The 142,074-nt window shown below is 48.5% G+C and overlaps 3 protein-coding genes across 5 annotated transcripts in view; 2 read left to right on the top strand and 1 right to left on the bottom strand.

The window, feature by feature from the left end:
- Positions 1 to 11,985, top strand: part of LYRM9 (LYR motif containing 9) — a 14,118-nt gene extending 2,133 nt beyond the window's left edge. The window contains exons 2-5 of the mRNA XM_068978705.1: positions 8,293 to 8,435; positions 9,897 to 9,989; positions 10,844 to 11,137; positions 11,529 to 11,985. Coding sequence (XP_068834806.1) covers positions 8,310 to 8,435; positions 9,897 to 9,989; positions 10,844 to 10,855 — 231 coding nt within the window. The 5' untranslated portion in view covers positions 8,293 to 8,309 and the 3' untranslated portion in view covers positions 10,856 to 11,137; positions 11,529 to 11,985. The remainder of the gene's footprint in view (positions 1 to 8,292; positions 8,436 to 9,896; positions 9,990 to 10,843; positions 11,138 to 11,528) is intronic.
- A 69,233-nt stretch (positions 11,986 to 81,218) lies between these two features.
- Positions 81,219 to 121,973, top strand: NOS2 (nitric oxide synthase 2). Its single transcript, XM_068976051.1, has 26 exons — positions 81,219 to 81,328; positions 90,593 to 90,677; positions 91,464 to 91,586; positions 93,075 to 93,223; positions 96,841 to 97,003; positions 97,951 to 98,042; positions 98,964 to 99,105; positions 99,197 to 99,336; positions 101,043 to 101,217; positions 101,311 to 101,412; positions 105,827 to 106,021; positions 107,051 to 107,133; positions 107,833 to 107,977; positions 108,832 to 108,936; positions 110,086 to 110,135; positions 110,491 to 110,665; positions 111,451 to 111,583; positions 112,719 to 112,797; positions 113,815 to 113,996; positions 115,616 to 115,779; positions 117,119 to 117,326; positions 118,153 to 118,240; positions 118,698 to 118,819; positions 119,135 to 119,283; positions 120,445 to 120,639; positions 121,436 to 121,973. Exons 1-26 carry the CDS (start codon positions 81,219 to 81,221, stop codon positions 121,544 to 121,546), a joined length of 3,465 nt encoding a protein of 1,154 aa, XP_068832152.1. The 3' UTR covers positions 121,547 to 121,973.
- Positions 121,974 to 123,418: 1,445 nt separating this feature from the next.
- Positions 123,419 to 141,562, bottom strand: LGALS9 (galectin 9). 3 transcript variants are annotated; one of them, XM_068978593.1, is made up of 11 exons: positions 141,485 to 141,562; positions 135,383 to 135,474; positions 132,744 to 132,945; positions 131,792 to 131,902; positions 130,317 to 130,412; positions 128,443 to 128,478; positions 127,744 to 127,794; positions 127,058 to 127,099; positions 126,510 to 126,598; positions 126,249 to 126,411; positions 123,419 to 124,060 (listed from the first exon to the last, which is right to left on the bottom strand). In XM_068978593.1, exons 1-11 carry the CDS (start codon positions 141,521 to 141,523, stop codon positions 123,914 to 123,916), a joined length of 1,068 nt encoding a protein of 355 aa, XP_068834694.1. In that variant the 5' UTR covers positions 141,524 to 141,562; the 3' UTR covers positions 123,419 to 123,913. The 3 variants fall into 3 exon arrangements, with proteins under 3 accessions (XP_068834694.1, XP_068834695.1, XP_068834696.1); XM_068978594.1 differs by lacking the exon at positions 130,317 to 130,412; XM_068978595.1 differs by lacking the exons at positions 126,249 to 126,411; positions 130,317 to 130,412.
- Positions 141,563 to 142,074: the final 512 nt, after the last annotated feature.

The raw sequence follows: 142,074 nt of genomic DNA, 5'->3' as shown, positions 1-142,074 counted from the left end.
TGCCTTTAGTTCCTCTCTGGTAAGTGAGACACCGTTAGTATTCATTTATTGAGATTTTGTTATGTTCCCGGGCAATGTTGACTATGGAGGGGTAACTAATACAGTAGAGTCTGTGTCCCCCAGAAGCTCACAGACATCTATGGGTAGCCGGGTACAGTAGGGAAGGGTAAGACGTCCAAGTACCCAGCTGTGCCAGACCCTGCCCTAGGCACTGTACTGACGTGAGTTTGTGTGATCTTTGCAAACACCACCACCCCCACCCCCCAGGCCCCGTGAAATACATATTCCATTGCCCAGGTACAGAGGAGGAGGCAGGAGGCCGGAGAAGGTGAGTTTCATAAGAGAAGATGGAAACAGACTTCATCCAACCAGACTTGGATAAAAAACATTCCACAGAGGCTGGTGCAGGGTATGTTTTTTGTAGGATGTGTCTGTGGGCGGCACTGTGGGGGCCCGACTGGAAAGAGAGAGTCTGATTAGGAGGCATTGTTACAAAGCTGGGAACAGAAGTAGTATCTAGGGAGGCTGCAAGGCTCAAGGGTGGGACATGGGGCTGGAACCTTGACCATGTGAAGAGAGACTGGAGGAGCAAGGGTTGTTCCGTTTCTAACTTAAGAGAACGTGCATGCAAGCTGGAGCCCTGGAGTTGGGGGGAGCAGAACCATTCTGTTCCTGTATTGCGACTTTCCTCATCCCGAAGAATAATTGCATATTTAAACAATGGGCTGTTCAGGCTTAATTTAGCTTGTATCAGTGCTCATTGGGGCAGAATTTCTGATTATTTTCTGTAGTTCCATTCTTTCATTTTTAATGTATGACTTTTCCCCCCATTTATTTTTAGATGTCTTTTTGTCAGGGCACAGGTTAGGGAAAGAGACAGTGGGGTTAAATGGAGCCAAAGCTCTATTTCTCAGCATCTCTGATGGTGATATCGTGCGGCTCCCAGGAAATTCCCTTTGTGACTTTGTTTTCATTCTTTTTCTTTATTCTGTCTCATTCTCCTGTATTCTGTCATCCTCTTTTGAAGAGTCCATAAACTCTTCAGAGTTTCCTAGGAGCTTTTTTGTTTGTTTTGTTTTGGTATTTCCCTGGTTACTCCTTTGGTTGTGTAAGTGACATTAGTCTTGGGACTTGTGTTCTCATCTGTATTCAGGGGGAAGCCATAGATGAGGTTCTTGGGTTTCTGAAAAGCATGGAACAAGGGTTTATGAAGAAGGTTGGAAAACAGGAACTGGACATAGTATAGTCAAGTGCTTCCATGGATGCTGGGACCTGGTCTTGACAAGCCCTGGGGAGAGTTCTCAGTTGGGGTCCTTAGCACTGATCTGGACATTTGTGAGTGTCTCAGATATGGACATAGGTGGTGTTAGGAGCAGGTAAGGGCATGGACTTTGGAATAAAATAGGCCTAGGTTTGATTCCTCACCTGACCGTGTACTAGCTGTGAGGCCTCTGGCAAGTTGCTTACCTCTAGAGTTCCAGTCCTTGTCTGTAAAATGGGGCTAATGATACCCAGTCCATTAGACCATTCTGAGGATACATGAGATAACACATGAAGAGCTCTCAGCACCTCCCTGGCACACGTTAATCACTCCCTGAGTGGTAGGTGGTAAGACGCTGTCAGCTGTGCAGAGGCTCGGGGTAGGAGAGCCAGGTAACCCATCAGGTGCTCCCCTCTGTGCTCCTAGGGCTGAGTCGAGAGTCACACACGGGCTAGATGCTCCGAATGGCCTTGCAGGAGTGGCTGACAGAGCTTGCTGAAGTTACTGTCTCTTTGTGCCCCATTTGTGCCTCGTATGTGATTGTTTCTGTGCTTTTGTTGTGGTGAATTGAATTGAATAACAGACAGGATCTGGTACCCCAGAGATTATGGCAGATTGTGACTCCGGACTGAATTAATAAAATACAAGACGGGGAAACAAAAGTTCCTTTGAGTCAAATGCCAGGGCCATATGAGGGCTGGAGCAGAGAAGGCAGTCTGGGTTGCCTTCCTTGCATTCCCAGGTAGAGGAGCTGGGAATTGCCCCATGAGCTCCAGTGCCCACGGAGCTGCTCAGAACACAAGCAAACTGTGGTTTTTCCCTCTGGAGTATGTTTAAGAGTGAGATGGATAATGAGGGGGTGTGTCCAGAGAGAGGAGGGTCGGTGAGATGGGGGTTACAGCACTTTCAGCGTGCTTATCTCGGAAAATATAAGGCTGGGGTTCTGGGATGACTGACCTTGAATACTGACAGTCTGGACTTGGCAGTAGTAGGTTAGGGAGACTTTAGCTCCAGAAGGCGGAGCTCAGAACAGTGAGTAAAATTTTCCAGAGCAGATCTTAGCTCCGAAGTAAAAGGACTTCAGTGCACTGCTGAGATGGAAGTTGAGGGAGAAAAACTGGGTGACTCCCCACCAGTAAGAAGAGATTTTTTGCCACCTGGTGTGCGGAGGTCGCTTTTAGGGCTTTGGCATCCTGGTTTTGAAGGGTGACCTACTTTGCACTATTTCTATTCATTCAAGTTAACACCTTTTCCTGTGAGCCTGCTACTTCGGGTGTTTCTGTAAGTTTCTAATTCATTAAAGGCTGCAGGGTGAGTAACCAGAGCTCACTTCTGATTTGGGAAAAAGCTAAATAAATTTCACCTGATCTGCAGTTTGATTTAAAAGGAAAAAAGGTCTATTTTTTTCTTCCCCTCTGATGTATGGAGAGCTTAGTGAGTCGATGAAACCCACAAACGTCTCTTGATCTCAGTTTGCACCAAAGGCTTCCTTTAGCAGGCCATTCCTATTGTGGACATGTGTGCTCAGCCGTGTCCAACTCTTGGCGACCTCATGGACTGTGGCCCACCAGGCTCCTCTTATCTGTGGAATTTTTCAGACAAGAAGACTGGAGTGGGTTGCCGTTTCGTCCTCTAGGGGATCTTCCCAGTCCAGGGACTGAACCTGCATCTCTCGTCTCCTGTATCGGCAGGCGGGTCCTTTCAGATAGAAGCGCGAAAAGGGCATCTTGACTTACTGTTTTTCCTTTTGCTGCTCCTCCAGGGTCAGAGCAGGGCCCGGGAGAGGGAGGTCATATCCGTGTGCTGCTGCCGTAAACCAGGCACGCGTGTCTCTTACTCCACATCAGCCTTGCCATGGTATGGGGCCCGCATGCTTCACGGTTCTACTCAGTCAGGACTCGGGGGCAGAGAAGTGGCCTAACTGTTGTTGGAGAGAGGGAGGATTCAATCTTGACACCCCTTTGTTGAGTGGCCACTGCATGCCAGGCACTGTGGGAGGGACAGAGGAGGCAGAGCTGGGAAGAGTGGGGAGTGTGGGGATTTGGTTGCAGATGGGGTGGAGATTGGGGTTGATTGGGGAACGTCTTCAATACCCCACTCCACCACAAACACACACATACTCGAGACCCTTGGGTTGGTTCTGTGGATGCCATGTAAGGATATCAAGCAATGGGCTCAAAGATGAGAGAGTTTTGTTTTCAGAGGCTCAGTCTGGCTGAGCATAGGGAGGGATTGAAGAGGCAATGGTTGAGAAGGGTGTTGGGTTAATCCAGGCCTAAGGAGTCCTTGGAAAAGGAAAGGCCCCCTTTTCTCCAAGAACTTAGGGAGGTTGGGGCACTGGAGCTGGAGCGAGCCCACAACCCAGCTCCATCACTCACTGGTTGTGTGTTGGTGGGCATGTCAGCCCACTTTTCAGCCTCAGTTTCCACATCTGCAAAGTGGGATAATAATGCTTTCATCAGAGGGTTGTAAAACAACCTGCACTGTGCTTAGCGTCTTAGTTGGCTCTCAGGTGAAGACAGGTTTTTGTGGTGGAGGGGAGTTGAGGATACTCTGGTCTGAGGGCCTCTCTAGACTCAGTGAAATAGGAGGTGTCGGTGACCTGCAAGAGTTCCTGTGGATGAGCTGGAAGCTGGAAGAAGCCTGGAGTATCTGGGTGAGAAAGTAGGGTGTTTCTGCCAGAGGTGATGCCCAGAAGTACCGAGGCATGGAGGAGGCAGTGGTCCTCACTTTACAGTGGGCAGGAGAACAGGACCGTCTGTTAACCTTTGGACCGAAAAGACAGGGAGGAGGCTGAGTTGTTGTTTCCTCAAGCTTGGGGAGTGCTTGGATTTTGAGGTCATTCAGTCAGCAAGCACTGATGGAGGAATCCACTGGGCGCCCAGGGCTGTCCTGGGCACCGAGGCGGAGGGTCTGACACAGGCCTTGCCCTCGTGGGGTTTGATTGGGCAGGGAGATGGACAGGAAAGCAGAGGATGATTCCTACACATACAGCAGGCTGTGGGCAAACAGATAAGGAGGTGAGTCTCATTGCATGTTGGGGTAGGAGGAATTAACCAAAAGGAAATTATTGAAAGAGTGTTAGAAGCTCAGAGATCAAGGGAAATCCCTGGAGGACTGGGTAAGGATCTAGACATTTCTGGAAGGCCAGGCAACAAGATCTTCCAGAAAAGTTCAAAGCAGGAAGAGGCTGATTCAGTCCCACATAGGGGTGCATGATGGAGAAGGCAGTGGCACCCCACTCCAGTACTCTTGCCTGGAAAATCCCGTGGACAGAGGAGCCTGGTAGGCTGCAATCCATGGGGTCATGAAGAGTCAGACATGACTGAGCGACTTCCCTTTCACTTTTCACTTTCATGCATTGGAGAAGGAAATGGCAACCCACTCCGGTGTTGTTGCCTGGAGAATCCCAGGGACGGGGGAACCTGGTGGGCTGCCGTCTATGGGGTCACACAGAGTCGGACACGACTGAAGTGACTTAGCAGCAGCAGCAGGCGTGCATGAGCTCATTATCTGGCCCTTTGTAACTCTCCGCAAGAACCTGTTTCCGAGGTGGCAGATACCCACGTGACCTGTGCCCAGGTGGCTTGTGCTCAGTGTGCCCAGTCGCTCAGTCCTGTCCGACTCTTTGTGACAGGGTGTCTGGAGTGTGTCATCAGAGCTCAAGTTTGCCTGGACTCAGTAGCGAGTAGTGGGTGATGCGTTGAGGTGTGGTGGGAAGGGGCCAGATCAAGAGGGGGTCTTGGAGGAAGGCAGTATGGAATTTATTCTCTAGACCAGTGCTTTTCCAAAGTTCAGTACTGCTTTCATGACTTGGCATATCCAGATTTCAACTGCATTCTCACTTGCTTGATACACTTTAAAAAATCACTTTTCTGCCCGTTCATTTTTTAAACTGTTTTAAGCTGTGATACCTATGAGATGATGGAATTTTTTTCTCATTACACATGAAAATAAATATCAAAGCATGACAATAAAAAGATGTTGGTCCATATACTGCTTAAAATATTTTCATCTTTGTCCCATGTTTTGGGAAAAGTTGTCATGAGTGATGGGGCTGGAGTGGACATCAGGGGCTTTAAGCAGGAGCATGACTTGCTGTGATGTGTGTTTTGGAAAGATTCACCCTGGCTGTTGATTGCAGAATAAATTGGCAGACAGTAGATTGCTGGGAACTCTTGCAGGTGTCTGCCTGAGCTGTGATAAGAGTCTGAGCCAAGCGTATGCAGCGGAAATAGAAGGGGACAGATTTGAGGGGGTGTCCAGAGGTAGAATTTGTTAGGATTCAGAGACCAGTGGTGGGCTTCCCTGGTGGCTCAGTAGTAAAGAATCTTCCTGCAATGCAGGAGACCTGGGTTCAATCCCTAGGTCAAGAAGATCCCTTGGAGAAGGGAATGGCTACCCACTTCAGTATTCTGCCCGGAGAATTCCATGGACAGGGGAGCCTGGCTGGCTGCAGTCCATGGGGTCACAAAGAGTCGGACACGACTCAGCGACTAAGATGCATACGCACACAGAGACCGGTGGCGCGGGGATTGAGGAGAAGGAGGGCTGTCTCTGTGATGGCTTTGGGAAGTCAGAGGTGTCTCTGATGAGGCAGGGAGCCAAGGTAGGGGCTAAGGTCAAATTCAAAGAGCAGGATGTGAGAAGTAAGCCTTCCTAGCTGCAGGGTTTGACTGCAGGTTTAGCAATGGTGATATGAAGTTCCTTGTGCCTTAAATAATAGCAAACCCATGCTTTAAATTAAATTAAAGCATTTTAAGCTCTTCTAGGTGGACCCACACAGGCATTCTCTGCTTGTTATTACTGAGAATGACTAAGTATTATAATTGAGCTGAAAATAATCTCCCGCCCATACTTGCTGGGTTGGTTTCTAAGTATTGAGTTTTTAAGTAATGTAACAAAGTTGCATTCTCTCCAAGTGTTAATTTTAAAAACTGCAGATGGTAACCATCTGTTACACGACTAGCATTTTACAATGTTTGATTAGCACTTTATATAGTTTGGGGAAGCCTGCCCAGGGAGTCTGCCCTGCCCATCAGGTTGGGGATTTCGGGTATGTTTTCTGTGGGTGGCCCTTGAAAGTCTTTGTCCCCACCATATGTGGTTCCCCTCTCTGCTGTGCTGAAGTGTGGCTAGTTGGAATGGCAGGTTGCACCCTGCCCTGTTCGCACTCTTCCTTAGAGCTGGAGCCATCGGAGCTCACTGGGGACGCAGAATGTGGGAGGGCTGGATCTCTCCATCAGTCAGGACTCTCTTGGTTGCAAGTGACAAAACAGCGAACCCAAATCTAGGGGTGGGACTATCTTCAGGTGCATGGTGTTTGGGCTCAGGTGACTGCTTCAGACTTGGTGTCACTCAGGGTCTCAGCTCTGCCATCTGCCATGTGGCTTCAGTCTCAGGCTTCAAGAGGAGGCAAGATGGCTTCTTTGAGGGTGAAGTCCTCTCAGCATCAAGTCTAAGTGGAGCCGTTTCATTCACCCCTGCAGAGGCGGTGAGATCTGCTCTGATTGGACCAGCTTGTCACGTGCCCATCTGTGAGCCAGTCCCAGCGACCATGTAGATGAAGGGCTCTGAATGGTCAGGCCTGGAGTGGACCCCATCCAGACCTTGGGGGCAGAGACCTGGAAGGGTGGATCCCCAGTGGCTTGTCCCAGGATGTTACCAGGTGGGAGGATGGGTGGTGGGGGCCAGCAGCCACTAGCCCACCCCAGTGTGAGCGTGAGAGGCCAAAATACAAGGAGCACTTGGGAAATTTAGCTGTGGAGATAGACAGACATTGTTACCAGGAAGATAATATGCTGGAAATGGAATGAAAGCTTCTGAAACTAGCTCCTTCGTAAGTTTCCCCTCCTAGTTTAGCTCTTCCTTAGTTTCCTCTCCTAGTTTAGCTCCTTCGTAAATTTCCTTTCCTAGTTTAAGATAGATTAGATTTAGTATTCTCTTTCTTTATTTTTTAGAGGGGATGCAGGTTGTGTGTCTTCTTTTTATGTTACTTTTAAACCAAGGCCAACCACTTAATCTTGGTCTTTTAGCTCCTCCATTTGGAACACAGTGAGCCTCTCTCTAAGAGGGGATATCTGTGCAGAGGAGATAACAGGAGATAACAGATTCTGTTCAGTCCAGTTCAACAAACGGCATGAAGTGAAGTGTTGGGGCCCGGGCCAGGCTCTGGAGGCCTGGCAGCAGGTGAGTCCCCGGCAATGTGGGAAGTGCTATAACAGCTTCAGAAACAGGGCACTGCAGCCCCCCTCACCCCCCTACACACACACACCAAGCAAGGGACAGTCACGAAGGGCTTCCTGGAGGAAGTGATACTGAGCTGGCCCTGGAAGGACAAGCACGGGTTCCTCAGGTGGAGGAGATGGGGAAGGGAGCTCCAGGCTAAGGGGGCTGTGTGTGCATAGGCATAAGAGGTGACCTACTTGCTGGCTCAGGGGATCTGGGAGAAGATCCTTGCATCTGACAGTGGGGTGAGCCCAGCACACTGGTTCCAGAGCTCATCCTGGTGTCTGTGGCGGCGGCTGGGGAGTGACAGGCTACAGGCAGGGACATCAGGCAAGATGCTCTGGTCGAGGTCCAGGCAGGATCCTGTGCGCATCTTGTTAAATTGCAGGCCTGGTTGTTTTGGGGTGAGATTGTGTTTCTAATTAGCTGCTGGTGATGTCAGTGCTGCCGAACCACACTTTGAATAGTGAGGCTCAGACTTCTGGACATCTTCACTCTCCGCTCCATCCTCCTGAAGTTAGCTGGTTTCTCCATGATTGCGATGCAGGGTCTTCTCACTTGTCAGTCTCCAGAAGAAAGACCACAGGATGCAGCTGTGCCTCCCACCTTCGTCCTTGTGGGCCTGCTCGGGGATGAGCCTTCTGCAGGGCTGATGCCCAGCCTGAGCTCAGGGGCTTGGTTCTGTGGGGATCTGGCCTCCATTCACACTGGGTCAAATACACCTGCTTCCCAGAGTGCTGGGAGCTGGGGGCCAGGGGAAAGTATTGGTTGGATGCCTAGAAGTGATGCTGTGTGTTTTTCAGGGACTGAGGTCTGGTGGATGGCCCCACTACCGGGGGCAGAGCTGGTCCAGACGCCGCTGCAGCTTTACCGATACCTGCTGCGCTGTTGCCGGCAGCTGCCCACCAAGGGCATCCAGGAGCATTACAAGCATGCCGTCAGGCAGGTGCGAGCAGGGTACACTGGGCTTGGGGTGGCGGTAGGGGTTCCGGTGATAGGGGGCGCGGCACAGGGTTGGGGGCCAGCAGCAGCGGCAGGGCTGGTCTTTCAGGTGGTGATGGTGTGGGGTGGTGGCATTTGAGTAAGAGCTACCAGAAAGCAGTGCTGGGCAGCCCAGTTCCTCTCTGGTTTCTGTTTAGGAAACGGAATGCATCATCTGGGCATGCCAACTCTGTGCCAAGGCTTGAGTAAGACAGCTGAAGGGATAGTGAAAATTGAGTGCGAGACACAACATCATTTTGACAGGAGTGATCCCAGATTGGATCCCGGACCAGAAAAAAAGATGATAAAGAAGATGACTGGGAAATTCATGAAGCTGAAATATGGACTGTAGATTAGATAATAGTATTATGTCAGTGTTTCTGATTTTGATTGCTGTGGTCAAGTAAGAGAATGCCCGTGTTTACACATCTGAAGTATTCAAGGATGAAGGGCATGATACCTGAAACTTTTAAATGCTTTCTCAGATTTTTATACAAACCCGTACAGAGAATGATAAAGCCAACGTGGCAAAATATTAACAGTTGGTGTTTCCAGTAGGGAATTCTTTCGTATTATTCTTATGGCTTTTCTGTAGATTAGAAATTATTTCCAAATAAAAAGTTAAAAACTAAAATGTATAGAAATATGATGTGGAAAGTAAAAAAGTAGCAACAGAGGGCTGTTGGAAATATGGAGAAGGAGCAATTAACTATCTGAGGGAATCAGAGAGGACTTCCTGCAGGTGAGCATTTGAGTTGCTCCTAAAGATAAGTAGGAGGGCACGTAGGGTCAAGTGGCAGGTCAGAGGAAGTAACCAGTTCTTTTGAAGGGCTGCGACTGCCACACCAGTGAACCTGAGTCTCATGTTGGTCCTCAAAGGTGAACATCTGGCCAAAGCAAACAGCAGACACACATTGTGCCACTTTGGGCCTGGCTGGATTTTCCAAAGCCCCCTTCCCCACTCTTCCTTCCCTGCCTGGCTTTCCAGCAGGGGCCCAGAGAAACTCTGTTCTTCCCCGGGGAGAAGGCATGCGGCGAGCTCAGCCCGCTGATAGCAGGTTTCCTGGGAGCAGCAGAGAGATGGAAGCGTCCGTTAGGCCCCTGCTGCCTGATAACCTTTGGACCTAGCTTGATTTGGGGTTAACTCGGGGCCAGTCTTCCCTTTCACGGCTGCCCTGCTGGTAGGAGCACAGGCTGTGTAGTCAGACAGTCCTGGATTCAGATGCTGCTGCTGTTGCCTAGTGGTGAGTTAGGGTTTTGGAACCTGTTTGCTCACCTCAGGGCGGGATAATAATAACTGTGTGTGGAGGGGTAAGAGCAATGCCAAATACCCTGTGCCCACCGCATGCCTGGCCCTCGACTGCAGCTCTGAAGCTGCCAGTCCTGGTTTTTGCCAAATCATTGTGTCTTATACTTAAACCCCCAGAGTTTCCGGGTTCATTCGGATGAGGACAACCCTGAGAGGATACAGCAGATTATTAAGAGAGCCATAGAAGATGCCGACTGGATCCTGAACAAAGTAAGCCCTTGGCTCCTGTTTCCACCGGCAAGTTGGGAGTTGAGGGCTATAATCTCCATGACCACTAGGGGTCGCCCCAGCCCCACAGTTGAGACTGATGAGTGTTTGTTTCCCCGCCCGCCCCTGCCAACTCCCATTGCAGTTCCTGCAAAGGGGTGCACATCCTCAATCCCTAAAGGCAAACTTCTGCCTAACATTGCTGAATAAGCTAAGATGGGGCTACAGGAAGACGGAAGAGAGGAGTCTCTGGGCAACAACAGTACCAAAGCCGACAGCCGCCTTGTGACGGCTCAGAGAGGAAAGCTGGGTGGGTGAGGCCGGGTTACTGAGGAAGCATTCAAGTATCTGTTTTGGTGGAGGCAGGAAGGGAGTCAGAATATAGACAGGCTTTCCGGGCCTCACACTTTGGTATTAGAGCAGCCTGAGAGCTGGAGCATACCCCACCTTCTGGTCCTTCTGAGTCAGATCCTCCAGCTGTGGGCTCTAGGATTCGTTTTTCAAACTCAGGGATCAGACCAGATGGTTTCTGAATGTTGTCTTCTAGAACCTGAGATTCCTTTTTTGCCTTCTGAATAAGACTCAGCTTGAAGAGAAGGCCGGACCCACCACAGTTTTCAGTTCCAGTGTTCCGGTGTCATTCTTGTCCCCTCTCCCCAACTCCATCAGCTTCCTTTTCCACTGGTACCAGCTAGAGACTTGACCATCTGCTGCCCGCTGACAGGGTCCTACCATCTCCATGAAGCCCCTGCAGGAGGCGGCTGAGGCCTAGTGACCACAGTTCTCAGGATTTCCTGGGTCCTCCCCTTCCCTGCCGGGTTCCCTCACCCACTCCTAATGATCTCTCTGTCTTACAGTATAAAAACTGAGACTCCAGGGCGTGAAGGGTGCAGCTGCCTTGGAGACGCTGACATGGATAGCCCTCGCTTCGCCCAGCCCTAGCAGCAGCAGCGGCAGCAGCAGCCGTGCTGGGATATCCACGCTTCGCCCAGCCCTAGCAGCAGCAGCAGCCGTGCTGGGATATCCACCAGCCTGGTTGGCTGGGAGCAGGAAGTCAGCGATAGGAGAAGCTGTCGTTTGCTCAGACTGCGCTTCCTGCCACATTTGTGTCCCCAGTGTCTTTCACATTTGCTTTTCCAGCTGGTGATGAGGTGAGCTTTGGGGAGAAGGTGTTTTCTCACTTTGCTCTGAAAGTGATTCATTTACTCTGGACGTCGTCGTTTGAGAGGCGGAGCTGGCGTCCCCTCACACAGCAGCCTGTGCAGAGGACAGGGCCTGGGCTTTACAGTCAGGCTGATCTGGGTTTGGAGCTCAGCTCACTGGCTTTTCAAGGGTGTTGGCATCAAGTCCATTTCTTCCTTTGTTAGGATTAGATGAAATCAAAGAGCCTGACACAGGACACGGTATGTGGTGGGGCGGGTGAATGTCCGTCTGAGGAAGCTGGCCTCTGGCGCTCTCGTGGTGCTCACGCGTCTCTCTGGCTCGCTCCACATCAGCTCTTAGTTCTCTGTGTGTGTCTTCTGTCCCTGCTTGTCACCCCAGGCCCCGAGCCCTCACAGTTGCACTGTGCCTGGGCGTCCACCCAGCAGATGCTCTTCCTGACACCGACCCTCCCAGCCCAGAGAGACAGAAGCCCTGGTCCTTATCTTCGTGGGATCTGTTGTGTCTCAGTGTGCTGAAACAAAAAACGCCAGGGCAGCTGCAGTAGACGCCAATGGGTTCAGGCTGCGTGTGACCAGCCCTTGCCTACTTCGGCTCCATCTTAGAAGGCGAGGGAGGAGGAGCAAGCAAGCAGTCGTGAGGGTTGTTCTGAGCCTGAAGTCCGTGGAGAAGGCAGACCTGGGTCGTGTCCCAGCTCCACACAAAGTGCTCTCGGGTAACTCACCTCGCCTCCTTCAGTCCTGGTTTCCCATCTATCCAGGCAGTAATGACCGTACCTACCTCATGGGGCCGCAGTGAGGAGTCATAAGCTCTAATGTATACCAAGTGCTTCACCCAGGACCTGGCCTGGGGAGCCAAGGAGACAGGAGCTCCTTTTCAAGAGATTGAGCCCTTTTCAAGAGATTGACTAAGTTGGGTCTGTGAATGTACCAAACCCTCTACATTTAAGAGGGGAAGGGCAGCAGCAGGGTGAGAGGGAGGAAGCGGGGAGGGCAAGCAGGGAACGTTGGGGTGACCGGCTGGAGCGGGTGGAGCAGCGAGAAGATGCAAGGAGAGACCACACCAGTGGTGAGTGTCCCCCGAGGACTCCCAGCCAGAGGATGAGCTTGCAATCACGTGACTTACAGTGACTCAGATACGCCCATGTGCGCTCAGCTGATCAGCAGATCATGAAGTAAATACATCAGAGCTCTGGTGTAGGTTCCCTACTGTGTGCTGTCATGTTTGATGTTGAGGGTTAGAGGCAGGCAGACAGAAAGCTGCCAGGAGGGATCATTTTTTCATGTTTCAACTCATTAATTGAAATGTCCGGTCCTAGGTAAAGATAAAATTTCAGAACTTGCGTAAAGGTTGAGGCATCTCTCTTCCAGGTGGGATCTGCCCCCGTGGGAAACCTGCTGTCAGAGGAGGGGACCACGGGCGGGCTGCCTTTGGTAGCTTGGGGTGGGGGAGTGGCAGGGGGCGCCTGGCAGACAGGCAGTTTCACCAAAGGCTCGGAATAGCACCGCTTGCTCAGGAAGTCCCACGCTGTTCTGTATGGGTGAGGCGGCGTGGACTGAAGAGATGGTTGTGCAGCCATCTCTTCGTGTACTTGTCTCCTGTCTGAGGGTGAACCCCTTGCGGGCAGGAGCCGTGCGCTGGCCAGCTGTGTGCCTGCTGCCCCAGTGGCGAGCTTTGAGCATTTGCTGATGGGAGGATGATAAGCCAGGCAGACTGATGTGCTGCTTCTGTTGGAGTGTCTATTGCTTGCTAATAATGGGGGATGCTGGGAGGTGGTGATTATTTCCTGGCCAACCACTGACATATGTGTGTGTGTTCTTATCACTGATGCTCAAATAAAGTCTCATTACTACTATGGAAGCAGTTTTGACTTTGAGAATCTCCTGAAAGGATTTTGGGGATTCCTTGGACTGCACATGGAGTCCATGGACTGCACTTGAAGGTCACTGTCTCTGTGTGTAATCCGAATAAAGCAGAATACTAAGAGGATTTTTACCTCCTTTCTTGATACCATGGCTTTGTTACTTTGCCTAAGATTGTATTTTTTTTTTTTTAAAGAACCAGTGTCATCTGATTGCTTTGCATTCAGCGTTTAACATGAAGAAAATCTTGGAAGACATGATGTGAGGGGAAGCAGAAAACACCTTCGTCATGCTTAAGCTCAGTCTTCATAGAGGAAAGAATGTTTTTTTCAGGTGAACAAGAGAGGCAAGAAGAGCATGCCAGATAGGAGGAGACGTATGAGCAAGGACAGGTTCGGGTGCTGAGGAGGGTGAGGAATCTAATTGCAAGGGACAAGGGTACCGGATAACAGCATCGACAGGGCAGGAGGGAGGTTAGCAGTGGGGGTAAGAAAACCCACATTTGTTTGGGAATGGGAACAGGTGAGACTGGTGATTCAGGAGGCCTGCTTTGGTCCAGTGGCTGAAGTGAACAGGCATAGCGGCCTCAGACTCAGCCAACCTCAAGGTTATGAGCCCTAGTCAGTTTCAGAGGTCTAATGAAGCTCCTCTTCTGCATTCATTGCTCAAAGCTGAACGAGAACAGCGTACCTCCCCAGATGTCAGTGAGAAGGGATCCACTCTCTCCACAGATGCTGTGTCTCCATGGTATTGACAGCCATTGATAGCAGTTAGGAGGTAGAAATAGATTCTGATGGTTTGGAGAACCCGGACCATGATGGCGCTAGTGGTAAAGACCCTGCCTGCCAGTGCAGGCGACGTAAGAGATGTGGGTTCTGTCCCTAGGTTGGGAAGATCTCCTGGAGGAGGGCATGGCACCCCACTCCAGTATTGTTGCCTGGAGGGTCCCAGTGGATAGGGAAGCCTGGTGGCCTATAGTCCATAGGGTCTCAAAGAGTTGGGCACAACTGAAATGACTGAGCACGACCTTGAATGAAGCTCAGTGCCTTCTCAAGGGCATGCCCCTCCTTTGGGACGCACTGCTATGCATGTAGACCCCTGGACTCAGACTGGGTATTTATGGAATTAAAGGCCTCACTACTTTACCAGTGAGTTCCAGAGGCAAGGATCATGACTTCAATGCATGCAACAAATGTCTGTGAAGCTGCTACACTGTGCAAGGCATTTGCTAGATGTTGGTGAAAGCGAAAGTTGCTCAGTTGTCCGACTCTGAGCAAACCCCAACCCCCAACCATGGGGTTTGCGACCCCATGGACTGTAGCCTGACAGGCTCCTCTGTCCATGGAATTCTCCAGGCCAGAATACTGGAGTGGTAGCCGTTCCCTTCTCCAGGGGATCTCCCCAACCCAGGGATCCAACCCAGATCTCCTGCATTGCAGGCAGATTCTTTACCATCTGAGTCACCAGGGAAGCTATAATTTCCTTGCTGAGTGTTGGTGGGTACCTTTGTTTAGGGCCTTAATCTGGATCCCAATCACATTTTCTTAGTTACTTAATTCATTGGTTCAACAAACATTAAGCACCTTTTATATATCAAAAATTCCATCTGTAATTCCGTCAGGGTTGGGTTCAGTTCAGTTCAGTCGCTGTCATGTCCGACTGTTTGCGACCCCGTGAGCTGCAACACGCCAGGCCTCCCTGTCCATCACCAACTCCCAGAGTTCACCCAAACTCATGTGCATCGAGTCGGTGATGCCATCCAGCCATCTCATCCTCTGTTGTCCCCTTCTCCTGCCCCCAATCCCTCCCAGCATCAGGGTCTTTTCCAGTGAGTCTACTCTTCTCATGAGGTGGCCAAAGTATTGGAGTTTCAGCCTCAGCATCAGTTCTTCAGTGAACACCCAGGACTGATCTCCTTTAGGATGGACTGGTTGGATCTCCTTGCAGTCCAAGGGACTCTCAAGAGTCATCTCCAGCACCGCAGTTGAAAGGCATCAATTCTTCAGCACTCAGCTTTTTTCACAGTCCAACTCTCACATCCATACATGACTGCTGGAAAAACCATAGCCTTGACTAGATGGACCTTTGTTGGCAAAGTAACGTCTCTGCTTTTAAATATGCTGTCTAGATTGGTCATAACTTTCCTTCCAAGGAGTAAGTGTCTTTTAATTTCATGGCTGCAGTCACCATCTGCAGTAATTTTGGAGCCCAGAAAAATAAAGTCTGACACTGTTTCCCCATCTATTTCCCATGAAGCGATGGGACCAGATTCCATGATCTTCGTTTTCTGAATGTTGAGCTTTAAGCCAACTTTTTCACCCTGCTCTTTCACTTTCAGCGAGGCTCTCTTCACTTTCTGCCATAAGGGTGGTGTCATCTGCATATCTGAGGTGATTGATATTTCTCCCGGCAGTCTTAATTCCAGCTTGTGCTTCTTCCAGCCCAGCATTTCTCATGATGTACTCTGCATATAAGTTAAATAAGCAGGGTGACAATATACAGCCTTGACGTACTCCTTTTCCTATTTGAACCAGTCTGTTGTTCCATGTCCAGTTCTAACTGTTGCTTCCTGACCTGCATATAGTTTTCTCAAGAGGCAGGTCAGGTAGTCTGGTCTTCCCATCTCTTTCAGAATTTTCCACAGTTGATTGTGATCCACACAGTCAAAGGCTTTGGCATAGTCAAAAAGGTTGGGTTATGGGTGTTTTAATTTCCTCTCCTTATTGATCTGTATGGTTTCTGGAGATACGGAGAGATTTCATTTTGGGCACTTTTGACTATCCACAGCAATCTAGTTTTTAATCAAACTAAGTTTTTTTTTTTCCCCTATCAAGTTTCTGTTTATAGACATTAACCCACATTTATAAACATGACATAACATTTGCTGGCTGAGAAATGGTTGATCACTTTGAAAATATGTTTTTCTGATGTTTGCACCTTTGGAAGGAATGATGCTAAAGCTGAAACTCCAGTACTTTGGCCACCTCATGCGAAGAGTTGACTCAGTGGAAAAGACTCTGATGCTGGGAGGGATTGGGGGCAGGAGGAGAAGGGGACGACAGAGGATGAGATGGCTGGATGACATCACCAACTCGATGGACGTGAGTCTGAGTGAATTCCGAGAGTTGGTGATGGACAGGGAGGCCTGGCATGCTGTGATTCATGGGGTCGCAAATAGTTGGACACGACTGAGTGACTGAACCGAACTGATTACCCTGAATCTTTAAAATTCTTTAATGGGAGTGATAAGATTTGCCCAGGGGGCCAACCTGTCTTCTAGGTTCCACTTCCAACCTCTCGGCATGTAGGTAAATAAACATTCTTACCTGATTCTTCATCTTAGCTATGCTGTTGATTTCATCTCTCTGGTCCGGGGGCCCCTGTACATAATTGGCTGTGTTAGAAACCACTGCTTGCGGAGCTTGGAACGTTGATATACTGCTGGTGGGAATGTCGAACATTGCAGCTACTTTGGAAAACAGTTCCGAAGTTTTCCAAAATGTTCAATGTGGAGTTACCACATGACTCAGTGATTCTACTCCTGTGTATGTACCCAAGGGAAATGACACGCATCCACACAAAACACTTGTACATGAATGCTCATGGTGTTATTCATAATAGCGACAAGAAAAGCAAAGAACCCAAATATCCATCAACTGATGAATAGATGAGGAAATGCAGTGTAGTCATACAATAGTAATGAAAAGGAATGAAGCCCGGATACACCCTGCGATACAGGTGAACCTTGCTATGCTAAATGAAAGAAGCTAGTCACAGAATGCGAAGCTGCATGATTCCATTTATGTGAGATGTCCATAACAGGCAGATCTATGGCGACGTAAAGCAGGTTAACTTAGAGGCTTGGGACATAGGTGCTGGGAAGAGCAAGAGTGACTGCTAATTGGTACGGGGTTTCTTAATGGAGTGATGAAAATATTTTAAAATTAGATCATGACTGTACAACTCTTGAGCATGTCAGAAACCACTGAATTGTGTGCTTTAAATGAGTGAATTGTGTGGTATGTGAATTACAGCTCAATAAAACTCCTAAAAAGAAAATGAAATTAGATGCCAGGAGAAAACTGAATAAATCCCAGTGCATCTGAAGGGTACCACCCAGTCTATCATTAATTTCTAGAAGATACCCTCCTTGATACCTTACACTAGTAAAGTAATGCTTAAAATTCTCCAAGCCAGGCTTCAGTAATACGTGAACCGTGAACTTCCAGATGTTCAAGCTGGCTTTAGAAAAGGCAGAGGAACCAGAGATCAAGTTGCCAACATCTGTTGGATCGTCGAAAAAGCAAGGGAGTTCCAGAAAAACACCTATTTCTGCTTTATTGACTATGCCAAAGCCTTTGACTATGTGGATCACAATCAACTGTGGAAAATTCTGAGAGAGATGGGAATACCAGACCACCTGCCCTGCCTCTTGAGAAATCTATATGCAGGTCAGGAAGCAACAGTTAGAACTGGACATGGAACAACAGACTGGTTCCAAATAGGAAAAGGAGTACGTCAAGGCTGTATATTGTCACCCTACTTATTTAACTTCTATGCAGAAGTACAACATGAGAAACGCTGGGCTGGAAGAAGCACAAGCTGGAATCAAGATTGCTGGGAGAAATATCAATAACCTCAGATATGTAGATGACACCACCCTTATGGCAGAAAGTGAAGAAGAACTAAAGAGCCTCTTGATGAAAGTGAAAGAGGAGAGTGAAAAAGTTGGCTTAAAGCTCAATATTCGGAAAACGAAGATCATGGCATCTGGTCCCATCACTTCATGGGAAATAGATGGAGAAACAGTGGAAACAGTGTCAGACTTTATTTTGGGGGGCTCCAAAATCACTGCAGATGGTGATTGCAGCCATGAAATTAAAAGACACTTACTCCTTGGAAGGAAAGTTATGACCAACCTAGGTAGCATATTAAAAAGCAGAGACGTTACTCTGCCAATAAAGGTCCATCTAGTCAAGGCTATGGTTTTTCCAGTAGTCATGTATGGATGTGAGAGTTGGACTATAAAGAAAGCTGAGTGCCAAAGAATTGATGTTTTTGAACTGTGGTGTTGGAGAAGACTCTTGAGAGTCCCTTGGACTGCAAGGAGATTCAACCAGTCCATCCTAAAGATCAGTCCTGGGTGTTCATTGGAAGGACTGATGTTGAAGCTGAAACTCCAGTACTTTGGCCACCTCATGCGAAAAGCTGACTCATTGGAAAAGACCCTGATGCTGGGAATGATTGAGGGCAGGAGGAGAAGGGGACGACAGAGGATGAGATGGTTGGATGGCATCACCGACTCAATGGACATGGGTTTGGGGAGTTGGTGATGGATAGGGAGGCCTGACGTGCTGCGGTTCATGGGGTTGTAAAGAGTCGGACACAACTGAGCGACTAAACTGAACTGACCCTCCTTGATGAGTTTCTGTTGAAGGAAACAATTGTCTTCTCTTTCCAGTGGTGTCCAAAGCTGAATTTTTCTACTGGGAACAAGGGCCAGTCCTCATGCCTTCTGCACTCAACTGTGCTCAGTTTATAATCCTGTGAGATGGTTCTCCCCTTTCTTCAGAGAGAAACAAGCTTACAGAAGCTAAGACATTTGTCCAGGGTCACATCTCAAGAACTCACGTCTCCCAGGTTGGGCCCTTTCTAGAGACTGAAGGCTGCTCTTCCAGAGGCTCTGAGGTGATAACCTATCTACATTGTTATGTTAAAAACTTTATAAAAAATTCTCATCCCCTCTTAGAAGTCTAAGAGATACAAAGAGACGAGGAAATGAAGTGACTTTGGATTACAAAAATTTTAACTGAGTTTCCCAGCTGGAGTGCCCTAGGTTTGTCACCTCCACTTGAAGCAACCTCAACTCATTATCCCAGCATGCCATACTTATAGTGTCCCTTTTTGCATATGCCAAGAAATGAAAAGGATCAGGAAGTTCTGAGGTCTTGTCCTTAGCATTTTCTGTGCCTGAAAGCACTGAACTGAGGTGTCTCTGTGATGTGTATATGGCTACCACAGCCCAGAAGATGTCTGATCTTGTTAAAAATGGACTAATAGCTATGTGACTTTGGGAAAGTTACTCAGTGTTACTAAGCCACACTTTTCTCATTTGTATGATGGAGACAAAAATAATAGCTGTCTCCCAGTGTTGTTCTGAGGATTCAGTGAGATACTGCATGTAACATACTTAACCTGGAGCCTGGTACATGGCTAACACTAAATAAATGTAGCTGCTATGATTGTTAATTACATGGGGTCTCCTTGCTCTGGAGGTTGTCTGGGGCCAATTTGATTTCTCTCTGTATATTATTTCCTGGGCTTCCCAGGTGGCACTAGTGGTAAAGAACCTGCCCGCCAGTGCAGAAGATGTAAGAGACAGGGGTTCAATCCCTGGGTTGAGAAGATCCCCTGGAGGAGGGCATGGCAGTCCACTCCAGTATTCTTGCCTGGAGAATCCCATGGACAGAGGAGCCTGGTGAGCTATAGTCCACAGGGTCGCACAGAGTCAGACCCGACTGAAACAACTTAGCAGACACATACATTATTTCACTGATTAGGGAAAGCAAACTCATTTTAACTTCCTAAAAACTTCTATCAGAAAAGAAATGTGAGGAGAAAGGAGGAGTTATATTTTCATGTCACGTGTGGGGGCTGGCATGTCAGGGCACATTTCAGAAGTGACCAGGGCTTCTGTTTGCACAAAGATCTTCAAGCCCTTCTGGGAAGCATGAAGACAAGTTGAAACACAGCTCTGGCTGTGGCTAAGATGCTGAAGCAAGGAAAAGGGCAAAAGCTACCTCTTGAAAACCTGAAGGATTCTTTCCATGTTTTTCTTATCTATTGCTGGGTAACAAGTTACCTCAAAATTTAGTGGCTCAGAATGGCAACGAATTATTATTCCTCATTATTCTGTCTGTCAGGAATCCAGGCAGGGCTTGGTTGGGTGGTGGCAAGTAATGAGAGCTGGGGCACTCTGTGCTGTGTTCAGATGGTGGCTGGGCTGAGCTGAAAGGTTTGGGAAGATTTCACTTAAATGTGTGGCACCCTGGTTTTCCTCTGTGTGGCTTCTCTCCACATGGTCTGTCATTCAGAAGACCATGCATTTCTTTACTGTGTGGTGGCTGCCTTCCTCAGAGTACGTGAGTTTCACCGTTTGCATGTCCTCAAAGTCTGGACTGGAATGACGCTTCTGCCTCCTTCTGATGGTTGGAGCAAGTCCCAGGGCTAGCCCTGAGTCAAGAAAAGAGGAACTAGACTCTGCATCTCTCTTTTGGCTGCACCATGTGCAGCATGCGGGATCTGACTCCCCAGCCAGGGATCTGCTACAATGTCTGCTGCAATGGAGGTACTGGAACGGTGGGATCTTAACCGCTGGACCACCAGCATAGTTCCTAGACTTTACATCTTGATGGAAGGAGTAGCATGCGCGTACAATGGAGAGAGACATTGATGGTGGCCGCGTTTGGAGACCATCCGCCACACGCAGCGAGCTGAAAATTTAAATTTTGGGAAGGTAGAAACAAAACGCTTTAAGGCAGACCCTGGTTGAAGGAAGGACAATTTTGGAAGCAACACTGAGGTGCAACACTATAAATGTTCCCCCGATTCAACTCAAGCTATTCCCATCAGACTGAGAGAGAGTAATAATCAACGACTTGATAATTTAGGGTGCACTATGACATTGCAAGAGCCAGGCCATCTTGTTCGGGATTCTGATACAAGAATTACAACTCTGGTCAGAGGAGCTAAGTGTTAGCAAGGATTGATGGGAATTAAATTGGTTCAGCCACCATGGAGAACAGCGTGGAGATTCCTTTTAAACAATTAAAGATAGAGCTATCATGTGACCCAGCAACCCCGCTTCTGGGTGTGTATCCAAGGGAATTGAAATCAGGATATGGCAGAGAGATCTGTACTCCCCTGTTCACTGCAGCACTCTTCGCAATAGGCAAGATATGGAATTGACTTAAGTGTGTTGTCAATGGATGAATAGATAAAGATGTGCCATATGGAATACTATTCAGCCGTAGGAAAGAAAGAAAGCCTGCCATTTCCAACAGCACGTGTGGACCCTGAGGGCACTGTGCTAAGTGAAATAAGTCAGACAGAGAAGGACAAATAACTATATATGGTATCACTTACCTGAGAAATCTAAAAAAGCTGAATTCTTAGAGATAGTAGAGTGGTGGTTACCAGGGGCTGGGGTGTGGGATGAAAGGGGGGATAAAGGGTACAAAGTTTCAATTATAAGATAAATATGTCCTGTGGGGTCTAGTGTATAGCATGGTGATTACAGCTAGCAATACTTTTATAAACTATGCATTTTATAAATTATAAACTTGAAAGTTTCAAGGAGAATATATCTTAAATGTTCTCAAAAATTTTAAAAATGGTAATTTTATGAGATGATGGGGTTTTTAATCATTAATGGCAGTAATCATTTTGCAACATATAAGTGCATCAAGTCCACACATTGTACACCTTAAACTATTACACAAGGTTGTCACGTGCCAGTTATATCTCAATAAAGCTGGGGAAAAAAAGCCCTCTGGTCAGGAGAGGGCCTTCTCTCAGTGAGAACAATGGAGTAATGATGGGAGGAAGAAATGAGTGGCCGCAGATACGAATGGGCTCACAGGAGTGAAGGAGAGTGAGGTGAGCATGGCAGCAAAAAGCCCCAGAGACATGGCTGGTCCCCTTGATGGGGAGCAGTGGTGGGGCATCAGACAGCTGAAACCGAGGCCACTTGAGGTGGGCATGGAGTGGCTTTGGGAGCTGTCACAGAAGATCCATGGTATGGTTGCCTCTGAGACCATGTGGGCAGCCTGGAACCTGGCTGGAGGCAGGAGGACCATGTGAGGTGGGATGCCAGTGATGCCCACGTGTAGCCCTCTCTCAGTGATTATCTCCCAACAGGGGAAGCACATACATTAGGTTATATGGTGGTTTTTTTTTTTTTTGGAGGGGAATCATATTCTCATAGGGAAAAATTAGTTAAGAACTGAGTGCATGGCTGAAGACATTAAAAATACATCATTTGTTACTTGGAACCAATTGCTTTGAATTTCACTAAGGCAACCTTCACAAAAGAAATAGCAGCAAGGATGCTTGTGTCTTCTCTTCAAAGAGTCCAAACATGGAATACTACTCAGCAATCAAAAGGAACTAACTAGTGATACATAAACCAACTTGAATTAATCTCAATGGCATTATGATGATAAGAGAAGCATAGTTTACATGTAACCAAGCTTACATAGGTTATGATTCCACTTACATGACAGTCTCAGACAAAGCTACGCTAACTGACGATGGATCAGTGGGTTACCAGAGGTTGGGGTGGTAGGAGCGTGTATCTATCAAGAGGTAGTGCAAGGAAGATTTGGGGGTGAAAAGGCTGTTCTGTGTCCTATTGGAGTAGTGGTCACATGAATCTGTACCTGTGTTGAAATTCATAGACCTGTACTTGCCCCCAGAAATCAATTTCACTGCATGATTTTTCTTTAAATGGCCCAACCATCATTGATAGGATTTGGAGTCCTTTATGTCATAGCTTCCTCCATGATCAAGGGAGGGTGATCTCCTAACTTGTTCTCTGTCCTCAGAAACAAAATGAAGAAAGGCAAAACATTGCTGAAGACAGGGATTCTTGAAAATACCGTCCTTTTAGGTTTTGCAAGGAAAACAAAAGACAGAGGGCAAGATGGTAGAGGGGGAAAAAAAGAGAGGGAAAGTGGGTATTCTGGAATCACTTTTATGAATTATTGTATCTTTAATACTTGTTACCTGCTAGGCAGTCAAGTTATAGGTGCCTTGCTTCAATTTTCTCTGAGAGGTATATACTATTACTAGCCTCAATTTGCAGATGAAAGAATTAAGGCCCAGAGAAGTAAAACAATTTGCCCAGGGTCACACAGCCAGTGGACAGTAGGGCTGGGATTGAATTCAAAGCCAGTGCTCTTAATTCACATGTCTTTCATCCTACCTCCCAGGTCACATCATTTCAGCCCTGTATCTTTGAGTTCCTTGATCCCTGGGCTTAAGATTTATATTTTGTTTCCTCTTCTCTCGACCCTCAAGGATTTGGTCTTGGATGTTCTCTCCCTGTTCATTCCATCTCCCGCTTTTGCCAAGATATTCCTCCTGGACCAGCCTCTCAGCAGACCCTGGTGTGACTTGGAAGTGTTACAAAGGTTTCTATCAGCTCAGAGGCCCTTATATTTTGGAGGGTTATAATATATGACATTCAATTCTCATTATCCAGTTGCTAGTGTAATTAATGTATTCTGACTGGCCATTGCTGCAGAAATCTTACTATATTGTGGGCCAAACCGTGTGCGCTACAACTTAACAATGACTCTAAAAGGCCCTTCTGATCTAGCTTCTTCCTGGCTCTGGCCTCCTCTCCCAAGCCTCCCTCCCCACTCCTACTCAGCTGCAGCTGCATCCTGTTACCTGCCCCACTGGGCCCAGGGGTTTGGGCTCCAGTCCCAGCTTTGTTTCTGTTCCCCTGCCTGGTGTGCCCTCCCCTCAGTCCATCTGCCAGATTCCTTACCCTTCTTGCAAAGCTCCTCTACAAAGTCTTTCTTGACCTCTGTCCACAGGCAACTCCGATCTCTCCCTAAGAATTCTGTCATCTCTAGAACGTTTCTCATAGTTAATATCCGCTTGTGTTTTGTGGGTATTTGATATGGAGGTGGGTGTTTGGTGTATGTTATCTCGAATTCTGGCAGCCACCACGAGAGGAAGCATTCATGTTTCCATTGACTGATGAGGACACAAGCTCAGGGGAGAGAAGGACTGGCCCAGGCTCTCACAGACATTAATGGTAGAACCAGGATTGATGCCGGATTTGTATGACTCCAACACTCAGTCAAGTTTTGCCGATTCAATGGGATTACTCAGCCAGGTGGAGGCTGCCACAGGGGGTGGTGGCTGTGTGTTCTCAACGGTCGCCTGATGGAAGGGGCTTGGCATAGCAGTCTGGTTGGGAGGGGAGCAGCTAAAAGATAGTCTGATGCTGCCCAAAGGCAGCAATCATACTGCTTTTTATGGATTGTGTATTTATGGAAGGGATCTTTAGAATGGCTTAATAGAAATTATGGGGGGACTGAAACCCCTTTATAAGCACTGTGGTTGGAGTCAAGGAAAAGTTGAGAGTAGAGGACTGGGTCAGAGAAACAGAAGGCAGAAATGCAGCTGGGGGGGAGGCCTGTGTTTATATCAGGCTGATCAACCGTCCTACTTCATCATTCACACTGAGTCAGACCCAAGAGGCATTTCACAGAAAGTGGATGGTGCCATCATTCCCTAGAGGACTCTCCATTCCAAAAGAGATGTGTAAAAGAAGAAATTCTGTGGGTGTTAATAATAAACAGCCATTTAGAAAGCTCTCATTGAACAGCATTCCCTGCTCCTGAGAAGGCTGTAGCTATTTCTTTTTTCCCTAAGAACAGGAAAAAAAAATATTAGCTGGGAAAAGCAAGAAACAATTGCTGTTGTTAACAATAAAATCATGACATTTGAATATCAAATTTTTAACTTTTTCAAAGAGCTATCCTATATGTTTCTCACTTCCATTAAGTAAGATGACAGGAGAGCCTCTTACTCCTAATCCACAGGAAAAAACAAAAGCTCTCAATGATGGATCAGAACCTGATGGGGCCTTGCATTGCTCATCATCGAAATTAGAACTTACTCGGTGAGCTGTTGTGGGCACAGAGAGAGAGGAATTAGCCAGGTCCTTGCTGTTTGGAAGCGAATTGAACCTTGGGTCCTGGTAGACAGAAAACCATCACTGTGAAAAGGCAGGTAAGGTGTTGTGCCCTTTACTTTCCTTGTTGGTCATTTTGGATTTGTTCAGGTTGACAAAGACATACATTTTCAATGATCATTTTCAATGATAAATTACATCACCAATAGTACTAGGCAACATCCTTGTGTGCAGGGCAAAATTCAGCATCTTCTGGACCGACCAGCCAGAGACGAATAATTTGCTCGTTGATATTTGATCCCTGATACCTGCCAATCCAAGAGATACAGGAGACTCTTGTTCGATCCCTACGTCGGGAAGATTCCCTGGAGGAAGAAATAGTAACCCACTCCAGTATTCTTGCCAGGATAATCCCATAGACAGAGGAGCCTGGCAGTCTACAGTCCCTGGGATCGCAAGGAGTCAGACATGCCTGAGCACACACACGCATGCACACCTTCATGATGTGTGCCTTCATCTCTTCCTTTCAGGTTGAATTAATGCTCCTTTCAGGGTAGCAATAGTTATGGATGCACAAGCAGCATTGATTTTATTAATATTATCTGTTTCTTGCATTCTTTTATCATACGTTAAGAAGTTTTTCTTAGGTCTAACACAAGTCCACACTGCTAACATAAGATTGTATCTCCCAGTTTTGTCTTCAAAAAGTCAAAAGACACAGTTTATGGGAAGTGAATACCCAAATAACCAGAGCAGCCAGATCTTACCTCCAGTCAGGGGCTCTGGCTGTCCTGGCACTCCTGGGAATTTTCTCTTTGTCTTCTGACTGATAAAACAATTTGAGGATCCCTCATTCAGTTCATATGGACTAACTCAAGGTGAGAAGGAAAGAAAAAGGAAGAATTCATCTTCCTTGTGTTGGAAGTGGAAATAATGTACAGATGTCAAATAGCACATTGAGATGCAATATTAGAAAAATGGCACAAGTTCTTGAAAGCTAAATGATTGTTTCTGACTTAAAAAGTGAATAGGGACTTCCCTGGCAGTCCAGTGGTTAAGACGCCGTGCTTCCACTGCAGGAGGCACGGATTCCATCCCTGGTTGGGGAGTTAAGATCCCTCACAGCACACACACACACACAAAGGAACAAAAAATCTTGGCAAGGAAAGCTGTCTGACTTAATCAGATAGAAGGTTAAAAAAAATTCTAGTCTTCCTTCCTAAAACAAATTCTGATAAAAATCCTAAAGTGATTGAATTCTTGCGTTAGAGAGCCCTGGGCTCATTTCCTGAGCTGGACACATGTTAGTTGTAAAGATTTTAGACAAGTTACTGCACTTTTCTGAGCCTGTTTCCTCATCTGTAGAGTAGGGTGGGCAGGATTTCTATAGGCATTGCTACAGAAACGATCACATTATAGTGCAAATGGAGATGTGGGGAGAAGGGGTGTAGGCCCCCCTCCTCCCATTCTTTTCTGTTGCTCCTTTTGTTATTGGCTTGCAGGCCTGCAGGATGGGACTTTCCTTCACTGGCACCTGGAGCACCTGGAGCCTCCTCCCGGGGAAGTGGTCAGTCTCCCTTTCATCCTCCTTGTCAAGCCCAAGTGATGACACCCGAGCTGCCCAAAACACATACCAGTGCTCTTCACTACCCTTTCCCCTGGAATTTAATCACAGACCAGCTCTTCAGGTTGTTGCAATTCTGGAGGCTTTGGTATTATTCACTTTGCTTTTCTCAATATTGTAAATAATTTTTATATGCTGGTTTGTATGCAGGAAGGCGTTAACTATCAGACTTTTTTAAAAAGAGTTCCCTGTGGAGAAGTGATTGCATCTTTTGGGGCCAGCTGCTATCTCAGAGACCAATGGCTCAGCTTTTCAGCAAGGAGCCTAATTAAACAAGCTTGGCAAAGTCCTCCAACTGACATGTCTCTGTGGGGCCACATGAAAGCATGGTTTCAGGATGAAAAAGGGAGGCCTTTCCTGGAAATTATACCAGTTGACCAGAATAAATATTTTCTTCCCACATGCCTTTCTGAAGACCCAGAGAGCACCTCTGTTGGTGATTCCCTGTGGGGACTCTGCCAGGAATTAGGGAAGGGGCAGAGGCTAGGAATCTCTAAAACCTTTTCCTCTAAAGAGCAGAGAGGAGTATTGACTGGAAGCCCTTTATTTAATAAACCAGTTTTCTAGTTCATTAGTTCCTTTAGCCAACGTGTACTTGCCACGTGAACTTTTTTAGTTTTAGAATTTCTAAGATGTTCACGTAGTTCAAAATTCAGAAGGGACACTGTAAAAGTCTCCCTTCCACCCACTCGCCAGGCCTCCCTGGTGGCTCAGATGTAAAAGAATTCACCTGCAATGCAGGAGACGCAGGTTCGATCCCTGGGTGGGGAAGATCCCCTGGAGAAGGAAATGGCAACCCACTCTGGTATTCTTGCCTGGGAAATCCCATGGACAGAGGAGCCTGGTGGGTTGAAAAAGAGTCGGACATGACTTAGTGACTAAATGACAGCAACAATCCACTCCCCAGCCATCCAGTTTCCCTTTCCAGAGGCAGCAAAGTTACCAGTTTCTTAGGTCTCCTTTTCAAGTCATGCTAAGTACAGAAAAGCTGTACATATTTTTCCTTTTGCCTGTTTTTTTTTTTTTTTTTCATTGTTGTTGATTTGGGTTTTTCTAACCTGGTTCCAAATAGGAAAAGGAGTACATCAAGGCTGTATACTGTCACCCTGCTTATTTAACTTATATGCAGAATACATCATGAGAAACGCTGGGCTGGAAGAGGCACAAGCTGGAATCAAGATTGCCAGGAGAAATATCAATAACCTCAGATATGCAGATGACACCACCCTCATGGCAGAAAGTGCTGCTGCTGCTGCTGAGTCGCTTCAGTCGTGTCCGACTCTGTGCGACCCCATAGATGGCAGCCCACCAGGCTCCCCTGTCCCTGGGATTCTCCAGGCAAGAACACTGGAGTGGGTTGCCATTTCCTTCTCCAGTACATTAAGGGGAAAAGTGAACATGAAGTCGCTCAGTCATGTCTGACTGTTAGTGACCCCATGGACTGCAGCCTACCAGGCTCCTCCATCCATGGGATTTTCCAGGCAAGAGTACTGGAGTGGGGTGCCATTGCCTTCTCTGATGGCAGAAAGTGAAGAGGAACTAAAACCCTCTTGATGAAAGTGAAAGAGGAGAGTGAAAAAGTTGGCTTAAAGCTCAACATTCAGAAAACGAAGATCATGGCATCTGATCCCATCACTTCATGGGAAATAGATGGGGAAACAGTGGAAACAGTGTCAGACTTTATTTTAGGGGGCTCCAAAATCACTGCAGATGGTGACTGCAGCCATGAAATTAAAAGACGCTTACTCCTTGGAAGGAAAGTTATGACCAACCTAGATAGCATATTGAAAAGCAGAGATGTTACTTTGCCAACAAAGGTCTGTCTAGTCAAGGCTTTGGTTTTTCCAGTGGTCAGGTATGGATGTGAGAGTTGGACTGTGAAGAAGGCTGAGTGCTGAAGAATTGATGCTTTTTTTTTTTTTTTAACTTTATTTTACTTTACAATACTGTATTGGTTTTGCCATACATTGACTTGAATCCACCACGGGTGTACATGCGTTCCCAAACATGAACCCCTCTCCCACCTCACTCCCCATAACATCTCTCTGGGTCATCACCGTGCGCCAGCCCCAAGCATGCTGTATCCTGCGTCAGACATAGACTGGCAATTCGATTCTTACATGAATAGTATACATGTTTCAATGCCATTCTCCCAAATCATCCCACCCTCTCCCTCTCCCTCTGAGACCAAAAGTCCGCTATACACATCTGTGTCTTTTTTGCTGTCTTGCATACAGGGTTATCATTGCCATCTTTCTAAATTCCATATATATGTGTTAGTATACTGTATTGGTTCTTTTCTTTCTGGCTTACTTCACTCTGTATAATCAGCTCCAGTTTCATCCATCTCATTAGAACTTATTCAAATGTATTCTTTTCAATGGCTGAGTAATACTCCATTGTGTATATGTACCACAGCTTTCTTATCCATTCATCTGCTGATGGACATCTAGGTTGTTTTATTTCTTGCAGATTTTTGGATCGCAGACATTCTGACTGGTGTGAAGTGGTACCTCATTGTGGTTTTGATTTGCATTTCTCTAATAATGAGTGATGTTGAGCATCTTTTCATGTGTTTGTTAGCCATCCGTATGTCTTCTTTGGAGAAATGTCTGTTTAGTTCTTTGGGCCATTTTTTGATTGGGTCATTTATTTTTCTGAAATTGAGCTGCATAAGTTGCTTGTATATTTTTGAGATTAGTTGTTTGTCAGTTGCTTCATTTGCTATTATTTTCTCCCATTCAGAAGGCTGTCTTTTCACCTTGCTTATATTTTCCTTTGTTGTGCAGAAGCTTTTAATTTTAATTAGATCCCATTTGTTCATTTTTGCTTTTATTTCCAGAATTTTGGGAGGTGGATCATAGAGGATCCTGCTGTGATTTATGTCGGAGAGTGTTTTGCATATGTTCTCCTCTAGGAGTTTTATAGTTTCTGGTCTTACATTTAGATCTTTAATCCATTTTGAGTTTATTTTTGTGTGCGGTATTAGAAAGTGATCTAATTTCATTCTTTTACAAGTGGTTGACCAGTTTTCCCAGCACCACTTGTTGAAGAGATTGTCTTTACTCCATTGTATATTCTTGCCTCCTTTGTCAAAGATAGGGTGTCCATATGTGTGTGGATTTACCTCTGGGCTTTCTATTTTGTTCCATTGATCTATATGTCTGTCTTTGTGCCAGTACCATACTGTCTTGATGACTGTGGCTTTGTAGTAGAGCCTGAAGTCAGGCAAGTTGGTTCCTCCAGTTCCATTCTTCTTTCTCAAGATTGCTTTGGTTATTCGAGGTTTTTTGTATTTCCATACAAATCTTGAAATTATTTGTTCTAGTTCTGTGAAAAATATGGCTGGTAGCTTGATAGGGATTGCATTGAATTTGTAAATTGCTTTGGGTGGTATACTCATTTTCACTATATAGATTCTTCCAATCCATGAACATGGTATATTTCTCCATCTATTAGTGTCCTCTTTGATTTCTTTCATCAGTGTTTTATAGTTTTCTATATATAGGTCTTCAGTTTCTTTAGGTAGATATATTCCTAAGTATTTTATTCTTTTCGTTGCAATGGTGAATGGAATTGTTTCCTTAATTTCTTTTTCTGCTTTCTCATTATTAGTGTATAGGAATGCAAGGGTTTTCTGAATGTTGATTTTATATCCTGCAACTTTACTATATTCATTGATTAGCTCTAGTAATTTTCTGGTGGAGTCTTTAGGGTTTTCTATGTAGAGGATCATGTCATCTGCAAACAGTGAAAGTTTTACTTCTTCTTTTCCAATTTGGATTCCTTTTATTTCTTTTTCTACTCTGATTGCTGTGGCCAAAACTTCCAGAACTATGTTGAATAGTAGCAGTGAAAGTGGGCACCCTTGTCTTGTTCCTGACTTTAGGGGAAATGCTTTCAATTTTTCACCATTGAGGATAATGTTTGCTGTGGGTTTGTCATATATAGCTTTTATTATGTTGAGATATGTTCCTTCTATTCCTGCTTTCTGGAGAGTTTTTATCATAAATGGATGTTGAATTTTGTCAAAGGCCTTCTCTGCCTCTATTGACATAATCATATGGCTTTTATTTTTCAATTTGTTAATGTGGTGAATTACATTGATTGATTTGCGGATTTTGAAGAATCCTTGCATCCCTGAGATAAAGCCCACTTGGTCATGGTGTATGATCTTTTTAATGTGTTGTTGGATTCTGAATGCTAGAATTTTGTTGAGGATTTTTGCATCTATGTTCATCAGTGATATTGGCCTGTAGTTTTCCTTTTTTTAGTATCTTTGTCAGGTTTTGGTATTAGGGTGATGGTGGCCTCATAGAATGAGTTTGGAAGTTTACCTTCCTCTGCAATTTTCTGGAAGAGTTTGAGTAGGATAGGTGTTAGCTCTTCTTGAAATTTTTGGTAGAATTCAGCTGTGAAGCCATCTGGACCTGGGCTTTTGTTTGCTGGAAGATTTCTGATTACAGTTTCAATTTCCGTGCTTGTGATGGGTCTGTTAAAATTTTCTATTTCTTCCTGGTTCAGTTTTGGAAAATTGTACTTTTCTAAGAATTTGTCCATTTCTTCCACGTTGTCCATTTTATTGGCATATAATTGCTGATAGTAGTCTCTTATGATCCTTTGTATTTCTGTGTTGTCTGTTGTGATCTCTCCATTTTCATTTCTAATTTTATTGATTTGATTTTTCTCTCTTTGCTTCTTGATGTGTCTGGCTAATGGCTTGTCAATTTTATTTATCCTTTCAAAGAACCAGCTTTTGGCTTTGTTGATTTTTGCTATGGTCTTTTTTGTTTCTTTTGCATTTATTTCTGCCCTAATTTTAAAGATTTCTTTCCTTCTAACTCTGGGGTTCTCCAATTCTTCCTTTTCTAGTTGCTTTAGGTGTAGAGTTAGGTTATTTATTTGACTTTTTTCTTGTTTCTTGAGGTATGCCTGTATTGCTATGAACTTTCCTCTTAGCACTGCTTTTATAGTGTCCCACAGGTTTTGGGTTGTTGTGTTTTCATTTTCATTAGTTTCTATGCATATTTTGATTTCTTCTTTGATTTCTTCTGTGATTTGTTGGTTATTCAGAAGTGTGTTGTTCAACCTCCATATGTTGGAATTTTAAATAGTTTTTCTCCTGTAATTGAGATCTAATCTTAATGCATTATGGTCAGAAAAGATGCTTGGAATGATTTCGATTTTTTTTAATTTACCAAGTTTAGATTTATGGCCCAGGATGTGATCTATCCTGGAGAAGGTTCCATGAGCACTTGAGAAAAAGGTGAAATCCATTGTTTTGGGGTTAAATGTCCTATAGATATCAATTGGATCTAACTAGTCTAATGTATCATTTAAAGTTTGCGTTTCTTTGTTAATTTTCTGTTTAGTTGATTTGTCCATAAGTGTGAGTGGGGTATTAAAGTCTCCCACTATTATTGTGTTATTGTTAATTTCCCCTTTCATACTTGTTAGCATTTGTCTTACATATTGCAGTGTTCCTATGTTGGCTGCATATATATTTATAATTGTTATATCTTCTTCTTGGATTGATCCTTTGATCATTATGTAGTGGCCTTCTTTGTCTCTTTTCACAGCCTTTGTTTTAAAATCTATTTTATCGGATATGAGTATTGCCACTCCTGCTTTCTTTTGGTCTCTATTTGTGTGGTATATCTTTTTCCAGCCCTTCACTTTCAGTCTGTATGTGTCTCTTGTTTTGAGGTGGGTCTCTTGTAAGCAGCATATAGAGGGGTCTTGTTTTTGTATCCATTCGGCCAGTCTTTGCCTTTTGGTTGGGGCATTCAACCCATTTACGTTTAAGGTAATTATTGATAAGTATGATCCCATTACCATTTACTTTATTGTTCTGGGTTCGGGTTTATACACCCTTTGCGTGTTTCCTATCTAGAGAATATCCTTTATAATTTGTTGGGGAGCTGGTTTGGTGGTGCTGAATTCTTTCAGCTTTTGCTTGTCTGTAAAGCTTTTGATTTCTCCTTCATATTTGAATGAGATCCTTGCTGGGTACAGTAATCTGGGCTGTAGGTTATTTTCTTTCATCACTTTAAGTATGTCTTGCCATTCCCTCCTGGCCTGAAGAGTTTCTATTGAAAGATCAGCTGTTATCCATATGGGAATCCCCTTGTGTGTTATTTGTTGTTTTTCCCTTGCTGCTTTTAATATTTGTTCTTTGTGTTTGATCTTTGTTAATTTGATTAATATGTGTCTTGGGGTGTTTCGCCTTGGGTTTATCCTATTTGGAACTCTCTGTGTTTCTTGGACTTGGGTGATTATTTCCTTCCCCATTTTAGGGAAGTTTTCAACTATGATCTCCTCAAGGATTTTCTCATGGTCTTTCTTTTTGTCTTCTTCTTCTGGGACTCCTATAATTCGAATGTTGGAGCGTTTCATATTGTCCTGGAGGTCTCTGAGATTGTCCTCATTTCTTTTAATTCGTTTTTCTTGTTTCCTCTCTGATTCATTTATTTCTACCATTCTATCTTCTATTTCACTAATCCTATCTTCTGCCTCCGTTATTCTACTATTTGTTGCCTCCAGAGTGTTTCTGATCTCATTTATTGTGTTATTCATTATATATTGACTCTTTTTTATTTCTTCTAGGTCCTTGTTAAACCTTTCTTGCATCTTCTCTATCCTTGTCTCTAGGCTATTTATCTGTGATTCCATTTTGATTTCAAGATTTTGGATCATTTTCACTATCAATATTCGGAATTCTTTCTCAGGTAGATTCCCTACCTCTTCCTCTTTTGTTTGGTTTGGTGGGCAACTCTCCTGTTCCTTTACCTGCTGAGTATTCCTCTGTCTCTTCATCTTGGTTATATTGCTGTGTTTGGGGTGGCCTTTTTATATTCTGGTAATTTGTGGAGTTCTCTTTATTATGGAGCTTCCTCACTGTGGGTGGGGTTCTATCAGTGGCTTGTCAAGGTTTCCTGGTTAGGGAGGCTTGTGTTGGAGTTCTGGTGGGTGGAGCTGGGTTTCTTCTCGCTGGAGTGCAGTGAAGTGACCAGTAATGGGTTATGAGACGTCAAAGGTTTTGGAGTAAGTTTGAGCTGCCTGTATATTGAAGCTCAGGGGTGTGTTCCTGTGTTGCTGGAGAATTTGCATGGTATGTCTTGTTCTGGAACTTGTTGGCCCTTTGGGTGGAGCTTGGTTTCAGTGTAGGTATGGAGGCATTTGATGAGCTTCTGTTGCTTAATGTTCCCTGAATTCAGGAGTTCTCTGATGTTTTCAGGCTTTGGACTTAAGCCTCCTGCTTCTGGTTTTCAGTTTTATTTTTACAGTAGCCTCTAGACTTCTCCATCTATACAGCACCAATGATAAAACATCTAGGTTAAAGATGAAAAGTTTCTCCACATTGAGGGACACCCAGGGAGGTTCACTGAGTTACAAGGAGAAAAGAAGAGGGAGGGGGTAGTTAGAGGTGACTGGAATGAGATGCAGTGAGATCAAAAGAGGAGAGAGCAAGCTAGCCAGTAGTCACTTCCTTATGTGCGCTCCATAGTCTGGACTGCTCAGAGGTATTTATGGAGTTATATGGGGAAGAGGAGAGGGAGGAAGTAGACAGAGGTGGCCAGGAGGATAAGAGAGAGGAATGAGAAGGAGAGAGACAAATCCTGCCACTAACCAGCTCCTTAGGTGTTCTCCACCATCTGGAACACACAGAGATTCACAGAGTTGGATAGTGAAGAGATGGGGGAGGAAAGAGACAGAGGCTACCTGGTGGAGAAAAAGGAGAATCCAAAGGAGGAGAGAGTGGTCAAGCCAGTAATCTCGCTCTCAGGTAAAATTGGGTAGTGAAGTTTGGGTTTTTAAAAGTACAAAATTGCCAACAAAAACCAAAAAGCAAAGATTAAAAATCTAGAGTAGAGGTTGGATTTTCAAAAATACAATATTAAAGAAAAGAAGCAGAAGGAAAAAGGAAAAAAGAAAAAAAAAGTCACAAGAATTATTAAAAAAAAAAACCGCCAACAACCATCCAAAGACTATATATGGTGTTTGCCTTAAAAAAAAAAAAGTCTTTTTTTTTTGAATAGTAATAGTAGGTTATAGAAATAAAAATTAGAGGAGAAATAGAAGACTTAACAATTTAAAAAAAGTTAGAAAAAGAAAAAAAAAGGAATGATTTTAAAAATAGTAAAAATATATTTGGCCCTTCTCTGATGTTGTGGGCAGTGTGGGGTCACTTCCAAGGCGGTTCCCTCTGTTTAACTTCTTCTTTATGCTGGTTTTTTAGGCTCACTAGTTCAGTCGCGCTGTGGAGGGGCGCGGGGGGTGGGGGGGGGATGCTGCAAACAAATAGCACTGTCATGTGCACACAGTGTCTCAGCCCTGCTGGACCTGTCCCTTCTCGCAGCGAACAAACTGCTCCGGCTCTACGATGCTCAGCCGGGAACCGTCTGAGGCCGGCCCTAGGCTGTGTGCACTTCCCCGGTCTAAGCCGCTCAGGTTCGGTGCTCAGGTAGCCCTCAGAGGCACAGATTCGGTTGGGACTGCGTTTTGTGCCCTTCCCGGGTCCGAGTAGCTCAGGAGTTTGGCGAGCGCGATCGCTGCGACTTGTTGCCTTTTCTGCCTCTGTTGCTCAATTTTCTGGGTGGACCGCTGGCGCCCCTTGTGAGGCAGATGGTGACTGTCCAGCACTCCCAGAAGTCTTAGCAAAGAAGCCTGCTTGCAGTTTGGTAAGTAAAGTCTCTCCGGGTCTGCAATTGCCCCTTTCCAGCCCTTACGGCTCTGGCCGCCTGTCCCCGGCGGATGGTCTGCAGCCGGCTTTTTCCATTCTGTTCTTTGTTCTGTGCGCGGTCCTGGCGGTGTTTTATGTTCGAGCTTTTCGAGTGGTAGCTATCCCACAGTCTGGTTTGCTAGCCCAAGTTAGATCATTCTGGTTGCGTATGGGGCATTCCGGCCCAATTCTTACAAAGCACTGCAGCCCGCGCCTCCGGCGCTTCCCTGCCCTGCCCCCACTTCCTAGTGGTGGATGCAGGCATCTGTGCTGCGTTTCTGCTGGGGGAGTTACTGTGGGCTTGTAATCTGTTGGTTTTAATTATTTATTTATTTTTCCTACCTGTTATGTTGCCCTCTGTGTTTCCAAGGCTCGCCGCAGACTCGGCAGGGAGAGTGTTTCCTGGTGTTTGGAAACCTCTCTTCTTAAAACTCCCTTCCCGGGACGGGCTTCCCTTCCCGGGACAGAGCTCCCTCCCCACCTCCTTTATCTCCTTTTTCGTCTTTTATATTTTTTCCTACCTGTTTTTGAAGACAATGGTCTGCTTTTCTGGTTGCCTGATGTCCTCTGCCAGCCTACAGAAGTTGTTTTGTGGAGTTTACTCAGCATTGAAATGTTCATTTGAGGAATTTGTGAGGGAGAAAGTGGTCTTCCCGTCCTATTCCTCCACCATCTTAGGACCGCCAGAATTGATGCTTTTGAACTGTGGTGATGGAGAAGACTCTTGAGAGTCCCTTGGACTGCAAGGAGATCAGCCCTGGGTGTTCTTTGGAAGGACTGATGTTGAAGCTGAAACTCCAGTACTTTGGCCACCTCATGCGAAGAGTTGACTCATTGGAAAAGGCTCTGATGCTGGGAGGGATTGGGGGCAGGAGGAGAAGGGGACAACAGAGGATGAGATGGCTGGATGGCATTACAGACTTGATGGACGTGAGTTTGAGTGAACTCCAGGAGTTGGTGATGGACAGGGAGGCCTGGCGTGCTGCAATTCATGGGGTCGCAAAGACTCAGACACGACTGAGCAACTGAACTGAACAGAACTGAACCCACACAAATGGTAGTCATTTACAAACTGCTCTGATCTTGGTTTTCTTTAAGACTTAATGTATCTTAGGATTCTTTTTGTAAAAAATGCACAAGAGGCTTCATTTATCCTTTTTTATGGTTTATTTTAGTCCACTGGGATGCATGGAGGCATCACAACATTTTCAGTCCTCTCCTGTTGAGAGACACATTCTGCTGCTATCATAAACAACACTGCAGTGAGTAATGCTGGGCAAGTGTCATTTCATACACGGCAGGTATACCTACAGAGTAAGTTCCTAGAACGGATTTGCTGGGTGAAAAGGTACATGTCGATATATTTGTAAGTTTGAATGAGGTGGTAAAGTTCCCATGCATAGAAGTTGAATCAATTTTCACTTCCACCAGTAACTGTTTTCAAGGGACTTCCCTGGTGGTGTAGTGGCTAAGACTGTGTTGCTGATGCAGGTGGCCTGGATTTGATCCCTGGTCAGGGAACTAGATCCCACATGCTGCAACTAAAGATCCTGCAAGCCACAACAACTAAGACTCGGCATAGCCAAATAAGTAAATAGAAATAAATATTAAAAAGTTCTACTCTCTGAAAAAATAATAAAATACTCTGCTAGATATAAATTAAAAATAAATTTTATGAATAAATAGGTTATATTTTTAAGATTAGAATTTGCAAAATGTTGAAATGCACTTGATTTAATCTACTGTCTTATTTATGAGGTTACAAGAATCTTGGGGTAATTTAAGAATGAATAGAAAAAAGAATTTGATAGTGAATTTAATCCTGAGACTGCAGGCAAAAAATAAAACCATGATCTTCTTTCTAAAAATTTCCTATTCTTTGTGTAATTGAGGTCAACTACCTCACTTCAGAACACTATAATTCACTTCATTCTTCTTCTCAGCAATACATAGACATATTGGAACAAATAAAATTTCCTGAAAATCTAACCATGTAAAATTATGCCAAAGACTATTTATTTAATACTTATAAAACTCTTCTATTAATATATAATATAAACATACACTTATGTTTATAAACATAAACCTGTATTATATATAATATATACAAATATATAATTATATATAATATAATATATATTTATAATATTATATATAATATAATAGACCTGTATTATATATAATAATTTTTCTGAAGAGATTTTCAAGGAAGGAACTTATCTTTACCTTCTAATCTACTTCATATTATTGTCAACATTCTATTTAGTTGAAAATAATAATTTTGGTCATCCTGCTTTCACAACTGCCAGTCAAAATAGGTGTAAAGTCCCAGTCAGAATGTCTGTGATCCAAAAATCTGCAAGCAATAAATGCTGGAGAGGGTGTAGAGAAAAGGGAACCCTCCTACACTGTTGGTGGGAATGCAAACTAGTACAGCCACTATGGAGAACAGTGTGGAGATTCCTTAAAAAATTGCAAATAGAACTGTCTTATGACCCAGCAATCCCACTGCTGGGCATACACACCAAGGAAACCAGAATTGAAAGAGACACATGTACCCCAATGTTCATCGCAGCACTGTTTATAATAGCCAGGACATGGAAACAACCTAGATGTCCATCAGCAGATGAGTGGATAAGAAAGCTGTGGTACATATACACAATGGAGTATTACTCAGCCATTGAAAAGAATATATTTGAATCAGTTCTGATGAGATGGATGAAACTGGAGCCGATTATACAGAGTGAAGTAAGCCAGAAAGAAAAACACCAATACAGTATACTAACACATATATATGGAATTTAGAAAGATGGCAATGATGACCCTGTATGCAAGACAGCAAAAAGACACAGATGTGTATAGCGGACTTTTGGACTCAGAGGGAGAGGGAGAGGGTGGGATGATTTGGGAGAATGGCATTGAAACATGTATACTATTATGTAAGAATCGAATCGCCAGTCTATGTCCGACGCAGGATACAGCATGCTTGGGGCTGGCGCACGGGGATGACCCAGAGGGATGTTATGGGGAGGGAGGTGGGAGGGGGGTTCATGTTTGGGAACGCATGTACACCCGTGGTGGATTCATGTCAATGTATGGCAAAACCAATACAGTATTGTAAAGTAAAATAAAGTAAAAATAAAAATTAAAAAAATAAAAAATAAATAAATAAAAATAAAAATTGTGGGGCAAAAAAAAAAAAAAAGAATGCATGTTTAGACAGACATCTGTCAAATAGATCAAGGAAGCAATGACCATTTAGAAGGAGTCAATCTTTTAGAAAGAGAAAAGGGAAAAGAAAAAAAGGAAGAGAAAAGGGTAACTATGGACAGTGGAGGGGTGGGGTATGAGATGCTGGCAATGTCCTGTTTTTTGATCTGCATGATCACTGCATGAGTGTTTATTTGCTTTGTGTTGAATCACATGCATGTCTTAAAAATGTTTTTCTACATGTACTATAGATTTCATAATTGCAATTTTTAAAACAAAATAAAGGAGAATTTTTCAAGTTAAAAAAAAATAGGTGTAAAGTCAAAATAATTGTTTCTACTGAAAGAATCCAACATGTAAATTTGGTTTCCTGAGAATCAGGCAGGGTTCATAAAGTCACGTTCAGTGTGATTACTTCCTCAGGAGGCATACTGTAAAGCATTCTGAAGGTACTTGCAAGTACAATAAATAAAACACCGTGCCACCTGCCATGTCAAAATTGGGCCCACCGTTAGTAGATGTCACAGCGGTGTGCTGGGGCCAGCTCCACTGCCCACTGCTGATGGTTGAATATTCAGCAACTTTGTTAGCAGGATGTTCAACCATGGTAGCTTGAAATCATTTGTAGTGAGAGTATTTCACCGTGAAAATCAGAACACCACTAAGAGCTGGTTTACAGCACGTGCTGTCCGGGACTACCGTACTTTGAAAATCTGTTCCCCTCCCACCCCCGGTGCTTTGCCTGGATGCACACCCAGCTATGATGTTTTGGCCACAGGAGGGAGGGCCAAACGCCTCTTCTTCTTAGAGCTGTGTTGTACCAACTCCCACAGTCCTAGAATGACACCCTGAATTAACATGCATGCCCGTTTACTTTGAGCCTGGTTATTTAACATGTATTTATATATGTTAACATATTTTTCCTCACCATGAGTGAACAGAAGATATATAGAGTACTTAACCACCAGGCATAGTTTTGAGTAGGGAAAAGAAACATGAGCAGAGAAACTGCCTTATAAGAAAGTTTATTAAGGCTCACAAAGGCGGAGAGTCCCATATTTTCACTTGTAAAATGAGAAAAGTCTATGTTCCATTGGTAATTATTGTTGGGAATAAGAGCACTCTTTTGCCTGAGATCCTTATTTGAATGGCGTCTTCAGTGAATAACTTTGTGATCTTGCCAAGTTACTCAGATACTCAAGTTTCCACCACAGCTATGTTGCAGACGGGGTCCATAATGAAACAGAGCTATAGTTCTCAAACCAGAGAGCACCTGCAATCACAGATTACTGGGCCCCATCCCCAGAGGTTCTGAGACAGTAGGTGTGGGTGGGGCCCGAGAATTGGCATCCTAAAAATGCCCAAGTGATGCTGCGGGTTACAATAGCACTCTGAGAACCGTTGAAACAAAGCAGAGAAATAATAACAGTTACATAATTCTGTCTCCCCTGTTCCCTTGACTGTTAGGTTGAGGAAAGGAGGACTAGCATTTATTGCGTATCTACAATTATGCAAGTTGTCTCATGTAATACAACATCCTCAAAGTAATTATTATTACCTCATTTTATGGATAAGGAAATCGAAGCTCCGAAAAGTTAAATGACTTGCCCAGAGCTTTATAATGAGCACCTGGTGGCTCTGGGATTCAAATGTAAGTTTGTCCAACTCCAAAACTTATGTTCAGTTTGTTGCATATTGCTGCCTACCCCGGTGTTTGACCTTGGCAATTGCATTAACTTAGAGGTTTAATGTTATTCTACTTCCTCCTACATGACAGTTTGTCTTCTGCTGTAATGTCTTATTGTGTTTTTCCAGGTATTCTGGTATACAGCCAAAATTCAGTCCACTGGTCCAGAAAAAGTTATTTGGCTCTTTCAGCCTCTTTCTCCCTCATCTGTCAACTGGGGAATCCTATTACCCACCTTAGAGCATTGTTCAGTTCAGTCACTCAGTTGTGTCTGACTCTTTGCAACCCCATGGACTGGAGCACGCCAGGCCTCACCGTCTATCGTGGTGGGATTAAAAGTCTGCAGAAACCACCTGGTAAACATTAGGTGCACAAGACTTAAAGGAATTCATTCTGACCATCTTTGTGAATTGTCTTCTCAGTATCTCTCTTCTTGACACCTATATATTGAAGTTCAGTTCAGTTCAGTCGCTCAGTCATGTCCAACTCTTTGCAACCCCATGGACTTCAGCATTCCAGGCTTCCCTGTCCATCACCAACTCCTGGAGCTTGCTCAGACTCATGTCCGTCGAGTCGGTGATGCCATCCAACTATCTCATTCTCTGTCATCCCCTTCTCTTCCTGCCTTCAATCTTTCCCAGCATCAGGGTCTTTTTCAAGGAGTCAGTTCTTTGCATCAGGTGGCCAAAGTATGGGAGTTTCAGTTTCAGCATTAGTCCTTCCAATGAATACTCAGAACTGATTTCCTTTAGGATTGACTGGTTAGATCTCCTTGCTGTTCAAGGGACTATCAAGAGTCTTCTCCAACACCACAGTTCAAAAGCATCAGTTCTTTTTTTTTTTTTTTTAACATAAATAGGTATTTTTATTGAGATTATCAAAACCCTCAGTGCCTAAATGATTCTGCTGATTAAGTGGAAAACACATGAAGGCATGTCAACCTCTCAAGCAAAAGAAAATGCTCTCTCTCTAATGTAAATGGGTTACATAAAGGCCTGATCTCCCATAGCAGCAAGTTCTGATGTTTCGTGCCCTAAAGGTCAGGTAGGTTTCACTCTCAAAAGCATCAATTCTTGAAGAGTATTGTGACTCTATTGAAGAGTATTGTGAATATGAAATGAGATAACATGTAAGAGACGTAGCAATCAGCCAATCAACAAGCAACCCTTGTTAAGTATCTCCTCTGTTCCAGGCATGGTGTGTTACTGTGAAGCAGAGTCCTTGCCCTAAAGGAACTTAATGATTGTTCTAATCACTTCTTTTTGGAGGTGGAAGGGTTTAGATCTCAGCTTTATAAGGCTACCGCTACTGCCTTTTCGATACTGCTTTGCTTTGCTTCTGAGTTGGTTAGTCGGTTGGTTTCTCAGTATGTTACAGGAACCCGTGGGTTGGCTGGGAACTTGGGACCCTACTTTTGAACTCCCAGCAGTTTCCTGTCTGCTGTCACACAAATGGCCTTGCTTGTATCAATAATGCGACTCTCTCTGGGCTTAGGGTCTGTGGTGTTGCAGGTCTAGGTGTGACTAGCTGCTATGACTCCCAAGACAGCTGCAGAATGTGGAGTTAAGAGCTCATCTTTCTTCCAGCATCTTCCACATCACAGAACTTGAATTTCCATACTTGGTGCAATGCCTGAGAACTTCAGTAATTAGTAGTGCACTTGTTAAAGTCCCCTGGGCTTCCCTTGTGGCTCAACTGGTAAAGAATCTGCCTGCAATGCGGGAGACCTGAGTTCAGTCTCTGGGTTGGGAAGATTCCCTGGAGAAGAGAAAAGCTACCCACTCCAGTATTCCGGCCTGGACAATTCCATGGACTGTACAGTCCATGTCGCAGAGTCAGACACGACGGAGTGACTTTCTCTCACATGTGAAGGTCCCCAGTGGCTGTCAGGTTGCTAAATCCATCACTCAGCTCTCAGTCCCCATCTCAGCGAATTCATCAGCAGCATTTGCAGTTATCCTTCTCCTCCCTTCTCCCTCAGGCACATTCTTCACTTGGCTTCAAGGACACCACACATTCCTGGTTTGTGGTTTCCATCTCACCTCTAGGGAGGTGTCCAAATCCTACTTCCTCCCATTCTTGCCTGCCATCTGCTTCTTCTCAGATAAAGTGCTTTTGCCCTTCCAGTTGCTCAAGGAAAACCCTTGCAGTCACCATTTACTCTCCATTTCTCCCACCACACTATCTAATGCATTAGCAAATCTTGTTAGCTCTATACCTATAATCTGACCGCTTCACCCCACCTCTCCTGCCACCATCCTTGTGCAAGTGACCATCATTTCTTGCCTGGCTTATTTTAATAGCCTCTGAACTAGTCTCCCCACTTCGATCCCTGTCCCCCTTAGTAAATTGTTCTTGACCATGATGGTCAGGTTCATTCTTCTTCTCTCTCTTTTTTTATTTGGCTGTTAGGGATCTTCATTGCAACGCAAGGGGGTAGTGCACAGGCTTCTCCAGTTGTGGCAGGTGGGCTCAGTAGTTGTGGCCCAGGGGCTTACTTAATTGCTCCCCTTGAAGAGGAAAAGTTAAAATTTTACATAACCTCCTTCTGCCTCTGTAACTTAGCTTGCCCCTTGCAAAATCTAGATCACGTAGGTCACGTAGTCTCAGAAAGTGGGGACTTGCAATACTACGAACTGGAGTTTATCTCACTCACCCTTGTCCTGCTCTTTGCAATTGCCTAGACCCTGCAAATCTGCTTAATCATGCCTGTCCAGGCCAGGCATCCTCCTCCCCATCTTGACTACTGTTACCACGAGTGCGCGAAACCCCTTAGTCTAAACCAGCCTATTGACAGCTAGTGTTGCCCACTACAGTCTGTCTATAAAAACTCTGTAATCCCTTTGTTCTGGGCTCAGAGCTTGAAGTGTTAACTCCTCTGGCCCCGCTGGCATAATAAACCTGTGTTCTCCAGCTCTCCGAGTGTGGAGCTTGGTTTCTTGAGTACTGGTTTCTGCAACACCCTTACTTCCTTAAGGCATTGACTCGAAGCTGTCAGGTCACACGGGGTGGGAGGGGGATTTTTTAATGTCTCAAGGAGAAGCATCTTGGCAAAACTTGCTTCTCCAGGGTGCTTATGGAGACTGCTATGATATCTTGCTTTTCCTGATTTACTTGAACAGAAATTCGCTCTATCTTGATTGATACACTTTTGTGTCCTTAATCAGAATTATAGGGATTTCCTTGGTGATCCAGTGGTTTAGACTTCACCTTCCAATGCAGCAAGTGTGGGTTCCATCCCTGGTTAGATAGCTAAGATCCCATATGCCTCAGGACCAAAAAACCAATACAACAGAATTAATATTATAACAAATTCAATAAAGACTCTAAAAAATGGTCCACATCAAAAAAATCTTTAAAAAATTATATTGAGAGACAATGCTTTTGCTTTCAGTAGCCAAGGATGATATATAGTGTCTATGGGCTGAGTACAGCAAGGCTTTTTCCAATTTGGGTACAGACAGCCAAAAACTTGAGCTAAATCAAGGTCATTCTTTGGATATTAGTACTTTTGTTCTTTCTCAGACATACACTTAACTTCTTGTAACTTGGCCTTTTGTGTTAAAAGCTGAGCATCTACGTTTAGGAATGAGATGGCTAGATAAAATGCCAGTTAACTGAGGGCTGTAATTAATGAATTGTTGATTGATTTTGTAAATAATGGAAACCTAAGGCAAATTTGAGTCCTGCATTTACTCAACCTGTAAACCAGAAACAGTCACACCTCACTGTAGCCAACCTTGAGCTCAGTTCAAATGTAGCTGTTCTTGTAATATACTAGTTGATAATTGTTCTAACAAGTGGACCCCTTCTGTTTCCCAAGGCTTAGGAATCTTTTGTTCTATTGAGAATGTTGCAGGGCGGCTCCTTGTTGTAGCAAAGTTTAGCTCAAAGATAAGAACATGGATGTGTGTAGTTGTGCTAAGCATTTGGAGAGAGGAGAAAAAGCTGTTTTGCTTCACTGCACCTGTCTCCCTGAGCTGTGATACAAAACACAATCCTTTTGAACAAAGGACTGTAGGAAGTAACAGTCCTTCAGCCTTACCAGTGAATTCAAATTGGCTCCAAGAAAACAGATTCAAATCAGTAACCCAAACCCCACCCAGAGCCAATTCTTTGTGAACAATAGCTGTAACCGATGCCTCACTGAACATTGGGTGATCAACTATTTTAAGGAGCGTGGGCACTTAACCCCAAAGTCAGGTTTAATTGTGTGTGTGTGCTCGCTCATTCGTGTCCCACTCATTGCGATGCTATGGACTATAGACTGCCAGGCTCCTTTGTCCATGGGATTTTTCAGGAAAGAATACTGGAGCAGGGTGCCGTTTCCTCCTTCAGGGGATCTTCCCAACTCATGTTTAATTAGTTAATTAATTTTAGTCTGCCTCTTTATTTAAAAAAACAAAGGACAGTAAGGGTTTTATAATTTTAAATACAATGAAAATGGAAAATTTAAAAATGGACTGGGAGCTGGTTATGGAAAAATAGGAAGTACTTTCAGAAATGTGGATAAAATAGTTTGAGCATGAAATTTAACCCTGAGCTTTCTAACACCCAAGGCAAAAGTAGAAATGTGGGCCATGTGAGTTTCATCATCATTATCTGAAGGAGATGGAGGAGGGGAGGAGATGGAGAAGCAAAGCAGCTGAGCTGCATCTAATTTTGTTTGAAGAATGCCAGCATTCACCTGGCATTATATTATTGGAAAATTAAATTTTGTAGATCCTCATATAAGGGACTTGAGATAACTTGCTCAGAGATGTCTTCAGCTGTAGTTTTGCAGGAGCAAAAGTGGCCCCCATCTTACCGTGAAATCATGAAAGCATAAATCAATGATGGTTCTTCCAAGGAAAGCCGTCAACTCCTAATTATGCTCCAAATATAAGCCTAATTCCATGTCACGTTTATTTTTAACTCTGGTTCAGGGATGTGAAGTGGTTGCTCGTCATGAATTGACTTCCAGAAAGATGGATGCTAGAGACACAGCCAGTACAGGTACTACAAACAAATCAGCTTGAGCAAACCACCAGAAAAGCCCCATTTCTTCTTTTTTCCACTGGTTGCTCAATACTGTATTTACCCCCTGTGTGATGCTGTCAAGAGAGAAAATGAAACAACCAGGACAGCCTTTGGCCAAAGGAAACATGAAGAACAGCACTGACTTCATGGGCTGAGCACGAGCCTCAACTGTAGGAAATTCCCAGTGGGCACATTTTGGCTTTTCCACCTGGAGTATGGACTTCCTGGGGTGGTAGAAGAAAGCCCTGCCTGCTATCTATAGTAAGAGTGGGTCCCTGCCCAAGGACAAATATTGGTTTTACCAAACTGACCCAGTTCCAGTGTTTGACTGTATATACAATAGCAGCTTTTCTGATACACAGTTGCAGGAAATCAATTAACTTGTTTCCTTGCTGTCTCTCATCTGGTTCTTTGGAACCATCTGCAAACGTCCATGTTGCAAGTGCATTTGGCACCAGGGAGACCCTTATCATTCCTATGAGACATTCTTGGAGGGAAGCTCACAACTTCTCTGGATCGAGAGAAGTTGCCTCACAAAGAAGTAGGTACAGAATTGAACGCGCCCATTCCATCTCCTGGTTATAAGCCTCTAAATGAGACAGTTTCCACCTGGGGACAGCCTCGGGATGGATTCTTTTTGGCTGTGCGTCCTTTGGAAGACACAAGATGCCAAGTGAATGGCAGGGGTGATGAGTAACAGTCTTCTTTCTGGAACACTGAGCTGTCTTATGGACAACAGAGGTCATGAATCGGCATTGAGAAGCAAGGGGCTGTCCCCTTATGGGAGGGACGTTAAGCAAAGTCAAGTCCAAGGACAGGAAGAGAGCTCCCTAACTTCCCTATTTTATTAAACTGATGCATTCTGAGGCACCCAGTTTTGTTCTGAGCATGGCAACTGTGGGGTTTTCCCTGTCTGGGTGAGACATGTGATTCAGCTCTTTGGCTAATATCCCTTCTCGGCTCTTGGCTCTGTCTTGACTTTGCTGTAGGAAAAAAATACTTCTCAGAAACAGGCATCACTTAACTGAGCCACTTGCTAGAGAGACTGACATTCATGCAGAAATTCTGGCTTTCCAAGAGGAATAGAAAGTAAAAGTAGTAAAAAAATAATAATAGCCATTGCTTGTATTTGTTGTTGTTTAGTTGCTATGTCATGTCTGACTCTTTTGCAACCACATGGACTGTAGCCCGCCAGGCTCCTCTATCCATGGGATTTCCCAGGCAAGAATACTGGAGTGGGTTGCCATTTCCTCCTCCAGGGAATCTTCCCTAACCAGGAATCTAACTGGGGTCTCCTGCATTGCAGGCAGCTTCTTTACCACTGAACCACTGCACTTTATATATATATATATATGTATACATATATATGTGTATATATACACACATATATAAATACATAAGTGCAGCTTCTATTTTAAGCACTTCCCTTACATTTACTCATTTGATGCTCTTAACAGCCCTGTGCGGTTGGTGGTGTTATTCTCACTTACAGGTGATGAACTTTGGGAACAGAGAGGGTTAGCAGATTGTCCATGGCCACAAAGAGGTGAGATAATGTCTGCTGAACACAGTATACTAAGAAAGTGTCATCAGGTAAGGGACTGGGTTGTCTGCAGGCCTGATGCTCTTGAATCTTCTTTGAATCCAGGAGCCCTTTGAGAATAGGTTGAAAGCATATACTGTCTTCCCAGAAAAATGTACCTATGTGTTATTGTAGGGAAAAACCCCAATATAGCTGCGTTACTTGAGGAATTGCACCTCACTGACTGTTTAACAAGGAATAATATCATTTTTCTGATACTGATAAATAGCATTTATCTGAGAGTGGTGCTCTCAGCCCTCTTTTCTGCAAGCAAGCTTCTGTTGATGAGCAAGCAACAGGACTTCTCAGTCTGTCCTCATAACGCTAGTCATTTGCATTTATTAAAGTCTTTTGTACATGTCACACATGTATACAATTTTATTTGTCAGTTACAGCTCCATAAAGCTGGGGCAGCAGGAAGGGAACAGTCTCGTTTAAGTTATTAAACCTTAATGTTAACAATGTTAGGTACATTCTCTCCATTTAAAAACTTTAATCCTGTTTCAATTCCAAACATCCCTCGTCTCCCAGGCCTCCTCTCCCAGGAGGCTCCTCTCCTTCTGAGATGTGAGTGTGCGTGCTGGGTGAGGTATGTCTGCTGTCAGTCAACCCCTCTGTCCTCCGTGGATAATCCCTGCTTCAGGTCAGACGAGGCACCTGCTAAGAGCCCACCTGCAAGAGACTCAGTGTCAACATCAAGGTCAAGTGGCATGTTGAGGGGTGGGCGTGCTGGGGGCACTGTCCATACAGAATTTAAAAGCAATCGTAAAACTGACAAAAGTCAGTCTGTGTTTGTCCTCATTATGCCCAGAAAATATCAAACAACGTCAGTGATAAAATAGTCTTTCCCACTTACGGAGACCATACCCCCTTGGTACACTATGGTGTCAAGCAACTTTGCCAGGCTGTGGGAGTCCCTTGAGACTGGACATGTTCAGGCTGACTGCCAGCAGGAAGCCCCTGCCACTCCTTCCTCTGTGCCCAGTGGAGCTTGCTTCCTCGTTTCCAGCAAACCAGCAGCCTCCCAGCTCATCTTGCTCTCCAGCGCCCCAACTCTGGCACCTGCAGGTCCTGGCTGCTGGCAGGGTGGAGGGGAGAGTTCTTGCCCTCTCTTGACACTGCCACTCCAGTAGCGCCAGGGCAGCTTGGTGGACATCAACTAGGCGACGAAGTGTCCATCTCCCCATCGTGCAGACACTGCCAGGTTTTTATTGAGTCTCACCCCTGTTTGAACTAGTCGAAGGCCCACTCCTCCCTCTCCATCCCCAGGGGAGTAAGGATAGAAGAACTTCTTTTCACAAACACTGTCCTCCCCCAAGAAGCATCTCCCCACTCACCCTCAACCACCAGCTTTATACAGACCCAGGTGGTGGAGAGAAGGGGGTCTGTGCCTGACTCCTACGAGCGTTAATCTCTTGGCAGGCCTGGTGGAAAGGTGGCTTACTTCAAGCTGGTAGCTCATGGACTTTGCTTTTTTGTTTTTAGGTTATTTATTTGGCTGTTCCAGGTCTTAGCTGCTGCATGCGGATCTTTAGCTGTGGCGTGTGAACTCTGAGTCCTAGTTGCAGCATGTGAGATCTAGTTCCCCGACCAGGGATTGAACCCAGGCCCCCAGCACTGGGAGCCTGAAGTCTTAGCCCCTGGATCCCCAGGGAACTCCCTGGTGGCTCATGGACTTTGCTACCTGGTAGATCCAGTCCCTTTGGTTCTCAGTTCCTATCATAATTTTGGGAAATCAGAAACAATTTTTCTTAGCATCTCAGGCCCCTAGACTGTAGTTGTATAACATTTCATGGGATTCTCAGACCAGTGCCAAGATGAAACAGATGCTAAACTTACAAGGATGGCAAGGATTTAAAATCCATACTGGCAAGGATTTTAAAGCAGTCACCGTGAAAATGTCTCAACAAGCAATGACAAACATGTTTGAAACAAATAAAAAACTGAAAAATCTCAGCAAAGGAATAGAAGATGTCAAAAAGAATCAAGCAGAAATTTTAGAACTGAAAAATGCAGTAACCAAACATTTAAAACTCAGTTGATGGGCTTAAGGGAAGAATAGAGAGAGGACAGAAGAAAGAATTAATGAACTTGGTGATAAAAAATAGAAATTCTCAAATCTGAACAGTAAAAAGAAATATATGGGAAAAAACAGAGCTGTAGGGACCTATGAGACTATAACAAAAGAATATTTGTGTCATTGGAGCCCTAGGAAAAGAGAGTGAAGCTTAAAATGTATTTTAAGCAAAGATGGATGAAAACTTCCCAAACTTGGCAACAGACACAGATTAAAGAAGCTGAAAAAATCCCATACAGGATAATCCTAAAAAAAAAAAAAAAAAATTCGTGCCAAGACACGTAATCAAGCTTCTAAAAATTAAAGAAAAAAATTCTTGAAAGTGGCAAGAGAAATGATCCATTATCTATCTGACTTCTTCCATTTAGCATAGCATCTGTGAGATTCTTTTATCTCACTTTGTAAACTCAAGTTTGTTCTTTTTTATGCTGAATAGTATTCCATTTTATGACTATCCCATAATTAATTAATTAATTATTCTGTTGATGGGCATTCTACTTGTACCTAGTGTTTGACTATTATGGATAAAGTGCCCTATAAACATTCTTGTGTGTGTATTATTGTTTGCACATGAAGTGTCTTCTTTGGGTTAATATATAGAAATAGAATTGCTGGGTCATAGTTTCAGCTTCGGAGAAGGCAATGGCACCCCACTCTGGTAATCTTGCCTGGAAAATCCCATGGACCGAGGAGCCTGGTAGGCTGCAGTCCATGGGGTCGCTACTAGTCAGACATGACTGAGTGACTTGACTTTCACTTTTCGCTTTCATGCATTGAAGAAGGAAATGGCAACCCACTCCAGTGTTCTTGCCTGGAGAATCCCAGGGACGGGGGAGCCTGGTGGGCTGCCGTCCATGGGGTCTCACAGAGCTGGACAGGACTGAAGCGACTTAGCAGCAGCAGCAGCAGCAGTTTCAGCTTTTACATTCCCACCAGCAATGTATGGGAGTTTGTTGTCCCATGCTCTTGCTAACACTTGGTTCTTAGTCTTTTGTTTTAGCTATCCTGGTGGGTATGACCCTCCCTTTATGTATTCTCAACCATCACTGCAGTCCATCTACTGAACTTTTCATTTTCCCATACTGAAGTTCTGTGCCCATTAAACGATTAATTAAACCGCTCATCCCTCCCTCCCTTGAGACCCAGCGACCATCATTGCACTGTCTGATGGTGAATTTGACTACTTCTAGGTGCCTCATGGGGCTTCCCTGGTGGCTTAGAGGGTAAAGCATCTGCTTGCAATGCAGAAGACCCAGGTTTGATCCCTGGGTCGGGAAGATCCCCTTGAGAAGGAAATGGCTACCCCACTCCAGTACTCTTGCCTGGAAAATCCCATGGACGGAGGAGCCTGGTAGGCTATAGTCCATGGGGTCACAAAGAGTCGGACACGACTGAGTGATGACACCTTGACACCTTAGGTGCCTCATATGGGCTTCCCAGGTGGCGCTGTTGATAAAATCAAGAATCAGCCTGCCAGTGCAGGAGATGCAGTTTCTATCCCTGGGTCGGAAAGATATCCTTGAGTAGGAAATGGCAACCACTCTGGTATTCTGGAAAATTCCATGGACAGAGGAGCCTGGCGGGCTACGGGGCTGCAAAGAGTTGGACACACAAAGAGTTGGAGCACACACACGCATACAGGTGCCTCATATAAGTGAATCATATGATATTTGTCCTTTTGGACAGGCTTATTTCACTTAGCATCAGGTCTTCAAGATTCATCCATGTCAGAATTCATTTTAAAGGTTGAATAACATTCCACTGAAAGTATATACTACATTTGTTTATCCATTCAGCTGTCAGTGGATACTTGTGAATAATGATGCTATGAACATGAGGTACAATATCTGTTTAACACCTTGCTTTTAAAAAGTATTTATTTATTTGGCTGTGCCAGGTCCCCGTTGCGGCATGAAGCTTCCTCTATCTTTGTTGCGGCACGTGGGATCTTCAGTTGCAGCATGAGACCTCTTAGCTGCAGCATGTGGGATCTAGTTCCCTGACCAGGGATCGAATCCAGGCCCTCTGCATTGGGAGCACAGAGTCTTAGCCACTGGACCACCAGGGAAGTCCTGAGACCCTGCTTTCAATTCTTTTAGGCATATACTCAGAAGTAGAACTGCCATATCGTATGATAATTCTATGCTTAACTTTTTGAGGAACTGTCATACTTTTTTCCACAGTGACTGCACCATTTTACATTACCACCAGCTATACACAAGGGTTCTGATTTTTTCACATCTTTACCCACCCTTGTTACTATCTGTTTATTTTATTCTATTTTACTTTTTCAATAATAGCCATCATTCTAATGTGTATGAAATGTTATTTCATTGGGGTTTTGATTTGCATTTCTCTGATAACTATTGATATTGAGCATCCTTTCATGTATTTATTGGTACTGTAAATCATTTTTGGAGAAATGTATATTCAAGTCCTTTGCCCATTTTTTAATTGGGCTGTGTGTTTTGGTTGTTAAGTTATTGGAGATTTATTAATCCTTATCCTTAGTCAGAAAAGATTAGAATTGCAGGTAGAAATATATACACACACAGAGTCAGATGGTCTCCAAACTGTGTTGGTTTTGAGCTGCGACAGTGTGAAATCGATAAACATTTAGTAGAAACTACACCTTGAATTTTGATCTTTCCCAGGTCAGCGATATGAGGGGAAATACTCTCTCCTGATGCTGGGCACCAGCAGTGAGCCACGGGTCCCAGTCAGCCAAGCAGTCATGAAGGTAAACAGCTGATACACTTAACAATCATTCTGCACCCAGCCAACCGTGCCGATCACTTTCCATACAGCATTCAATCAGTTATAAAAGATATTCAACATATTATAAAATAGGCTTAGTGTTAAATGATTTTGCTCGACCGTAGGCTAATGTGAGTGGCTTGGGCCCATTTAAGGAGGGCTAAGCTATGATGTTCAGTAGTTTGGGTGTATTAAATGCATTTTCAACTTGTGATATTTTCAACTTTCCCTTGGGTTTATCAGGATATAAGTCGAGGATATAGCTATCCCATAAGGATCAGAAATAGGATTTGCTACAATTATTTTCTCCCACTTGGGGGATTTTCTTTCACTCTGTTGATAGCGTCCTTTGACACAGAAACGTTTTTTAAAAAATTTTTATTGGAGTATAATTGCTTTACAATGTTGTGTTTCTACTGTACAGCAAAGTGAATCAGCTATACGTATGCACAGTGACAGAGAAAGTGTTAATCACTCAGTTGTATCTGACTCTCTGTGACTCCATGGACTGTAGCCTGCCAGGCTCCTCTGTCCAGAGCAGGCAGCCATTTCCTGCTCCAGGGGATCTTACCAACCCAGGGATCCAACCCGGGTCTCCTGCATTGCAGGCAGATTCTTCACTATCTGACCCACCAGGGAAGCCCATATCTATATATACATATAGCCCCTCTTTTTTGGGTTTCCTTTCCATTTAAATTTTAATGAATTCCAGTGTAGTTACTTTTTCTTTCATTGCTTGTTCTTTTGCTATCATATCCAAGAAATTATTGCTAATTGCAATGCCATGATGTTTTCGCCTAAGGCTTTGGTAGATTTAGCTCTTACATTTAAGTCTTTGATCTATTTTGAGTTACTTTTAGAAATGAGGAGTAAGAGGAGGACCCAATTTCATCCTTTGCACGGGGAAATTGATCAAACCAACACCATTTGATGAAGACTGTCCTTTAACCATTGAGTGGTCTTGGCATCCTTGTAGAAAATTATTTGACCATTTATGCCTCCATGCACTGTCTTGAAACTTTATATGCCCCTGGTCCATTTGCTACATGATAGACCTTAAAATATTGTAGACAGCTATTGTGCCCCCAACTTATATGCATCAACCATCCTTTGATACAGTTCTCCCATTTCACCTACAGTACCTAAGAGGTACTTTTGAGGTTGAATAGGTGAATTCATTAATGAGTAAATATGACATGGTATAAACTTTCCTAATGTCCTTTCTTTCCCTACTTTGGGCATGCCCCAGTATCCCAATGTCCTTAAAAATGCGGTTTCCTGAACCGGACACAAAGTTTCATATGAGGATGAGCCATCTGTATGCCAAAGGTTGTCACCTCCTATTTTCAGAACACTCTGCTTCTCTTCAGGAGCGGAGAGTTTTTAGTATTTTTGGCAGATGTGTCTGTTCACTGTTGACTCATGCTGGGCTTATGATCTGTAAAAACACCCAACGATATATTAAAAGAACGTTTATTGCTGTTTCCCCCACTTAGTTAGAAAAGAGAGGGACTTTGGAAAACCAAAGAAAGGTTAAAAAAAAAGAAAAAGAAATCAATCATTAACATGTTTATCATTCATTCTACCTTCTTATCCATTTCTCTGTGTTTAAACTTTTTTAAAACAAAATTCAGATTATATATTTCATGTCATTATGTGTTCTTCACAATCTTACTTCATAATGAGGCTATGTAACATCATTTTTTTGTTTAGTTGCTAAGTTGTGTCCAACTCTTTTGCAACCCCATGGACTGTAGCTCACCAGGCTCCTCTGTCCATGGGATTTCCCAGGCAAGAATACTGGAGTGGGTTGCCCTTTCCTTCTCCAGGGGATCTTCCCGACCCAGGGATCGAACCCTTGTCTCCTGCATCACAGACAGTTTCTTTACTGCTGAGCTGCCAGGGAATCCCAAGTAACATCATAATGACTATATGATAATTCTTTCATTTAGTCTGTGTTTTACCTTAATACTCTTTTGTATGATTTACGAACCATTTTGCTATTGTTGGACTTTTCCATTGTTTTCCCTACCTGCTATAAATAATGCTAAAATGAGCATCTTGGTACACAACTCTTTTTAATTCACTGAATATAAGTTGGACTTCACAATTTATCCATCATTGAGCAGTATACATATAACCAATGCACATTTAATAAAAGATTTCAAGTTCTGCTTAAATAGAAAATTCAAGATTCTGTGTGTTTTACACAAAACTGTATAGTGTTTCATCATTAGGAGCTGTTGTTTGCTGCTGCTCACATGCCCCAGGCGTATTTATCTATGAAGCCCTCGAGAGAGGTTTTATCAAATGCCCTTTCTGAGAACCAGTCATACTATGGCTGTGACAGTGCTTCTCAAACATTTTTTTCGCCCATGGCCTGTGCAATGCTTATTTATTCCACTTTTAAAATAGATCTATCAGCCAAGGGAGTTTGGTAGAAAATGCCTGTGGAAATTCTGAGAGCTGTCTAGGGTGCCTGCCTACACAGCTTGAGAATCACTGGTCCCCTGATGGGATAATTTTATTTGAAAAAATAAAAAGGACTATCTTCCAATGACTTGTTCTTAGTGAATTTGCATTGGTCCCTAGAGATCAAGGCACTAAAAGATCATCTGTGCAATACTCAGTTTAGAATTTTTCCAGGGATGGGCATTAAGCTTCCTGACAGTGAGAATTATCACCTACTCTAATTACATCATAAGCACTGGTAAAACCTTATCTGGACTTCTACTTACTTTGGTAAATTCCCTTTTTGTTTAAGCCAATTTAAGTGTTTCTGTCTGCTGTTTGCAACCGAAAACATTCTAACTGAAGAAAGGAAACTAACCCTGAGATATTACTCACTGAAATTTAAATCGTAAAACAGCCAAGCAAAGTAGATGTTATTCTGCCAACTTATAGATGAGGAAACTGAGGTTCTGAGATAGCAAACGACCCATCATTCCAGGGAACTCAAGATTTGCCTTCAGGGGACTTCCCTGGTGGTCCAGTGGTAACGACTCCACCTTCCATTACAGGGATCATGGGCTCGATCCCTGGTTGGGGAACTAAGATCCCATATGCTGAGGGGCAACTAAGTTTGTGTGCCGCAACTAGAGAAGCCTGTGTGCTGCGATGAAGAGCCAAGCGCTGCAGTGAAGACCTAGCATGCTCCCCCCCAACAAAAGATCTTAATTCAGATCCCAGTCTTACCTCCGTGCTCATGTGCTTTACGTGGCTCACCATCCTTGTCCTAACCACCGTGCCCACATGTGTTCTACACTTCGTGGTTGGAAGACCTTCTCTTTGATGGAGACTGACATGAAAACAGATCTTAAATAGCCCTCTTCTAGTCGCGCTGGTTCTTTTCACAATGTTTGGTTATTTATGGCTGCTCTGGGTCTTTGCTGTGGCCCGTGGGCTCTTCGTTGCTGCGAGGGCATTCTCGAGCTGTGGTGAGCAGAGGCTCCTCTCTAGCTGCAGCACGTGGGCCTCTCTGTGCGATGGCCTCTCTGATTGTGGAGCTGGGCTCCAGAGCTTGGGCTCAGTAGTTGTGGCTCACAGACTTAACTGGATCTGACGAGGTGTCTCTTGTGTCCCCCTAACCACTGGACCACCAGGGAAGTGACGTGCTTGTCCTTTAATGTAGCAAGGCATGTCCAGAGCTATTTTTCATAGAACCTTAATGTTTCTCTGTGTGTTAATATGTATGCCACGGAAAACAAAATCGTTCAGTGGTCACATGACTTGGGAAATGCTACTCCATCATGGAGTCATGGGTGGATTAGCATTTTAAAGGCTCTGACGAATCTTACAGTAAATAACCTGGTTAATTTCATTTAATCAGTATTTCTCAGACTTATTGGTCACAAAACCTTGTGTTGGAGGAACATTCATTAAGATTTGGGGGATACATCAGTTGTTCATTGGAACTGAGTTTGGGAAATGCTGATGTAATGGACGAAACCCTGTGCTTGGTATCAGAGACTCCTTTGTCTAACCCTTAACAAAGTTTATTGATCTGAACTTTGATGTATCAGGGGAAAATAGACCAATAATCACATCCTGTCTGACACAGTACTATGAGAATTCAAAGAAAATAGAGGAGCCATAAATAGCTAACATCTGGTATGTGTTTGTTCTGTACTTAAACACTAACACCTTAATTTATTTAATTTTCACTATTCCTGCATGGTAGATTTTGTCATTGTACATGGGGGAAATGATGTTCTGGAGGGTCTCGCAGTCTCTAAGTGGAAAAGCCAGGATTTGACCCCAGATAACATGGGCCCAGACCTGTAACCACTGCCCTGTCCTGCCTGTCATCTCTTATGCTCTGACAGTGACCAGGAGGCCCTTTGACAGCTCTTTGTGTATTTTCTAACCCCTGTCCCTTCTGCACTTCTTGCTTCTGCCTTGGAGTTCATTTTCCAAACTCCTACCCTGTGCTGCAAGAGCTGCTGGAAATTCCACATTGGAACACCACAGTGTTTCCACCCAGGGTGTGGGCATGACCTCAAGACAACATGTTCTTACCTCAGGCTGTGGAGCAAGTGATGGAGGACAGAGTGCCGGGCATGGTGACAGACCTGGCACGTGGCCTGTGGGCACCACGGGCTGGCCAGCAGGAACACTCTGGAGCCTGTGCGTGCTTCTCATTCTAGAACAGCTCTGAGCTGGCTTTTCAAGAACAAATGCCCACCAAATACTCTATTTCCTCCTGCCATCTCTCCCTCTCTTCGTTTCTTAATTTTCACTCTTTTAGTAGACAAAATTTATGCAGGGTGAAAAAGTCAAACAGCCTCAAAGAATGTAGGATAGAAATTAAGTCTTCCTCCCAACCCTGCCTTGTGGCTCAGCTGGTAAAGAATCCGCCTACAATGTGGGAGACCTGGGTTCGATTCCTGGGTTGGGAAGATCCCCTGGAGAAGGGAAGGGCTACCCGCCCCAGTATTCTGGCCTGGAGAATTCCACGGATGGCATAGAGTTGGACACGACTGAGTGGCTTTCCAACCCTGATTCTCTCCCACACCGTTTCCCTTTCCCAGAGGCAACCACAGTGCCCATTCCTCTCCAAGATTCCTAAAGCGGGAAAGCGTTTGTGGAGGTATTTGTCCCCCAGTTTTTTCACAAGTCATGTGATATTATCACGTCTTGCTTTGTTTGCTCTTTGTAACAGCTGCTGAAAACTCCATCAGTTTTCTTAATGCAACCTATTTCCTGCAGACTCATCTGGCCACATTTTCTGGCTTGTTTGATCTTGCCCATGGTGTGTGCACAGTTTTCCTACTTTCGTTTTGCTTTTTAAAAAAATCAAATCTAGTAAAAGGGTTTTGCTTTCCCATGATTCTCCACAGGCCCGAATACTGAGTGTCTGTTTTACTTTTTAACTCTCTGTTCCTTCCCTAGGTCCACAAAATTGCAGAGCTGTACACAGGCAACATGAAACGCATATGGTGGAAAATACCGTATTTCTTCTAATACACCTTGACCTAGTAGGATTGGGAAAGCGATACAATTCCAAATCATGTTCTGTAGGTGCAGGTAGTGTTAAATTTGTTTGTTAGTAAGGCTACCACTTATAACTTATTTTCTTTCAATTTTCCTTAAATAAAAGGTAAACCTCTCTCTCTTGCAGTTTCTTCATTCCTTCCCTGAGAAGAAAATAACCCCATTAGTTGATTTTTGTTCATTCAGAAGCTCAAACCACCAGTTCAAAGGGTATGGATTCTCTGTAAAACTTCAGTTTACCATGGAAAGAAAAATCAAAGAACACCACTCAAGTGCTTTCTTCAAAAAAAAAAAAAAATTCCTAAATATAAAAAAAAAAAAAGAAAAACACCTGCCTGAATATGATGGAAGGGGCAGCTTGAACCTGGGCTTTATGAAGGGGAATGACTGGCCCCAGGTGCTGAAAGGGGGATGACACGTATTTTCCTGGGTGGCTATCAAATCCAGATGTGACCGAATCTCTAAGAACAGGCTCTTTTCTCATCCTGAGCTCACCTCGGAGGTGGGCATGTCTTAGTATAGTAATAAGAACTGGGATCTTTACAACACTTGGGTGGAGAGATGGAGAATAGGTGTTCCCCTAGACACCAGCTTAATAAAGATCCCCAACCCCATTTCCGATCAGTACTTCTCTTTCTACTCCCCTCAGTCTCACCCACTGCCTCCTCCTCGCAGGTTCTCTCTTCCCTTTCTAGAGCAATTTGTCTCTTCCCCTTTGCACCCTCACACCTCCTGCCTCAGCCTGCACAGCAACGCTTCCCAAAGTGTGGTCTCCAGATCTTCTGGGTCAGATTCACATGCCCAACTACTGACAATGCCACCCAGGACCTGAAAGAAGTAGAAACTGGGGGAGGAGGGGCCAGGAACAGGCGTCACTAGCAAACTCTCAGCTCGTTTACAGTTGTCCTAAAGTCTGCAGACTAGATGTGAAGAGTCGCCTGTGACACCGTCGGTTGGATCTAGCTCTCTGGAGCCAGGTTGATGGGCTCAAGTGGTACGAAGCATGGTGGGCTGTGGCTATAAATGCAAAGATCTTGGCATGCTTGAGTCAGCAAGGGGCCAGGGTGTGGCCACTCTAATACTGAGTTCAGTTTCTGGGATGAAAGAAGAAACACCCCCCTAATGTGCCTTGCATATGGTCGACCTGAAGTGAAGTGAAAGTTGCTCACTTGTGTCCGACTCTTTGCGACCCCATGGACAATGTAGTCCATGGGATTCTCCAGGCCAGAATACTGGAGTGGGTAGCCTTTCCTTTCTCCAGGGGATCTTCCCAACCCGGGGATCAAACCCAGGTCTCTCCCATTGTGGTAGGATTCTTTACCAGCTGAGCAGCAAAGGAAGCCCAACAATACTGGAGTGGGTGGCCTTTCCCTTCTCCAGCATATCTTCTGGACTCAGGAATCGAACCAGTGTCTCCTGAATTGCAGACGAATTCTTTACCAACTGAACTATCGGGGAAGCCCTGCCTGAAGACCAGCACTTTTTTCCTTTTAAAATTGAAGAGAAGTTATATGCAGTAAAATGCACAAAATTACACTAAGCAGCTTGATGGGTTTTTGCATAATGACACACCAGTGGAATCTCCACCCTGACCCCATCAAGAGACAGAGCACAGTGTCCCTCTTGCTTCCTTCCTCGCATCCACACAGAGGTAATCACTGGCTTGACCTCCATCACCAGAAATTAATTTTGCCTGCTGCTGAACCCTATCTAAATGGAATCATACAGGGTGCGCTTGTATTTGGCTTCTTTCACTCAGCATTTTGTCTGTGAGAATCACTCAGGCTTTTGCATGTATTAGGGAGTCGGTCTTTGTCAAAAAGACCTGCTGTGTATCAGGGGGTCAGCAAATTGTTTCTGTAAAAGGTAAGATAATAAACATTTTCAGCTACACAGACTATATAAGTCTTTGCTGCTGCTGCTGCTAAGTCGCTTCAGTTGTGTCTGACTGTGTGACCCCATAGACAGCAGCCCACCAGGCTCCGCCATCCCTGGGATTCTCTAGGCAAGAACACTGGAGTGGGTTGCCATTTCCTTCTCCAATGCATGAAAATGAAAAGTGAAAGTGAAGTCACTGAGTTGTGTCCAACTCTCAGCAACTCCGTGGACTGCAGCCCACCGGGCTCCTCCGTCCATGGGATTTTCCAGGCAAGAGTACTGGAGTGGGGTGCCATTGCCTTCTCCAAGCCTCTGCTACAGGTACTCAACTCCACCATTTGGGTCAGTATGTTGTGGTAGCTCCTTGTGGATTTTGTGTTTCCTTGGTGACCAATGATGTTGAGCACCTTTTAAAATGCTGTTTTGGGCCATGTGAATATTCTCTTTTGCGAAGTAAAAATTTTCAGCTGTTTCTAATAATTGAATCATTTGTCTTTTTCTTGTTGGCTTTTAGAACCTTGGTATATATTTGGGATGTGTGTGCATGTGTGCTAAGTTGCTCAGGCGTGTCCGACTCTTTGTGATCTTATGAACTAGGGCCCACCAGGCTCCGCTGTCCATGGGATTTTCCAGGCAAGAGTACTGGAGTGGGTTGCCATTTCCTCCTCCAGGGGATCTTCCCGACCCAGGGATCGAACCTGCATCTCTTATGTCTCCTGCATTGGCAGGTGAGTTCTTTATCACTAGTGCCACCTGGGAAGCCCATATTCGGGATACAAAAATATATAAAATATGTTGTTACTTGTAAGTATGGCAAATATCTTTTAGTTTATGGCTAACTTCTTACCTTCTTAATCATATCTTTTTGATGAACAGGAGTTTTTAATTTCAATGAGGTCTAATTTATTAACTTTCCTTTTACAGCTGGAACTTTTTGCACTCTGCTTAAGAAATCTTTGCCTACCCCTTGGTCAAGAAGATTTCATACTGTGTTTTCTTCTAGAAGCTTTATTGTTTTACCTTTTCATGTCTAGGCCTGCAATTCATTTTGAATTAAATTTTGTGTTTAATGTGATGTAGGGCCCCAAATTCTTTATATTCATTCCCTATGGAAACCCAACTGTTCCAGTTCAAGTTAGTGAAAAGTCTGTATTTTCCAGCCAAAGTAGGAGGGGTGGACTTAATCTTAGATCTAGTCTTTAAAAGGGATCTGGACCCGTAGAGTTTTAAAATCTGAGAGGGTCTCTGAACTAGTGAGAAGGTCTCTGAACTATGCCTCAGAAGAAAGAGATGAAGGGGCAGGGAGTCTAGATGCTCTGGGCTGAAATAGTATGGAGCCATCAACTCTAAGATGGATGGGGCATATAAGGGGAAAAGTTTGGTTCTTTCCATTTCTAAAATTCTGTCTCCATAATGCTTAGAAGGATGTTGCACCAGGCCAGATTTTTTAGGTGTTGCTGGCAAAACAAGATTTCCAAGAAATTACCCTTGGAGAAAAGAAGCCGGCTTTGCATTTTACGATGTTTTCATGACTCTTCACATTGCCCAGGCTGAATGTTTGCTTCCGGAGAGGAATAGGCTTTAAACACTGAAAGATTAACCAGTACTGGCAGCAGCAGTAACCAAGGAAACTCCTGAGTATTTTGAGACCCAAAACTGTTTATTTCTGTAAGTGAAAGCGAAAGAGTGTCTGGGCTCAGGTTATGTACACATCAGACTGAGGACTAATGTTTTCCAGACAGATGACTACTGTCCAGAGTGTTCCTGGCTTCCTCCTCAGGGCCTTCCCCCTGGCTACGTGAGCCCCAGCAGCCACCCTGCCATCTGCAAGGGACAAGAAAGCTGCTATTGTAGACTTCACTCTGACACTCCGAGGAAGGGGCTGACAGGCGCTTGTTATTTCTCACCATTTCCAAAGTGTATGGGGTTTGGACTTGGCTGGTGGGCACAGAGCTGGGGAGCAGACCTGGGGGTGAGAGCTATGACCCTTGAGTTGATGCTGGAAGAGTAGTTCTTCCCTGACTAGTAGTTTATACCTGAGAGTCTGCAGGTGCAGGTGAACAGGGGATGTCACCTTTGGATCGGTGGGCTCCGCTAACCCAGGATTGTTCTCCTTTTTTTTTTTTTAACTTAAATTTTTCTTCTTTATTGACAAGAGGCGTTGCCTGGCCCACTTTTTCTGTAGTTTGGAGAAAGGGCTTATATTTTTCACCTCCTGATTGGTATAGCCTATGTACACTTTAAAATCTGTGCAGTGTTTATGAAATATTCCTATTGCTCGAAGTCAGAGCTATACAAAAGGCATATGACTGGCAGGCCATCCTGGACTGGTTTCAGGGGAGACTGCAGGCTGGACCAGGAAGAACCAATGTGAGACGGTCAGAGACTTACTGAGACACTGGGAAGAGTCAGGGTCATTCTTGAGACTCACTTTCCTTGGAAGGAGATGGTTAATAAATTATTAACAAACAATTTATTCTCTGCCAGATGAATCAATGCATTCATCCAACAAATATTTATCGAGGCCGGCATGATGCGAGGCACGGGGTATGTATATACATCAATGAACAGAAGAGACAAACATTCTTGCTCTCACGGGGCCTTCATTCTAGTGGGGAGAAATAGACAGCGAACAAACAAGTTAGTAAATTATTTAGGATGTGAAGTTAAGTTCTGGGGGAGATGGATGGAGCAGGGAAGGAGGGATCAGGAAGGTCAGGGCTGGGGAAGGGATGTACTTTTAAACGGGTGGCAAAGTTGGCCTCAATGAAAAGGGACATATGAGCAAAGAATTGAAGGCGGGGAGGAAGGGAGTCATGGGGTTATCTGGAGGAAAAGCTGTTATGCAAGGCTTTGACTCACCCTCAAATCAGCTGAATTCGAAATCCAAAGCTCCCCTGACCCCCGCTCCCTTCCTTTCTCCTTCCTACCCTTTCACATACACTAATTGAGTGCCTTCTGTATTCTAGAGTCTCTCACCCCCTACAGCTCTCCTCTCACTGAGAAACAAAGGACAGATGAGCTCAGCTGCTAAGAGCTCCCCGGGCCTCTTCAAACAGAACTTGGACATCTTCAGAAATGCCCCCAGTATGGCAGGATGGGGCTTCCCTGGTAGTTCAGATGGTACCTGAGTCTGAGTCTGCCTGTAATGCAGGGGATCTGGGTTCAATCCCTGGGTTGGGAAGATCCCCTGGAGAAGGGAATGGCAACCCACGCCAGTATTCTGGCCTGGAGAATTCCATGGACAGACCATGGGTCACAAAGAGTCGGACACGACTGAGTGACGTTCACTCACCTACTCACTCACTCATGACAGGACAGATGGGAATTTAGTGATGGATTCTCTCTTTAATATTGGAACCTCATAGATGCCCCCAGAATGAAATTAAATTGGTAATATGTTCACTCCAGCAATTTTTATTTCATTCCAACTAGCCTTTATCTTCTGAGGCCTTTGATGGGCATTTTAATTAAATCATGAAGAGCCCTTTGTCTTCTGAGAAGAAGCATGGAAGCGTCCCCCATCCCACCACCTCCCTCCTGTCCTGACCGCTGAGGAATGTGCCTTGTTCCCAGCTGGGTGTCGGGATGGCAGGACCCAGCGGTGGACATGGTCTCCACCCGACCCCCAATCCCAGGTTCAGAGTAGCGATAGTAACTTGTGGATGGAGCAGTTGCCAGACCCTGGGTACTTGATGAACACTGGTGAAAACAACTGCTCCCAAATCCTGCATGTCTATGTGTCTCCCTGTTGTAAACAGCTGTGACCCTCTTCAACTATACCCTGCAGTGTTACGGTTTCCCTGACCTGACTGGTCAGAGTTTTTTGCTGCTCTGCTGTGAACGTCCTTGCCTGGAGTGGGTCATTTCTCCATTCATTCATGCATTTCTTTTTTCCATTTTGCAGACACTCATTCATTTCTACCTTCCTGTTCCACAGGCATTTCAACCTCGAGTTCCTGACCTTCCCTACCCCTAGCTCAGCTCCTCCTCCATCTTCCTGGCTCAGTAAGTGGCATCTCTGCTCCTCAGTCACAGCAGCTTTCTAGGAGTCACCCCTGACCCCTGTGCCCCCTCATCCTCCATGGCCACCTGGTGTTTCCATACCCAGAGGTTCCAGTCCTACCTCTGCCACTCACTATCTTGGGGAAGCTGGTTTAACCTCTCTGCGCCTTTCCCCACTGTCACGTGGAGATAATGTCACTACCTCAGGGGGCTGTTTGGAGAGGACAGGAGTTCATATACATACAGAACAGCATCTGGCACATAGGAAGAACTAGACACGTGTTCACCACAGAGATGATGCCATTGTTTGTGTTCTTATCCTTTAACCAGATGGTAGTTCATAATATTGTCATGGTTTTCATGTTGGGCATTTTAATTTAAATGCATGAAATCTTACATTAAAATATAACAAAAGAAAAAGGTTAATTTTCTAAAAATGTATTTTATTTATTTCTTTATGAGTGCAGTGGGTCTCCGTTGCTGCTCGGGCTTTCTCTAGTTGCAATGAGTGGGGGATACTCTTCTTTGAGGTGTGCCGGCTTCTCGTTGCAGTGGCTTCTCTTGTTGCGGAGCCTGGGCTCCAGGGCACGCATCGTGGTGTGTGAGCTCAGTAGTTGCGGCTTATGGGCTCCAATAAAGGGGTTAGTAGCGGTGGCCCACAGGCTTAGTCTCCCCATGGCGTGTGGGATATTCCCAGATCAGAGTTCAAATCGGTGTCCTGCACTGATAGGCAAGTTCTTAACCACTGAATCACCAGGGCTTCAGGGAAGCCCGAAAAAATAATAATCTTAACTGAAGACATGAGGAAGTTAAAGAATAATGATATGGGAAAGAGTTCACAGACATTATTGTTGAGCAAAAGCAAAAGACATGTTCTAAAACAGTATGATGACATGGCCTCATTTTTGTAAAAGAGGAAATGTGTGTGTACGTGTGTGTATGAAAAGAAGAACTAGCCCAAATGTTAATGAGTGTACCTCCCCTCTCGGTGGTAGGATCACGCAGGGTTTTAACTGTCTTTTTGTTGCTCTTTGTTTTCCTATGAGAAACTCATTTTTAAAAGTTAGTCAAAATAAAAGCAAGCAATTGCCATGTCCTTCGGTGGTTCCCTCACCTACAGGACAAGTTGTCTGCACTCCTTGGTGTGGCATCCTGGGGACATGGGATTTGATCCTTCTATGATCCAGTCACTCCCTCCACCCCTTACCCCACATGCTCCTCTCCAGCAGTATTGAGCTGCTTTGCACATAGTATGTCCTTTGCCTAGAATCCTTCGGATGTGTTCTTCAAAACCCTGCTTAATGATCCATAAAAAAGCAAAATCAATAACACTTGCTTTATAAGAGCACTTGAAAAGACTGGGAGACCGTATTTGTAAACTATGTGTCTGGAAAATAATTTGTGCGCAGAGTATAGAAAGAATTTACAAAACTCAACAGGAAGAAAACAAACACCAAATTTTTAAAAAGAGCAAAAGACTTGAACAGACACTTAACCAAAGAAGATATGCAAATGACAAATAGGCACGCAAAAGGATGCTCAGCAGCGTTAGTCACTAGGGAAACGCAAAACCACAGTGAGATACTCCTACAACCTGTTAAACTAAACAAACAAAAGGCCGACGATCATAAGGACAGGCTAGTGTGTGGAGCAACTGCTGCTGCTGCTGCTGCTGCTAAGTCGCTTCAGTCATGTCCGACTCTGTGTGACCCCATAAACAGCAGCCCGCCAGGCTCCCCGGTACCTGGTATTCTCCAGGCAAGAACACTGGAGTGGGTTGCCATTGCCTTCTCCTAGAACTCTCATTATTGTTGGTAGAAATGTGATTCGGTGTAACCATTCTGGGTCTGTTTGTTTGTTTAGAAAGAGGTGGCAAGCCGTTTACATTTATTTAGTTATTTATGCCACATCACAGCATGTGGTATCTTAATTCCCTGACCAGGGATTGAACCCATGCGCCTTGCTGTGTAAGTGCAGACACTGGACCAACACAGAACTCTTCATATGGTCAATTCTGGAAAACAGTTTGGCAGTTTCTCATACACTTACCACAAGACCCAGTAATTCCACTTCTAGGCATGTAACCTAGAGAAACAAAACTTATGTTCATGCAAGAAGCTGCACACAAATGATTGCAGCAGCTCTCCCCATAACTGTCAAAAACGTAACCACCCAGTATCTTTCAGTGGATGAATTATTAGACTGTCATTTGTCCATACAGTGGCTTCCTCTTCTGCAACAGAACAGAACAAACTATGACGGTGCTTAAAGGCATTATGCTGGGTGAAATAAGTCATTTTCAAATATTACACACTTTATAATTCCATTTATATGACAATCTATAAAAGACAAAACTTCTCTCCATAGGGACGGAGAACATAACAGTTCCAGGGGGTTGCGGTTGGGAGTATGGTGTGTTTGGCGGAGTGATGGGACTATTCTCTATCCTGAATATGGTGGTGGTCACATGAATTTATACAAGTATTAACACTCATATATCTGCACATCAGAAGAAAGAAAAACCAATGCTAATTCAAACACAAAGCTCTGTTCAGGAATTGCCTGCCCTGGAGATCCTCCCTCGTTCTTCCTGGCTCTTGGATTCATCCCTCTGAGCTACAATAGGGAAGACAGGCAGACTGCAGGTCTTCAGGCAGACTGCAGACCTAGTGTGTGGGGAGTGGAGTTAAGCTGAGAAGCGCACTGAAGGTCTGGTTGACCTGAAATCAATACACTGCCAGATATTTCTCCAGCAAAGATGGGTTTAAAAAAATTTTTTTTAAAGATGGGTTTATTTGGGATCAGCAGAGAATTGCAATTTGGGGTCCAAGAGCCATGTGCAAGTCTCTGCAAGGCAAGGGAAGAAGACTGCTTTTAAAGAGGGCAAAGGAAGCTGGGAAGTCTGTGCAGACAAGGCATCTGTGGCTTTCCTTGGCTGAGTGCTTGCCAGGAAAGAAGAGGAGTCTTTCTTCTTCCTGCTGGGCTCTGCTAGATGCACAGGTCAGAGGAGCTCTGCTGTGTGATCTCCCAAGTCTGTTTAATTGAGGTTTCTGTTCATTTTTAACTGTTCAACAAGTCAGGTGGTAGATGCTGTGTAATTTCGGGCAAGCATTTGACTTCTCTAGCTTCATGGTGAGAAAGTCCATGCCTCCATATTACCCAGGGAGGACAGGTGGGTGCACCAGGCAATCATAAAATTGGCCTTCATTAAAGTCACTTAATCAGAGAAGGCAATGGCACCCCACTCCAGTACTCTTGACTGGAAAAATCCCATGGACGGGGAAGCCTCGTGGGCTGCTGTCTATGGGGTTGCACAGAGTCAGACACGACTGAAGCGATTTAGCAGCAGCAGCAGCAAAGTCACTTAGCAGGCCATTAAAGGTTGATTGCTTTCCAACAGGAACTTCAGCAAAATCATCTGTTCCAGAGCCCCGGAAGATGCGGAGTCAGGGTACTTTCCAGCATCGAGCCTTATCATCGTCTAGCTCCTCTCCTTCCTCAGTCCCTGATAAACAGTTTGCTTCCATTTTTACTGTGAAATAGGAAACTTTCTCAATAAAGCAGTAATACCCGTGTTAGGCTTTGTTAGGGAGCTGCAAAAACGCAAGCCTCTCATATAGGCTTCTTTGGGGAATAAAGAGTTTACTGGAGAATATTCTGGGCAATAAGGAAGCTGGGTCACATGGCCAGAGTCACAAAGCCTGGGGGAGAGTTCGGGACCCGGAAGGTGGTCATCTCCAGTGCCTGGGCTTCCTCCACCCTGCCCATCTGGGGCGTCCTGCAATCTGTCCTCTGCTCCCCACCCCAGACTTCTGTTTACTGGTGGCTTCCTCCACCCTCTCTCTTCTTTCTGGGGGTCTTTTGGAGGTCTACACTGCTGTCAACTGCTGCTCCTCCGTCTCCAGTTGAAATACTCAAAGCCAGAGGGTCCACCTCTGAGACCACTGGCTGCCCCAGGGTGAGGTGCCCACCCTTGTTCAATGGACTGGGAGGGGTCACATGGTCCACAGCAGGGAAATAGGCCCAGGAAATTCCTCAGAAGTGTCTGGGCCAGAGCAGATGTCCCAATGCTTCTAGGAGTCTCTCCAGCTGGGAATTAGGTATTAATGAGAAAACAATTAACACAGAATTACAGGCAAAACTGGCTTCCCTGATGGCTCAGACGGTAAAGGATCCGCCTGCAATGTGGAAGACCCAGGTTCGATCCCAGGATCGGGAAGAGCCCCTGGAGAAGGGAATGGCTACCCGCTTTAATATTCTTGCCTGGAGAATCCCATGGACAGAGGAGCCTGGTGGGCTATAGTCCCTGGGGTCACAAAGAGTCAAACATGACTGACTGGCTGGTTTTTTTTTTTTTTCACACACAGAACAGGGACAAATCCAAGCTGCAGTCACAAAGCTGCTCCTCGCTGAGTGTACTTTCTCCATCTCTCTCCACCCAGTACAGGCTGCAGTTTTCTCTTCTGGTCAAACTAAGAGCATACATTTCCCCCACATGCACCTTTACTTTCTTGATCAGGGCCCATCAGATCACCTGGACCAGAAGCCCCAAGAAGCTCGTGGCCCCATGTTACACAGAACCAGGGAACCGGCTCACCGGGAGCCATTCAGATGAGCTAAGAATTCCCCCCAACCGGGTCAGGCTCTAACGACACTCCATGGCCTTTCTGCGTGAGTGACGCCCTCTGCCCAGGGCTTCCTGTAAACCTCTGCCCAGGTTTCCCGTAAACTGGACACAACTTTCTGACACGTGCTAGAGCCTCTGGAAGACAGCTAGAGTGGGAAGAACCCATGGCCACCACCGCCCTCAGGCACTTCAGCAAATTCTCTGAATCTGTCTTAACCTTTAAACTGCCCCAACCAACAAATTACTTAGGCAACATAGAAACTACCCAGCAGAGAGCTCACCTTATATTGGTCCAGAACAATAAATATGGGTCATTGCTCTGACCACGCCCTTTTCCTGAGCTAGGACAAGTACAGCTACTTTTTCCTGCTGAGCCTTAAAGTACAGAACCTTAAACTCATTCCTGCCAAGAGGCTCCAAATCGTTATTATTTATCTGTTAAGTCGGGCACAACAGATAACCCGTATGCCATCCTACATCTTGGCGTTCGATCTCCCTTCCATGAGGCTGGCTTGTAGACCCGCAGTTGAGTTTGAATCAGCACCGCTTAGGTGCTCCCCACCCCAACACCCACCCCCACCCCCGCAGCGCCCCCAACCAATGCCCTTCAAGGGCCTACATAGAAGACTCAGAGACCTGAAAATCCGGAGAGCTTGAGGACAGAAATGCCTGGGAGGAAATGCCCTGTGGAGGCCTGTGATAATCCTCCCAGGATTGTCTGCATTGCCCGCCTACTCCACAGCCGCCGGCCGCCCCTGCTGCTGCTCCCTGCTATCTGTAAACCTCCGGTCTTTCCCCTACCCCTTCCACCGCCCCTCTCTTCTCAAACTCTTGTCCAGCAGTTAACCAGTGAAGTGACATTTATGCATGAATGGGGCAGACTTCTGAGAAAACAGTCTGGAAAAAGGCGCCACCCACTCTGTGCCCTTTGTGGACAGTTTACGTGCATCGCTTCATCCTACAGTCATTCCACATGCTGAGCTTTATTTTCATTTCCCAGAAGAGGAAACCAAGGCCCAGAAGGGTTACAGAGCTAGCCCCACCCAGAAACAGGTCCCATTCAGAGCCATGCTGTAAGCCACCCAGCAGCTGTAAGCCAACTGAGGCAGCTTTGGGGTGTCTGGAGCCACAGGTGGGGGCAGGCTGCAGATTGCTGTCTCTCCACTTAGTGCAGGCCCCCAGCAAGCGGGAGGAGCAGGCTCTCCCACCAAAATCAGATCTCGGAGCTCAGGGACTGACACCTACTTTTACATGTCCATCCATCCGTCCATTGGCCAGCCACTCATTCATTCATCAGAAGTCCATTGACTACTGCACACCCACTAGGAAGTAATTGTATAATGAAAAAGACATGCAATAGTTGACAGGCAAGGGTTGAATAGAGAAATAGGAACCCTCATACACTGCTGGTGGGAACATAAAATGGAGTAGCCCCTTTGGAAAATATTAGGGCAGTTCCTCCACAAGTTAAACAATAAAAAAAAGTTAACCGTGAAGTTCTCCTGAGACCCAGCGATTCCACTCCTATATATATACCCAAGAGAACTGAAAATATTTTTTCATCCGAAACTGTGCTCACATATTCATAGCAGCATTATTCATAATATCTAAACAATGAAGTCAAGTTAAATGCCCATCAACTGATGAATGTATAAGCAAAATGTGCTATGTCCATACAATGGAATATTATTCGGTCATAAAAAGGAATGCAGTAAGGATACATGCTACGACATGAAAAAACCCTGAAAACGTTATGCTAAGTGAAAGTAATGCTCAAAATTCTCCAAGCTAATCTTCAACAGTATGTGAAACGAGAATTTCCAGATGTTCAAGTACATTTAGAAAAGGCAGAGGAACCAGAGATCAAATTGCCAACATCCACTGGATCATAGAAGAAGCCAGAGAATTCCAGAGAAACATCTACTTCTGCTTTATTGACTATGCAAAAGCCTTTGACTGTGTGGATCACAACAAACTGTGGAAAATTCTTCAAGAGGTGGGAATATCAGAGCACCTTCCTGCCTCCTGAGAAATCTGCTTGCAGGTCAAGAAGCAACACTTAGAACCAGACAAGGAACAACAGACTGGCTCCAAACTGGGAAAGGAGTACATCAAGGCTGTATATTGTCACCCTGCTTATTTAAATTATATGCAGAGAACATTATGCGAAATGCTGGACTGGATGAAACACAAGCTGGAATCAAGATTGCCGGGAGAAATATCAATAACCTCAGATATGCAGATGACACCATCCTTATAGCAGAAAGCAAAGAGGAGCTAAAGAGCCTCTTGATGAAAGTGAAAGAGGAAAGTGAAAAAGCTGGCTTAAAATTCAACATTCAAAAAATTAAGTTCGTGGCATCTGGTCCCATCACTTCATGGCAAATAGATGGGGAAACAATGGAAACAGTGACAGATTTTGTTTTCTTGGGCTCCAAAATCACTGCAGATGGTGACTGCAGCCATGAAATTAAAAGACATTTGCTCCTTGGAAGAAAGGCTAGGACAAACATAGCATATTAAAAAGCAGAGACATTGCTTTACCAACAAAGGTCTGTATAGTCAAACCTATTGTTTTTCCAGTAGTCATGTATGGATGTGAGAGTTGGACCATAAAGAAAGCTGAGCGCCAAAGAATTGATGCTTTTGAACAGCGGTGCTGGAGAAGACCCTTGAGAGTCCCTTGGACAGCAAGGAGATCTAACCAATCAATGGGAACCAGTCCTGAATATTCATTGGAAGGACTGATGTTAAACTGAAGCTCAAATACTTTGGCCACCTGATGCGAAAAACTGACTCATTGCAAAAGACCCTGATACTGGGAAAGATTGAAGACAGGAGGAGAGGGGACGACAGAGGATGAGATGGTTGTATGACATCACCGACTCGATGGACATGCGTTTGAGCAAGCTCCGGGAGTTGGTGATGGACAGGGAAGTCTGGTGTGCTGCAGTCCATGGGGTCGCAAAGAGTCAGACATGACTGAGTGACTGAACTGAACTGAAGTGAAAGAAGCCAGACACAAAGGTCACATATTCCATATATATAAAATATCCAGAATAGGCAAGTCCATAGTGACAAAGGGCAGACTAGCAGTTGCCTCGGGCTGGGAGGGAGGAGGAAGGGGAGAGAGACGCTAATGGGGGTATGGAGTTTCTTTTGGGGGTGATGGAAATGTTCTGGAATTAGGTTCTGCTGATGGTTACACAGCCTTGTGAGTATAAAGCCCACTGAACTGTACACATTTAAAGGGTGGATTTTATGATGTGTGAATCATGTCTCAATTAGAAATTGTCTTGACACATCTACTATCTGTCTGGCACAGTGCTGGTGCAGCAGAGATGTGTGAGATATTGCCTTGGCCTTCAGGAGCTTGCAGCTCATAGAGGGACAAATGAGTGAGTCCATAACTAAAAGAGTGGGATTAATGTTGAGGTGGAGGGGAACCCAGGGAAGCCTGGGGATGAAAGGTCAGGAGTACTTTTTAGAGACGACAGCATCATGAAGTGGAGCAGAGTCTGAGAAGGGTGGGGATGGGGAGCTGCTGGGAAGGATATTCCAAGCAGAGAGAATAACTTATGCAAAGGTGTGGCTGGCTGGGGCGCTCCCAGGAGAAGGGGAGAATGTTGAAGTAGGGACCAGAATGAGGCAGGACAAATCCAAGCATCAGATGCCAAAGGCCAAAGTTCGCTCCTACAGTAACATGAGAGGAACGTGCCCTGGGCAGGAGGAAATAAAGCATCAACTCTGGGATTTCCCCAGTTGTCTAGTGGCTAAGAATCCACATTCCCAATGCAGGGGACCCAGGTTTGGCCCTCGGTCAGGGAACTAGATCCTATGTGCTGCAGTTAGAGATCCTGAATGCCACAATGAAGACCCACCAGTGAAGCCCAATAGAAAATAAATAAATATTTTAAAAAACCCAAAGCATCAACCTACTAAGAGAACCTTTCCAGGTTCTGATTTACATACACATCGAACTGCCTGTGCCCCCTGCCCCACCCTCGTTCTTGTAGGGAAAATACAAAGAAGGGAAAACAAGAAAGCAACTAGCACCTTTATTTCTACCACTTTTAATATTTTTTCTCATGTCTTTTTATGCCTTTATTTTACTTGATGGGGGTGATTCTACACTATAATCTGATGTTTTTACTGATACCATAAACATTATTCCTTGTCATAAAATATTCTTAAAATACTTCATTTCTTCGTGTAATGGTCCACCATAACCCTGGCCCCTAGCGTTGGACCAGGGTGCCTTTCTTGAATGATGATCATTTAGGTTGTTTCTGAGCCTTCTGTGCAATGATGCCCTGAACATCTCTGTGACCTGCGTCTGGAGTCACTGGCACTGATTATTGCCGTGCTCTGCTTTCTTGGAGGGCATTCCACTCGACAAGGAAACTCTCCCAAGAGCACCCGAGACAAGATGTGCTTGAGTTGGGGAGTCTCAGAAAAACCCAGAGATCAGAGCTGGAAAGGCTGCAGAGAACCTTAACTGAGAAAACAGAGACCCAGCAGGCTCACGGGGCCCGACAAAAGATGCACAGCTCTTTAGGGGAGGACCCAAGACAATGCGCTCATCCACGCTGGTGAGAAGGTATTTAGACCTTCTCTTTGGATCAGCACCCAACAGAGGCTGAAGAGGGGGAGAAAGTGACCAGACACTTGTCTTCCGTTTGACTTAACCCTAGCCCATTCCGCATCCTTCATAGCAGTGCGTCCAGCCTTGGCATCTTTGTGCCTGTGGGCTTTTCCAGAGCCAAGGACGGCTACCCTGCCCATAGCAGGCCTTCAGAGTTAATGCCCCTACCCTGCTCCTGTAAGTGATGCTCTAGAATTGTCGGGCAAATAGTCAGAAGTCTCGTACCTTGGGTGAGGTCCGGGTTTTACCTAGGTTTCTCTGTGGGGTTGAACTCCAGTTGCCTGTTGCGGTTACTAGCTTAGCATTGCACACTTGATGGCTACCTGTCCTTCCTTGCTCCCCTACTGATGTCCTCTGCACAGAATCAAGGTGCCAATTGCACCTTTATCTTTGACCTTTGAAGTACCACACCTCAGGACTTGCCCTGATGCCACGCCAAGTATTAATCCTCAACCCGAGAAGCAGTGAAGAAGGGCAGAAAAGGGACGATGTTCTGGGAAGCATCAACACGAAACTGGGCCCTTAAAGAAAATTCCTGGCTGACCCGCCCCCGAGAGCTGGTCAGGTCATCACCACTGTGCCCAGCTTACCAGTGAAGTGCCGGGCTTGTGCCAGCCAGCGTGAGTCATACTCCAGGGACTCAGCGATCAAAGCCGTCCAAATCCTGGTCCATCCTAGGTCTGTCCACCTTAGGTAACAACTGGGTCATTTCCAGCAAAAATCCCTCTGTTTCCGTCAACTCCAAGTCATTCAAGGTGGCATACACTCAGGAGACCTTGTGTGACGCACGCCCTCCAGTGGTTAGTCAACAAATGACAAGGGAGGGGCTCAGGGCCAGGGGTCTTGCATGAGACCTAGGGTATCAGAACTGGAGGATCCTTAGAGAGCTTCTTCCCTTTGCCTTCCTTTGTCAGGTGAGGGGCATGAAGCCTAAATGCGAAAAGTGACATCACAGGTCACACACAGGCACACGTGCAGAGAAAGAACCAAAGTCACACATCTTCTCATGGATGCTCCTTGTAGTTTTCTTGCATCCCACCTTCATAATTTTTGTCACACCTGCATACTACCTACATTATTATTTGCTCCGATATTTCCCCCTTAAACCTACTCCTTTTTTAATTTAAATAAATGTAATTCTCAAATCCATTTTTATCATTTCCCACACATGAAATGTCAGTAAATGGTCGTAGACAGTAAACACATTGATAAATATTTCAACTATTAAAATTAAAAAAGGTTACTCCAGGTATATGCTAAGTCATTCAGTCATGTCTGACCCTTTGTGACCTCGTGGACTGTAGCCCACCAGGCTCTTCTGTCCATGGGATTCTCCAGGCAAGAATACTGAAGTGGGTGGCCATGCCCTCCTCCAAGGGATCTTCCCGGCCCAGGGATCGAACCTGCATCTCTTAAGTCTCTGCATTGGCAGGCGGGTTCTTTACCACTAGCACCACCTACCACCCCAAATCTCCTCTGGATTGGTCACGTTTTGGGAAACTTGTCATTTGAAAAAGAGATCCCAGGTCATGCAGATATGGACCTTTAGCATCACCAGTAAGGGCATCTACTGAGCATCTGAGAGTGCTGAGGTTATTCGTGGGGAGAGGGCATCCATGCCATCATCTCAAAGGGTAGGGGAGGTGGTACCAGAGAGCCTGGGGAAGGAGGAGGAGAAGGGCCTGATGTAGCTACCAGGAAGGTCAGGGGCCTGCTGGCCTAGAAGAGGAAGTGGGCCAGAACGAACTGCCGTGAGACCCAGGAATGAGCTACTCTTGGCCTCAGCTTCCCCATCTGCCAGGATGGGAACCCCTAGGATTTACTGAGTGTCTGGCACTTTGAAGACAGGGCCTCATACTTCCCTGGTGGTACAGTGGATAGGAATCTGCCTGCCAATGCAGGTTATATGGGTTTGATCACTGGTCTGGGAAGATTCCACATGCCATGGAGCAACTAAGCCCGTGCGCCACAACTGCGGAGCCTGCGTGCTGCAGTCACCGAAGCCCGAGTGCCCTGCAGCCCGTGCCCTGGAACAAGAGAAGCCACCACAGAGAGAAGCCTGGGCTCCGAAGCTGCAGCTGCCCCTGCTTGCCGCAACTAGGGAGAGCCCGCAGGCAGCAGTGAAGACACAGTGCAACCAAAAATAATAACGAAATTTAAAATAAAACCTCTTTTTAAAAAAAGAGAGGATCTCATTTTATCCTCAGGAAAATCCTACAGAAGTGCTTCCTGATCTCTTTTGGCAGCTAAAGAAAGTGAGGTTAGGGGTGAGATGAAAGGATCTGGCCAAGGTCACCTGGCTGAGCTGGGCCTGGGCCACCATTCACGACCCCAGGATGACCTCACGGTCCCACGTGTTCTAGGGGTGAAGGTAAGCCCGACTGTCTCGAGCCTTGCCGAAATGACATCACTTGACGAATCAGCCACTGCAGTGCCTGCCTGAGGCTGCCTGGCCGCCCGGCCTGGCTGAAGCTGGGAGGCTGCTCCTAAGTCCTGCAGACCACCCTGAGCGCAGCCAGTACCAGGAATGGGAGTTCCCTGGATCCGGAGAGAAGGCTCTCCCTGTGGAGACAGAGCACGTAGCGTCAGGGGAGGTTTCGGCTTTTCCCCTGGCCTGAGATACCCTCCTCTGTCTCTTCCCCCATCTAAGTCCTTCTGTCCTTCAAGTCCTCCCCCAACGGCCTGAAGCCCTCGAGCCCCCATCCCTGAAGATCTGGTGCCCTCAGGATCTATGCCACACAGCCCGGCACTTGGCAGAGTGCTGGAGTCAGCATGGAGACTCTCAGGGCAGAGCCCCCCTGGCTTCAGAGCTGGGAGCATGCAGCACCGCAGTTGTGGCTGTCCCGTGTTGATCCCTGGGTCCTCGAGCCAGTGTGGGCCGCCTCTCTGAGCTCCGGTGCCGTGCTACAAAATGAGAACAATGACACCTTCATTGCAGGGTTGTCTGGACGTTACTATGCATGTGGTAAGTGCACAGATCCGCCATGTAATCACTGCTTGAGCACCTGCTGTGTACCAAGGTAATATGGAGATAAATGTGATAGAGCCCTCCTGTCCTCATGGAACTTGGGATATGCTGAAGGGTCACCCTCTTTCCCTTATTCTGGAGTGAGGAGGACAAAGGCCATGTCTTGAGGATCACCCTTCTGCTCACTAGCATGCTGAATCCTGCGTAACAGCCCCCTCACCCCGCTTCATAAACACATGGAGAACCTATCTCTGGGGTCTGACACTTCTGGGTTCAAATCCCAGCTCTGCCCCTTCCGCCCTGGGTGACAAAGTGTCACCTTCCCTCTCGGAACTGCAGATTCCTCTTCTGCAAATTACTGATTAGAGCGCGTGTGTGCGTGCTAAAATTTTAGTCGTGTCCAACTCTTTGTGACCCAGTGGACTGTAGCCCACCAGGTTCCTCTGTGCATGGGATTCTCCAAGCAAGAATACTGGAGTGGGTTGGCATGCCCTCCTCCTGGGGATCTTCCCGACCCAGGGATTGAACATTTGTCTCTTATGCCTCCTGCATTGGCAGGTGGGGTTTTGTTTTTTTTTTTTCACTACTAGAGCCACCTGGGAAGCCCCAACTCTATCTGATGGCAAGTCAATCCCAGGATGAGGAGGCCGAGAAATGCCAGCATCAGCTGCTATCGGCATGGTGCCCTGATGCACGGGTTGGGTAGGGTAGAGGCTTTCTTCACAGCAGCCTTGGAACCTGCATCACCACCCTCCTGGGGGCCCATGCGCCCTCTGCCTGCTCTTCAAACTGTGCTTTGATTGCCCCTCAGCAGCGTTCACCTGCCTCATCTATCAACAACAGATGCGCAGGAATGCGGCCTGTCGGGTTAGCAGGGCCAAGGGTGAAGTGGACCCAGAACGCACAGAACCGCAGATATAGAAATCCATGACAACCTCCAGGATGGGAACCAGCCCTGGACCCTGCAAACTAGAGCTCTGAGCTGAGCAGCCCTGTTTGTCCCCGCTCGGGGACTGTCTACTGTGTGACTGCGGGTAGTCTCTTAACTTCTCTGTGGGTACCATCCTTAGTGCTGTTTTTACTCCCCTCTTTGCCATTTGCTAATTAAGAGAGATTGGGAGAGTGGTGATGGTTGTACACCACCTCGTGTAACGCTTAAAAATAGTTAAAATGGTGAATTGTATGTTATATGAATTTTATGCTAATAAGAAGATGAATACATAAATGTAATATTATACAGAGAAAGAGAACTGGGAATTTAAAAGCTAATGGTGGAACTTCCCTGGTGGTCCAGTGGCTAAGACTCTGTGCTCCTGGTGCAGAGTGACAGGGTTCGATCCCTGGTCAGGGAACTAGATTCCACATACTGCAACGAAGATCAAAGAGCCCGCGTGTCTCAGCTAAGACCCAGTGCAGCCAAACTAATTAATTAATTAAAAAACACAAGTTTTTCCAGAAGAGTGCTGACCCTTGTTGGAGAAGGCAATGGCATCCCACTCCAGTCCTCTTGTCTGGAAGATCCCATGGACGGAGAAGCCTCGTGGGCTATAGTCCATGGGGTCACACAGAGTCGGACACGACTGGAGCGACTTAGCAGCAGCAGCAGCAGCAGCAGCAGCAGCGACCCTTGTGAAGAAGGAAACTTTCAAAGGCAGGTCATGTCACCTGCATGTGAGTGTGTGTGCGCTCAGTCATGTCTGACTCTTTGCAGCCCCGTGGACTGTAGCCCACCAGGCTCCTCCCTCCATGGAACTCTCCAGGCAAGAATACTGGATGGGGTTGCCATTTCCTACTCCAGGGGATCTTCACCTGCTTGCTCTTTATCAAAAAGTAAATTGTTCCTCTCTGACCCACAGTGGGAACCAGAAATTCCTGCGTGATTACCTTTTTGCTCCGTAGTTCAAAGCATTTTCTAGTATCTCATTTACTCACTTTATCTTGGCCACTCTTTCTAATGTGAAAAGTCAGGCCCAGAGACTAGAGGGCTGGAGGTCAGTCCTAAGGCCTGATCGTTTCTGAGGCCACATAGCAGCTCAGTACCAGAACTGTCACTGGAACCCAGAACCTCAGGCTGAGAGGTCAGGTGCTGAACCTGGTGCTCAGGTCGGACAGTCACTGCTGACCCAAATGCTGCCAGGAGCCAAGAACATCACAGTTGGCAGATGCTGAGTCAGAGCAAGACCCAAGGTGAGATGGCAGCCTCGGAGCTCAGGCTGGTAACCTGAACAGCATGCAAAGGAACAGGAAAAGGAAACAAACAGTTATAGAGCCTTAACTCTGGGCCAGCTACTCCAGGGCCCCTAGAGGGGCATCACCCATCACTCATTCGTCCACCATTCATTCATCTAGTGCTTCCCCATGCCCACTCCATGCTGGTCAGTAGGTTGATGGGGACAGCATAGTCCCTTACTCCCCAGAGCTCACGATTTAGCAGGGAGAGAGTCACCAGACCTGGGTTCCCACTGACTCTGCCACAGATTCACCTGAGACTCCAGGTGCTTCGGTTTCCACACCTATCCACAGGGAGGGGAATCAAAGAAGGCCGTGGACACACAGGCAGCTGGCCGGTTATAGGCATCACGTATTTCAGGGGGTCATGTAAAGGGAGGCCCCTTGTGGAGGTACACTGACAAGATAATGAAGACACAGAGACACTCTCTGGGGACTGCGTTTGGGAGTGATCTTTTTCATCAGGGTGGGAGCATTTATGCAAGTGAGCCAGGGACCAGCCTCAAGTGAGAGGCAACATACACACATCCTGGGATCTCACTGCCCATGCCTCCATGCCTCTATCCTATGTCTGATTGATTAAATAACTGAATAACTGCATATTCTGAAGCAAAAACAGCCAGGTGTTTTGAGGTCGAGTAGATAAGATTCTAGAGGAGTCCATGAATGGCAAGGAGTAGTACCCTTTCAGGGTTGCTGGAGGAGTTAAAGGATTAATACACTTATTTGCTGCAGATACAGCCAGAATATGTGGAAGCAATTATAGGGGACCTGGTTAGAGTAAGACAGACTCCTAATTATCCCCCAAAACCCTGTCCTGGTGTCCTCTCCCCTGTCGACCTTCCCTGAGCAATGCAGTTTCCGCTTCTCCTGCTGTAGCACCCTTGCATCACTGCATGGATCACTCCATATAATTATCCATAATTATCTATTCTTTAAGCTTGTGCTCTCTGAACCCAGGGACTCTGTATCTCCCCTCAAGTAGCATTAGTTTCCCTGAACTGAACTGGCTAAAGCCAGCTAAAAACAAGAATGGTCTTGAGACATTGAAACTCATTGAAGTCGACTCCTATTTTTCATTCATTCACTCATTCAACCACTCACTCTACAAAGATCTTTTGAGCTCCTATTCATGTCTTTATTCAGTAGTCGCTCAGTCATGTCTGACTCTCCAATCCCATGGACTGTAGCTTGCCTGGCTCCTCTGCCATGGCATTCCCCAGGCAAGAATACAGGAGTGCGTAGGCCTTCCCCTCTCCAGTTTTTTTTTCCTATCTTAGGCATATCCAATTGATTAGAATCCTGCATTAATTTGGAAAATGCAGGAAGGAAATGAATGGATTGTGACAGCAATGCATTAGGATGGTGAAAACAAGGGTGGGTTTTTTTTCCCCTCCATTTTTTATTTTTTCCTAACAGTTATTACTTTTCTTTTATAATGGAACAATTCATACCATATAAGGACACTGCGTTTGAGGCACTATAATACAATGGAATTTTAAGAAAGTATCATGAAGTTAAGATATACTCTCTGTTATAAGAAAGGTTTTTTTTTCCCCTGTAGAAAAGCACTCTACCTGCCCCTCTGCCCTCCCTTACTCAGAGCTGAAGTGAGAGATATTAGCAATACCAGCATCTGACAGGTCTCTCTGTGCCAAGGGCTTTCCTTCCCTTCCAGAAACCTCAAGCTGAATGATCTGTTGGGAACACTGGCAGGACCCAGCATCACTGGCCTTCTGTAACCTGAGCATTTCCCAGCGTGTTCCATATTGTCAATATTCCCTGGCTTCCTGGACTTCTGCCATGAACTGGAAAACCAAGAGGCTGGACAGAAATGAACTGGAGTGCTCCCTGCTGAGGTGTAAAAAAAAAAAAAAAATCCCCCAGAGTACGAAAGTGAGGCAACATGGTTTAGCTAAATAAAACTTGGCTTCATAATGACCTCTTTATTGAACCCAGCACCCTGCTGATGAACCACCGTCTTGGACCTGGGACCAGGAAGAGTTGGGTTTACTGAGGATGTCCCACACAGAGTGACGTAACAGCAACATCAAGTCACTCAAAGGCCAGTCATAAATTAGCTAACTGTATAGCCAGCCAGTGACACTCCCTAGGGAAAGAAAAAAAAACTTAGGCAACAACGGCTCCCTGCAAGCCACAGGTTGGGTATAAATTCCTCTTAGCTGCCGATGTAATCACAACTTCGCAGTGAGTTGAAGACTGAGGCTCTCTAGCCCTAGAGAACTCAGTGTCACTGGTCTGAAACCTCTCAGCCACCCTTGGTGAGGGAATTGGGCAGCTATAGACGGTTCCAAAGCTCTCAGCGTGAAGATCTCCTGAGTTCTCTTGTCCAGACCCTGCATAGGCAGCGTGGCCAGCCACAAGGTGAGTTGTCTCCATTTCTGGGGAAGCTTCTGTTTTGAGAGGATTCTGTTTCTTCCTATTTGGGAAGGCTCAGAAAACTGTGGGACTTTTCTGCCTATAGAGATAAACTGGTGGAAAAAAAAAATCTAAGAAATGCCAATATGAGGTTTGGCATCTTGTTCATATTTTGTTTTCTGCCAAATTGGCTGTAGTTGCTACATTTCAAGGGAAACTTTTTGGAGAATGGGGAGTAATCTACTGAGAATTCTTTTTTACCTTGGTGATACTGTCCAGCCCTTGTAACATGCAGCTTTAGGGGAAAGGTAAGCTAAATATTATTAAGCCTATTTTATGGAAGAAAAAAATATGAGTCTTTTAAATAACTTGAGCCAGGTCACATAAGACTAGGATTTGAACCCAGATTTGGGAGGACCTAAGAGTCTTTTTTTTTTTTTTTTTAACTTATTTATTCGGCTGCAGTGGGTCTTAGTTGCAGGATACAGCGTCTATGGACTCTCTAGTTGTGGTACACGGGCTTAATGGCTCCATGGCATGCGGGATCTTAGTTCCCTGACCAGGGATTGAACTCACATCCCCTGCATTGTAAGGTGCATTATTAACCTCTGGACCACCAGGGAAGTCCCAGGCTCTAAGATTCTAAGTCCCAGTTACCAAGGGCCACATCTCACCACACTGGCTCCCAATGCTTTTTCCATGGAGATATGCAGGGGTGGGTGTGGGGATTAGAGAGGTGGAGGGGGTGGGGCAAGCCCAGACCAGAACTGGGCCTCCACTTAGGTCTTCTTCTTTGATCCTTTTTTAAAAAGAAGATCTCAAATGTTGAGAATTGAGTGCATTTTTTCCCCACAAATAATTATCCCCCACCCCCATAATAATAAAGGAGCAGGGATGTCCCTGGTAGTCCAGTGACTGGGACTCCGTGCTCCCAGCTCAGGGGATCCAAGTTTGATCCCTAGTTAGGGAACTAGATACCATATGCCAGAACTAAGAGTTCACAAGCCACAAAATAAAATATTCCATGTTCCAAAACTAAGACCCAGTGCAGCCAAATAAATAAATAAAATTAAAAAAAGGAGCAGATGGCAGCATTGATAATAACTGCAAAATCAGGAAAGATTTAGCACAGCTATGACTTGAAAGCTTTCCCCAGTGATGTACTCTGCCTGCAGGGCCAGGCAGATGGTATTCCAATGACCAGCAGGTTCCTTGCCACCTTGCTTCAGCTCAACCACGAAGCTCGCCAGGTCCCATTCAAGAGGCTCACAGGGTTTGTGCTTTGTCATTATTGTTATGTGTTCTTCCTTGAGATAGTTACGTTGCTTTGTAGAATTAAATCCATAGGATCCCCACGTACAACTCCAGAAGAGGAACAGAGGTCGCAAAACCCTGATGAAGTGGCAGTCCATGACTTATGTATGTTACCCTCTGCACTGACGCCTCAGTGTGGTGATTAATCACACCGAGAAGGCCCAGGCCGGTCACCTCTTCCCCAACCTCCCGTCACGCTCTCCCTCTCCTTCCTCAGCCTGCAGAGAAGAACCTCCAAGCTTAAATCCAGACAAACGACGTGCTTTGCAAGACCGCAGAGATGGCCTGTCCCTGGCAGTTTCTGTTCAAAATCAAATCCCAAAAGGTGGACTTGACTACGGAACTGGACATCAACAACAACGTGAAAAAAGGCCACCAGCCCCCGTCCAGGTAAGCTCTCCTCTGCTGCCTGCCGCCTCCTGCTGGTCTCCTCTGGGTTTCCATTCCACACTCTGCCCACTAGGAATTTCTCTCTGCTCCTGGCTTCTCACTGGAGGTCTGCTCTCGCCAGAGGCTTCTTTGATGTAGCTACTGTTGCACCTGACACTATGTGAAGAAGGCAGGGCCATGGCACAGTCCTGGAGGGAGCGTCTGATATGCAATACCTGACTTGAGAATGGGGGCGGGGGCAGTAGAGGCCAGTGGTTAGAACCAGGCAGCATCGTGGCCGACATCCCTTCTGAATTGCCAGTGCGCATGCTTCACTGGTGATTAGATATCTTGACTATCAACCTGGGGCAGGTTACCAGGATGTTCCCAGGTGGCTCTCGTGGTAAAGAACCAGCCTGCCAATGCTGGAGACATAAGAGATGTGGGTTTGGTCCCTGGGTCAAGACAATCCCCTGGAGGAGGGCACGGCAACCCACTCCAGTATTCTTGCCTGGAGAATCCCATGGACCCAGGGGCCTGGCGGGCTACAGTCCACGGGGTCACACACAGCTGAACATGGACATGTTAGATGAACTGTATCTAAGCCCTGTGCTGGGCCGCACTCACTGGCTCTGAGATATCTCTCACCAGCTGTGTGACTTAGGGCAGGTGAACCTCTCTGAGCCTCAGATGTTCTCATCTGCCGTCCAGGGAACCAATTCCACCCATTCTGTAGCATTTTGAGGATGAAATGGGAGTGGGAGTGTGAAAGTGTAAGTAGCTCAGTCGTGTCTGACTCTTTGCCACCCCATGGACTGTACAGCCCATCAGGGAAGCCCCGTGAGAGTGGGCGTCTAGATCTATCAGCAGTGTGCCCATAAAGAGCAGGCGCTCAAGAAACACAAGCGTTTATTATAACTTACCGAGCACTCTGGGCCAGGGGCATCTAGGGCCCATCACAGGGGCTGTCACTCAGCTGCCCTCCTCAGGGGCTCTGTGAAGTACAACTTATTGTCTCATTTTACAGTTAAGGCAACAGAAACTTTCCATACGCGTGGTGTGACTTCCTTCAAAGTCCCTTGCACCTTGTACAAGAAGCAAGCCAGAGATAGAACCAGAGAGAATTAGTGTGCCAGCCTGCCGATCAGTGGACAGGCTTCCAAAGCTAGGAGAACTCATGGCCTCGCACTCCAGGTTGAGGCTTACTCCCTCGGAAAGACAAGTCCACCTGTGATAACACCACAGTCCGAGTTAAACCAAAGCCCCTGGCTTCACAGGGCTCCGAGGGAGCCTTCCCCCTGGACTACAGTGGGCAGGGCGCCCCCTGCAGGCAGGCAGCAGGGCAACCCAGAAACGCAGCACCAGTTAGCCTGGGCTTGCATATAAACAGGCGTGCGTGTTGTTGCTCAGTTGTGTCCGACTCTTTGCAACTCCATGGACTGGAGCCTGCCAGACTCCTCTGTCCATGGAATTCTCCAGGCAAGAATACTGGAGTGGGCTGCCATTTCCTTCTCCAGATAAACAGGTGGCTTTACTACTTAATGGCAACCTTAAGCCTGGGGCCTTTGGCAAGTCCCCTGGCCTTAAGCCTCAACTGCCTCATCTGTAAGAAGGGGTAGGAATGCCTGTGTCCTGGGGGTTGTGGTAGGAGATTACGTGAGTTTTGACATGTAAACAATTGAGCCGCATGCCTGGCAGAGTCCGTGCTTCATAAACAGCATCTCTCTCAGCTGACAGCATTATAATTGCTGCAGTCAGTAGGACAAAGTTGAGCAACATCAAACAAAGTCCCCTCTAGCTACTGCACAGGAGTGGGAGGCTCGGTGTGGACGTGGAAGGGTGGGTAGACTGGGAGGAGGTGAAAAGACATAGTAAAGACATTCCAGGGAGGGGGCAGGGTGGCCAAAGCCTCAGAGACATAAGCCAGCATGACTGTGATGGGGCCCGGGGCGGGCATGGGGTTGGGCTGGGATAGGCGAGGCCAGGCTGGAGCTAGGAAGCTTGAATGTAGAGCAGGGGGGTTGGATTTTTCTCTGCTTGGAAACGGGAGCCATTGTGGATTCTTGAGCAAGGTCGTCCAGGTAGAGAGTGTGGGTTTAACTGGAGGAGAGAATGCTGGAGACCAGGCGGTCTGGGCTGTGGTGGCCAACGTGGCCAGGAGACCCAGGATGAGAACGCAGGGTTCAGTTGCCTCTAGATGTCTTCCTGGCCCTCCAGATTCAGATGCTGCAGTCTGACAGCAGTTCCACCCTCCTTCTGGGGTCTCTGAACTCCAGAGGTCTCCCTTGACTCTTCTTGGTCATTCCTGCCTTTCTTCACGTCATGACTGCAGCCCTGGCCTCCTGACCTCCCCTAACTGCAGCCCCCACATTGGCTCTGACCTCTCTCACTCCAGCTTGCCTTCTAGCAAGCCATGCTCTGGCTCTAGAGTCTTCAGTGGCTCCCCATTGCCGATCGCCCATGGAGGCTTGACTGCTGGGTTCTGTCTTATCACCCTTCCCAGACCAAGGGTCCATCCCACCTGCTCAGTCAGGCCTTCCTCACTTTCCTGTACATGGCACATTCCTCCCTTGATTCATCCAGACCCAATCCATCCCCTAATCTTTGAGATCATCTTGAATCCCCCTCCTCCCCAAATCTCTACAGTGTGGCCTATAGGCTGTGGCCTTGAATTTCAGACCCTCTAATAGCACTGACTTGTGTTTTGGGACCATTCAGGAGACCTGAGCTGTAGGTTGACCTGAAGCAAACCAGCTGACTTATCGCATCTTTTTAAGCTGGGCTAGGCTGGAAAGAAGTACTCAAATCAGATATTAGAGATGATTGGGAGAAAACACCACACATTAATTCATTTAACTCTCCCAACAATTGATGAGGAAGGAATTTTTGTTGTCCTCACATTGCAGCAATGGGAACACTGAAGGCTAGAAAGCTTAAGTACTTGTTGAGATCTCATAGTTAGCAAACAACAGAGGCAGGAGTTGAACCCAGGCAGGTTGGCTGGTGACCACTACACTGGCTGCCCTGCTTTGGGTTCTGGGCATGTTCCATCCATTAATGATAATTTGCTGAGGGCTACTCCTCTCACACCTTGCTGGGGAGACACAGGGCTGTCGGTGAAGCTCTTTTGTTTATCAATTAAGTAAATAACATATATCGCATAGCATGTCCGTGTCCGACTCTTTGTGACCCTGTGGACTGTAGCCCACCAGATTCCTCTGTCCATGGAATTTTCCTGGCAAGAATACTGGAGAGGGTTGTCATTTTCTTCTCCAGGGGATCTTCCTGACCCAGGGATCCAACCCATGTCTGTCACGTCTCCTGCATTGGCAGGAGGATTCTTTACCACTAGCGCCACCCGGGAAGCCCATTAATTGCATACACAGCAGCTAAACAGAATAGATACTGTTTAGAAAGTCCTTATTACTGTGTTGTCCTTTCTGATGGCTCAGACAGTAAATAATCTGCCCACAGTGAGGGAGCCCTGGGTTCAATCCCTGGGTCAGGAAGACCCCCTGGAGAAGGGAATGGCAACCCACTCCAGTATTCTTGCCTGGAGAATCCCACAGACAGAGGAACTTGGTGGGCTACAGTCCATGGGGTCACAAAGAGTCGGACACTACTGAGTGATTAACACTATTACTGGGACAGTAATGAGGTAGGAATTATTATTAGCCTTATATTACAAGGTTGAGTGGACTTACTTGAAATCAACATCTGGAAAGGGGAAGAGCTGAGGCTTGAACCAAGTCCAGACTCATAACTTTGACACTATACAGGCCCTCCCCGATGGCCTGGTGGGTGCTGGGCTGAGAAAGGCACAGAGGAAAGAGACCCAGTTCCCACTGCTGGCGAGAGGGCGGGGGAAAGGATACCCTTCTCACTGGCTTGGGGAAGAATACACACAAACTGGAATGTTAAAGAGCGTTATAAATTAGGGTGGGGTGGACAGAGAGGTAGACAGGGGGATGAATGGAGACCTGGGGGATGCTGGGATCCATCCCGGGAATATTGTAGGCCTGGCCTGGCTGGAGCGTGTTGGGGGTTGGGGGATGGGAATGGGGAGAGGGCTTTAGAGAGGAGGCAGGCCCAGCTGGACTTCACCCACCGGTGGGGTGGGGGTGGGGAGAATGTTCCTGGAAGAGGAAGCTGCAGTACAAAGGGGATTTTAGCGTGAAAGCAGTGGGAGCCAATTAATATGTTTTGATTTGGAAAAGTAATTTTAAAATCCATTCAGGTGTAATAAGACCCAGGACTTTGTATGTGAGTAATGGTTCTATATTTTATGAAAACAAATGATTAGGAAGTGAACATGGGGCGTTCGTGGGCCTGTGTTTTAGAGACAAAGGCAAATGTTGAGAACATCTAGGTGAAGTTAAAGGGGATTTGGGACAAAATCAATGTGGGTTGCAGTTGGCTCAGAATAAGTATGTATCCTCTTTCCACGTTAATTTGGGTTTTGGATTAAACACGCTGGAGGATGTGTAGGAAGGCTCCCGTACTCTGAGGTCGAAGGCTGCTGTCCTGCCTCTGTCTGGACCCTTGGAATTATCCGGCTCCGGTATAAGGAGCAACACACAGAGGGAGCAAGGTCCGTGGTCCCGTTGCGCCTTCCAGGTAATAAGGACCAGGAGCTTCCAAGGGACCTGAGCAAGCCCTTGGCCAGCCACACTGACTCCCACTAAAGCTCACCCCCTAGGTCTGCACTTCTTTAGGGCTTCTTTCCTGGAATCGAAATGAACATGCAGGAAAGAAATAGTACTTCCTGGGCCAGCCCTGGAAGGTGGGAGAACTTCAGCTGTGGCCCTGGGGCTCCTGTGAGGCCTTGAGCAAGAGCCTTCACTTTTCTGGGCCCTGAGCTTCCTATCAAGTGAGGATAACGATATAGAATTGCCTTCTTGAGTGGAGTTAGTAAAGGGAAGATGAAATAACGGACAGGAAAGTTTGCTTTGTAAACTATGACGCACCGTACAATGGGAGCTATTATGATGGTCATTAATGTTCCTTCATGGGGAATAACAAACCCAAGGCCGGAGTCCCAGCCCAGAGACAGTCCAGTGGCATCCATAAGGCATACCTTCCCGCGGACGCCCGCTGGAGCGGAGGCGCAGGGCGAGGGGCGCCCGGCCCGGACCAGGCAGCCGCCGGCCGAGGAGACACTGGCCCGGATCCAGGCTCGGGATGAAACCGAGTCGCTCGCTCCGCCCCGGGGCGGGGGCTGCGGGATCCGGCGGCGATAAACCGGCCAGCGCGGCGAGGCGCGGGGCGCCCTCCGAGCTGCGCCCACCGCCGGGCCATGCGCGAGGGGCTGGGCGCCGCGTGCGAGGCCGCCCGGCCCCGGCTCTGCCGGCTCCTCCGCAGGATCCTTCGGCCGCAGCCCGCCTGCCGCCTCCGCCGAGCCAGGTACTGCGCGGGCCGGGGTCCACCCTGGGAGGGAGGCTAACCCCGGTGCGCACTGAGCCTCGGCTTTCCGGGGAAAATAGGAGGGTTGGGATATTGGCTCTGTTGGATTCCGATGGGGATTTACTTAAAAGTTTTTCCTGGTGTAGAACGCATAAGGGGTTGCAACTCAGTAGCCATAAAGACCCAGAGAAACCCCACATGCACCCCTGAGAGGTGTCTGTGCGGGCTGTGTGGGTGTTTCAGCACTTGGCAGCTTTCTAGATTTTTCAACACTGGGGCTGCAACACCCGTTAGGATAGATAGGATTAAAGAGCAAGGAGGTTCTTGTTTTACAAGTAAGATCCATTTTCCAGAATGCCTCCTGCCGCACCCCACCCCTGCCCCACCACCCGTATATAGAGATGGACACCTGTGGCGAAGTTGGGACCGCAAGGGAATCAGCTCCGGAAGGAGACACCGACTGCAGCTCTGACCTCAGCGTCCTGTCACTCGAGCACCTGTGGACAGTGCTGAGTCTGAACAAGAGCCGCACTTCAGCTTTCCTTTTGATGCCAGATCCTTAGGGTCCTCTGTTCCCGTGAAGGATCAAGCAGGACCCAGCACAGCTGTGGGTTTAGCCAAATTGCATTGTCTGGATGGACACCGCAATAATTTGGCAATAGGTATCCAGAACCAAAGAGTCAGACACCGCCTAGCGACTGAGAACACCTGCATTCCAGAACCTTGATATGTTCACCCTCTGGGTGAACCCTTATCTTCCAGCAAGTAACCCACAGAAATCTGCTTACTAGGGGAGAAAGGAGACTGTGCATAGCTCGGTATATTCATGTTTCAAGTTAAAAAGAAATTTCCCAATTACGGAGGGAATTGAAGTCACTGAAGAAAGTTGGAAAAAACAGACGCGGATAAAGAAAAATTCAGATCATCTGTGATCTTATCAGTGCTAATCACTGTTAATATTTGCTAGCATTCCCCCCCACCCCAGGTTTTTTTCTATGCCTTTGTACACATACACACACTCACACGCACACAGAGCCAGCATCAGCTCAAGTATAGCGTTTGAGGCATTATTTATAATGGTGAAGAAATTGGATGCTTCCTAAAATCACCCAGCCATAGACACTAGGGTCAGACTCAATATAGTCCATTGGTAGAGTGGATTTTTAGGTAACTTTTTAGTGTGTGTGTGTGTGTGTGTGTTGCTCAGTCATGTCTGACTCAGAGGAGTCTGACCTGCCAGGCTCCTCTGTCCGTGGATTCTCTAGGCAAGAATACTAGAGTGGATAGCCGTGCCCTTCTCCAGAGGATCTTCCCGACCCAGAAATTGAACCTGGGTGTCCTGCATTGCTGGTGGATTCTTTCCCATCTGAGTCACCAGGGAAGTCCCAACATTTTAAATCGGGGGGCAATGGTTTTGCTAAGCGAACAAGGACGTTGTTTCTCAATCTAAAAGTTACTGTAGACAAGTAAGCGTCACAGGTTCTCCAGTTCTATCAGTTCAGTTCAGCCACCCAGTTGTGTCTGACTCTTCACCGCCCCATGGACCGCAGCACACCAGGCTTCCCTGTCCATCACCAACTCCCAGAGCTTGCTCAGACTCATGTTCATTGAGTCAGGGATGCCATCCAACCAGGCAGAAGTAAAGGAGAGGAAACAAGAATAAAACGGTGGAACGGGGTGGGGGGTAATGGTAAAAGCTTGAGAAGAGCAGTAAGGCATTGCCTCCCTGAGGACCCCAGCCTCAAAACATCTTCCCGCGTAAGCAGCCCCATGACGACAACTCAGTCATGGCTTACCTGTTCTGAGTGTCCAGATTTCCCTGTATTGGCTTCTTTTCTGGTGGGGCACACCAGACCAGACCAGTGGGGTAACGATAGCCAGTCACAGGGAGGGCGTGGTATAGGCCTACTGAATCACCTGAATCAGAATGAAGATGCTTTCTGATACATACTCACTTTCTCTTAAAGGGACACTGTCTCTTTATAGTTATAAATCATACAATGCAACCATATAATATATGTAGTTAATTACATAATGCTAATGTAAACGGTTGTCCCTGGTAGCTCAGAGGGTGAAGAATCTGCCTGCAATGTGGGAGACCTGGATTTGATCCCTGGGTCAGGAAGATCTCCTGGAGGAGGGCAAGGCAGCCCACTCTAGTATTCTTGCCTGGAGAATCCCCATGGACAGAGGAGCCTGGTGGGCTACCGTCCATGGGATTGCAAAGAGTCCAACACAGCTGAGTGACTGAGCACAGCGCAGCACGATGTAAACGGTCATTCAGTTCAGTTCAGTTCAGTCGCTCAGTCGTGTCCGACTCTTTGCGACCCCATGAATCGCATCACGCCAGGCCTCCCTGTCCATCACCAACTCCCGCAGTTCACTCAGACTCACGTCCATCGAGTCAGTGATGCCATCCAGCCATCTCATCCTCGGTCGTCCCCTTCTCCTCCTGCCCCCAATCCCTCCCAGCATCAGAGTCTTTTCCAATGAGTCAACTCTTCGCATGAGGTGGCCAAAGGTACTGGAGTTTCAGCTTTAGCATCATTCCTTCCAAAGAACACCCAGGGCTGATCTCCTTCAGAATGGACTGGTTGGATCTCCTTGCAGTCCAAGGGACTCTCAAGAGTCTCCTCCAACACCGCAGCTCAAAATGGTCATTACTTTTTCTAATAACAGAACAGCACACACTCATTTGTCGTTTTCTGATATCACAAGTGTGTGTAAGGTGGAAAATGAGCGACCTTTGTTGTCCTCTCTGATCACCTTTCCCCTGGGATGTGTGCGCACCCTAGAAAATACTGTAGAGAATGTGGGACACGATAAGCTTTCCTCCTGAGATGCCGCAGGGGGAGGCATGTGTGGGTGTGACTATTAGAGGGGTGCTCACACCTTCTGTTCTCTGTAGTATATGTAGGGAGAGCAATCCTAAAATCCCAAACCGGAACCAGTGGTTTCTGAGTGATTTCAGACTATTAGGGCTTTTTTCTGCTTCAAACGATAGGCTCAATTCTTCTTTTTAAAAATATTTATTTGGCTTCGCTGGGTCTTAGTGGCAACATGTGGGATCTAGTTCCCTGACCAGGGGATTGAACCCCGGGCCCCCTTGCATCGGAAGCTCAGAGTCCCAGCCACTGGACCACTAGGGAAGTCCCAAGTTAAATTCTTCTAAATCTGTTGTTTTCAAGCAAATATAACCAATATATATATTTAAAGTATCCTTATCTTCTAGAAATACTGAGGTATTTATGGATGGCATGATGTCTCAGACTTGCTTTAAAATGAGAACGAAGGCTGGGAGAGTAATGTTGAAACAGAATTGGCCGTGGGTTGATAATTGTTTAATTGGGCTGAATCTGGGTGACAGGCTTACAGGGGTTTATTACACTCTTCTCTCTAATTGTGTCTGTTTAACATTTTCCATAATCAAATTTTAGAACAAATAAATAAACCAGGATGAACCAAGTGCTTTAAAGAAAAACAGCTTAAGTGGGGTGGCGGGCAATACTGCTGGCCTGGGAGGGCAGGGTTGAAGGAGCTGCTCTCTGCCAGCTCCTCTCTGCACCTTGTTTGTGCTTGCCTTCTGAGGGAGTCATCTTCACAGAGATCCTGTGGGTCACCCTTTGGCCTGTTAACTTTGGCTCAGCTGCCCTCTTGACTCTTTGGCTTTGTTGGGGGGCAGGTGAGGGGAGAAGAAGAGGAAGGAGGAGGGTGATGGTGCGGAGGCCGCCCCCTCCGCCACGCTGGCTGGAGACCATGACGTTCGCTCCCACCCTCTAGATCTCACTCCCCGCCTTGTCAAATGAGGGCCGGCCGAGGCGACCCCGGGCTCCCTCTCTGCCCTCGGACACTCCATCTCATGAGAGCTGTTTCCTTTTGCAGTCCAGTGACACAGGATGACCCCAAACGTCACAGCCCGGGCCAGCACGGGAATGAGTCTCCCCAGCCCCTCACGGGGACGGTAAAGGTCAGTGAGTCACTCGGGTGCGGGAAGCCCCTTCCTCCCTCACCCGGACAGATGCGGGCTGGACAGCCTGGTGGACGCTGGGGTCTGGGCAGTGAGTAGAGACCCAGGGACACAGGCGGGGGCGAGGAAGAGCTTTGGGAGAGAGGCAGTGGGCCATGGTGACCAGGAGTGGAGGACCCCCAGGGGGGTGGGCATCTGGGTGACGTGTCTGTGTGGGCAGGCAGCCCTGGGAGGGAGCAGACCACTTGTGGAGTCGGAGTGAGACCCTCAGAGGTGATCCCAGACTTGGCAGCTGAGCCTCCAGGCCCAGCCCCAGTCCCTGGTCCACCGGTTCCGTCCTCCCCGCGTGCTTTGGCCCTTAGTGTTCCACAGAGGTGGGCAGAGGACTGATTTGCATATTCTCCAGTGCCTCCCTGAAGGCTGCGATCCCTTCTTCCTTGCCCCATTTTCTATTCTCAGGATTAGCGGCTGTGATGGTGACCTGTGCCATGTATGCCCCTTAATCCCTCCTGTTGTAACTCCCCTGAGAGAGCATTTGGCAGGCTCTCGGATGAGGACAGGAGCCTGGCCAGTGGCCCAGGCACCTGGAGCTCCCAGCAGACTCTGGCCCAGGTGGCCTGGCCAGCGGAAAGGGAGGAGGGCCGTGGGCTGACACCTTGACCCATGTGCCACCCACAACTCCCCGCCCACCCGAGGCCCAAGCAGGGCCTCGGGGCTGGGAGAGACCCCTGCAGTCCTGAGGTTGGAGACACTTGGAAATCCCTGTTTTTTCTGCCTCCCTCTTAGACATCTCCAGATCCCCTGGGCAAGCTGGACGCACCCCCGTCAGCCTGTCCACGGCATGTGAGGATCAAAAACTGGGGCAGTGGAGTGACTTTCCAAGACACGCTTCACCAGAAGGCCAAAGGGGTGAGCAGTCTGAGGAGCTACTTTTCTTTCTTCTTTTTGGCTTCCTCAGGTCTTAGTTGCGGTGTGTGAGACCTTTGTGATGTCATGCAGTCTCTGGTGTGGGCTCGGTAGTTGTGGCATGCAGGCTTAGTTGCCCTGTGACATGTGGGATCTTAGTTCCCTGAACAGGGATTGAAGCTGCGTCCCCTGCATTGCAAGGCAGATTCTTAACCACTAGACCACCAAGGAAGTCCCTCGAGAACAACGTTTGTCCCAAACTGGCAAAGCCATCAAGGCTGTTAATGAATCAAACAGATGGCCCCATCAGCAAACCAGACAGCCATCTGCTTGGTCAAAGGGTACTGGGAACAGAGACTCCTGTTTCTCATGAATCACAGTAGGACTAAATGATGCTCTCTGTTAGCTCCACCCCATCCCACTCTCCCAACCTCCCTCCCCCTACCCCAGAGACGATGGATAATCCAGAAGGTGAGATAAAGAATTACAGGAACACATGAATTCTTTCTCAGAGATACAGATTTCATCATTACATCGGGGAGAATTTTCTAAGAATTGCCCAAAGCTGAACTGAACTACATCATAAGTGAGCTCCCTGTCACGAAAAGGATTCAAGTGCTATTTGGTAGGGAGATTGGAGAGGGGTTCCAAGCATCCAGCGAGTAGTCGGACTAAGTGCCCTTTAAGGCTTCTTAACTTCTAGGTTTCTTATTCTAAGTCTATATGCATTCTGTGATTGTAAAGTAGGAAAGAACTGAAAATTTCAGGGCCATGAAAGCAGAATCACTTCCCACGCCTTCCAGAAATGACCTCTGTTCACCTACGAGTGTGCTTCCTTTCAGGACTTTTTCTGTGCCATCCCCTACTTCAGGATTTGCCCCTTCTCAACTCATTTTGGCTGAACAGCAGTAGTTTGTCCCCAGGAGTCGTATCAGCTTCTTTAAATGAGAAGATAGTCGAGATGTTCCCAGCATTCGAACTGTTGACTTTGCTCTGGGTCCGGGGCTGGCTGGGGACTTCCCTGGTGGCTCAGTTGTAAAGAATCCGCCTCCCAGTGCAAAAGACTCAGGAGCCTTGGGTTCGATCCCTGGCTCAGAAGACCCTCCCGGAGAAGGAGATGGGAACCCCCTCCAGTATTCTTGCCTGGAAAATCCCATAGACAGAGGACCCTGGAGGGTTCCAGTCTTTGGGGTTGCAAAAGAGTCAGACCCAACTGAGAGACTAAAGAACAACAACTAGGGCTGGCTGGGAGGCGGCCCCAGCCCACAGCCCGTGGTGTTCAGCCAGTCAGAGGAGAGGAGATATGGATGGAGGAAAAGCCTGGTCGACCCCAAGGAGGAGGTGCCGCAGAGGCAGAGAGGGGTGGTGGGGAGCTGGAACAGCCAGAGTGGAAGGAGGAGGCCAGGAGAGTTGGCCCTGGAAGAGGATGGCCATCAATGCCTGTGCTGAGGAACCGAGCGATCAGCCTCACCACCTCTTCTTTCCTTCCAGGATCTCTCTTGCAAGTCCAAGTCTTGCCTGGCATCCATCATGAACCCCAAAAGTATGACCATAGGACCCCGGGACAAGCCAACCCCCCCAGACGAGCTTCTACCTCAAGCTATCGAATTTGTCAACCAGTATTACGGCTCCTTCAAAGAGTAAGGCTCGCTTCCTTCAGCATCGCTCCCTCTCCCTCCCCTGAACTCTCTAGTTTCCTGCCATCTCCCTCTGACCCCAAACCTCTTTCCTTCCCAGATTTGCAGTGAACCCAAGGCTAAGACACAGCATTTCAGGGAAAAGACCTTGGATAGGTTCTCAAAACAGTAAGAGAAAGGAGCATGGTGGTACTGGTTGAAAATGTGGGTCAGGTGTCTAAACGTTTGAGTTTGGATTCTGCTCAACCAGTAGCTGGTTCTGTATTTTTGGGAAATCTGCTTCCCAAGTAGATCCTCTCTGCATCTCCACTTCCTCATAAGTCCAAAGCAGGGTCATGATAAAACTGTTCCTAAGATTGTTTCAAGGATTAAATACGTTTGAAACAGCATCCTGGCGCAAAGCAATGAGTTGATATGCAAAACCTTTTATTATGAAATGTTTGAGATAGAAAGGACCTCAGAGACCACCGAGCCAAGCCCTCCACCTCCAGGTGTGCACCAGGAAGCCCAGTAGCAGCTAGAGTTCAGTCCCAGCTGGAATTCAGGCTGCTTGACTTGGAGAGAGCTCTTTGTACTGTTCTCTGTTGGGATCTGTATCTCTGAGTTGCATAAACTATATGGCTCTTAATTTAAGTCCATTTATATCATTAAAATAAAACACGCAAAGGGATTATAAGACAGAAAGGCCGAGGGAATGGATTTGCTGTTTTATGGGCTGGGAGGGGAGTGTGGCTTTTACGATGCAGCCCCACAAGGCACTTTACTGTAGGAAGCGAGCCACAGAAGTACCCTGGGACCCACTGTGGCAGAAAGATTGGCTCCTGGTGATGCCACACCCCCTGGCTCTGACCTGGAGTGTGTGAGCTGGAAGGGACCTTGAGTCTATGAAAGAGGTCCTTATCTTCTGGGGCCAGTGATCCTCCAGCCTGGTTGCACAGTAGTTGCTGTTAAGGACCTTGTAAAATACTGATGCCAGGGTCCCCTGGGCAAGGGCATCAGCTTCTCAGGAAGTGGGGAGGGGGCGGACATCCTTGTTCTTTAAAAGCTCCGGAGGCAATTCTAAGTAGACTGAGAACTCCATCAGGGGTTTGCTACTGCCTGTGTCGTGTAAATAGAACCTCTGCGGAAATGCTCTGTCACTGGGAAGTCCAAGGTCCTTAGGTTTTCTGCTCGATTGTTGACTAAGAAGACTTTCAGGGTCCAGGAATTTTTTCTTTAAGATTTATTTTATTTTTGGCTGTGCTAGGTCTTCGTTGCTGCACATGGGCTTTTTCTAGTTGAGGTGAATGGGGGCTACTCCTCACTGGGGTGCGTGGGCTTCTCACTTTTGATGTGCACAGGCTCTAGGTGCTCACACTTCAGTAGTTGTGGCGTGTGGGCTCAGTAGTTGTGGCACACGAGCTTAGTTGCCCTGCAGCATGTGGGATCTTCCCAGACCAGGGCTCGAACCTGTGTCCCCCACATTGGCAGGTGGATTCTTAACCACTAGACCACCAGGGAAGCCCCCGGGAATTTTCTCAGTGGGCTTCACTGGGCCACTGTTTTGATGTGCTACGTATATTCTGGACTCTGCCTTGTACGTAGGGCTCACCACAGCTCTATGGGACTGGTACTGTGATTATCCTACCTGCTCTACAGACAGGGAAGCCAGAGCCCGTGGAGGAGATGTAACTTGTTCAAAGTCACTCGTTCTGCAGTCCCAGAGCTGGAATTTGAACTCAGGCATTTTAAGCCAGAGCCCTTGCTTTAAAACTCAATGATCTAGCATCCAGCTCTTTGATTTTGAAGGCTCAGACTTTGTGCTGGACCTAAGGGGTTCCTGCTGGTGTTTGGAAGGCAGTTGGGGGGTGGTTAGCTGGGGAAGCTACAGGGCTGCTGCTGATAGCTATTCAAATCCATTTGCTTTTCACAGAGGGAAGAAGTTTTCACAGTCACAAGTCCGTGCCTTGGTTTCCCCCAAGAGGTCTTGGGGGTGTGAGTGACAGATGGCAGCCCATTCCCACACCTGGACCAGTTCAGTCTTTTGTAGGTGGAGGATTGTATAGTCAGAAATGATAGCTTTCTGAATGTTCTGTCCAAAGCCAGTTTACTGATGCCAAAAGCCACTCCCTTTTTTTTCAGAACTAATAGGCGTCATAGCATTTTAGTGCCATAGAAATGTGACTATTTGAAAACAAAGGCGTAATGTAAAACTCTAAAGGAGTTGAGTGAAAACTTAATCTTTTCTTAAAAAGTCACATATTAACACTACCAAGTATGTTGGCAGCATCAGCGTGCTGGTAGTCACTACTGTTTCCATGCTTGGATGCAGAATGAAACATATTGCTAGAAGCTTTGTTTGCGGGTTGTGGGGGGAGGGCTGCCATTGGTGGGGCAGCCTCAACCTCACCCAGCAGGTCCTTATGCGAGGAGTGTCCTTGAAGATAAATAGCACCAAGTGTTTTGTCTTTCAGCTTTTTTCTTTAATCAAGGAAGAGTTGTCGAGACACTCTTCATCCACTGAAAGGCCATTTTGTCCTGAGCTGTCCACTCTTCTTAATCAAGAGTTCATTCCTTAAATAGTTTTGTTTGTTGCGCTTTCAGACGTCTTTGGTGCTGATTGGAAATCTCAAGGTTGCTCTGTGTGCATGTGTTTCAAAACCTTCCTGGCTGTGGGATGTTTTTACAAGCCTGAGAGGGGAGAGCAGAAGCCAGTTTGGAAATCTCACATGGGAGGGCTGGCCAAGTGGCACCGGGTTTGAGAAAGCTTGCTGTGGGGACCCTGCGATGTCGGACGACACTGTGGAGGACACCTCCTTGAACAACCCTGGGGCCCTGACGGCTGAGTCCTGAGAGCCGATCCCTGCCCGGACCTGACCAGGAAAATGTGGGCAGGCCCTCCACATCTCTGGGCTTGCGATCCACCTCCTAGGGTGAAAGGTAGAAGGTTAAGAGCCTGGGCTTGGCATCGGGGCAGCCCGAGTCTGAATCTTGGGCTTGCTTTTTATCACACGTCTGTTTCCAGGCCAGTACTTAACCTACCAGATACATCAACTATAACAAGGACACAAAAACGCCTCCGTCACAGACTCAATGGGACCCTGACTATGGGTGGTGTTGCCCAGTACTCGGCTCATTAGTGACTCTTCAGTGCAGGGGAGGAACTGACTCATCTCTTAACTAAGAGAAGGTGGATCAGTGCTCCCCTGGCCAAGAGGCAGGATGTGGCTGCAGCCTGATGGATGCTGGTCTGGGTCTTGCAAGACCATTGAAAAGCATTGCACTCTTCGCTGAGATGAGTATGACTAGAGAAAAGGTGCCTGGAAGCAAATAAGGGAGCCGGTGGGATCAGGACCAGCTATGTAACTGGCAAGACCCAGTGTGAAAATAAAAAGGTGGCTTCCTGTTCGTGAATGATTAAGAATTCAAGACAGACAGAGCAGGATGTTAAGCCCAGTGGGGCCCTGCTGAGCTTGGCGCGCTGGACGCATGCCCATGAAGCTGCCCTGGAGGGGGCGGTCTCCCTGAGCGGCATCTTGCCCTCCCGGTGTCCTCGTTCAGTTCCTGCTTCTGCGGATTGAATCAGTCTCCATTTAAAACCATCTCATTGTTGATCTTCCTGATGTCTTCCTGTCCCGCAGGGCAAAAATAGAGGAACATCTGGCCAGGGTGGAAGCGGTAACAAAGGAGATAGAAACAACAGGAACCTACCAGCTGACGGGAGATGAGCTCATCTTTGCCACCAAGCAGGCCTGGCGCAACGCCCCCCGCTGCATCGGGAGGATCCAGTGGTCGAACCTGCAGGTCGATGCCCTTAGACGGAGGAGGGAGGAGCGGGAGAGGAAGCTGGGGGGCGGGCACGCGGGCCCTGAGCTGTGTGCAGGGTCCTCACCTTCTCTCTCTCCATCCCTGCACTTGAGATGAGGGCTCACAGACACCCACCCCCCCCAGAGTCTAGACTCCAACCTCTGCACCAGGATTTCTAGCCCGTCTTTCTCCCTTGTGTTGAATCCAAGAGACTAAATGCCAGCATGAAACCAAACGGCCTTGCTAGTATTATTGCTGTGGACCTGGTTCTTCACCTTGATTGAATTCTTGTCTTTTAGAAAACATTTTCTTTATCCTAGCCTCCTAGGTCATCTTTACATTTATTGCTGGGTAACTGTGGGCTTCCTGGGTGGCTCAGTGGTAAAGAATCTGCCTGCCAATGCAGGAGATGCAGGTTCGATCCCTGGGTCAGGAAGATTCCTTGGAGGAGGAAATGGCAACCCATTCCAGTATTCTTGCCTGGGAAATCCCATGGACAGAGGATCCCGGCGGGCTACAGTCCATGGGGTCACAAAAGAGTCAGACGCAACTTAGCGCCTAAACAACAGTAGTGAAAATACTTGGACAGAAAAATAGATGAGAAATGCCAACAGCATGGGCTCTGGCTGTAATGAAATGTGCTGGAGGCCATATGTGAAATGTTTAAAGCAACTAGGCTGTGGAAATCATGGTGCTTGAGAATCCAGTTCTCTTGAGGGTTAGGTTTAGATAGGGTCTTCCAAGTCGGGGAGCGCCTGGGCTCCCCCAGGAAAGCAGAAGGAGGAAGAAGGGGCGGGGGGCGGGTGCACACCTCTGCAGGATGTTCAGGTGGTGGGGATTTGGGCTGCTCCTTCAGTCCCTCCTGACTCAGCTTCTGATCAGCCCCGCCGAGGCCTCTGTCCTCCTGGTCCTTGACGGACATGGTCTGGGTGGGCTGTGCGCAGGTCTTTGACGCCCGGAGCTGTTCCACGGCCCAGGAAATGTTCGAACACATCTGCAGACACGTGCGTTACGCCACCAACAACGGCAACATCAGGTGCGTGTGCCTATCCTGAGGCCACGGCTGGGGCCCCGCACAGCCCCCTGAGGCTTAGCCGAGAGATGCAGGCGGGTTTAAGCTCCCAGAGAGGCCAGAGAGGAAGAAAGTAGAAAGACCTTGGCTTCTTCAGGGAGTCTTCATAGTGAGCCTGCCTCCGTGAGCCTGGTGCCTCATCAGTGGTCCATTTCCTTGGTTTCTTTCTGACTTAGAGCCATTTGGAGGAGACAGGGGGGATCTTTAAGAGGTAACTTCACTCTTCAAGGTTAGGGTCCCCACTTTGTAGAGGGGATGAGAAGTGGGTTTTGCAGCTGGTGGGTCCAGTGTGGTGTTTCCCTTGGAGGTGAGGGACTTTTCATCCGTACCCACCCCAAACCGTCTCCCTTACCATCTCCCTCCCCCAACCAGGGAGGTCAAGGCCAACTCACTCAGTCACTCATTTATTTTTCTGTTCAGCAAACACTCAGTGTCTGCCTGATAGGGACCCGACACAGGGCTAGGCTTGTGGGTGGGAAGTGAGCAGGACCCTAGGGCCGAGGCTCCAGCCCACTGCAAATCTACAGCTTGCACTAGAAAGACACCCAGCTAACTCGACCCCAAAAAGAGAGGGTCCATCTGCTTAAAGGGCCGGGACAGCCTGAAGGGTGGGAAGGGCTCCCTGGAGGGGCGGTCCCTGCGCTGGTCTGCAAGGAAGGGTAGGAGCCGGGGTGGGGGGAGGAAGGAGCAGATATGTCAGGAAGTGGACAGGCTACACAGAGGCTGGCGAGAGCCTGGCATGTCTCAGGGCTGCAGGGGTTTGGTTCAGGCAGAGCGCTGGGGAGTGGGAAGATGGGAGGGGGAGGGGGACCTGTTAGGGGGGTGGTGGCTGGAAGCCCCCACCGAAGCCGGGTGGCAAACAGTACCATCCTCGTCTTGGGAAAGGTCGGCCATCACCGTGTTCCCCCAGCGGAGCGATGGGAAGCATGACTTCCGGGTCTGGAACGCCCAGCTCATCCGCTATGCCGGCTACCAGATGCCAGATGGCAGCATCAGAGGGGACCCCGCCAGCGTGGAGTTCACACAGGTACCAGACCCAGCTTTGGTGGGTGAGAGTGGAACCCAGAGCGGCCCAGGGACCGGCGTCTCCAGGCTCACTGGGCCTGTCTTGCCCCCAGCTGTGCATCGACCTCGGCTGGAAGCCCAAGTACAGCCGCTTCGACGTGTTGCCTCTAGTCCTGCAGGCTGACGGCCGCGACCCAGAGCTCTTCGAAATCCCCCCTGACCTTGTGCTTGAGGTGCCCATGGAACATCCCAGGTAAGCAGGCTGTGGGTGCTGAGCGCGTGAGTTCATGCCCCCTCCTTTCCGAAGAGAGATCGCAGTCCTCAGGACCCTCCCTGCTCCTCCCCCAAAGCCCAGCCAGCAGCAGCTTGATGCCCAGCAGGGCTGGCTTTCCAAGCCCACCACATCACCCTTGTACAGCAGCTTTGTCGGGCCTCAGACTTATGAGGAGATGCTGAAGGGGAGAGGAAAGCAATGGCTTAGGTAGACTGGGTCCTGGGAGCTTGGGAAGCGGTGACCCTGGGAGGCGGAGCCTTGAAAGGCCCTGAGATTCTCACACTGGACGCCCAGGCCTCTTTGACCTTCCTGCCGACTCTCTTAGCCATTCATCTCCTGACTGTGGTGACAGGATAAGGTGACAGTATTTCAAGAGCTCATCGGGTTCAGCCTCTGCTCCGGGGCTGAATTACAGAAATACCTCCATACGTTGACACTCACTATGTAGCAGGTATTAGGCTGGGCCATTATTTTTATCCTCTAAATATACTGAACTTAGTCCTACCTCAGGGCCTTTGCACTTGCTGTTCCCTCTGCCGGACAGGCCCTTTCTTCAGCATTTTGCAGAGTTCATTTCTTGTTAATGAGGTATTTCCATTACCTGTTCTGAGAAGCCTCTTCTGAACACCCAGTCTAGGGTAGGAACCCTTACCCTTCACCTAACATATCACTTTGTGCTTTTTTTTTTTTTTTTAATATTGATTAATTTGCACGCATCCGGTCTTAGTTGTGGTATACAGACTCTGTGTGCATGCTAAGTCGCTTCAGTCATGTCTGACTCTTTGTGACCCTATGGATGGGATTCTCCAAGCAGGAATACTGGAGTGGGTTGCTATTTCCTCCTTCAGGGCTCTTCCCAACCCAAGGACCGAACCTGCATCTCTTATGTCTCATGCATTGGCAGACAGGTTCTTTACCATTAGCGTCACTTGGGAAGCACAACGGACTCTCTCTGGTTGTGGCCCTTGGGCTTAGCAGCTCCTCAGCACATGAGGTCATAGTTATCTTACTTCCCCAACCAGGGATTCAACCTGAGTCCCCTACATTGCAGGACAGATTCTTAACCAGTGGACCGCAAGGGCAGTCCCATCACCTTGTCTTTATTTTCTCATTTATTTGTTTACCTATTTGTAGTCTGTAAGGTCGAGAATTAGGGATCTTGTCTTTCTTGTTCAGCAATATATCCCCAACACCTAGCAAGATGTCTGGCTCATAGTAGGTATTCAGTTATAAATATTTCTGGAGTGAATGAATATACAAGTAAAGGGTACTATTATCTTCACAGTAATCCCATGATTTATCTCTACTTTGCTGGTGGGGATGCTGAGGCTCAGAGAGGCTGAGTAATATCTGAAGGTCACACAGCTGATAATCAGTCAGGCAGAACTTGAACCTAGGCTTTCTGACACTGGCATCCTTAATTGCTATATTCTGTTGAGTCCTCAGCATTTAGCCCAGAGCCTGCTACTTACTTGATGCTTAATACGTTTGCTTGAATAATCTCATGAATGAATGCGTAATTAGCCACATGTTATGTCCAAGCCACCTCTCCAGGTGGGATGAACTTAGAGATCAGCACTTGAAAAGGAGTTTTCTTGGTTAACTCTTTTTCTGAAGCTTTTATTAGGGCATGAGTGTGGGCCGAAGTGAAGGCTCCATTGCCACCAGCCCTGCCTCCCTACCAGGTACGAATGGTTCCGGGAGCTGGAGCTCAAGTGGTACGCCTTGCCAGCTGTGGCCAACATGTTGCTTGAGGTGGGCGGCCTCGAGTTCCCAGGGTGCCCCTTCAACGGGTGGTACATGGGCACGGAGGTTGGAGTCCGGGACTTCTGCGACGTCCAGCGATACAACATCCTGGAGGTAATGAGGACTGTCCAGCTGGGCCGGCTGGAGGTGCGGGCCTGCGGGTGGGGCCCCAGGGACCGACTCACCCCCATTTCTCTGCCCCTGCAGGAAGTGGGCAGAAGGATGGGCCTGGAAACGCACAAGCTGGCCTCACTCTGGAAGGACCGGGCTGTCGTTGAGATCAACGTCGCTGTGCTCCACAGTTTCCAGGCATGTGTGCTGTCTGTGGGTCTGAAGGTGCTCTGGTTAGAAGCCTATCTGGTGCAGCCGCTCGTGTCGTTCTTGATTTTCCCCTTACAGCTTTGCTCATTTATTCGTGCATCCAACAGTGTTGAATACCCGGTTTATGTCAGGTGCTGGGGGATACAGAGACAAGCCTCCTCAGGTCTTCTAGTGTAAACTTGAATGCTTCTAGCAACAGGCAAGTCCTTACCTCTCAAGACTGATCAATCCTGGCGTCTGAACACTGAATCCTATCCTCTCCCAATTTTCAAGGACTTTTATTCCTGAAAATCCTCCCCCTCTCATAGCAGCTGTCTCCTTATCCACTGGATCATTTCCACTGATGACCAATAAGGTGTAATGATTCCCATCTCAAAGAGATAAATGACTAGCCAGCCACATACTCCCCCTAAGCAGCTGCTACCTTGTTTTTCTACTTCTATTTACAGCAAAAACTATTGATGTGCTAAGTTGCTTCAGTCGTGTCTGACTCTTTGTGACCCACGGATTATAGCCTGCCAGGCTCCTCTGTCCATGGGATTTCCCAGGGAAGAATACTGGAGTGGGTTGCCATGCCCTCCTCCAGGGGATCTTCCCACCCCAGGGATGGAACCCAGGTCTCCCGCATTGCAGGCGGATTCTTTACCATCTGAGCCACCAGGGAAGCCCCCAAACCATTGAAAGACCTCATAGTACATTCTCACCTCCCACCTCCTCCAGTCAGGCTTTTATCCTCCACAGCTCTGCCAGTCACAGTGGAATTCTGGCTTTTATTCAAACTCACCAAGATGGTCCCCACCGTAGGGCCTTTGCACTTGCTTTTCCCTCTGCCTAAAACTCTTGCCACGAATCATCCTATGACCAGCTCCTTCCCTTCAGCCAGGTCTCGATTATCACCTCTTCAGAGCAGCCCTCTCTGCACCATAAAAATGGCACTCTCACCCAACCCTTCATCCTGTCTCTTATTCCTTTACCCCTTTCTTTTCCTTCACAATCCTTATTAGATCCTGACATAGTCCCTCTCTTCCTTTCTGGTTTTCTTTCTGTGCTTATTTGTGGCTGCGCTGGGTCCTCGTTGCTGTGCACGGGTTTCCCTAGTTGCTGTGAGCGGAGGCTGCTCTCTGGTTGTGGTGCGCGAGTTTCTCATCGCAGTGGCGTCTCTTATCGTGGACCGTGGGCTCCTGAGCACGTGGGCTTCAGTACTTGCAGCACATGTGCTCAGTAGCTGTGGTGTGCGGGCTTAGTGCCTCGTGGCATGAGGGATCTTCCCGGATCAAGGATCGAACCCATGTCTCCTGCATTGGCAGGTGGATTCTTAACCACTGGAGCACCAGAGAAGTCCGTCTCCTTCTTTCTTTGTTTGCCCCATTAGAATGTAAGCTCCATGTGGCAGGGACCTTGTCTCTCTCGTTCACTGCTCTACCCCTGGAGCCTAGAAGAGTGTCTGGCACGTGGAGATGCTAAAAATGTATTCACTGGATGAAAGACCCAGAGCCCACGTCCACACGAGCAGTGGTTACTCTTGCTTCCCTATCTGGGCAGCAGCGTCCACCACACACAGCAGGCTGGTTTCTGTGTGGGGCTGAGCCCTCTGGCCCATCTGCTGCTCTCTCTCCTATCAACACTCCCCTTGTGGGAAGGAGCCATGGGACGTGTGAAGCTATTATTGCTTTAGAAGCTGGAATCATCTCCACAAAGCGGGCAGATGTCCTGGAAGCACGGCCACTGGGCTGAGAGTCATCCATTCATTCAGCAAAGTTTTATTGTACATTTTTCACGTGTCAGGCACTAGGCCAGGCCAAGAATATGAGCAGTGAACAAAACAGATAGAAACCCTGACCTTGTGGGAAGTAGCGGGAGCTGACTTTAAACACCCAGTAAATACATACGCACTGTTTCCTAGGGCTGGTCACCCTATAGACAGGTCAAGCTCATGCCTGATTGTGGGGAGTAGGGGGCATGGGGAAGCTCTGAGACAAGTCAGGAAGAGCCCCCTGCAGCTGGCCCAGCTTGGGAAGGCCCCAAGGCTGTGGACCACACATCCTGACCCCGGAATCAGCTCTGACATTGGCAGGATGTGGATACGTCCCAGAAAATCTGCTGACCCTCAGCAGTCTCCTGACCACTGCTGACCACGTCCCTCCACTGCTTGAGAGTCTCCAGGCAGGACTTCCCCGTGACCCTCCTTCGGGGTCAGCTTCAAAAGACTTGGGCTCATTTCCTCATCTGCAAAACAGAGATAATAATGGTACCTCCCTCACTAGGTTACAGTAAAAATGAAATGAAAACCAATGCAAATTGTTTAGCTGCAGTTCCTGACCCACAGTGAACACTCAAAAAGCATTAGTTTTTTTTTTTTTTTCTGTTTTATTTATGTATTTGGCTATACCTGGTCTTAGTTGCTGCACACGGATCTTCAGTCTTCATCGCAGCATGCAGGACCCTTTTACATTGCGGCTTGAGGAATCTTTTAGTTGCAGCATGTAGAATCTGTTAAATATTAGTAGCTCCTCACCTAGGGATCAAACCTAGTCCCCGCTGCCTCCCACACTGAGAGCTCAGAGTCTTAGCCACTGGACCACCAGGGAAGTCCAGCATCAGTTTTGTTGTTATTATTATTTATTACTGTTGCAACCATTCCCACCACTATCACCATCAGCTCCAGAGCCTAAAACTGGTCTGGCGTCCTGCAGCTGCTGTGTGAAAAGTGAAGTGTTAGTCGCTCAGTCGTGTCCGACTCTACCACCCCATGGACTGTATGTAGTCCACCAGGCTTCTCTATCCATGGGGTTTTCTAGGCAAGAATACTGGAGTGGCCTGCCATGCCCTTCTCCAGGGAATCTTCCCGACCCAGGGATCAAACCTGGGTCTCCCATGTTGCAAGCAGATGCTTTACCGTCTGAGCCACCAGGGAAGCCCCCAGTTGCTGTGTATTTAAAAGTTTACAAGGCGTGGCTGGTCCTACTAGTCCCTCCACCAGCGGGCTCCTCTCCTGCCTCCTGACCTGGTCTCAAGCAATGCCCGTCCGCTGCCTAACTTGTACCCGTCTCTCAAAACTCGCCTCTCCTTAGAAGCTGTCTCTAAGGAACTCACCTCCTCTTAGAAGCTGCCTCTAAAGTCCCCTATCTCTGCTCCGGGACCCTGTCTGAGCATAGCCCTCCCTCAGCCCTCCGTCAGCACCTGCTCTGACCTCCGTCGTAGCTTCTGTCAGGCCATGTGAAACGGCTGAGGTCCTTCTGCCTCCCCACAGTTAGAACACGATCTAAAGCAGAAACAGGGCTGCGTCTTCCACCTCTATATGCAGTTCCTGGTAGATAGAAACAATAATAGCAGCTAACACTTACTGAGCATGTTTTATGCTTTACTTGTTAACTATTTTAAGATTTTTAAAAATTATTTTTGGCTGTGGTGGGTCTTCGTGGTTGTGCACAGGCTTTCATCTGATTGCAGCGAGTAGAGGCTGCTCTCTGCTTGCTGTGCGTGGGCTTCCCATTTCGGTAGCATCTCTTGTTTCAGAGCACGGGCTGTAGGGCACATGGGCTCAGTAGTTGCAGTGCATGGGCTTAACTGCCCCATGGCAGGTGGGATCTTACTTCCCAGACTAGGGACTGAACCCATGTTCCCTCTTGCAAGCAGATTCTTAGCGATTGGACCCCCAGGCACATCCCTTATTTATTGCATCCTTTCAATAGCATGATGATGTACCAACTGTTACCATCCCCATTTTACAGATGAGAAAACTGAGGTTAAGGAACTAATAGCTCAAGGTCACAGAGCTATTGAGAGCCCAAGGTTTGAACTACTCCATGAAACAAATGTCTCTTGACTGCATGAGTTGCGCCAGACAATGTGGCTGCTCTTACTGAATCATTCCAAAAAGGCTCAGGCCCCTTGGATTCTAACTTTAAGACGTGGGATGTGGTGGTAATTTGTCTTCGATATGCTGTAGTTCCCCCAGGGCTTCAGCCCTCTTCAGAGATGTCTAGTTCCTTCTTAGCTGAGACAGCCACTCTGGGAGGTGATTCCTGGAACTCTCTGCCAACAAGTGACAAAAAACGCACTGTGGTTTGATTCAACAGCATCCAGAGAGCCATTTGCTGGGAGTCTGGGGAGAGTGTGAGCATGGCCTGAGAAGCTGGACGCCGCCCCCAGAGGGCCAAGGGCGACAGCCTGTGGTCTGAGGGCTGACCACGGCTATTGTGCTTGCTTAGGCTCCTCAGAGGCTCTGGCTGTACCTTGCATTTGGGTATTTATTGTCATCAGTGAGAATGGGTCCAGGGGATTACACTCCATTTTTACAGATTGCCAGGCCCTCCCATGGTCCACCCGGGAGCCCTGCAGCTCCCCGGCCACTCTCCTTACTCCTCTCATCCACTCGCCTTCTTGCCCCCTTCCGATTTAGAAGCAGAATGTGACCATCATGGACCACCACTCCGCTGCAGAGTCCTTCATGAAGTACATGCAGAATGAGTACCGCTCCCGAGGGGGCTGCCCAGCTGACTGGATTTGGCTGGTCCCCCCGATTTCTGGGAGCATCACCCCCGTGTTCCACCAGGAAATGCTGAATTACATCCTGTCCCCTTTCTACTACTACCAGGTAAAAGAGGGGGCTTCCTCTACTCCCTCGGGAACTCAGGGGTGGAGACACACTCAGACTGTGTGTGTCTGCACATGCGTGTGTGCATGTGTGTGTGTTTGCGTGTGCATGTGTATGCTCACTCGTGCAGGACATATAGGGAAGAATCAGGGACACAGAGGCATATATTTAATGCTTTCTGGGCTTCCCTCAAGGATGCTTTTGTCCATTTCCACAGAGCTGAGACTGGAGGAAACACCTTTCATTGTACCTTTAGTAGCCCAGCGCTCTGCACACCCATTGTGCCCGCCTGCCTGGAAGGGGTGTGGACAGTCACAGAGCACTGTGGTCAGGAGGCTGGCTCCCAGTCACATACATCTGGGGTGATTCTCCCACTTCCTAGCTGTGTGACCTTGGGGGGGTCATTGCACCCATCTAAGCCCTGATTTTTTCATCTCTGAAAAGATGGGTATCAGCTCCATGATGGCAGAGGTGGTCAAGAATCCCGTGAGCTAATGCACAGATAGCCCAGCCCAGTGCCCTACCCAGAGTGCACTCAGGAACTGCCACCCAGTGAAACGGGCTCTTTTTTTCCTTTTTATCAAAAAGGACCTTGGTTAGATTTAGGGAGGAGCTTCCTTGCTCTAAAGGTGAGAAGGAGGGTGACTGACTGCCCAGGACACTGTGGGCCTGCTGTCACAGCACCTCCTTCAACTCTCAGCAGCATCCCAGGTCAGACTGTGCATGACATACAGTCTATATCGGCTTCCTAGTGGTGAGACATCAAAAGAAAAGACACGTGGCCCCTCCTTCCAGGGGGACAGTTGAATGAAAATCAGCTGATCTCTGCCAGACAGGAGCTTCAGGTTTGAGGGAGACAGACAGACTCAGCCCTTCCCTGTGTGGCTTTCAGTGAGGGGGTGCGGACAGGGCCTGCTTCCCTCCCCACCCCGCCCCCAACTTACAAGGGGCACAAAGAGCCCTCTGTCTCTCCAAGCCGGAACCAAGCCAGGGCCTGTCTTGCCCACATAACTGCCCTCTTTTCTGAAGGTGGAGGCCTGGAAAACCCACGTCTGGCAGGACGAGAGGCGGAGGCCCCAGAGAAGAGAGATTCGATTCAAGGTCTTGATCAGGTAAGTGGGAATGGTTGATGTTGACATCTGAATGGCAGCCCTTCCTTCTAGGCCTTGATGGACAGGGAACAAAGAGAAAGGGTTTGGAGGGCCTTCTCTGGCAGGCCAGTGGTTAGGACTCAGCACTTCCACTGGTGCATGGGTTTGATCCCTGCTGGGGGTGCTAAGATCCCACGTGCCTCATGGCCCAAACACTAAAGGATAAAACAGGGGCAGCATTGTAACGAATCCAATAAAGAGTTTTAAAATCTTTTTTTTTAAAGCATATTAAAACTATTTTAAACAGAGAGAGAGAAAGGGTTTGATTCCCAGACGTGCGTGCATGATAAGTCACTTCAGTTGCGTCTGACTCTGCGACCCTATGAACTGTAGCCCACCAGGCTCCTCTGGCCATGGAATTCTCCAGGCGGGAATACTGGAGTGGATTGTCATGCCCTCCTCCAGGGGATCTTCCTGATCCAGGGATTGAACTTGTGTCTCATTATGTCTCCTGCATTGGCAGATGGGTTCTTTACCGCAGGCGCCTCCAGACCCCAATTCCATGGGTCACCTGCCACCTCTGCCCCAGAGTTCTCTCTCCTCTATTTTCCCAAAGGACCTGAGTGGCAGGTTGACCTGGATTCTTTTCCCTCAACCTGCCCTGCTTTAAGCTTCCTTTTCGGAAGGCTAACTTGGCACCTACACTGTCTGTCCCCACAGAGCCGTGTTCTTCGCCTCGGTGCTGATGCAGAAGGCCATGTCATCCCGGGTCAGAGCCACGATCCTCTTTGCAACAGAGACGGGGAGATCGGAAACGCTGGCCCAAGACCTTGGGGCTTTGTTCAGCTGTGCCTTCAACCCCAAGGTAGCTGCCTCGGTCTGTGTGTGGGGAAGTCTGGGAGGAGTGACAGTGATTGCTCTGCTCCTAGGTAGCCCTGAGCCTCAGGGCATACTTTGCAACTCTGTGATAGAAGGAGAGATATGTGTCCCGATTTCCCAACTTACCCAGTAGATAAGCTTTTCATAGTGTTCCAGAAAACACAATTTGAGAAACATGTTCCTAATGATGCCTTGTCTCCATATACATGAACTGTCCCAGGGGAATGTTATTCACATTTGCAGAGCACCTCCTATACGGGGTATGGGGCTAAAGGCGAAGGACGCAGAGAATGGATAAGATGCAGAGAAATAAAACAAAACCCCGAAGGGTGACTCATTCCCTCTAGCAGTGTTGGATTTGAGCCTCCGTCACTGAACTCACTGAAGGCATCCCAGGTCAGGCTGGCCTGGGTAGAAACCTGAGGCCCTGACGTATTTCACCTGAGATTAGCTTCAGGCAAAGCATTTGTGTTCCCAAGATGCCAAAGGAGTTGAGCAATTTTATAACCCACTTATCCTGTTTTTGTGAAAAATATGTCCGCATTCTCGGAATCTGAAATAGCGGTGCAAGTGGTAAGACGTGATGTGGGACATGAAGTGTTTTGGAGGCAGACCCCCCCAGGGCTGGCTGATGTGCTAGCCGTGGGAGAGTCAAAGAACCGAGGACGCTGTGTGCAAATAGATTAGATTGGCAGGGACTTGTTAAGTACTTGCCTCCACCATGGCAGGCACCAGGGGACAGAGCTGATGACAGGGACCCAAGCGCTGGATGCCTGGGGAGGGCGTGGAGGGAGTCAGCCTGGGAAGCGAGGGCTGACATCCACCCTGGGTGCTCTGCAGGTTCTCTGCATGGATCAGTACCGGCTGAGCCATCTGGAGGAGGAACAGCTGCTGCTGGTGGTGACCAGCACTTTTGGCAACGGAGACTCCCCTGGCAACGGAGAGGTGGGTGGCCCCGGGCCCAGGGCCCAGGGCCCTGGCAGCTGGTAAGGGCCCGAAAGGACCAAGGAAAGGACATGGGGACTCAGCATGTCCTAAGGAGGGCATTTGGGAGTGAGAGCTCCGATCACTCTGGGTTGCCCTAACGTTAGCCATCAGCCTTCCTCCTTGGTAATTACTGGTGTATACTCGAGCCGCCAAGCCTATGATGTGCTTAATATATTTCAGTAAATTGACTTGCCTTTTTAAATTCAAAAATTCATTTTTAGAGGAAACTTTATATCAGTCTCACAAATAGAAAGCCAGCAAAGAGTGGTCCCACGTAAATCCAATGAAAGTCAAACAGATATTGAATTTTAGCCAGATCCTGTTGCCTAATCATGGCTTGCTTTGTTCTTCAAAAAGAGTAACAAGCAAGTATTAGAGAAGTGTTAAGTCTCCATTGGCAGTGATCTGAGATCTTTTTTCCCTAGTGTTTAGGACAAGAAAATAAAATAATTGAAACAGGAGTAACTATTTAAAAATTATAGAAAAAAGAATATTTTCTTACCATGTGATTTGATTTTCCATCTGAACTTAACTTGGAAAAAAACAAAGTGAAAATGTTAGTTGCTCAGCCATGTCTGAGTGTTTGCAACCCCGATGGACTATAGCCTGCCTGGCTCCTTGTCCATGGGATTCTCCAGGCAGGAATACTGGAGTGGGTAACCATTCCCTTCCTGGCCCAGGGGTCAAACCCAGATCTCCCGCATTGCAGGCAGGTTCTTTACCACTGGCCACTGGGAAGTTATCTTGAGTTTCTGGGAAATCAGGGTTATTTCAGAGAATATGGGACCAATCGTCAATCTGACAAGAAGAAATGCTCAGGTGCCATCAGGAGACCCTCTAGAGATACGCTGCTATTAGACAGCACCCCCTGCCCGGCCAGGGCTGGGCTCTCCTTGGTCCCCCATCAAAGGTCAGGCCCCCATGAGTTGCTGAGGCTGAAATTGTCCCCGAGTCCCAGCCAGGTGGTCCACATAAACCAGCTTCCACTTGAGGATCTTGGACTTTGTCCTGCCAGATCTGGCCAGTTTCCAAATGAGCCACTGGATGACTAGGAAAAGCAGTGCTCCCATTGATCGTGTGCTGAGACTTCTATGATTCTCTTCCTAGAAACTGAAGAAGTCCCTCTTGATGCTGAAAAAACTCACCAACAAGTTCCGGTAATGCCCTTCCCTGCTCCCAGACTCTGGGTTCCATCTGACGATGGAGCTGGGGATGTATAAGAAGGAGATTTCTCTGGGACGTCCAGGCCCAAAGAGAGCCTGTCCTCAGGGATGTCGTGGGTCAAAGCAGGAAAACCAAGTACCTTTCTCGGGTCTGCAGGCCAGGGGTGGGGTTGGTCTTGGGAGTTGATGACAAGGTTCGGCAGTCAGGGAAGACAGGAAGGGGATGCGTGCCCTGGTGATCCTTGCCCAGCTGGCATGAACGTGGCCGGGGGCTGGCCTATGGCTTGTCGGCTCTGGGGCAGGTGGCAGGTCGGCTCACCCAGGCCCCATGCGTGTCCTCCTCCTGCAGGTACGCCGTGTTTGGCCTTGGCTCCAGCATGTACCCTCAGTTCTGCGCTTTTGCTCACGACATCGACCAGAAGTTGTCCCAGCTGGGGGCTTCTCAGCTTGCCCCAACTGGGGAAGGGGACGAACTCAGCGGGCAGGAGGAGGCCTTCCGCAGCTGGGCCGTGCAAACCTTCAAGGTCGGTTCACAGCTGGGAGCAGCCCCACCACATGGGCAGGGAGGCTGTGGTGCGCTTGTGCCCCAGACACCTGTGCCAGGCATCCTGGCGGTCACTGCCCCATTGGGCCCTATAGGCATGGTCCCAGTGTGGGCAGGGTCGCAGGTTGGAGGACTCAGGTCACTGCTGCACCCCAACAGCCCCCAGAAGAGCTCCACTGAGATATGTGTCCCTCAGGTGGGAGAAGGTGGATAAGATGCTTCCCTGCCCTCGGGGAGCTGTGGTTGAAGATCTTTCCCCTCTCTGATTATCCAGGTCACCTCCTGACATCCTTGTCCTGTTTCAGTGTCCCAGCTACAGAGAACTTGGAGACAGGGCTATCTCAGTAGGTCTTTAGGGCCTGCGGCTTGACCCCACTGACTGAGAAAACTCACTGAAGCAAAGTCTTTCACTCCGCAGCAGGGCTTATGAGCACCAGCTTGAGAGGGGCCGGCATGATTCCCAAGCCCAGGTCTCCTCCACACGATTCCACATCAGGAAAATGGGAGCAGTCAAACCTGTCTCATGGTGTGGGCATGCAGTTAAAAGGAGATGCTGTCACTATTAATAATCATAATAGTAGCAACAGCTACTCCATGCTAGAACCAGACACTCTATACAGTCTTCGTAATAGCCCTGCCAGATAAGTGGCCTTAGTAGTCAGAGCACTTGGCTCAGTTGTAAGGAATGTGGTAGCCCCAGGGGTGGTGATGCTGCTGCTGATGAAGGAATGGTTATTAACACTGGTCTGTTCCATCTTCATCCAGGCAGCCTGTGAGACATTCGATGTCAGTGGCAAGCACCACATTGAGATCCCCAAGCTCTACACTTCCAGTGTGACCTGGGACCCGCACCACTACAGACTCGTGCAGGACTCAGAGCCTCTGGACCTCAACAAAGGTATCGCTTCCCTGCACCACACGGAGCTTGCTTGCCCTTCCTGCCGGGGTGGGCGTGTCTGAGCCCTGAGCCTGTGGTCAAGGAGGAAACTCTGTGTGTGTGTGTGTGTATCTGCACGTGTATGTTAGTTGCTCAGTCATGTCTGACTATTTGCAACTCCCTGGATTATAGCCCACCCAGCCCTTCTTTCCATGGGATTCTCCAGGCAAGAATACCGGAATGGGTTACCATGCCCTCCTCCAGGGGATCTTCCCGACCCAGGGATCGAACCCAGGTCTCTTGTGTCTCCTGCAATGGTGGATGGATTCTTTACCACTGTGCCACCTGGGAAGCCCAAGGAGACCACTAGGACCCTCTGAACGGAGGCAGCTAGTCTAGGGCTACCAGGCGTCTCTCTCTCATTGGGTCCAAGAGTCTGTAGGGATGTAAGACCCAGGGCTTGTCTGGTCTCTGAGGAAGGGTATTCAGAAGGAAACCCTGGCAGGGTGGTGGAAAGAGAAGGGTGCTCCCGTGTGCCGGACACTGTGCTGGGCTCTTTGTCCACCTGCTCTAAGTGACCTCTGACACTCAGCTCAAGTGGAAAGCACAGACAGAGAAACTGAAGTTCAGGGAGGTGCGACAAGTTGCTAGCACAAGGCCAAGCTGGGATTTGGGCCCCAGCCTTCCAGCTCCAGTGGCATCCGGGTATTAATGAAGGATATTTTGCAGAGGCAATTCCAGGCTGCAGTCCAGGAATTCTGGATGGCCCTATCGATGCTGTGCTCCCGTGATTCCTCTTGTCTGTACCACAGCTGCGGTGGTCCTGCAGGTTTCTGCATGTTTAGGATATCCTCAGCTTCAACTATGCTCTCCTGTGGATCCCAAGCCATGGGATGCTCTAGAAATCCCCATACTGGGGGCATCGAAGTTGCATTTCCCAGCACCTGGCAGCAGCACAAGCACCTTCTGTCAGAACAAGGGTCTTTATTTGTGATTGAGAAATATAGTGGGAAAAAACAGGCAGGGAAGGAAAACCCCAGCACCGTCACTGTGCGGCACCCAGGGGAATGTCCGGTGTAGTTGACTCAGCACGTGCAGGCTGCCCCACCAACACTTACGAGCCACGTCGCCACTTCACCGTCTCTCTATTCCACAGCCCTGAGCAGTATGCACGCCAAGCCTGTGTTCACCATGAGGCTCAAATCGCAGCAGAATCTGCAGAGTCCGAAATCCAGGTAGAGCAGAAGACAGGACTTCCGGGGTGAAATTCCACAGATTTTACCTATTCATTTATTTTTGGCAGCACTAGCTTTCTCTAGTTGCGGTCTGCGGGGGCTACGCTCTAGTTTCGGAGCACAGGTAGAGCAAGGCTCTAGGGTGCACAGGCTCTGATAGTTGTAGCGCATGGGCTTAGATGCTCCGAGGCATATAGGATCTTCCTGGACCAGGGATTGAATCCATGCCCTCTGCGTTGGCAGGCGTATTCTTTACCACCGGACCACCAGGGAGGTCCCCACAGATTTTATTTTAATCAAGGGAAGACCAAAGTAAGTCAGTCTTTGAAAGAAGAAAACAAAAGTGTCCGCTGGCCTTAGCTACGGTGCTATTGGTAGGACCAGCTAAACTGCCCACCCCTGTGGCCACCAACACCTTCACATCAGGTCTGCATTAACCACGAGCAAGTTTTCCAGCTTGGGAATCAGGCAGCTGCTTTACTTCCTGTCCTTTGTGATTTACCTATTTCACCAAAAAAAGGAGGGCAAGAGAAACTCAAACCCTTTGGCACTTTCTTAAGAACTTTCAGAAATGTTGACAGGGCAGGACTTTTCCCCGCCAGGCAGCCAGTGTTGTGGATTCTCCAGAGGTTGATCTGTGCTGTCCTTACATTCATTAGCAAAACTGGGCTGTGTTCGAATAAGAACCACATTTGTGCTGACACTAGGAAAGGTTTATCCCAATGCCCACGTATCTCCCAGTGACATGCTTTCTTTAGGCAGAGTCTCTGGCCAAGCTCTCGTGGAGGGTGGCATGGGAGGGGTACTGCCCACCCTCTCCCCACGGAGAAGCCATGGTCCCCATCAGCCCCCAGCCCTCTTGAGCACCCTAGCCCTGGGATGCCAGCAACCTGTGTTCATGGAACCAGGCAGGAACACGAAAGGAGGGCATGTTTCCTGGGGAAGCTGGCCCACCCATCAGGGAGCATGGGAGGAAATCCTGGTGGCGTCATCAGAGGCCTCTTTTTCCTTCTCCAGCCGCACCACCCTCCTGGTGGAACTCTCCTGTGAGGGCAGCCAAGCTCCAAGCTACCTGCCGGGAGAGCACCTCGGAGTTTTCCCATGCAACCAGCCAGCCCTGGTTCAAGGCATCCTTGAGCGAGTGGTGGATGGCCCTGCCCCGCACCAGCCCGTGCGCCTGGAGACCCTCTGTGAGAATGGTGAGCCTTCTGCAGGGGAGCTTGGCTGAGGCGACCTCAGCATCCTCCCACCACCCCCCCAGTCCCACTGATGGGTTGTGCTGCAGACACTCATCTAGTCTTGTCCTTCTGGCTGAGTAGGGGGCTCCTGAAGCCTGCCCCAAAGTAGCCTTGCAAATAGTTCTGGACTGTTTATTCTGGGCTATATATTCTAGACTGTAATAGTTCCAGCAAGAAGGGATTCTTCCTTGAACTGTTTGCCCAACACCAGAGGCTGGGCTGTCTTTCCCCTTCATTCGTTTCCTTAACTGGCCACTTCTGTTGATTGATTCATTTTTCCATCGAAATTTTAACCACTCATATCTACATACCAGGGGCTTCCCGGGTGGCTCAGCAGTAAAGAATCTGCCTGCAATGCAGGAGACGCAGGGTCAACCCCTGGGTCAGGAGGATCCACTGGAGAAGGAAGTGGCAATCCACTCCAGTACTCTTGCCTGAGAAATCCCATGGACAGAGGAGCCTGGTGGGCTACAGTCCCTCAGGTTGCAAGAGTCGGACACAGCTTAGCGACTAAACTATCACCACCACCATCTGTATAGAAAGAAAGAAAGTGAAGTCGCTCAGTTGTGTCCGACTCTTTGCGACCCCGTGGACTGTAGCCTACCAGGCTCCTCCGTCCGTTGGGTTTTCCAGGCATGAATACTGGAGTGGATTGTCATTCCCTTCTCCAGGGGATCTTCCTGACCCAGGGATTGAACCCAGGTCCCCCGCATTGCAGGCAGATGGTTTACCCTCTGAGCTACCAGGGAAGCCCAATACCATCTGTATACCAGGCTACAAAATGTCTATATCCTGGGCTATGTGTGTATGTGTGCTAAGTCACTTCAGTCATGTCTGACTCTTTGTGACCCTATGGACTGTAGCCCACCAGGCTCCTTTGTCCATGGGATTTTCCAGGCAAGAATACTGGAGTGGGTTGCCATATCCTCCTCCAGAGGATTTTCCCGACCCAGCGATCGAGCCCATGTCTCCTGCATTGCAGGCGGATTCTTTATTATTTGAGCCACCAGGGAAGCTCCCACCTGGGCTATATACCTGTGCTAAAATGAATGAGACTTCATGTCTGCCCTCAGAAAACCTATTACTTAGTACGGGGGGGCAGATATGCAAGAATAGTCATAATAATTACTATTATAATTATAACAGAAGCAGCCACCACAGGATAGAAAAAGGCTTTTCTCTAAATGAACAACTCATCTACCTCTAGGGTGTACATCAGTCTTTGGTGAATTTAATCACTGTGAGTCTGTAGTTCACCTGTGTGTGTACTGCTGAAGTTCAAGTCTGTGCCAGAGAGGGACTGGACTCTGGTGCATGGTTAGTTTTGCAGGATTGTGTCCTCTTAGGTGCCCTTCAGGGGGCTATTGATTAGCCTTTCCTAGCAGTCCTATCTCTGAGCACCATCCTCTGCATTTGAGTTGGTCATGTGAGCCCTTTAACTGTTCCTGGAACCAGAATTTCAGTGTCTTCTCTTCCCTGCAGCTGGAGGGTGGAGGATGTCTGTCCCAGATGCCTTATCACTCTTTGGGAAACCTAAATGGGGCCTATTTCCTATCCTGTCTCCTTTCTTCCCTCTTCAGGCAGCTACTGGGTCAAGGACAAGCGACTGCCACCTTGCTCACTCAGCCAGGCTCTCACCCATTTCCTGGACATCACCACCCCGCCAACCCAGCTGCTGCTTCGAAAGCTGGCCCAGCTGGCCACAGAAGAGGCTGAGAGGCAGAGGCTGGAGACCCTATGCCAGGTGAAGGTCGGGGCTGATGGGTGAGGCTGGGGCAGGGTCCCAGAGTCAGGGGAAGCCTGAGCCTAGAGCTGGTTTTTAAGCTTCAAGAGGATCCACCCCAACTTCCCAAAGTGTGACTTGTCAAAGGCTGGTGGGAAGTCAGGCATCCTCTTCCATTCCATTTCTAGGACATAGTTGCATTGAGTGAAGTGAGTGTTTTGAATGTCTGCAGGAGGCAACCTAAGTGCCCTTCCTCAGAAATTAGCTAGAAAAGGAGAACCATTCTCTCTTGTATTCCCCACACCTGGAAGAAACCTGGAACTCAGGAAGTATTGGAGGATAGATGGTGTGGATGAATGGACATAGTAACAGATGTGTAGTAGTTGAATTAATGAATGAAAGAATGCATTAACTCACAGGAAACTTTCTAGGCCCAAGTCTTTGCAAAGGCACTTCCAACCCAGGGATCGAACCCAGGTCTCCTGCATTGCAGGCGGATTCTTTACCAGCTAAGCCACAAGGGAATCCCAAAGAGTACTGGAGTGGGTAGCCTATCCCTTCTCTGGCAGATCTTCCTGACCCAGGAATCAAACTGGGGTCTCCTGCGTTGCTGATGGATTCTTTACCAACTGAGCTGCCAGGGAAGCCCTTTGCAAAGGCACTGGATATCGTTATTACCATCACCATTATCTCTACTTATCTTGATTCCAGTCACCTCCACTGCCACCCTCCTGTGGCTGCACTGCACTAACTTGGCACACATTTTCTCACTTAATTCTCACAACATCCCCACGAGGTAGGCGATGCTGCCCTCACTCCACAAAGGTGAAGTAATGGGAACAAGATCCCACTAATAGTAAGAGCCTTCAGGCAAGGTTTGAACCCAGGTCTGTATGATTCCAAGGTATTAGTCGCTCATTCATGTCCTGCTCTTTGTGACCCAATGGACTGTAGCCTGCCAGGCTCTTCTGTCCATGGAGTTCTCCAGGTAAGAATACTGGAGTGGGTTGCCATTTCCTTCTCCAGGATATGATTCCAAAGCTCTCCCCTAAATTAGGTTATGATAAAAATTTGACTGCTGCCCATATATGATTCCAAAACACTCCCCCAAATTAGGTTATGATAAATATTTGACTGCTGCCCACCAGTTGTTGACAGTAAGGTTCTAAGCACACAGATTAGAGAAATGCTACCCCTCTCCAGCTTAGTGTTTTCAGCACCATGGACAGCACCTAGTTCTTTGAAATATTTGCTGTGGGAATGAACGAGTGAGTGAATGAATGAATACTGAATTGTGACAGCCTCTTCCCTCCATGTGGAGCAAGCTCCCGGAGACACTCACATTGCCCTTGGCTTTCAGCCCTCAGATTACAACAAGTGGAAGTTCACCAACAGCCCCACATTCCTGGAGGTGCTGGAGGAGTTCCCGTCCCTGCGGGTATCTGCCAGCTTCCTGCTCTCCCAGCTCCCTATTCTGAAGCCCCGGTACTACTCCATCAGCTCCTCCAGGGACCTCACACCCACGGAGATCCACCTCACTGTGGCCGTGCTCACGTACCGCACCCGAGGTGAGGCTGGGGCAGTGGCTGTGGAACAGCCCAAGTCTGCTACTTACTGGGCAGCCGTTCATCATTAAATGATGATCTCCTCATCATTAAACACTCATCTTCCAGCCCTGTTAACAGCAGTGGGAGGAGTATGGGAGAGATCACTATGAAACAGGCACCGAGCTAACTTCTTTATAGATGTGATCTGAGAAGCACATTCATATGGTTTCTGAAAACCAAGCAGAGACCCTCTTTGCTCTGCTAAAGAACATTTGCAGGAGACCTGGGTTCCATCCCTGGGTTGGAAAGATCCTCTGGAAAAGGCAATGGCTACCCACTCCAGTATTCTTGCCTGGAGAATTCCATGGACAGAGGAGCCTTGCAGGTTACAGTTACAGTCCATGGGGTCGCAAAGAGTCAAACGTGACTGAACGACTTTCACTCAAAGAACATCCGCAGAGGCCAGGGCTCGGTCCTCGGGGAGCAGAGCCAGGTGCACATCCTGTGAAAGCAGGATTCCACCCTGAAGGAAACCAACAGGACTTCTTGGTAGGAGTGCTGGAGTAGGAGTTAGGGAAGCTGAGCTGTGACCTGAGGGGCCTTGTACAAGTCACCTTCCCTCTCTGAGATTCAGCTTCTGCAGCGAGAGCGCCTTGCCTGCTCTGAGTCCCTTTCAGCTTTTGCTGACTCTGGGCACATAGAGAGTAGAGCTCAGAACCAGGAGGAAAAGCAGCCCTCTGATTAAAGCCTGTTGAGTGCCTGAGCGGGCAGTTCAGGGAGGAGCCACTGAAAGTGTTCGTGCACGGGTGGCGGGGGCCATGTTGGTCAGTGTGTGCTGTCCTTGCAGATGGCCAAGGTCCCCTGCACCATGGCGTCTGCAGCACGTGGCTCAGCAGCTTGACGCCCCAGGACCCAGTGCCCTGCTTTGTGCGAAGGTAGGCACTCCCTCCACTGTGTCTACTGTGGGACCACTGGCCCTGGGGAATACTGGGTTGAAAGGGAGGCTTTGGGGTTTAGATGCCACTCTGGGTCTATTGGCCTGTAAAGAAGGCACTGGGGTCATCACACTGGGCCTCTCCATTCTAACCCCTAGCAATAGAGCACAGCCACGTCTCTAGCAGGGACAGAGGTTGACAGTGGTGGTGGGCTCAGAACAATGAGGCTCAGCCTTTTCCCCAAAGGACCCCAGGGTGAGGTGATGGTGAATGTAGTTCACCTGGGTGGGGGACATGAAATAGCCTGCTGGACTTGGGAAACCAAATTTGAGCTCGTTGTCTCCACTGCAACCCCCCGCCCCTCAACACTGCTGCCTCCACCCGTGCCCCTGTCCTGTGTGTGTGCATTGGACCCAGAGTGTCTGAGGACAGGACCTCTTTCCTTCTGTCCCCTCAGTGCCAGCGGCTTCCAGCTTCCCGAGGACCGCTCCCGTCCTTGCATCCTCATTGGGCCCGGCACGGGCATCGCCCCCTTCCGCAGTTTCTGGCAGCAGCGGCTCCATGAGGCTGAGCACAAAGGTATAACTGGAGGGCTCCCGGGGATGGGGAGGGGTGGTGCCCAGTGCCTGCCTAGGAGTAAAACTGTAACTGTAACCATCCCACAGACATTTCCTGGCCCCTCTTCCAAGTTTACCTCAGCCTGTGTGGAAAAATGATATGAATGCCCTGGGCCTCAGGTTCCGTATTTGTAAAATAGGGACAGTACTATTTTAGATAGGATGTGGCGGTGAAATGGGATTCCAGTTGGGTGCCCAGCTCAGCCAGCCTTGCAGCAAGATCCACCTGCCCTCTGCTGGCCACCCTGGTAACTGCAACCTGCTCTGGGTCTTGCAGGGCTCCAGGGCGGCCGCATGACCCTGGTTTTCGGGTGCCGCCGCCCGGAAGAGGACCACCTCTACTGGGAGGAGATGCTGGAGATGGCCCGCAAGGGGGTGCTGCACGAGGTGCACACAGCCTATTCCCGCCTGCCTGACCAGCCCAAGGTAAATGCCACAACTGCGTGTGTAGAGAGGGTGGAGCATTAACAGAGCAGACTATGGTGGGTGTCTGGCTCCCCGCAAGCCCCTTACCTCTGTAAGCCTTCACCTCCTCAGCTCCAAAATAGAGGCAAGGTACTTGCCTGGTGTTCTAGGGGCTGAGACTCCATGCTCCCAATGCAGGGGACCGAGTTCAATCCCTGGTCAGGGATCTGTATCACGCATCCTGCAACTAAAGATCCTGCAGGCCGAAACAAAGACCCAGTGCAGCCAAATAAATATTTAAAAATAAAATGGAAGCAATTATGCAGTCACCAGAGCGGTGCTGTGAAGCTACTGATAGTATGTTCACTCTTCCAGGAGAAGAGACAGGTCCTGAGATGGTCAGGGCTAGTCAGGGTCATGTATGGGTTCATCCCCAGTGCCCAGCTTGCTGAAGGCTCCCCACTCTGGATGTACAACTGTTGGGTGGGTGGTGGTCCAGGCACCGCAAGGCTGGAGGGTGGCTGCTGTTCCCTGAATGGCCTGCTGACTCACTCTGCTACCCCAGTAGGCACTTTGCCCCAAGAGCCTGGGCAGTCAGAACAGTCTCTTGGCTCAGCCTTTGTGAACTTGTCCCATTGGGCCCCTCCCACACTGGTATTCCATGCCTGGTGGCATCTCTGTGCCTGGTGGCATCACTTGTGTGAAGCAAGAGCAAGGAGTCCCCGATTGACTCCAGGACTTCTGAATATCTGGGGAACCCTGCTCTGAATTACAAGGAGGGTCCCCTGGACAGTCTGGGCTGAGAGGCTCCCTTTTCTGGGGTGTAAGCAGATGGGCTTCAGAGCCCTGGGCAGGACAAGCGGCTTGATTGATGCCTCTTTGAAGTGTGCTAAATTCAGAGCAAGTGTGCTAAATCTGGGAGCTTCACTGGAGGTCAGCTCCTCAAGGACAGGGCTGTGGCCAGTGTTCACCTCTCCAGCCCCAGCTCAGGCCTGGGCCAGGCAGGGCGCCAGTGCACCTCCTCATCTCGACCTTGATTGTCCCCATGCAAAGCCCTGGCTGGGAGCGTGTCACCCCACAGCCCCTTGTGCCCGCTCCCCACCTCCCCATGGCCAGGAGGCCTGACCGCAGCCTTTGCCCTCAATAGCGGGGCCCTGGACCCACCATCTCCTCTGGTTTCAGGTCTATGTTCAAGACATCCTGCGGCAGCGGCTGGCGGGCGAGGTGCTTCGCGTGCTCCATGAAGAGCAAGGCCACCTCTATGTCTGCGGGGACGTGCGCATGGCCCGGGATGTGGCCCACAGCCTGAAGCAGCTGATGGCTACTGCGCTGAGCCTGAACGAGGAACAGGTGGAGGACTATTTCTTCCAGCTCAAGGTAGGACCACTGGTGGTGTGTGGGCTCGGGATGCGGGGCACAGGCACAGGCCTGGGAGCCGGGACCAGGGGACTCAGGCTCAGACTGAACTCAAAGGGATCCTAGAGAGGGCGGGAGGCCAGAGCTGGTGAGGTGCTAGAAGGCCTGCCTGTCCGTCCTGATCTGGTTGCTCAGTTGGACAAAGGCAAACATGTTGATTTTCTGCAAGACACTCAGAGTCCCCAACACGCTGCTGTGCATCGAAGAGCTTGAAGACCGGGAGAAAGTGCACAGCATTTCCCAACCATATTTATCCCCGAGCCCCCAGTGCCTGGAGCCCTGTGGGACAAGCACAGGGCAGGCTTTGTTATTGTTCAGTCACTCAGTTATGTCTGACTCTTTGTGACCGGTGGACTGCAGCACGCCAGGCTTCCCTGTCCTTCACCATCTCCCAGAGCTTGCTCAAACTCATGTTCGTTGAGTCAACGATGCCATGCAGTCATCTCGTCCTCCGTCATCCCCTTCTCCTCCTGCCTTCTGTCTTCCCCGGCATCAGGGTCTTTTCCAATGAACAGGCTATAATGGCCATCATAAAGCTTGGGGAGATGTTTTGTGGTCCACACCAGAGTGGATGCTCATGAGAGTTAAAGAGTCTTAAGTGAGATTCAAATCTAATCTAAGCATGGCAATTGGGAAGGCAAATAGTTCATGAGTGTCCGTGTGATGGGGAAACCAGGGAACCCTGGACTTGCTGAGTGAGAGGGGGCTGCACCAACAGAGCTGATATTAATACCCTGGTCTCTGTTTTCCCTTAAAGAGCCAGAAGCGCTATCATGAAGACATCTTTGGTGCTGTATTTCCCTATGAGATGAAAAAGGATGGTGCAGCGCCCAGCGATCCCAGAGCTCCAGGCACCAACAGAAGTTAAAGCTGCTGCCATGGACCTTAATGATGGCACCCACTCTCGATTATCTGAGGTCACAGGACTGGGGAGATTGAAGGGAGATCATATCCCCAAGCTTTTCATTTTATTTCCCCATCTCCTTCCCTCTCAAACCCTTTACTTGACCTGCTACCAAGTAGCAGCCTTGGAGACAGAGTGGAACCTTTTGTCTCTCTTGAGCCCCTGCTCCAGGGTGATGGAGAGACAGGCCTCCCTGGTCCCTTGGAGACTAAATCTGCAGCTGTGTCTGGCCAGGAGGTGAGAAAGATGAACTTCCTTGATTGCACCATTTGGAGTGACCACTAGGAGGCGCTGTCACGCCACTCTGTATTTAACTGCCTATGTACAGTTATTTATGCCTCTGTATTTAAAACAAGCAAACCCCAGTCTGCCTCTTGGGCCTTCCTTGTATGATTCCATGATGGACATATTTATATGAAATATATTTTATTTTAACCACACTGTATATGTATGTGTGTGTTTTGTAAGGAAAGCAGCCTTAAGCTGTACAGAGTTAGGGTTGGCGGGGTGGTGGTGGGGTTGCCTCAGCTTGGACAAAAATCCCCCACAAAGGGACATACCAGCTTGGCTACGTTGCTTCTCTGGAATGCCCACCGGGCCTGGGGGCAGCACATGAAGTTTTGTGCACATCTGAAAACCTGTGATGGAGGCGAGGAAGCACAGGCTGGCTTGAGGGCGCCAGCTGAGCCGCGAGCTGCCGGTCCCTTAGTGTAGGCCTGCCCCACAGCCCTGTCTCGGGAGTCACTGCCTTCTGCTCTGGGCTGCCTGTTTCATGACAGTTTGGCCAGTAATGATTTGGCTCCCGGGTGACAAAACAGGTGAGGCTGGGCTACGTGTCAAGGACTTGATGGTGAGTGAGGGACACACGTCTTCCACGGGGAAGGCTGCTTCAGGGACCTAACCTGGTGGGAACAAGGAAGGAACTCAGCCAGGGGCTAAGTGGAGGGTTGGCTAAATCTGGCTCCCAGCCTGGGTTTGGACTCTTGTTTCCTTGGCTCCTTGGCCCCCTTCTCCCCTCCCCAATTCCTGCTTAGGTTGGGTGGCCGGGGAGTGGGGAGGAGGGGCACGCCACCGCAGTGTCCTAGCGATGCGTCTGTACGACGTGGTCAAGGACAGTCCCCTGGACCAGCGCCTCTGCCACTCCAGCGAGCAGGGGACCACCTGGGCTCGTTACATCGCAGACTGAGGAGGTCTGCCGCAGAGCCCGGATTCTGTGTTTCTAAGGAGCCCCCAGGTGCTGCTGGTCCAAGCCCACCCTGGTTCCCAAGGACTGGATTCTTGGAGTCAGCAGGATGTGCTGGCGTCATGGGGACACAGAGCCGGGTCCCCCGGCACTGGCTCTGTGACCGGCGGAACCCCCACGCCAAGTCTTTTCCCACTCCCCACATACACTGACCCTCGATGCCGGGAAACCCACAGCAGAACCACACACACAGGCCTCTCTTCTGAGCCAGCTTCTCTGGAGCTCACCAGCTCCTCCTCCCCCCAGGACTCAGGGTTCTGCTGAATCGGCCTGCCATGCGGCCCATTTCGGAAGCATGGAGCCACTGGTTTTCTGGGGCTCACCTCTGTCACCCAGCTTCCAGCAAAGATTCCCGTCCAGAGGGCGTCTGAGCTTTCTCCCACACCCTTGCGGGATTGGTGGGAGACCCGCTGGGAGCAGGCTGCAATGTCAGGAAGCCCCCTGATCAAAGTGAGCCAGTGATCTCTCCTCCCCCTTCCCTCAGCCAGGATCGTCCCAATTCCGGAGACAACAACACGTCTCAAGATTCATTTAATAAACCAACAAGTCTTTTTCTTTCTTTCTTTATTCGAAGGACACTGGGAAAAGGGACAGCCCCCTGCCGAGACGGTTCCGGTCCATTAGTGGGGGCCAGAGGGGTGTCAGCAGGGTAGATTTAACAGAGCGGGGAGAGGGTCAAGGTTGGAGAAAGGGGAGGGGTCGAGGACGCCGCTTCCCACGCGGAGTGACAGCTGGCACTCGGACTAGGTGAACTTGAATGGGGAATGGGAATGTGGTTTCAAGGCAGGTGGGGCTGCAGGCCTGGAGCCTGGGAAGGCCAGGACCCTCCCTTTCCGCCACGGGAACTGAACAGGGCCTTCTGCCTGTGGACCACCCGTCTTCTGTAGGATCTGGGTGCTGCCCAGTCCTGGCCAGCTGCCCTCTCTGCTCCGTGCTGGCTGCAGCCAGGAGCAGAGCCAGCCAAGGTCGTGGCCTCTCCAGCAAAGCCCCCAGATGCTGGGTGACCTGGGAAGGGCTGGGGCTGGGGCTGAAGCAGGGAAGATGTGGGTGGTGAGCAGATCCAGACACCAACACAGGGCAGGGCTGGTCTATGTCTGCACGTGGGTCAGCTGGATGTCGCCCCCCACCTCCAGGTTGTTGATGGCGGGCAGGTTCTTCAGGCGGTGGTGATATTCAAACAGGTGCTGACCGCCCACAGCCACCCTGAAGCAGTGGCCTTCACACACGATCCACACCTGGACAGACAGGTCCCCGGCATTTGTACCCCACCTGGGCTGTCGTCAAGTGGAAGGCAGGCTTGTCTCCCTCCCTCCTTCCCAACTCCCCCAAACTTCAGTCAAGCAAGACCCACACCTGCATTTGAGCCACATCGAAGGATGCACTCGTGCCCAAGCATGCTTTGCGCTCTCCTTCCCAGCGCCTTTTACATAGTGTGTTCCCCACCTCGCACCCCCACCCACAATGTCATCGCTCCCCGCCCTGCACACCTTGTCCACATGGATCACTGCTAATCCCTCTTCAGGATTCAGCCTCCTCACTCCAACCAGCCTTCCCACACCTCCTGTGCATTCACAGTCGCTCAGTCGTGTCCGATTCTTTACGACCCTTTGGACTTTAGCCTGCCAGGCTCCTCAGTCCATGGGGTTCTCCAGGCAAGACTACTGGAGTGGGTTGCCATTTCCTTCTCCAGGGGAATCTTCCCAACCCAGGGATCGAACCCATGTCCCTTATGTCTCCTGCACTGGCAGGCGGATGCTTTACTTGCTGAGCCATCGGGGAAACTCCCCACCTCCTGACCCCCATCGAGTCAAGTCAGATGCCCCCTTAGGCCTGGCCTCTGTCATCCATACCCCTAGGACCCAGCACACAGGCGTGGTCAGTGTTTGTGTTCCGCTGCAGCAGCCCCTTAACTTGTCTTTTCCTTCCCGACATCCTCCAGAGGCAGCGGCAGCACTTCTGTTAGACTATCAGCGTGCCCGCCGCACACTGACACCAGCCGAGTGGTCCCTGCACCCCAGGCACTGTCCTAAGCATGTCATGAACACGATCTCATTTCCTTCTTGCTTCTCCATGAGACTGGTATTACTTGTAGCCCCGTATTTTAGACAAGGAAATTGAAGCACAGAGCAGTTAAGTCACTTGCTTAAGGTCACACAGCTATCAAAGTGTACCGCTCTCTGGCTTGAAATACACCAACACCTGGTACTAAAATCCAAATTCCTTCGCTGCCCCCCAAGGCCCTCTATTGGTCATTTTCAACTCTGGGAGAGGAGTATGAGGACATATTTCAAAGCTCAGATGGGGCTTCCCTGGTGGTCCAGAGGTTAAGAATCCGCCTGCCAATGCATGGGACACCAGTCTGGTCGCTGGTCTGGGAAGATTCCATGCATTACGGAGCAACTAAGCCCAGATGCCACAACTACTGAGCCCACGAGCTGCCACAAGAGAAGCCACGGCAACGAGAATCCCGCGCATTGCATGCAATGAGAGCGCAGGCCCGACTTGCCGCAGCTAGAGAAAGCCCACGCGCAGCAATGAAGACCCAGGGCACCCCAAAAAAGATACGGGTGCCCAGGCTCACCCCCCATGGTCCTGGGGTGGGGCCAGGCGTTGATTTTTCTTTTCCAAGCTCTCAGGTGGTCTGAGTGTGTAGTCAGTGTCGAGAATCTAGTTCTGTGTCATCCCAGCCTCCAGAATTCCCACTCCCAACCCCCTTACCTCCCTGTCCTGCCTGCTTCCTAGACAGGCCGTGCCCATGACCCTTCTCTCTGCTGCTCCTAAATCTTTGCAAGCTGGGCTCCTCCCACCACCGAGATCCCACATGCACTCTGGCCTCCTCTGAGATCTGCCCCCACCTAAGGCCGCATGGCCCTGGGGCTCACTTGTTCCTCATCCTACTTTGCTCTCCGCGTGGTGCCCATTGCTATTCCACGGTGATCTGTCTATCGTTTCCTTCTTCCTCCTCCCACCTCAGCTGTAAACTCCGTGGGGTCAGGACCTAGACTGCTGGCCTCCTAACTGTCCCCCCAGCCCCTGGGATACTTCCTGCTCAAAGTGGGCCTGGATGAAATAGCTGATAAATGACTGTTGAATGAGTGAGTGAGTGAGTGAGTGAGTGAGTGACACCTCCTTCTCAAGTCCCATCCCACACTTATTGGCTGTGTGACCTTAGCAAGTAACCTACACTTGTGAATTAGTTTCCTTATCCGTAACAGCCGATAGTACTTGCTCCCTGCCTTACGCAGGACAGTAACAATAAAATGATAATAGCAGTCATTTGGTGAACTTTCTCTTCTTCTGAGGCCAGGCCTCACGCTAGAGGCGTCAACTCGTGTCTCGATCAATGTGCCCCGAGATGCCCTCCACCCGCTCCTCCATTTGCCCCTTGAGAGCCCATTCGAGCTCCAGGTGGCGACATCTCACCGAGAAGCTCTGGCCTCGGAAGAAGGGCATCCCTCGTGGCAGGCTTCGCTCCTCAGACCCCCAGGAGCCGTTGATCTGTGTGTTGCGGACCACCGCATTCTCGTTGAAGCGGGGGTTCAGGTGGAAGGCGATGTCACTCCCTGAGCGCAGGTTGATGTAGAACCTGGGGGGTGGGCCACTCCCATGGACTCTCTGCCCCAAGGCAGAGGGGTGGCCAGAATGACCTTGGGGTGTCTCTTCTCCCTGGGAGGCCTGGCTTACCTCTGAGCGTTGGGCAGAATGGTGCCCGACACCAGGATGCTCTTGGAGGGGTACAGCCCACCCAGGATGGAGGTGAAGAAAGGTAGTTGCTGTGGGGAGGGGTGGGGCAGGTCAGCCAGCAGCAGCCAGAGCAGCCGCCACCCTAGGGGGACCTTTGTGCCCATTTCAATGCGTCTGGACTGTCAGCCCACAGTTTGCTGTGTCTGTGAGTATCTTCAAGAAAGAATTCCATGGAATCTTTACTTGGCTCAGTAAATGGCAAAGAAAACCTTTCCAGCATTCCTCAAATTAATGGACATTTACCTTCAGAAAAAGAGCTTTGGTTGGATGCAAAGGATGCTTAGGCTGAGAAGGGGAGGCTGTATGATATGCTCAGGGTGAAGGGATGATTTTAAAGGTGAAAGCTCCTTTTGTAAGTCTTCTAAGTTACTTGGAAGTTTCCAGAACTTCAGTTTACTAAGGCACAGCTTTTAATTTTGAAAGCTGCCCTCTCCCCCTGCCCCCAACCCTGCACAGCACAAACCAGACCTCCCCGAGAAACCACTTACGTAAACCGAACTGGGATACACCATGGGTGGGATCACGGGATTCTGTTGAAATGAGATTGAGAACGTCAGGGCAGGAGTGCGCACGCACGCGTATGTGTAAACTCTTGTGAGAGGGCACGTTCTAGAGAGGATGCCCCAACAGGAGACTGAAGTAGTAGAGGTTTCAGCTCTTGGGTTTTCCGAGCCACCTTCCTCCCCGTATCAGCCTTGCTGGGACTTACTGTGTACTCCTGGATCTCATCAAAGTCACCCGCCCCTCAGCCCCTCCAAGGACAGCCCCGCTGACTCCAGGTTCCTGTGTAATTTGTCCCAGCAGGAGGCGGAGGCGGAGAAGCAGCCTACGTCCTTGATCAGTTGCTGCTGCCAAGTCGCTTCAGTCGTGTCCGACTCTGTGCGACCCCCATAGATGGCAGCCTACCAGGCTCCTCCGTCCCTGGGATTCTCCGGGTAAGAACACTGGAGTGGCCACTAGGGGATCAATTTCTTGCGCCGCTGGGTAAATCCAGCCTGATCCAGAACCTCTACTGTCTCTAAGGAGAGTTTTGTGTGCATGACCCCTGAGCGAAGGACCTCAGCCCCAAATGTCCCCACCCTCCTTGCTAAACTGCTTTCTTCCTGACTCTTTACCTAGCCTTTGGTAAAGGGGCACGTAGTGGGGCTGTGAGCTGACCAGTGTTCAGACTTACAGGGAACATCTGTCCAGGGGTGCTGTGTATGGTGTGGACGACAGTCTGAGTCTGGAAGGAAGAAACCACGTTTTTAACCAGCTCTCACCTGTGGGAAGACCACCACCTGCCCCCAGAGGTAGCACTTAACTCTCTCCTCTTGGGAGAGTTTCATCTTGAGCTTGTAACCAGCCAGGAGGTACCTCCGAATTGGTGAGCAGAGATATTTCTTCTCTTAAGGGCATGAGATAGGGGCAAAGGTTTCTTCTGAGAACAAATATGCATTTGTGGTGTGTGGCCTGTCTTTCTTAGGGGAATCACTCCAGCATAGCCTCACTTTGCAGAAGGAAGAAGTGGAAGTGGGGTCTTGGCGTCCTGTGGCTGCCCACAGCTGACAGGGGCCTGAGCAAACCAGGGGCCCTCGGGGCCGTTTCCCAATTCATCAGGGCCAGCCACCCTCCCCCTCACCCCAAGCCCTCCCACTGTTACCCCCACAGCCAGGCAGACAGTCCAGCAGTCTGGCCTTGGTGGCCCCACCTTCCAGTGGGAGACGCCCAGTGTTTGGCTTGCTTCCTCCTTTTAACCTACCACCCAGGGACTGAACCCGGGTCTCCTGCATTGCAGGCAGATTCTTTACCTTCTGAGACACTGGGGAAGCTCTCTTTTAACCCACAGGAAGAAACAAAGCGAAAAGCTTCTAAAGAGAGGCAAGAGACTTACAATGGGAGCCGAGTTGGCTGGCCACATCCCGGGAGGCTGAAGGGGATGAGAAGCAAAAACGGTGGTTAACATTGGTGCCGCGTGAGCGTAAGATGGCAGCTAGACCTGTGGGAAGAAATACCTCCTTCCTGCTGTTAGCAAGCCTTCCTGAGCCTTCTGGGCGCCCAGATGCTCACCCATCCCCCCAGGATACAGTGTGGTTATGCAACAGTGTCCGGGAGGGGTTGGAAGTGGAGGAGGGTGAATTTTCCCACTGGCTCCTTCAGAAGGGGAAAGTGAAAGTGTTTCACTCAGTCGTGTCTGATTCTTTGTGACCCCATGGACAGTAGCCTGCTGGGTTCTTCTTTCCATGGGTGGAGTGGGTTGCCATTCCCTTCTCCAGGAGATCCTCCCGACCCAGGGATCAAACCCGAGTCTCCTGCACTGCAGGCAGATTCTTTATCATCTGAGCCACCGGCAAAGCCCTCAAAAGGAGAGGAGGCCATATCTGATGCAGACCATTTCGCTTCCTTTAGCTCCCTGAGACAAAACCATTATTCCCGGGGCCCTAATTCACCCATAAGGTGAACACTAACATTGGCTGGAGATTTGTTGTGTGCCAGGCTCTGGCTTCAAGGCTTTACAAATGAGAGGGGCATCCTTGCCTCCTGTTGTGCTGGCGAAGCAACCAGTTCTCAGAAAAATTAGGCAACTTGCCCGAGCTCACCCAGATAACAAGAGATAAAATCCAAAATGGTACCCAGTTCTTCTAGTATCCATCACGCCCCATCCTCCCCAGGCCAGGGCCGGAGTCGGGCTGCCCTGCAAAGGCTCCCTGGAGCTCTACCAGTCCTGGGTCCACATGACAGGAGGCAGGTGCCCTGGCTGCACCATGATGGGCATGGGAAGGGCTGGGTAGAGAGACCCCCGCCTCCCCTCAGTCCTCACTGCTTAAGTGGCTGAGGAAAGGGCAGGTCCTGCTCCCGTTCCTGTCCGGGACCTTGCCTTCACCCAGCAGACTGTTCCTCTTGCAAACCTATTCCACGTTCATTAACTGAGTCCCTGCTGCATGCCAGGCGCTGTGGAAAATGCTGGGATACATGAATGAACCAGCTACAATCCGAGCCCACAGAGGGCCTGGTGGGTGTAGGGAAGCAGGGGAGAGGAGTGATGGAGAGACATACATAAGCACAATTATAGCAGGACGCAATGACTGACGTAGCACAGAGATATCGAGAGTCTGTAGGGATGCAGGGGCATCCAGTGATCCACCAATCAGGGACAGTGCTCCACAGGAGCCACACTCAAGGAGAGCTTCGGAGGGCCATTCGGGGTTGGCTGGGGGTGAGTGGCAGAGCAAGCTTTCAGCACAGGGCAGCACGTGCCAAAAGCACGGTGGCCTGAGGCTGCCCCTCGTGAGCAGTGGAGGCTGCGTGAGCGTCATGGATGAGGCCGGGAGGGGGACTGGGGCAAGCCTGGGGAGGACTCTGCAGATTCTGCTGGGGAATCTGGGCTTTCTCTAGAAGGACTTGGGGCCTTTAGGACTTTAAAGCAGGGGGAAGATGCAATTGGATTTGTACGTGGGAACAAACAGTGGTGGTAGGTGGGTGTGTGGGGGTGGAGAGCCAGGCCGTGGGTGGGGTGGTGAGGGGGCGGATGGCCTGGACCAAGCCAGTGGCTTTGGGAGGAGAGGCGCCAGTGCCCTGGAAAGATAATGACAGAAAGAAGAGCTGAGGACAACTCCCAGGTCCCCAGCTCTGGGCTTGGGGTGTGGATGAACCTTTGGGTATAACGGGGCCTGGAGACCCTGGCTGGCCTGCTGACTAGACCAGTGTCTCAGACACTGTGTCCTTTGTGCTGACGGCTCAGCCTCCCCAGGCCTCTGTTAAACTCACTTTTGGTTTGCGCCCCCTGGGCTTGGGTGGGAAACAGGCAGCCGGGGAGAACTGCACCTTGGAGCAGACGGGCTGCTTGGGAGCTGCACGGCTGTTCTGTTAAAACAAAAGGCGCCATGGGGTGAAGAGAAGCGTTAATGGAGCCAAGAAAGAGTGGGAAAGCAGGGGCCAGGCAGGGAGGAGCGAACCAGACAGGTGGGGGAGCCAGGGATGCGCAGGACCCGCAGAGGGAAGGCTGGGCTGCAAGGAGTGACAGTAGGCTGGCCAGCGCTCTCTCCACGTCCATCTCTCTTTCCATCTCTCTCCACCTCCATCTCTCTCTCCGCCTCTGTCTCTCTCCATCTCCATCCGTCTCTCTTCCCACCTCCATCTCTCCCTCCGCCTCTGTCTCTCTCTCTGTCTTCATCTCTCCATCTCCACCTCCTTCTCTCTTTCCATCACTGTCTCTCCATCTCTCTTTCCACTTCCTCTCTCCACCTGCACCTCCATCTCTGTCTCTCTCTCCACCTCCGTCTCGCTCTCCATCCCTACTTTTCTCTCCTCTCTCCTCCACCCCCACGGGAGAGAGTTAAGGAGGGGAGGAATTGGAAGATGCAGACCAAAGAAGAGGGCCCTGTGTTTGTTAAGGGCCGGCCGCGTGCCTTTCCCGTCTCCAGGTGCATGCACAGATACCAGAGTCGTGGCGGCAGTTTCCAGGCAGTAGCCTGAGGCCCCACAGAGTGTGGCCCCACCATACCCCAGTCTTCCCAGTTTTCACACAAAAAAATCCAGACTTCCGTGTGCTGTTACCTGACCTTTTTTCTGCTGCACTGTGGCCGAATGCACATCCCACAGGACAGACCATCGTAAACTCTTTTTAAGTGTGTGGGTCATGGTGTTAGGTTGACTTCCACAGTTGTGCAACCATCCCCACCATCCAACTCCAGAACTCCTTCATCTTGTGAAACTGCCCCTGACCTTTCAGATGTTGGTTACATGTTAAAAATTTCAAAACGCAGAGAGGATCAGATAGACCTGGGAGTGGCCCAGCAGGCTGTTCTGTGCCCTCGATGGCTGTGACCTCATTGAGCTGACACAGCGAACCGTGGGGCAGCAGACCCTGCTCCTTCCGCAGCTGAGGAGACTGGGGCTGGGAGAGGTGAAGTCATGTGTCTAAGATCACCCAACCCATGAGAACGGCAGAGCTGGGGGTTTGGGTTGGATTCAGTTTGATTCCCAAGCCCGGGTTCTTTCTACCACCACACAGCCTCCTAAGCAGAGTGGGGATAGAGAGAAACAGAGACGAGTGGCATTTGAGTCCAGAAGACTGCGCGGGTGTCCCAGACAGAGACAGCGACACGAGGAGGAGGAGAAGGGAGCCAGGGGCGTGGAAAGGAGACCGGCTAGTACTTTGGGTCCACACAGCAGGGCCCAGGCCCAGGGAACTGGGCCCCACACCCAGCCCCTGGGGACGAGCGCTGGGTGGACAGTCTGACCTGGAAGCTGATGGAGGACAGCTGCACGACGCCCGTGATGCAGATGGCATCGACGCGGTGGAAGGGCACGCGGTGGGCATACTGCATGAAGAGGTTCCTGTTCACTATCACCTGCCGAGAGACGTGCACATGCCAGGGAGGGGGCCCCAGCCAGGTGGGCACACACCTGGGCCTCCGGGACCCCTGCTTCCAGAAGCTTAGGCCTGCATCTGGTTCCACATTCATTCCCTATAGATCCGGGCATCAGCCTTCAGAGATGTGCCAGTCACAGGAACGTGCTTGGGACCCAGAGGGCATCCAGGCACTATCTCTGTCTGGGTCCAGTTATTGCTTTCTTACTCTTTTGGTTGTTTGTCTTTCTAATCATAGCTCACCTGGGGCATTACTGAAATATGCATATTGAAATATACATACAAATTTTGGTGGGGAGCAGAGGAGAGGTGGCATCAGGTTACGTGACGAGGGCGTGGCGGTATTTGTGTTCACAAAGAGAAGCACAGACACAGATAGACTCACCCCGCCCCCTCCTTCTTCCCAAGCCCAGAGACACTGCTCTGCGTGCAAAAGCAATGTGCAATGTCCTGCAAAACCAAGTCATTAATTACACCTGGATAAAGGCACCAACAAGGTAACAGGAAGAGAAATGTTCCCAGGGACCTGGAGTGGAAGAAGGGGTACAACAGAGAAATGGAAATAACTTGGGCTCTAAAGACACCAGGAGGCCAAAAAGCAGCATGGTGACTTCTCTGCTGCTTATTTCTGGAGTAAATGAAGCAACAGGAACATTTGTAAATGCAGGTGAAGGTGTGTAAGGGGCCTGCAGCCTTACAAGGAAATGATCCTCTTCTCTGTACAAAGGTGTTGTTCACGTGACTATTTTAAGACCATACATGGAGCCTGATCGAGACAGGGGACAGGCAGCTGAAGGGACGAGAAGAGAGTTCCAACTCACCCTGAACTCCGAGCTCTGTACCTGGAAGCAGAGCTCAAACGAACTCCCCCTCTGGAAGGGCATCTGCATCTTCCTCTCCTCCGGCCCCCAGCTTCCTCTCTGCTTCGTGTTGCAGACCACATACCCACCCTCTTCAAACCGAGGGTTGAAGTGGAAGGCAATGTCATGGTCACTATAGCCGGTCTGAAGGTTCACAGCAAACCTAGGTGGAGGGAAGTCAGGCAGTGCTTGGTGTCCTGGTTTATTCCCAAGGGTGGGAACAGGAAGTTCTCAAACTTTTGACTGACACCCATCTGGGAATCTGCACACAGCCTGCATGGATGGTTGGTGCCCAGCCCTAGCCTGCTGCTGTCTGTTTTGTTCACCTAATTTGCACTAGTGTGCTTTTGTTCAGTTACCACATTTTGCCTTAACAGTGTGAATTTCTATGGGTAAAGAAATTTGTATCCAAGTTGGAACTCGAAAAACGTGCCTGGAAGTGAGAGCCTTTTGGACCAAGTGGTCGCCGAGGCCTGCCCACGTCCATTAAGCTGGGACAGAAGAGGGCAAGTGGAAAGGACTTATGGCACTGGTGGGCCGCCTACAGAGACGGTGTCTAAAGGGGAGACGTAGAATAAACCCTAGCTTTCCGGCCGTGGGGACCTCGGTGTGTGTGTCTGTCCCTCACTGGAGGCCATTGTGTGTCCACCTGCCCCCAGTGAGGTCAGCAGGCCTGGACCCTGAGCCCAGCTCTGCCCTGTTTGTCATTTGCAATGACCAAGACCACGCTATTCAAGCTGCCCCACCCAGGAAAGGGGGTGACTGCCTTCCTTCGGGGATGATGCCAAGTAAGTGATTGCTTGTTCCTGTCTCTCCTCACCTTCCCAACCTCCTCTGGGTACAGCCATGACTCTAAGGTAAGGGCTAAAAAAAAAAAGGAGCTTCCAAGGGGCCTGGCTCATGAAGGGGGTGCCATCGATGTTTTTTCTGACTTTTCCCAGGTGGAACTCCTGCATATCCCCAAACCAAGTTCTGATCTGAGGTTCTCCAGCAAGAATTATGTCCCACAACCTTACCTGAACTCAGAACCAGTGCAGTTCACAGCCTGCTTCTCAGAGTCACTCTGGTCTCCTCAACCAACACACAGCAATCAGAGAGTGCGCCTCGCTCCCGTGTCATCCCCACAGAGCCAGGCGCTGCAGCACATTCATGGGCGGCCCTCAGTGGACATTCTATCTGCAGGGCCCATTTCTGGTTTTTTGTTTGTTTGGACTGTGCAGCATGGCCTGCAGGATCTTAGTTCCTCAACTAAGGATGGAACCCTTGCCCGCTGCAGTGGAAGTGCAGAAGGGTGCCCACGCACCTTCCAAGGAAACCCTGAGAACCCACTGCTTTATCAGTTACGAGGGTGAGTTTGGGGTGTTATCCTCAACACTAAGGTGCTTGGAGATCTCTCAGCCAGCAAGACCAACAGAACTGGCTGGGACCTGAGCCCTAGAGGCTCCCTCTGGGAACAAAAAAAGGAAAGGATGTTCCAAGTGATTCTAGAGTGAGAAAATCGAAGTCCCTGTTCCTCTCAAAGTGAAGAACGGTGTTCCTGAAATATCAGGGTGTAATTTTCCCTTTGCCATCCTCCAGCTTCATGGCTGTGTTCCCAGGGAAGGAGAGAAGAGCAGCTTCCATCGGAAGGGGGCCCCTCGGAGGTAGAGACAGGTCTGTTAGAGTGGAGTAGAAAGCCCTCCTGTGCTGGGAGGAAGGGTCGGCACAGGGAAGAGGGGAGAGGGAGGGATGGAAGTTCAGAAACAAAGGTCCCAATTCCCCTGCTGGAACGGTTTCTGGGAAACGGGTGCCTCACCTCCCTCCGAGTCCCCTGGGGGCACGCAGGGCTCTCAAGAGTCCCATGGTCAGTGAGGCTGTGTCACCTGGCAGGGGAGGCAGTGGCAGAGGAAGTCATCTAGAGGCTTCTGAGAGAAGTCATGTGTCCAGAGGGGCCTCGGTGTACACTGTGGATCTCAGGGTGCAGCCCACCTGGACCCCACCCACACAGGCACATGCTGTAGGCCTCTGGGTCACCCAGCCCTCGGCAGAGGTCAGTCAGGGCTGCTTGAGCCACTGATGACCCTCCCGCCTCTGAGAATATATGCAAGCTCTTCTGTGTTCCCAGACAGCCCACCTCGGGAAGGAGGGGGATGGGAAACAGAGCTGAGATATTTATATTTTGAATTGACTTTAGCAGCAAAGACCTTGAAGCCGAAAGAGACCAAACCGCAGCCTTGAAGGCAAGTTTAAATATTTCCACGTCAGCCCACATGAGGGTTCTGAAGCAGACGCAGGTGACTGCAGGAAATGGAGGAAGTTGACGTATCTGCAGCTCTGGGTCGTCGTGTATGAGGTTCCGTCCCAGAACTCTGCTCTGGGCTGGCCTGCTTCCCTCCCTAGACTGTGAGCCTCCATCCCCCACCCTGTCTCTGGGGAGTCTGCTTAATGGTGCCCTGGATGCTATGTGCGGGTGGCCGGGGTCTCATGCACTGTTGGCAGGGCCAGGCCCTTCCCATCCCCGGAGCCAAGTGCAGACACTTGGAGGATGCTGGGTGGACCCTCCTGAACTGACAGCACCGTGGTTCACTCAGGGCGAGGCTGAGAGAGACAATTCCCGGTACCTGTTCCCGCCTGAGGGAAGAACGGTCCCAATGATGGTGATCTTGTGTCCATCCTGGAGACCCCCTTGGATCGTCCCAGTGAAGGGGACAACCTGTGGGGAGGAGATGGTGGTCAGTGCCTCCTGATTCCTTCTCGCCACACTAGAGAAAGCCTGCACACAACCCAGTGCAGACATAAAAAGATTGTAATAAAACAGATAAATAATTAAATAAATAAAGGATCCTTGGTTCTGGTGAAGAGGCTTCATTTTAGAGCCAGGCATCCTCCAGGTTTGAATCCTGATTCTGCTGCTCGTTACCTGAGTGGCCTTGGGAAGCTTACTTAACTTCTCTTTGCCTCAGTTTCCTCATGTGTGAAACAGGGATAAACCCCACTTTTGGGGTGAGATTCATGATTGAATGAGAAAGTCTGTGGAAGATTCCATCGTGTAGTACGTTGTCTCTCTACTGCCCCCCCCACCCCCCACCGCTTCCACCCTGGTCTCTGAGCAAAATTCCTAAATTAGTTACATCTCAACTTTGGAAGCTTCCTTCCAAATGCCTAATGGGGTTCTACAAACTGCCTTACACACCGTACTATCTCCTAGTCAATTTTCACGTTTTTCAAGCTGTTGAAGTCTTGTCTACCTTCTCCTTTAAGTCAATTCCCTACAAAAATCAAATGCTTATTTAAAATGGATAATCAACAAAGACCTACGGTATAGCACAGGTAACTCTGCTCAATGATACAGAGCAACCTAAACGGGAAAGGAATTTGGAAAAGAATAGATACATATATATGTATAATGAATCACTTTGCTGTACACCTGAAACTAATATAGCATTGTTAAGCCACTATACTCCAACAGAAAATAAAAATATAGAAAATTTTTTTAAAAAAAGGAAATTTTTAAAATTTTTTAAAAAAAGAAGGAAAAAACTCACACGCATACACACATGCAATGCACAGAAATGAGGCAGATGATTTGCATATTTGAGCTGGCCAGGTAGGGGACAGTCGGGAGTGGTGGGGACTGCAGCAAAGTAGACATCATCTTCCTTGTCCAAAGAGCAATGTCCACTCAGCTGTAACCGTGATTACCTTCCAGTCCAATGTGGACAGAGCTTCCAGCTTATTAGGAGAAGACAGGAATCTGGATTTTTTTTCTCTGTAAAGCTTTCTACTTTCTGGGGCAAAAATCCTTTTTAAAAAAGGATTGTAGAAGAGTTTCTTTGTGATAGGAACACATAATGAATGTTTGCAATGAGATAATATGTCTAGATTTGCTTCAAAATAATCCAGGGGTGGGAAGGGAAGGGGGGTTGGATAGAAGTGAAGCAGATAGGTCAAGAGTTGAAACTGAGGGATGGGTGTGTGTTGTTGATGATACTGTTCTCTCCACATTATACATTTTCTTTGGCAGCGAAGTAAAGTAAACACCATGCAGGCCAAACAAAAAAGCATCCACAAGCCCAATTCAGTCCTGCCCCGTGTCCTTGAGTCGCACGACAACTCAGAATCCAGGGAAGCCCCTCCGAGCCCAGTGTGCGCAGCTGGCCCTGGGAGATAACCAGTGATGCCAGGATCCCATTCAGACAGACTGTGCTCTCCATGCACCTTGGGCAGAGGTGTCTTTTGTGGCCCCCCAGGTCAGGCCTGAACTCTGCCAGTAAATACTGTGGTGACCTTAAGCAAATTACAACATCTCTTCATCTCTGAGTTCTTTCTGTTGTCTGTCCATGTCAGTGATTTTGGAGTAGAATCAGCCTGACCCAGTGAGGCTGACCAGCATGGCGGACTTTCCTGAAGAAGAATCCCCTTATTTGTTCGTTGAAGCCTCTTAAGAGACTTTCATACCATTATGAAAGACAAGGCTTAAAATATATCCTTCTGGCAGCATGGGCGCCTCCCTCAAGCATATTCACGCGAAGGTATAAAGAACTGAAAGCGCAGTGTGATGGGATGAGGTCCTCAGGGCACAGAAGGAAGGCGGGATGGAGGAAGCCCTGTGTGGGCCACGGGGGCGGGCAGTACAGTTAATCTTAGGAAATGTGTCTGTGTGTGTATGCGTTAGTTGCTCAGTCATGTCCGACTTTTTGCGACCACATGGACTATAGTGCCAGGCTCCTCTGTCTGTAGGATTCTCCAGGCAAGAATACTGGAGTGGGTTGCCATGCCCTTCTCCAGGGGGTCTTTCTGACCCAGGGATTGAACTTAAATCTCCTGCATGGCAGGCAGATTCTTTAACTTCTGAGCCACCAAGGAAGCTGTGGCTCAGGCAGTAAAGAATCTTAGGAAATGATTCCCCCAAAAAGCTTTGTGAGATTTTAATGTCTTAAGTGGCATCCTCAAATTCTGAAACACAAGATTGTTTCAAATTGAGTATAGTCCTAGAGCCAAGATTATTCATAGCTGCATTATAATTGTAAAGAATCAGAAGCAAGTCCAAAAGTCCACCAGGAAGAATTTGGTATTTCCATACAATGGACTTTATGGAGACTTCATAAGAAGAGGAAGAAGGGAACTCTGAGAATTGATATGGAATGATTCCACATGGATTATTTTAAAAATGAGTGAGGGAGGCTGCTGCTGCTGCTGCTGCTAAGTTGCTTCAGTCGTGTCCGACTCTGTGTAATCCCATAGACGGCAGCCCACCAGGCTCCCCCGTCCCTGGGATTCTCCAGGCAAGAACAGTGAAGTGGGTTGCCAATTCCTTCTTCAATGCATAAAAGTGAAAAGTGAAAGTGAAGTAGCTCAGTCGTGTCTGACTCTTAGCGACCCCATGGACTGCAGCCTACCACGCTCCTCCATCCATGGGATTTTCCAGGCAAGAGTACTGGAGTGAGGTGCCATTGCCTTCTCTGTGGGGGAGACTATATACATATATTGACTAATTATAAATAAAGCATTATGTAAAAACATTTCTGGAATGATTCAAACAAACCATTAATATTGGTTGACTCCAAGGAGGGTAGGGTGGACTGAATAATTACCACCCTCCCCTCTGTCCTACCAAAAATGTCTACATGCTAATTCCTGGAAGTTGTGAATATACTACTTTATACAGCAAAGTGGATTTTGCAGATGTGATTAGGTTAAGGATCTTGAGATAGGTTATTGGAGATTGTCGGCATGGGGCCAGTGTAGTCACAGGGTCCTCAAAGAGGGAGGCAGAAGAGAAGGGTCAGTAGTAGATGTGGCAACAGAAGTGAGAAGCTGCTAGCTTTAAAGAAGGAGGAAGGGGCCACAAGCCGAGGCAAGCGGGCAGCCTCTGGAAACTGGGAAAGGCAAGGAAACATTCTCCCCTGAAGCCTCCAGCAGAGAACAACCTTGCTGACACTTTGATTTTAGACTTTGACCTCAGAACTGTAACAGAATAAACTTGTATTGCTTTAAGCCTGGCTGGCCAAGGACCCCTCCAGGCATGTGTGTGTTGTGTGTCTGTGATCTTAGCAAGAAACAGCAGCACCTAGAGGACCCAGAAGAAGGATTTTTAAGTTGGATTTATGGTTCCACAGCATGGACTCACCTCCCAACTCCCCAAGCCGGCAGCTCTGATGTTGACCAAGTCACATGACCTGTCTGCCCCCCAGTTCCCTCCTCAGAATGGTGAGACACTAGCGAGGCCAGCCTGGCAGTGTCCTTGAGAGGATTAGGTGAAAGGCTAAGTGGAAAGCCCTTGGCTGGAAGGACGTGACAAGGGTAGCTGTCTGCAGCAGGATGACTTAACCCTTCTGCTGGGATCGAACTAGGTCTCAGCTCCTGGCCATGCCTGGAGACTGAAGATCTTTCCCTCCTCTTTAGATCCTTCCAGAAAGAGGAACCAGGCCCTACCGGCCAGAGGTGGGCAGCCCCCTTCTGGAGACCCAGTGTCACAGAGGCCACCCAGCCATAGCTGGCTAGGGGGCTCACGCGCAGGGGGCAGCACTGCTACCCTTCTGGTGGCCTCCCTTCTGTGTCTGAGTTAACTCATCTTCCCAACACTGCTGGTCATTATTAGTACCACGTTTACAGATGAGGAAACAGGAACAAGAAGGTTGCCCGACTTTCCCGAAGTCACTCAGCTGGGCAGTGATACACACAGGTTTGAATCCCAACACCCATGCTTTTAGCCCTGACCCGGGTCGCTTCTCACAGTGAAGCCCTGATCCTCTGGGACCAAACAGTGAGTCCTGTCCTGCCTCTGATGGCTGCTGCCTTCCTGGCCCTCTGGGGGCTGGGCCAGATGAGACCAGAGCGGGGCATGGGCGAGCAATAGGGGTGCTCCTGAGGCATTTCCTGGAGGCACTGACTCAGATGATTGGCCGGGGGGGTGACTCTCACGTTGCACTTGGGAGGAAGTGAGGTCCCGGATACCAGAGGTCACTGGGTGACCTGGGGGCGGGAGGCCACGTGGGGTGAACAGTGCTGCTGGTCCCTGGGGGGCTGCACCAGCCTCCTTCTCGTCCAGACTCTGAGGCCCTGCTGTCAATAGAAGGAATTTCCTTCTAGTTTCAAATCATTGGCTTTTGAACCCAAGGATTAGAAAGGAAAAATGTGTCTTTAGAATAATAAAATGTCAGGGCCTGGAAGGGGCTCCAGGTCCCCCATCTGAGGGTGTCACGTCCTGACCCCAGGGTCACCGTGAAAGCACCCACTGTGGGGGTCAGCTTCCTCCAACCCCAACAGGAGCCCCCCAAAGTGGGCTGAGGGGCACTGGACGCTGCCTGGAGCAGGCAGGCCCAGCGGGGCGCCCAGGGAGCTGGGCATGAGTGTGGAGCCCAGCAGTCCCCAGTAGCTGCTGTCCCCCCAGCGCTCCCCAGGAAGGACTCCATCAGCCCACCTGCCCAGCCTCTCAGGAAGCTGAGGCCGGGAGATTTGAAGGACCAGGCCCAGGACGCAGGGAGCATAGAAACCTCCTGAGACCCAGCCTGCCGCCTGCCTGCTTCCTCCTCACCCAGGGCTCTCTCCGTGGGCACTTGCTTCCTTGGTCACTTACCATCTGGGGACATTTGACAAGTGACTTCCACCTGTCTGAACCTGTTTTCCATTTATGACCTGGGGATGATAAGGTTCACAGGGTTTAAACAAGGCCACCTGCAATGGGGCCTCCACACAAGAGGCAAAGGGCACAAGACACAGCCCTTGCACCCCACAGTGCCCTCTCTCCCCCATAACTCCCCAGAGAGTCCTTTTCAGATAGCCTTGACCTGCCCTGCCTTACTCTCTCACCGCTCAGGGAGCAGACACCTCCTCAGGAGGCCTTCCCTGCCACCCCCAGACTCCTATTGATTCTAAACATTTCCACAGTGAGCCAGACACCTTTCAAGCTCTCTCAGTGGACTGCCTCGCTTACTTCTTCCCCCAGCCCTAGGCGGTGACTTGAGGATTATCCCTGTTGTACAGATGCAAAAATTGAGGCCCCGAGAGGTAAAGCAACTTGCTGGAGGTCACATATGCATGACTGTTCAGTGGTTTAGTCGTGCCCAACTGTTCAGTCATGTCCCTTTGGAATGTAGCCCGCCAGGCTCCTCTGTCCATGGGACTTTCCCGGCAAGAATGCTGGAATGCGTTGCCATTTCCTCCTCCAAGAGATCCTCCTCACCCAGGGATGGAATCCACATCCCCTGCCCTGGCAGGCGGATTCTTTACCACTGAGCCACCTGGGATGCTTGTGGTCACCCAGCTAGTACATGGCTGAACCCAGGGAGGCCATCTTCAAGGTAAGTGCAATTCGCTTCCAAGCTGGGTTGTTAGCCTCCCCAGAAGCCCTGTGTACCTCTCCCTTCGTGCAAAAAAAAAAAAAAGATTAATAATCTCTTTTCTAGTTATGATGTGGGCCCTTCTTCCCCCACTGGGCATCTAGAGAGGAGTGGCAGCCAGAGAAAGTTCAGTAAACCTTTGCTTCCTGAATCCTGGTGATGCTCATCCGCTGCAGCCCTGAGTGGTGCTAGGGGGACGAGGCGAGCTCGGAGCGGAAATTCTGTCAGGATCACGTCGGCTGGTGTGTCTGCCTTTCTTGTGTTCTTACTTGGATGCACCCCTTCCCCCGTCCCCAGCAAGAGCTCCTGTCACCTGCAGGAGCTGTGACCCCTGTCCCTCCCCTCCCCCAGCTGAGGCCACCCCTAGCCCCGGGAACTCACTGGGTTTATGTAGGAAGCCTGGGCACCACCAAAGGCCATGTCTCCACCGCCTCTGTAGCCACAGCCACTTCGCCTGCTGGCTTAATGAAGAAATAGAAACCAAAGCAATCTGGCAGTTATTCAATGGGGAGGAGCCCAGGGCAAGAGGAAATGGGTGGAGAAAGAGCAGGGGATGGAAGTGGGTGCTCCTCGCCAAGTGTTCTCTCTCCTCTCTCTCCTGTGCTCCGCCCCAAGTCAGAATAGGTCCCAGAATTTCCTGTAGGCTCAGAAATCCTCACCACAGGCACACCACAGCGAGCTTCTAGGAGACACTCCCTGATGTTGCGGTTGTGTCATGAACGTCCAGACAACAGTGGGACTGCTTGGCACGGCCCATGCAGACAGGGGCTGCCTGTGCATGGGGTGGTGGTGGTACTGGGAAGGCCTGACTATAACCATTTTTCCAGGCAGAGTAACAGAGGCTCAGAGAGCCTCAGGGTCATGCCTAAGGTCACACAGCTCATCAGTGGCAGCTGAGACATCGGAGGCCACTCGGTGTTGGTGGTGTTCAGTTGCTCAGTTGTGTCTGACACTTTGTGACTCCACGGACT

This window comes from Capricornis sumatraensis, chromosome 8, assembly GCF_032405125.1.
Source record: "Capricornis sumatraensis isolate serow.1 chromosome 8, serow.2, whole genome shotgun sequence".
Lineage (NCBI taxonomy): Eukaryota > Metazoa > Chordata > Mammalia > Artiodactyla > Bovidae > Capricornis > Capricornis sumatraensis.
The sequence above is the reverse complement of the archived record's forward strand: the minus strand, read 5'-3'. Positions and strand labels throughout refer to the sequence as shown.

Bases quoted from the DNA above. Each gene is read 5' to 3' on its own strand.
- NOS2 (XM_068976051.1), top strand. From the start codon at position 81,219: ATGGCCTGTCCCTGGCAGTTTCTGTTCAAAATCAAATCCCAAAAGGTG. The intron at 101,218-101,310 runs GTAATGAGGACT...CTGCCCCTGCAG, and splicing joins AGCGATACAACATCCTGGAG to GAAGTGGGCAGAAGGATGGG. The intron at 112,798-113,814 runs GTAGAGCAGAAG...TTCCTTCTCCAG, and splicing joins CTGCAGAGTCCGAAATCCAG to CCGCACCACCCTCCTGGTGG.
- LGALS9 (XM_068978593.1), bottom strand. From the start codon at position 141,523: ATGGCCTTTGGTGGTGCCCAGGCTTCCTACATAAACCCA. The intron at 127,100-127,743 runs GTAAGTCTGAAC...TCATTTCAACAG, and splicing joins CCCCTGGACAGATGTTCCCT to AATCCCGTGATCCCACCCAT. The intron at 124,061-126,248 runs GTGAGATGTCGC...CTGTCTGTCCAG, and splicing joins TCCGAGGCCAGAGCTTCTCG to GTGTGGATCGTGTGTGAAGG.